This window comes from Eptesicus fuscus, chromosome 13 (assembly GCF_027574615.1).
Source record: "Eptesicus fuscus isolate TK198812 chromosome 13, DD_ASM_mEF_20220401, whole genome shotgun sequence".
Taxonomy (NCBI): Eukaryota; Metazoa; Chordata; class Mammalia; order Chiroptera; family Vespertilionidae; genus Eptesicus; species Eptesicus fuscus.
In genome coordinates, this window is record NC_072485.1 from 50,717,276 (window position 1) to 50,861,454 (window position 144,179).

Below are 144,179 nucleotides of genomic sequence, written 5' to 3' on the forward strand. Positions count from 1 at the left end.
GCTTGTAACTTTGATCAAACAACATAAATTAAACAGGCAGACTACCCATGCTGATGAACTGGCTATTCTGCTGATCGACTATCTAAAACTATCTGAAAGAGAGAAAAATATAAAGCTGCCCAAATTATGAACTTAACAGCTCTAAAAATTAAGCAATCAAGTCAATTCTACTCAGAAATCTCTTAGAAAAGGAGAGAAAGAAGTTTTTACTTTAAAAAGGCAGGCCACCATAAGAAAGATTATAGAAAACTGAAATGGTATTTACAAAGAGAAAACAAACAGAAGCAAGCATATAGCTACTCCAAGGACTGAGAGGGCACTTCCTCTTCTCCTTTCTAATACTTTAGGAGAAATTGAAATTATCATAAAAGGGGAAGTCACTAAGGCCCTTGTGGATACTGGGCCTTATCTGTTCTTTACACTACCCAACTAAGTTTCTTTCTCACTCAGAATAAAGCTTCTGTATAAATGGTAGGGGTATCTAACCAACCAATGGCTGTTTTTAAATCCAAACTTGCCCCCTTTCAAGTAGAAGATGTTATGGGGCAACATATATTTTTACTGGTCAAAAAGGGGACTTATAATCCCATGTACAAGCCCCTGTAATTATGCTATTCTTCCAGTAAAGAAATCAAATGAAAAAGGATGGAGATTTGTACAGGATCTCAGAGCTATAAATAAGATAGTTATACCCAGACATCCTGTGGTTTCAAATCACATAAATTATTATCAGCCATTCCTATGGACTGCCAATATGTTCCCCAGATGTTTTCTAAGCATGTCCCAGCCCTGGGCATGCACCTGACCTTCTATATTTTCTAGAATACGTGGGAGCTTTTCAAGGCCTTATTCCCCCAAAGCATCTCATTTCCCAGACTTTCTTCCCAAGGATTTTTTATTTTTATTTTTCCGTTGTTTGTCCCAACTGTTATTCTTCCCTGCAGCTTCCAAAAGGAATACAGCCCTTCTGATACCTTGATTTTAGATTTCTGACCTCATGAACTGTAAAAGAATAAATTTGTGTTGTTTTAAGCCACTAATTTGTTAAGCAGCAATAAGAAATTAATATATGTTTCTTAGTTTAAAATGTTGCCAAAGGAATATCCAATTATACCCAATGACACGTACTGAAATATATCCTTTCCTCTCTAATTGGAAATTCAGGGTTGGGGTTGTGTGGGTGGGAGAGTTGTGCAAGATTGCTGTCTCAACAATAGACTATGTGGAAAGGTGGAGATACAAATGCAGGAAGATAAGGGAGAAAGCTATTAACTAATCCAGTTGAGAGCCATGGTGGCTTGGATCAGGGTAGTGGAAGTTGTGGTGATAAGAAATAGTCAGACTTCATTTATATTTTAAAGATAGAAAATATAGAATATCCAGAGGGACTAGATGTGAAGTATGAGAAAAAGAGGAACCCAGGATGATTTTTTTTTTTTTTTTTGCCAGAGCAACTGATAGAATGGAGCTGTCAATTATTAAAATAAAATAAAAAAAACTATATGAGGAATAGGTTTGGGGGAAGAAAGACAGTATTGAACATCTATACTCGCCAAATGGAGTCACCAAGAAGGGTCTGGAAAAATTATTGACTTTGGACTGGGTTTAGATGTCAGGGCTAGAGATAAAAATGTTGGGAGTCATTAGCACATGGATGCCATGAGACTGGATGAGGTAATCTGGGAAGGGAAGGTAGATAGAGAAGAGGGCTGGACATTAAGCCTTGATGGATTCCAATAAATGTTGAGGGAAAGGAGTCAACAATGGAACCTCAGAAGGAGTGGTCTATGAGGTGGAAGGAAAATCAAAGGAATATGATGTTCTGGAAGCCAAGTGAATAACTTTTTCAAGAAAAAGGAAGTGGTCAACACTGTCATCACTGCTAAGAGATTAACAAGATGAAACTGAGAAATAACCATTAGATTTGGAAACATGAAGTTTGAAAACTTTGCCAAAGTTGTTGGGATAAAGCCTTATTGATGTGGATTTAAGATGGACTAGGAAATAAAATAGGGAAAATTGACAACCCTTTTGAAGAATCTCGCTATAAAGTGGGACAGAGACATGAAGAAACATTTACAAAGGGAAGAGGGGTGAAGAAGCATTTTTTTGAAAGTTGGGACATACTAAATTGCATGGCTCTGAGCATCTTCTAGTGATATCATCCAATATCATATCCCTAATCCACTCTGAAATCTCCCTAATCCACTCTGCCCTTTGGAAATCTTGGTCTTAAGCAAAATATCCTACTCCCTCAACCTGTTCTCTGAACCTTCGCCCATTTATGTATATGGATCAGAGTCATGTACACCAAGTTGGGCTGGGAGCAGAGCAGGACAAATTCCAACCATAGATATTCCCTGCTCCTTCTCCTTAATGGGAATTCATTACTAGACATCTTCTGGTTTTACTGATGCCCTTCCCAGGGATTCTCAAATTTGGATCACGTCTGACCTTTGTGAATGATACAAACACCTTGCTTCTACTCCAGACCTACAGATCAGAATGTCCTTAAGCACACAAGTTTGAAAACTACTACTACCTCCTACGGTGTTCTTTTCTGGTTGTTCTCACTTTTTTAGTTCTGCACTTAGGCTCTTAATATCTGCCTCAGGCATTCCAGACTATGTAAGATCCATTTTATACATAACTAGAGGCCCAGTGAGCAAAATCGCATGGCTCTGCCCACCCGCCTGCCGCCCTGCCTTAACACCCTAACCTCTCCATCCAGAGCTTGAGCATGCCTGGCCCCGCCCCCAATCCCTCTGGCCTACTCTGGCCACTTCAAGCCCTGCCCTCGGTTCCACGAGTTGCATCGGGCTGGTCTCGCCTCCTCCAGGCGCCTCCCCGCTTCCGCCCCATCTCCGGAGCAATGTGGCGGCTCCGCCCCTTCATGGTGCCAGAGGAGAGCATGGAAGCCTCGCACCTGTTGCAGAGTTTTGAGCGCCACTTCCTGGCAGCACGTGCGCTGCACTCCTTCTCCTGGCAGGTGGGCGGCGGGGCACTCTGAGTGCAAGCAGTGGGTGGCGAAGGAATGGTGAGGGGGGCGCTATGGACTCTCACCCCCGCCCTCCCTGCCATGGGATGGTCCCACCTCCTCTGGGCGCCTCCCCGCTTCCACCCCATCTCTGGAGCAACATGACGGCTCCGCTGTGCTGCGCATGCGCACGCAGCCTCCTGCTGATCGGTCCTTACGGCATGAGAGTGTCATGACCATTAGCATATTGGCTCTTTATTATATATGATACCCTATCTCAACCTCAGATGTGACTCTTACACACTATTTGGCCCTAAGATCTTTGACAACAAGTAAAAGATACGTAGTGTTTAGCTCACAAACTCACTGTTCAAGGAATCAAATAATAGCCCTAAATCTATTTGAGTTCCCTTGGAAGGTAGCCAGACAAAAAGCTTTGAGGTTGGATATTCGAACAAAGGTATGATAGTGTTAGAGAAATTATGTTAAATCTGCCACTTAAACTTTGAATATGTAAGAAATGTTATAGTGGTGTCATCCAAGAAAGTCATTTCTTAAGGAGAGACAGACACAAATATTTGTAAAATGGCTGAATTACAAACTTTAATATAGCACTGGAGTTCTTCAAGTATTTGACAAAAGGTTATATGAGTGTAAAGTCAAAAACTGTTTTCATAAGCAATGTGTAACTGTTACGTAGTGATTATATGAAGTGATGCAAAGAACTTTTATCTCTATCTCCTAGCCATTGGATGGCCTTAGGGAGCTGGTTACTCAACTCTCAATTTTATTTTTATTTCAGCTGTAAAGTAGAGATAATGGCACTTCCTACAAAAGCTGTTGTGTGGCTTGAATATAAAGTATTACTATAGTGCCTAGAACATGGTATATATTCAATAAACAGTAGGTTCTCTCACTCCATGCTCCCATGGGAATCTAAGGCTTAAATATAGGCAACTTGATAAAATGTGACTTGGGGACCTGGTTTTAAACTTATGTTTTGAGCAGAAGCATCAAGCTTACCAAGTTCTATACCAAGTAGAGATGCAATCTGGGAATTTGGAAAGGACACCTCCTGATTTAGTAAAACAATGGTCCTCATAAGCCTCGTGTATGACACTACAAGACACAAGCCCCCTCCTCCCTACCCCAGATGTAAAATTAACAAATTTCTAAAGCTCTTTTAAAAAGTAAAAGATCTTTAGGGTAGGGTGGGGAGAGATTAACTGGGAAACTAACATGTATATATGCATAGGCCATGGACACAGACAATAGTGTGGTGAAGGCTTGGGAGGGGTGGGTAGGGTGGAGTGGGTCAATAGGGGGATAAAGGGAGACATCTGTAATACTTTCAACAATAAAGATAAATTTCAAAAAATGAGAATTTTTCTCAAAAGTCAGATAAGTAAAACACTATTTCAAGAAAGGTACTTTAGATCTATAATAATCTATACTAATAATAGAGGAATATGCAAATTGTCTGGGACGCCATCACAGTAACAGTAATGACTGAACAGAAGGCTGTGTGGGGCGACCAGGCCAGCAGGGGGGTTAGTGAGGGATGATCAAATGACTGAATGCAGGCTGCATGGAGTGACCAGGCCAGCAGGAGGGTTAGCAAGGGATGACCAAATGACTGAACAGCAGGCTGAGTGGGGCGACCAGGCTGGCAGGGGGGGCAGTTAGGGCAAACAGGCCAGTGGGGGGGGGCAGTTAGGGGTGATCAGGTTGGCAGGCAGAGGCGGTTAGAGGTGATCAGGCTGGCAGGAGGCAGTTAGGGGTGATCAGGCAGGCAGGCAGGTAGGTGGGCAATTAGGAGCCAGCGGTCCAGGATTGTGAGAGGGATATCCGACTGCCTTCTCCTCCTCCTCCTCCCTGGGATCAGGCCTAAACAGGCAGTCAGACATCCCCCAAGGTGTCCCAGATCAGAGAGGGTGCAGGCTGGGCTGAGGGGACCTCCCCATGCATGAATTTCATGCACTGGGCCTCTAGTAATTAAAGATTAAACAATGATACAAAACAAACAAAACTAAGACGGAATTTTTGGACTGGAACCCTGATTGAAGAATGAATCCATGGACAGAACAGCAGGCTGTGGACAGAAGATGGTATAGCAAAGGTGGAAATTTATTGAAGAACAAGTATAGACTACCACATGAGGAGAGGGAAAGAGTCCCACAGAATGGACTCCCAAGTAGGGAGAGGGAAAGGGTCCTACTGAGTTCCTTTTCCCTATGGCTTATAAAGGCTGCCGATCCTGGTGCCTTGATATCCCCTATGATTGGTCACTATTCCCTTGGACTGGTTAGTATAGTAACTCCTGGGCTCAAAGGTTGAACCTCACATGGGATATGTGAGGTTCCCCTCCTCCCTCCGCCCTGCCTTCTTCCTTATTGTTTTCCTATTCCCTTTGGAAATATTCTTCTCCTTATGTATGAAGGGCTTCCTTCTCCTTATTTTGTAAATATAGACCTGTTGATGTTCCCAGCTCCCTCATTCTATGGAAATGTACCTGTTGCAGCTTTTTAGCTTCCATATTCTATGGAAATATACTTTCTGCTGCTCTGCAGCCCTGTGCTTCTTCCACGGTCCCCTTAATTTCCAAAATTTCCTAAACCTGTCCTATTTTACCCCTAAAATTCCTGTTTCAAAACCTCCACAAAACTGATAATCTTCCTGAAGATAAAGGTAGAAGGAAAGGAATTGCAAAATCTTTTCTATTCTTTGGCACTTGTCTATTAACTTGTCACCTGTTCTAGTTTAAAAACCAACCCAAACCAAACAAAAAAATTTTAAAAAGTAAATTAAAATGCAAAATAATGTCCTGCTGAACATGGTTCTAAACCAGAGGTATCCACATAGCAATTTGTCTCTCTTGCCTCTTTCTTCTTTACCTTCACAAAGGGAAAAAGAGTTACATTTGTAGTACCAGACAGTCACCGTACCGCCCCCTCCCCCCCCCTTTTTTTTAATCTTCACCCAAGGACATGCTGAGAGAGGGAGAGAGAGAGAGAGAGAGAACGAACCATTGATTGGTTGCCTTCCATATTCATCCTGACCAGGGATTGAACCCAGGTATGTCCCTTGACATAGCATCAAACTGGCAACTTTTCCATTCACAGGACAACACTCAGCCAACTGAGCCACTCCAGGGGCACCTCACTCCTACCAAATGACCAAACACCTCCAAAGCCTGCTCACTATTTGGTGAACTTCTTTCACCTACTCTGTTCTGGTCTGAGGATACTTGCTCTTCCTCCAGGACAGTCTGTGTCAAATAGGGCAACTTAGTAGAAGCAGGAACCCCAATGAGGAACTTGCTTGCTTCTTGCACCACTGTGGAGGGTCAGGGTGGGGCCCTATGTCAGCTCTGTGTTGTTCTCTGTGTCCACTCCACCAAACTCCTCATTGTGGTTGTGACTTACTTAGAATGATGCTGAGAGAGCTATCAAAATTTTTGCCATGTCCCCAGCCCTACCCATGATCCATGCTGACTAGTAATCCTGTTTTCTATCATGTTACCAACTCATCCCATATTCCCAGGGCCACTGCTAACAGAGTGAACTAACTGAAGAACAACCAAAACACAGGCTGGCCTACATACTATGCAGTGGGATCACATGAAGTGCTGTGCCTTAACTGAGGAATGGGTTTTTTCACTGAAGAATGAACCTTACAAAAAATATAGATGTATGAAAAAATTGAATTTATAATTAGAAGCACTTTCTGCCACCCAGAATGGAAAAACAGCTTGTTTTGGGGAACATACCCTCCCTGTGTTCTGGGAAGTATTATTTTTGCATGACTTTTTAGTTAAATGGATATAAGTTAACTACCTACTAATTTTTCTCGGGAAAGTCAATGATAATATCCAAATATAGAAGACTTATGTTGAAAATTGAGTGTCCTGTTTAGAAAAGTAAGTTGGTATATCTTTCTGTAGAACCACATCCCTGAACATGATATTAAAGATATTTACTCTAATCGGGTATTAGAATAGTATATATATATATATATATATAAATTGATATTTTGGAGAAGTAAATGTGATTTGTTCAAGGAAGTAAAAATAGAAAATTAGAACTGGAGACAAACCAGTTATCCAAAACAAACTTTACTATCTGGTTGTAAGCCTATATGTGATATTATTAAAAACTGACTTATGCATATTTTGGAATACACACTGCTCATTATTTTCAGAAGAACCTTCTGATGGTATGGAAGGACAGCTCCAAGGGTGGGGTGTGAAGAGAATGTGTGCTTCCCCCTTTAACCATTCTGGGAAAAGGTAAATTCTGGAGCATGAAATGAGGACTCTTTGGGAAAGATAAAATCAACTTCCCCTCAATGAGTCTTAGGAATCTGAGAAATGGACTTTAGGGAGGAGAGATTTGCTGAAGGGTACTGTAGCAGGAATTAGGCTGGCCTTAATTGAGGTTAAGAAAAGCATAGTTTCAGAACACTATGCTGAAGCATTTTAGGCCAGGACTAGGGTGAGGCAAGCAAGATACCCTGGGTGCAGCATTTCAAGAAGTGCTCCCTTTCAGGGTTGTGTAAGTGCCTGGTTGTCATCACAAGTGAGAAACCTACCTTATGAAATGTTATGCCCTGGGCACCTTGCTTGCTTCATCCTAGGCCTTGCCCTGTGTAACACTCTGCATTGTTGGAGAACGCGCTGTGGCAAACAGATTCTCATTCACAGGAGTTTAACTGCAGAATTCTGATAGATTCAGTAAATTAAAGATGAGAGCAGAGGTTCAGAAGTGTGATCCCCTCGGGGATCGGAACATGCCACCCCCAAATATAATGCTGTGGCCTATTTATTGTGAGCTGAGGGCTCCTGAGGAACAGAACATGCCTAAAAGCAGATCATAAAATTTCCCTTGGGAAACTAGCCTTACCTGTACCAGAACTTTCTTATCAACAGAGGGAGTGAAGGCCAAAATAAATCTGTACAAACAAACCTATGAAAACAACCCTTATTTTCCATTAGTTCCCCATATATTTTTTAGTCACTTCCTCACAATTTACCACTCCTAGAAGCTTAAAATATTTTCCTGTGTCTTGTCTCTTCTCCACAAATTAACATTCGTTGTGTTCAAAACAGTAGCTAAGCTCTCTGTCCTCACTGCATCGTCCAGTCTTAAGTTTTCATGAAAATTTTAAATGAAATTTATATGCTTTTCTCCTGTTGATAGGCCTCATGTCAGTTTCATTTTTAGCCTGGTACCAGAACCTAAGAGGGTAAAAAATGAGTTTTACCTCCTCTCCAAGGGCTATGAGAATGTTGAAGAGAATAATGGAAAGTTTGAGTATACAGAAACTGTGAGCTGGAAATTAGACAAAGGTGAGGACATCAATTGGTAGTAGGGAAAGGAACAGATGCAGAGTAGTAGCAGATAGGCAGAGTAGTTGGTTATGTTACAGTGGAGAGTTTTTGAATTTCTTTTTTATATATACATTTTCTTTTATATATATTTATTGTTTTCAGAGAGGAAAGGGAAGGGAGAGAGAGAGAGAGAAACATCAATGATGAGAGAGAATCATTGATCGGCTGCTTCCTGCACACCCCCTGCTGGAGATTGAGTCCACAACCGAGGCATGTGCCCTTGACCAGAATCGAACCTGGGACCCTTCAGTCTGCAGGCTGAAACTTTATCCAATGAGCCAAACTAGCTAGGGCGAATTTTTGAATTTCTATTGCTAAGGACCCTAGAGCCATTTTGGATTCTGCAAGACTACCCAGTCCTATGGGACCCAACCCTATCATGGTCCCTGCCACTCATGAGTGAATCTTTCTGTGGCATGCTTCAGAAAATGGCTCTAATTTAAGCAGGAAGGAATTTGTTCAAAAGGCATTAGGGATATAATCAAATAGACTAGAGGTAAGAGAGTCAGGAGTGAGAACAGTGGAAGGAAGACAGCCCTGAAGACAATAGTAGTCTCTGTGGCAGGAATGGTCTGGTCAGGATGCTGTTATACAAGCAGAAGAGAAACTTGATCACTGATAGCTTCAATCTCTATCCCTGCACTAGAAATGCAAATTACAGGGAGGGAAAATACAATGCCCTAGCTTGAGAAGCCAAGTCTCAAATAATAGATCTACCAAATTAGCCAGAGTAGAAGAGGCAATGGAGAAAAAAAGAAAATTGGGGTGCTAAGAAGGGAAAAAAAGCCCAGTAACAGGGTTTTTTGTCCTTCCCTGATTTCCTTTTTAAAATAAATATATTTTTATTGATTTCAGAGAGGAAGGGAGAGGAAGGGAGAGGAAGAAAAAGATAGAAACATCAATGATGAGAGAGAATCATTGATCGGCTGCCTCCTGTATGCCCCATACTGGGTGGTCAACCCCCTCCTACCCCCAAACCCAGGCATGTGCCCTGACCAGGAATCAAACTGAGATGGGTTGACGATCAACCACTGAGCTACACCAGTCAGATTCAAGATTGTCTTTGCTATTCTGGGTCCCTTGTTATTCTATGTGAATTTTAGGATCAACTTATCAATCCTATATAATAAAGACGTAATATGGAAATTATCCTCATGCCCTCACAAGATGGCTGCCTATGACCAGACTGACAGGGGGGTTAGTGAGGGATGACCAAACGACTGAACAAGCAGGCTGCGTGGGGCAACCAGGCCAGTAGGGGGGGCAGTTGGGGGTGACCAGGCCAGCAGGGGGGCTAGTGGGGGGGTACAGTTGTGGGCAACCAGGCCAGCGGGCAGGGGGCAGTTTGGGCAATTAGGCTTGCAAGGGGGGGGGGCAGTGAGGGGCGACTAGGCTGTGGGGGAAGGCAGTGAGGGGCGATCAGGCCTGTGGAGTTGGGGGGCAGTTAGGGGTGACCAGGCAGGCAGGTAGGTGAGCAATTAGGAGCCAGAGGTCCAGGATTGTGAGAGGGATGTCCAACTGCCAGTTTAGGCCTGATCCCTGATCCCAAAGGATCCCGGATTGGAGAGGGTGCAGGCTGGGCTGAGGGGGACTCCCCTCTGTGCATGAATTTCATGCACCGGACCGCTACTTTCTATATAAGAAAAGCTGATTTTGATTGAGATTGCATGGATTATGTAGAACAATTTGTAGATTATCACCATCTTAGCAATATTAAGTTTTCCAATCTGTGAACATGTCTTTGCATTTATTTAGGTTTTTGATTTTTTTCAAAATTTTAATAATTAAAAATATTTCTAGTATTTTATTTCTATGATGTTATTAAAATGTAATTGCTTTCTTAATTTGATTCTCTGTTATTGCTGGTGTACAGAAATGCAACTGATATTTATAATTGATCTGACTCTTCAACTTTGATGAATTAATGCATTTCTTAGTTTTAATGGAGTCCTTAGAATTTTCTACAAACAAGTTTATGTCATCTATAAGTAGAAGTAATTTAACTTCTTCTTTTCCAATCTGATTTGTTTGTTTGTTTGTTTGTTTTTGCTTAATTGCTCTAACTAGTGTCTCCAGCACAATGTTGAATAAAAGTGTCAAGACATACTTGTCTTATTTCTGATCTTAGGAAAAAGTTTTAATCTTTCATCAGTTGGGAAGTGTTCCCTCCCCTCCTATTTTTTCAAAGAATTTGCAAAGGCCTTAGTAATGCACTAAAGCCAAGAAAATCAATGTCTGTTTTGTACTGAATAATTCTACATCTCTGGGTTATAAGAATACAAAGTATTATATACAAAGGTAGACTTATGAACAAGGTACTAAATATTTAAAGGATAAAAATCAAGCCAAATTTTTTTTAATATATTTTATTGATTTTTTACAGAGAGGAAGGGAGAGGAATAGAGAGCTATGAGAGAGAAACATCGACGAGCTGCCTCCTGCACACCCCCCCTACGGGGGATGTGCCTGCAACCAATGTCCATGCCCTTGACCGGAATCGAACCTGGGACCTTTCAGTCCACAGACCGACGCTCTATCCACTGAGCCAAACCGGTTTCAGAAAAATCAAGCCAAGTTTTATCCCAGATAGTTTATTCCCTCCTAAAATTTCTAGAGATAAATTATTTAGGCTAGATCACAAATTTTTATTTTCACTAATGATTATGTTTGTGAATATGTAATAAAGCATATTTTTTGAATAGCATTCAAACAATGTAGAGACCTTAACAAGAAAGGTAAAATATAATAGCCCTAGTCAGTTTGGCTCAGTGGAGAAATCGTTGGCCTGCAGACTGAAGGGTGCCAGGTTCAATTCTGGTCAAAGGCATATGCTTGGGTTGTGGGCTAGTTCCCCAGTAGGGGGTATGCAGGGGACAGCCAATCAGTGATTCTCTCTCATCATTAATGTTTCTCTCTCTCTCTCTCTCCCTCTCCCTTCCTCTCTGAAATCAATAAAAATATATATTTTAAAAATTCTATCACCCAGAAATAATCATCACAAATACTTAGTGAATCATGCTTTAGACCATGCTTTATATCACAGCTATTTCATTTCGTATTTAAATGTATTAATTGTTCACCACCAATGATTTTGTTTTGCCTTCTCTATCCTGAAACCTCATGGATATATGGACTTTATTAAAAAGTAGTTTTGTTCTAGGATTCCTGGGTAATGTGATTCCTGAGTTCCTTTATACTTAGGAATGTAAATATTCTTCCTTAAATGTGAACAACTTGGCTGTTTAATGGTCTTGTCTCACATTTTAACTTTCTATATATTGCTCTGTTTTCTCTAGGCATTTAATATTACTGTGGAAAAGTCAAAGGATGATTCTATTTTCCTCTATTATAGATGACTTTACTTGACATTCAACTGAATTTGGCATTTTCCATCCCAGGTTAATAATTTTTTAAAATGTATTTTTCAGGCCCTAGCTTGTTTGGCTCAGTGGATAGAGCATTGGCCTGCAGATTGAAGGGCCCCAGGTTGGATTCTGGTTAAGGGCACTTGCCTGGGTTGTGGGCTCTATCCCCGGGGGCATACAGGAGGCAGCCCATCAATGATTCTCATCATTGATGTTTTTTTCTCTCTCTCTCCCCTCCTTTCCCATGTGAAATCAATAAAAATAGATTTTAAAAATAAAATGTATTTTTCAGTTACATTTGACATACAATATTATATTAGTTTTTATATGTACAATATAGCAATTAGACATTTATTTATTTTTTTTTTCCAATTTTTTTTATTAAGGTATTATATGTGTACATATTTTACCATTGCCACCCCCCACCCCACTCCCATATATGCCCTAACCCCCCAGAGTTTTGCATCCATTGGTTATGCTTATATGCATGCATACAAGTCCTTTGATTGATCTCTCATCTCCCCCACCTCTCCCTAACTTTCCCCCTGTAATTTGACAGTCTGTTTGATGCTTTACTGTCTCTGTATCTATCTTTTTGTTCAAGTTTATAATGTTCTTTATTACCCATAAATGAGTGAGATCATGTGATATTTTTCTTTCATTGACTGACTTATTTCACTTAACATAATGTTCTCCAATTCCATCCAGGTTGCTGCAAATGATGAGAATTCCTTCTTTTTTATGGCAGCATAGTATTCCATTGTGTAGATGTACCACAGTTTTCTGATCCAGTCATCTGCTGACGGGCACCTAGGCTGTTTCCAAATCTTAGCTATGGTGAATTGTGCTGCTATGAACATAGGGGTGCATATATCCTTTCTGATTGGTGTTTCTAGTTTCTTCGGATATATTCCCAGGAGTGGGATTACTGGGTCAAATGGGAGTTCCATTTTCAGTTTTTTGAGGAAGCTCCATACTGTTCTCCACAGTGGCTGCACCAGTCTGCATTCCCACCAGCAGTGCACGAGGGTTCCTTTTTCTCCGCATCCTCGCCAACACTTGTCGTTTGTTGATTTGTTGATGATAGCCATTCTGACAGGTGTGAGATGGTACCGCATTGTTGTTTTGATTTGCATCTCTCGGATAATTAGTGACGTTGAGCATGTTTTCATGTGTCTCTTGGCCTTCCTTCTGTCTTCTTTTGAAAAGCTTCTATTTAGGTCTGTTGCCCATTTCTTTATTGGATCATTTATCTTCCTTTTATTAAGTTGTATAAGCTGCATGTAGATGTTGGAGATCAAACCTTTATCAGTGATGCCATTTGCAAATATATTCTCCCATGCAGTAGGCCTTCTTGTTGTTTTGTTAATGGTTTCTTTTGCTGTGAAAAAGCTTTTTATTTTGATGTAGTCCCATTTGTTAATTTTCTCTTTAGCTTCCATTGCCCTAGGGGCAGTGTCAGTGAAGAATTTCTTTTGGCATATGTCTGAGATTTTGCTACCTGTGGATTGCTCTAGTATTTTTATGGTTTCCCGTCTTATGTTTAAGTCCTGTATCCATTTTGAGTTTATTTTTGTGTATGGCGTAAGTTGGTGATCAAGCTTCATTTTTTTGCATGTATCTGTCCAATTTTCCCAACACCATTTATTGAAGAGACTGTCTTGACTCCATTGTATGTTCATGCCTCCTTTGTCAAATATTAATTGAGCATAGTGGTTTGGGTCAATATCTGGATTCTCTATTCTGTTCCACTGATCTATATGTCTGTTCTTGTGCCAGTACCAGGCTGTTTTGAGAACAGTGGCTTTGTAATACAGCTTGAAATCTGGTATTGAGATCCCTCCTACTTTATTCTTCTTTCGCAGGATTGCTGTGGCTATTCGGGGTCTTTTTTTATTCCAGATGAATTTTTGGAGAGTTCTTTCAAGGTCTGTGAAATATGCCATTGGTATTTTAATGGGGAGTGCATTGAATCTATAGATTGCTTTGGGTAGTATGGACATTTTAATGATGTTGATTCTACCAATCCATGAACATGGTATGTTCTTCCATCTGTTTACGTCTTCCTCTATCTCTTTTTTCAGTGTCCTGTAGTTTTCCGTGTACAGGTCTTTTACCTCCTTAGTTAAGTTTATTCCTAGGTATCTTAATTTTTTTGGTGCGATGGTAAATGGAATTTCCTTTTTAGTCTCTCTGTCTGTAAGTTCACTATTGGTGTATAGAAAGGCCATAGATTTCTTGGCGTTAATTTTGTATCCTGCTACATTGCCAAATTCATTTATTAAGTCTATTAGTTTTTTGACGGAGTCTTTCGGATTTTTTATGTACAATATCATGTCGTCTGCAAATAAAGACAGCTTTACTTGTTCTTTTCCAATTTGGATGCCTTTTATTTCTTCTTCTTGTCTAATTGCAATGGCTAATACTTCCAGTACTATGTCAAACAGGAGTGGTGAGAGTGGGCATCCCTGTCTTGTTCCTGTTCTTAGGTGAAATGTTTTTAGTTTTTGTCCATTGAGTATGATGTTTGCTGTGGGTTTATCATATATAGCTTTTATTATGTTGAGGTATGAGCCTTCTATTCCCACCTTGTTGAGAGTTTTTATCAAGAAAGGGTGTTGGATTTTGTCAAATGCTTTTTCTGCATCAATTGATATGACTATGTGATTTTTATCTCTCAATTTGTTTATGTGATGTATCACGTTTATTGATTTGCGGATATTATACCATCCTTGCATTCCTGGGATAAATCCTACTTGGTCATGGTGTATGATCTTTCTGATGTACTGCTGGAGCCGATTTGCTAGAATTTTGTTGAGGATTTTGGCATCTATGTTCATGAGGGATATTGGTCTGTAATTCTCTTTCATTGTGTTGTCTTTATCTGGTTTTGGTATTAGGGTGATGCTGGCTTCATAGAAGGAGCTTGGAAGTGTTCCTTCCTCTTGAATTTTTTGGAATAGTCTGAGGAGGATAGGTTTTAGTTCTTCCTTGATTGTTTGGTAAAACTCTCCTGTGAAGCCATCAGGCCCCGGGCTTTTGTTTGCCGGAAGCTTCTTGATGACTGCTTCAATTTCGTCCATAGTTATTGGCCTATTGAGCTCTTTAGATTCTTCTTGATTGATTTTTGGAAGGTTATATTTTTCTAGGAATATGTCCATTTCCTCCAGGTTGTCCAGTTTGTTGGAATAGAGTTGTTCGTAGTATTTTGTAACAATCCTTTGTATCTCAGCGGGGTCTGTTGTTATTTCACCTCTTTCATTTCTGATTTTGTTTATTTGGGTCCTCTCTCTTTGCTTCTTGGTGAGCCTGGCTAGAGGTCCATCAATCTTGTTTATCCTTTCAAAGAACCAGCTCTTGGTTTTGTTGATCTTTTGTATTGTTTCTTTGGTCTCTATGTCATTTATCTCCGCTCTGATCTTTGTTATTTCCTTCCTTCTGGTTACACTGGGCTTTTCTTGCTGCTCTTTTTCTAGCTCTTTGAGTTGTAGGGTTAAGTGATTTATTACCATTGATTCTTGTTTTTTGCAATAGGCTTGTAGAGCTATGAACTTCCCTCTCAAGACTGCTTTCACTGTGTCCCATAGATTTTGGATTGTTGTGTTTTCATTGTCATTTGTTGCCATGATGTTTTTTATTTCTTCCTTGATCTCTCTGGTGACCCAGTCATGGTTTAATAGCATGCTGTTTAGTCTCCAAGTGTTTGATTTCTTTGGATTGTATTTATTGTAGTTGATTTCCAGTTTTATGCCACTGTGATCTGAGAAGACGCTTGATATAATTTCTATCTTCTTGAATTTGAAGAGACTTTGCCTGTGACCCAGCATATGGTCTATCTTTGAAAATGACCCATGTGCACTTGAGAAGAATGTATATTCTGTGGCTTTGGGGTGAAATGTTCTAAAGATGTCAATTAATTCCATCTGGTCTAGTGATTCATTTAGGATTGCTGTTTCTTTGCTGATTTTTTGTTTAGAGGATTTGTCCAGTGGTGATAGTGGGGTATTAAAGTCTCCTACTATGATTGTATTGCTATTAATCTCTCCCTTGAAATCTTCCAGGAGTTTTTTTATGTATTTGGGTGCTCCTATATTGGGAGCATATATGTTTACCAGAATTATTTCTTCTTGTTGGATTTCTCCCTTTAGTATTATGAAGTGGCCTTCTTTATCTCTTATTATGGCATTTACTTTGAGGTCTATTTTGTCAGATATAAGTATTGCTACCCCAGCTTTTTTTTCATTTCCATTTGCCTGAAAGATATTTTTCCATCCCTTCACTTTCAATCTGTGTGAGTCTCTTGTTCTGAGGTGGGTCTCTTGTAGACAGCATATATATGGGTCATGTTTTTTTATCCATTCAGCTACTCGATATCTTTTGATTGGAGCATTTAGTCCATTTACATTTAAAGATATTACTGAAAGGTATTTGTTTGTGGTCATATCTATTTTTGTGTCTATATTCCTTCTTACCTGTTTATTTCTTCTTTTTACAGTATTCCCTTTAGCAATTCTTGCATTGCTGGTTTGGTGGTGATAAACTCCTTAAGCCTTTTTTTATCTGCAAAGCTCCTGATTTCCCCTTCAATTTTGATTGATAGTCTTGCTGGATATAGTATTCTTGGATTCAGTCCTTTGCTTTGCAACACTTTGTATACCTCTGTCCATTCACTTCTAGCTTGTTGTGTTTCTGTTGAGTAATCATTTGACAATCTGATGGGTGTTCCTTTGTAGGTAACTCTCTGTCTCTCTCTTGCCGCCTTTAAGATTCTCTCTTTATCATTTATATTTGCCATTGAAATTATGACATGTCTTGGTGTGGGTCTTTTGGGGTTGATCCTGCTTGGGACTCTCTGTACTTGCGTAACTTTTATCTTTCCCATATCCGGGAAGTTTTCTGTCATTATTTCTTCAAATAGATTTTCTAATCCCTGCTGCTCTTCTTGTCCTTCTGGCAGCCCTATTATACGCATGTTACTTCGTTTCATGTTGTCCCGAAGCTCCCTTAGGCTTTCCTCCTGCTTTTTAATTTTTTTCTCCAATTGCTGTTGAGATTGAGCTTGTTTCTGTACCTGATCTTCTAACTCACTAATTCGGTCCTCTGCTTCTTGTAGTCTACTGTTGAAACTTTCCATGGTGTTTTTGATTGTAGCTATATCACTTTTCATTTCTTCCTGATTCTTGCATAAGTTGTTTATTTTCTCATCCATCCGATGTATAAATTCCACGACCATTACTCTAAACTCCTTTTCGGTCATGTTGCAAGCTTCAGTTTCACTGATTTCCTTTCTTGGCGACTCCACATTTTCTTTCCTCTGTGAGTTATTTCGTTTCCCCATTCTGGCTATCACCAGAAAGCTCAAGCTTCCGTTTGCGTGGACCTGGGCCGTGTGCTGTGGGGACTTCACTCCACCCGAGTTTCACTGAAGTGCTCTCACACTAGGACGTGTGGCTGCCTTTGGTTGGTGGGAACCAGGCTTGCCCAGGGTCAGTGTCCCCAGTGTTCCGTGTGGTCTCGTGTGCACACTTAGATTCAGGGGCCCTGTCTGCACCACACTGTTGGTATGTGCCGAAAATGAGATCCTTAGCATGTGCCAGGAGTCAGAGTTTCCCTGTGTCTGCACCAAGACTAGAGTGTCAGAGTCTCTGTTGCCTTGTGCGGTTTCTCGTTGAGACTCAGGGTCCCTATGTGTGCATGCACCAACAATTGGGGTCGCTGGCTCTTAGTGTGAATGCGCTGTGAGTCAGGGATCCCAGGCAGCTGTGTCCGGCGTGCCAAATTCCCTGAAGTGGAGCTGCGACCTGTGTGTGCTCTCTCTACTGAGCCAAACCGGCTAGGGCGCACACTCTTGATTTCCTGAAGGTGAGCTGGCTCTGTGCACTCTACCGGAGTCCCGGAAGGGGGGCGGAGTCTGTCCTGCGCGCCAAATTCCCCAAAGGGAAAGCCCCTCTGTGCAAGCACTAAGATTCCCTGAAGGGAGAGCTGTGACCCGCAAGCCAAATTCCCCCAAATTCTCCGAAGGGGTGCCCTCTGTGCGCACTGACAGATTTCCCCAACAGGGAGCTGATTCTCTCCTGTGCGCTCGCACGCGGGCGCGCGCCAAATTCCCTGAGGGGGAGCGAGTCTCTGCGCAAAGCTCTGCGGCTTGGGCGAGAGGCGGATCTATCAGTTAAAATGGCGCTGTCTGCGCGCCTGCGGGGAGGGGGTAGGCTCTTTGACTCACGGAATTCTGCCGGGACGTCTGGATTCTTGTTGTTAGTTGGTCTGAAGCTGTGATAGCAGTTCTCTGTCCCCAGTGGCTGCAGGGTCCTGGTTTGTGTCAGAAGCCAGGATCCGAGTCTCAGGCAGCTCTGTTTCTCAAGATGGCGTGGTCTCCTCGTCCGCAACAGCCGCGGAGATGTGTCCGCTTTGTGCGCGGGGCTCCGCTGTCTAGGACTGCCCGGTTAGGCAGCCCCTTGGAAGACGTGCAGAATCTAACTGACCCTAGCTCATACACACACACACCACACACGTCTACACTCTTCTCTATGGGTTCCTCACTTACACTCTCTCTCTCCCTACCTTCCTGCCGGTCGCCATCTTTTTCTACCTGTTTCTAACTTTCTATCCCTCTCCCTTCTTCTCTGTAAAAAATCAATAAAATATTTTTTTAAAAAAAAGATAGAAAGAAGGCTGCTAGCATTGGCCGGTGTGGCTCAGTTGGTTGGGTTTCATCTGCTGCACTGAAGGGCATATAGCAATTAGACATTTATATACCTTATGAAGTGATTATTCTAATAAGTCTAGTACCCATCTGACATCAGGTTGATCATTTCATATCACTTTTTTTCTAGAACAAGATTTGCAAATTCACTTTCTTTTTAAAAATATATCTTTATTGATTTCAGAGAGGAAGGGAGAGGGGGAGAGACAGAAACATCCATGATGAGAGAGAATCATGGATCCGCTGCCTCCTGCACGCCCGCCCCACACTGGGGATCGAGCCCACAACTCGGGCATGTGTCCTTGACCGGAATCAAACCCAGGACCCTTCGGTCTGCAGACTGATGCTCTATCCACTGAGCAACACCGGCCAGGGCAAATTCACTTTCTTTTAATCCTTCTTTTTCCTGCTAGTTTTTAGGATTACTCTTTTAGGAAAAATTAATCTTATGTTGAGTAATGTTTGTCCTCTTTAATGATTAACTTCTTTCTAATTGTTTAACCTTTGTTTTCTTCTCCTTTATCATTTCAGTGTTTAACTAGGCTTTTGTGAAATGTCACGTCAAGTGGTGTCTATTTTATTTCTTTCTATTTCATATTAATTTTTTAGGTAACAGCTAACAAATTTGGTCATTGAATTGCTATTTTAACTCTGAAATTTCCTTTTCCATCTCCTGTTATTGTTTTATCTGGCATTTAAGTTCTTGCTTTATTAAATTTATATTTTTATTAAATTTTTGTTAGATGTAAAGTACTCATGAGTATTTTTATTCTGTTTTTTTTTTAGTACTGAATATGAATAATATGTAAATAGTTACAGTTCTTTCTTCTTAAACATTTCACACTCCTCTAAACTTTCACCATTTGGGTATTTGCAGAGAGGGGTTGAATGTTTAATATGGCATGTTTTAATCCTATTGATTAGGATGCTTTGGGCTAGAAATAACAGAATCTTCTGTGATGTTTAAACAACAGACATTCTGTTATTTCACATAACTACTATTTAAAGATAGTCAGTTCCAAAGTTGGTTCTGCAGTATAACTATGTCATCGAGGATCTAGGCTCTTCCCATCTGCCTGCCCTGCTGACCTCAGAATCCCAAGATGACTGCCAAGGGTCCAAATTCGAGTCCGTGCACACCAGCATCCCAGGCAACAAGGAAGGGGAAGGGACGAAAAGGGCCTTATCATTTGTTAGTTCTCTCTTTTTTTCAGAAAGGCAAATCTTCCTCAGGATCTTTCTTCCTTTCAACCTCAAACCAAAAGATCCATTTTGTCAGAACTGGATGGTATGCCTTCCCCAAATATATCACTGATAGAGAATTGGGTGGCCATGATTGGTCTAAAACAGTGATTCTCAGAAGTCCCTCTGGGAGGCCTTTCTCTTTCTCTTCCAGTTGCAAGTGCTTTTGAAGCTGTGGGCTTTGGTGCAAATATGGCCATGTCCAAGAACCACACCACATGCAACCAGTCCCAAAAATGGCACAGAAACAGCATTAAGAAACCTCAATCACAAAGATATGAATCTCTTAAGGGAGTAGTTCCTGAGAAACATGCACTCTGCCAAGAAGCACAGCAAGAAGGGCCTGAAGATGTAGGCCAACACCAAGGCCAGGAGAGCACGTGCTGAGGCTATCAAGGACCTTATCAAGCCCAGGGAGATCAAGCCCAAGATCCCAAAGGGCAGCAGCTGCAAGCTCAATTGACTTGCCTAATTGCTCAAGCTTGGGAACTGTGCTCGTGCCCACATTGCCAAATGTCTCAGGCTTGTATGGAAGTTTGACTGGAGCCTGGTACACTGATGGCTCTAGCTGTGCTAATCTGCCCACCTGGATGGCAGCCAGCATTCAACTGTCCACTGATACTCTCTATGTGGAAACAGGAATAAATCACAGTAGCCAATGGGCTGAGTTATGAGGGGTCTGGTTGGTAATCACGCATGAACCTTGGCCTGACCCTGTATACTGACACTTGGGTGATTCTGAAATTATTGACTCTATGGCTTGGCCATGATAGTGAGGGCACCAAGCCCTACTGTCTCTAGAACTGGGACTATTTACTGGAATCCGCAATGGGGTCTTCTGCTGGTTGGGGCAATTAATTCACACCCCTGGCTGAGGAAGAACTGCTCAGTCCCCAGTGGGACCCTGACACCTAACACAGTTGGAACCCATGTAGACACACAATATGTGGACTGGCCATGAACCATTGAAAGATGGGAGGAGGTAGGGGACCTGGTCTGGCATATCACCCCTCCTATTTACCTCCTTACAATAGAAAGCATTACCTCTCCTGGCTAACACGTATGGTTTACACAGCCTGGCCAGATTCCCAAGGCTGTGGCTACATTCACATGTAAAGATCAGGCTATGATCTTCCAATTTAAGTCCCTATAAAATTTGTCTTTCTAACCTCAGACTTCCACTGTTCATGTGACATCCAGTTACAGGGAGGTAAGCACCTGTGCAATTACCCAAACTGAATGTTGTGTTTTTTTATACCAGATGAATCTGTTAATATCTCTCCTTTGTTAATACATATGAAATCTCAAGTAAATGCCCCAAGTGATCCAATTTCAACCCCAGGCAACCTATTAGCACACTGGTTCAGGTCCTGGGGAACATGGTGGAAAAATTGTTACTAATACTTGGGGAAATAAAAGTCTCTCCAGGGACTCTTAGAAAGGTTTTTTGGTTGTCACAACTTCAGACCCAAATCAGGGTTCTATTGGCAGGAATGAAGGGGAGAATAGCATTTGAGTATATGCACTATCTATCTAGATACCACTATATAAAGGGAGGAAACCCATTTTCAGTTGGGTTTAATTTGTTACAGCAGAAATAGGACATCCAAATGCAGACATAGAATTTTCAGTTGGAATATGAATCAATATTTTTTAAACAAATGGATTGTTAAACTGCCCTTCCTTTTTCATGCAAAGAACAAAATAGAACACAGAGAGAATGTAGAGGGGATATATATATATATATATATATATATATATATATATGCTTCAGAATTATTCAATCAGAAAAGAGAAAAGCAATTGGTGTTTAATGAGTGAAAAAATACTTTGGCAGAGTATTCAAAGAATAAACCTATGAAAAATAAACTAATCAAAATAATCCTTTAAATGAAATTTATTAATAAGTTTATGAGTAAAAATAAGAATTACTAAGTAAAACAGAATAAATTAGAAAATAAAGGACATCGGTGGTAGAAAGAATAATGAGTCCTCTAAGATATCTATGTTCCAATCCCTAGAAGCTGTGAATGTTACTTTACATGCAACTGTTGTTGTTTTCTTAGTTATGATTAAGTTAAGTTGCCATAAGATGGGAAATTTTTGGATTATCCTGGTAGGCCCAATGTAATCACAAAAGTTCTTATAAAAGGGAGGTAGGAGGGTCAGAATCAGAATTAGAAATGTGACAATGGCCCAGCCAGGATAGCTCAATGATTGAGTGTCGACCTATGAACCAGGAGGTCACGGTTCGATTCCCGGTCAGGGCACATGCCTGGGTTGCAGGCTCAATCCCCAGTGTGGGGTGTGCAGGAGGCAGCTGATCAGTGAGTCTCTCTCATCCATTGATGCTTCTATCTCTCTTTCCCTCTCCCTTCTTCTCTGAAATCAATAAAAGTATATTAAAATATGTATATTCCATTTAAAAAAAGAAATGTGACAATGAACGCATAAATTGAAATGATGGAAGAAGCTGACTCCTGGAAAATAAAAAGAGCAAGGAAGCAGATTCTTTCCTGGTCCCCGCAGAAGAAACACAGCCTGCTGACATTTATTTTAGACTTGATCTCCAGAACTGTAAGGTAACGAAGTTGTGTTGTGTTATGCCTCTAAGTTTGTGGTAATTTGTTACAGCAGAAATAGGACATCCAAATGCAGACATAGAATAAGAACAGCACGAAACATAGCAATAACAATCTACAGGACTTGGACCATGTAAAGACAAGAGGAATCAAAACTGAACCAAACAGAGGCAATACATAGCTAAACAGTAAGTTTTAATCATTTTTCATAGCCAGAGGGGAGAACTGAACATGTCTATGGAGATTTACTGTGCATTTGTTACAGTTTGATATATATATGTGTGTATATGTGTGTATATATGTATGTATATATATGTGTGTATATATATATGTATATATATATATGTGTATATATATATATGTGTGTGTGTGTGTGTATATATATATATATATATATATATATATATATATATTAGTCAGAGTTCTCCAGAGAAACAGAACCAATAGGAGATTGTGTGTGTGTGTGTGTGTGTGTGTTGACTTTAAAAAATGAAATTGTCTCATGCAATGGAGGGCAGGGCTGGCAAGTCTGAAATTTGTAGGGCAGGCTGGCAATTCAGGTAAGAGCTGATGTTGCAGCCCTGAGAATTCTGTAGGGCAACAGGCTAGAAACTGGCAGGGTTTCTATGTTGTAGTCTTGAGAAGTCTTTCTTCAGGAAACCTCAAGTTTTGTTTGTAAGCCTTCAACTGATTGACTGAGGCCCACTCATATTGTGGAGGGTAATATGCTGTACTCAAAGTCTACTGATTTAAATTTTAATCACATGTAAAAATAATACCCTTACAGAACATCTAGACTAATGCTGTGACTGAACAACTGGGCATCATATCCTAACCAAGCTGACATAAAATTAACCATCACAATATACATATGTATATTTAACTCTATAGTAAAATATACTCATTAATTATCAGCAAATCCTTTGTTGTGTTTCATCAACCTGCCTTAGTGTTTAGATCAAGATTCTTAATGTGAAATCTATGGACCTCTAGAGGTTCGTGAAGTTTTTCAAAATATGTAGCATTTTGAGTGGATGTAGGTTCATGCATTTTTCTGGAGGAAAGGTCTATAGCTTTCACCATATTCTCAGAAGAGTCTACAAGGATGTGAAATTGACCAAGAAAGGTTAAGGAGCCACTCTAGACAGATATCAACAGTGGACCATTTTTGACATTTGAAGGATAGGTTCTGATGTCTGAACAAACAGGGCTCTCACAAACTGCTCTGGGAGTTACTCATAACACAAATACCAAGTCCTCAGTAACTGTAAGTAATAGGTTAAATATATATATATATATATATCTTTGCTTTCCAGGAAAGTCATGTCTTACTCTGATATGATATTATAAGGGAGATGAAACAGTCTCATAGTGCAGTCCAAAATGAGTCTTTCAAATGCAAATTTTTGGTCATTATGATTTTGTGGGTAAGCTACTTAGTTAATACATGGCAGTGGAGTGAGTGAGCAGCAGTGAGGAGCCTTCTAAATCTTAGAAATGAGAAAGAATGCGGCCCTCTAAACCCTAAACCTATCCACTCAGCACATCTGAGAAGCCAGCAAATTGTCTTCTGGGCCCTCAGAACAACTGTATAGTTAAAGTGAATGAATCAATTAATAGGGGAAACTTGTATTTAATCAAGAGTACCCTCAGCAGTCCCAGATCGGTCTCTTGCTTCAACAGTGTTTGGATGGGACAGACCCAGGGATACCCCTTCTTCCAGCCTCTGACCACCCTCCACCATCTTTTCCAGTCACCAGCTTCGGAACCACCTCTGAGACCAGTAGCCAAGACACTATTTTCTTTCTACTTTAACTCCTTATTGCCAAACAACCATGAGCTCCCAAATTCGTCAGAATTATTCCACTGAGGTGGAGGTTGCTGTCAACCGCCTGGCCAACTTGCATCTGTGGACCTCCAACACCTACTTGTCTCTGGGCTTACATTTCCACTGAGATGATATGCCTCTGGAGGGCATGGGCCACTTCTTCTGAGTGTTGGCGAAGAAGAAGCACAAGGGAGCTGGACATACTTTTCCAGAATGTGCTGAAGATGAGTGGGGCAAAACCCAGGACACCATGGAAGCTGCCCTGGCCTTGGAGAGGAACTTGAACCAGCTTTTGGAGCTGCATTCCCTGGGTTCTACCCATGCAGACCCTCATCTCTGTGACTTCCTGGAGAATCACCTCCTGGATGAACAGGTGAAACTCATGAAGATGATCAAACAGCTGACTAACCTCTGCAAACTGGCTGGCCCCAGGCTGGGCTGGGCGAGTATCTCTTTGAAAGTCTTATCTTCAAGCACGACTAGGAACCTTTGGAGCCCAGAGGCCTTTGAGAGGCCCCTCTGTATTCCCCTGGTGTCTGGCTTTTGCCTGAGCCTTTTCCAGAAACCGGTAGCCATTTGTTTAACCACCCTGAAGCCCTCTCCCATGCATTGGACCAAATAGAAACAATGAAGCTTTTTGCAGGAAAAAAAAAATCAAGGAGAGAAGGCTAGAATGAGTCCTGTAATACTCTATTAGTGCTGGGGATGTTTGTATGAACTCATTTTATTTTAATACTAGTGGACCAGTGCATGAAATTTGTGCATTGAGTGTGTGTGTGGGGGGGTGTTTCCCTCAGCCCAGCCTGCACCCTCTCCAATTGGGGACCTCTTGGGGGATGTCCCTGTGGAATCAGGCCTAAACCAGCAGTTGGACATCCCTCTCGCAATCTGGGACCACGGCTCCTAACTGCTCACCTGCCTGCCTGCCTGATTGCCCCTAACCCCTCTGCCTGCCTGCCTGATCACCCCTAACTGCCCTCCCCTGCCGGCCTGATCTCGCCCCCAATGGCCCTCCCCTGCCGGCCTGATCTCGCCCCAATGGCCCTCCCCTGCTGGCCTGATCTCACCCCCAATGGCCCTCCCCTGCTGACCTGGTTGCCCCCAACTGCTCTCCCCTGCCAGCTTGACCTCACCCCCAACGGCCCTCCCCTGCCAGCCTGATCTTGCCCCCAACTGCCCTCCTCTGCCGGCCAATTTGGTTCTGATTGGTCAGTTTCTATGCCAGTCAGCATCAAAAGCTCTGCCTCCTAGGCAGCCATTGGTTCCTCACACTTCACCCAGATTTGTTTCTGACTGGTCGGTTTCTATGCCAGTCAGCATCTCTGGGCCTATCAACGGGGCCTAATCAGAAAGGCAGCCCCAGTGGAGGCCTGGAGAGAAATGGATTGGCTGCTGGCCAGACTGGGAGAGAAAGAGAGAGGCAAGTGCTGATCAAAAGCTGCCACAGAGGCAACAGATCAGTCCTTGCTTCTCTTTTCAGGCCTCTATCTGGCCCTGATTTGCAGCCCCCTCAGCAACCCAGCACTGACTGCAGGACTGACTTCTGGTTGGTCGAGCCTCAGTCATTACTGTTCCTTATGACCCAGAGTTTTTATATATTAGGATTAGGATGTCTATAGATAAACACAGAAACAAATATAGATATGTGTATTTACACACACACACACACACACACACACACACACACACACACACGTTAGCTCCATTCACTGAGTGGGCCTACAAGCAGTGGCACTTCGGTAGCAGTGAGCACATACCACACCCAAATCTTGGTTTCCAAGTATAATTCTCTAATAAGGGGACATAGGAAGTAAGAGGCCCAAGAGCTAGAAAAATTTGTCCAAAGCTGGAGCAATTTGCACAACAAATACTATAACTCAAAGAATAAAATAAATATCCATGAGCCATTCTGATGTAAATAAACAATTGAAAAAATAAGTAGATAGGTAAGTGCTGGAGAAAAAAGAAATTTTCCTTAGAGAAGAATTCAGAATAATATTCACAGATATTCCCCATTCCAAGAGATAGACCTTAATTCTCCTCTCCTTGAGTGTGGGCTGTATTTAGTGACTTGCTTCCAAAGAACAGAGTATGGGGCCTGGCTGGTGTGGCTCAGTGGTTGAGTGTTAACCTATGAACCAGGAGGTCACAGTTCGATTCCCAGTCAGGGCACATGCTCTGGTTTCGGGCTCAATCCTCATTGAGGGGCATGCAGGAGGCAGTGGATCAATAATCCTCTCTTATCATTGATGTTTCTATCTCCCTCTTCCTCTCCCTTCCACACTCTGAAATCAATAAAAACATATTTTAAAAAAATAGATTATGGGAAAGAAAAATAGGAGAAAACTGGCAGGCACTACCTTAGCCAAATGGTAAAGTTAACATTATCAATGATAAATCATGTTGATATCATATACCCCCTGATAATATATGAGAAAAAAAGCAATTCACCTTTGTGGTAATTTCCCACGAAACTGGTATAATCCTGAGAAAAACCCAAACTGAAGGACATTCTAAAAAATATCTGACCAGTACTCTTCAAAACTGTCAAAGGAGAGACTAAGAAACTATCATAGACTGAACAGGATTAAGGAAATGTGATGACTAAATGAAATGTGGGACACTGATTTGGATCCTCACATAGAAAAAGAACATTAGCAGAAAAACTGGTAAAATCTGAAAAAGTCCATGATTAACAGTATTATATCAATGTTAATTTCTTAGTTTTGACAACTGATTGAATAAGATGTTAACACTACTAGTAAATATAAAACAGGTTCAGAAAAGCAAATTCTAACAGAGTGTCTAAGTACAAGAGAAATGTATTTCTGTGGGTCAGGAATATTTTCCCAGATCTGAACTGGCTGAAATGTGCCTCAGGTCTAATTGTCTCCTTTGGGTGTAATTCCCTGCCTATCCAACAATGTTTGAATCACCAATTCAGTCTACAAAGGTCTGTGGTCCTGGGAAAAAGGATGCATTGGAGAGGGCACATGAATATACTGTCACTAGAAAGATATATCCCCTAATTATAAATCAATGAAACTGGCCTTCAGGCCAATTGCACCAACCTCATTAAATTTAGTTATGAAACTCTGAGAACTTGCTCATTCTAGGGTCCAAAGTCTACTTTCTGGAATAGCAAGCCTCAAATTCAGATCTTACAATCAGGTGGCTTCCCTTCTGAAATCATACCAACCCCCACCCCCACCTCCCTTTATCCACATTATTGGTGCAGCTCAATAGGCCTCCTGGCAGCTAGCTCTCCTAGCAATGCCTGGTACTTGCTGAAGACAATAAAGCCAATTTCTGATATCTTGGCATCTCTTTTATTTTCTTGAATAACATGAACACCAGTTTCAAAAATGAGATTCCTTCAGCCCCCTTGATGTTCTTATTTAGTAAAAGTGTGGCTTTTACTAACATAGGTTCTGGAAAAAATGGGCACAATAACTCTAGAATAAACAATGACTCTAGAATCCAGCCTCTCCCAGGTTTTTACTGTGTTGAAACAAAAAAGAACTTGATTCTCTCCCTCCTGAACAATTAATTTTTCTTTAATCTTTGTGTACATTCCTTATCATTCTATGTTTGAAGGCCTGTGTAACCTGAATTGCCACTTTTCAGAGTTAAGAGGGAAATACTCATGTCATTGTATTTTAAGTATTAAATCCTTCCCCTTTCTCACTTTTTATAGTTTCTAAAACTTTGACTTGAATTTCAAGTTCTTCTGGCCAACAATTCTAACCTGGCTGTCAATCATTTTTAATAACTGTTGTAACTGAGAGCTTTACTTTACAACTCAAAGTTCCCCAAACCCTACATTGAAAATACAATGTATTAGTGAGTCAATATAACAATGCCAGCATCCTACCTAATAAAAGAGTAATATGCAAATTGACCCTAACTCCGCTATACCCACAAGCCATACCCACCAGCCAATCAGGAGCAGATATGCAAATAAATCCAACCAAGATGGCTACAGCCACAGAGAGCAAGGTTTCCCAGGCAACGGAGGGAGCCAAGCTTTCCGCCTGCCCTTGCAGGCCTAAGCCTCCACTCAAGGCTACAAAGTTTCAATTATAGAAGGTAAAAAAATCCAAACAGAAATGGCAACAGCCATGGAGCTGGAGAGAGCACGCCAGGGTTGCCCCCGGCAACGGAGGAAGCCAAGCTTTCCACCTGCCCTGGTTGGCCTAGGCCTCCACTCCAGGCTACAAAGTTTCAATTATAGAAAGTGAATTAACCCCAAGAGAAATGGCTGCTGGTCACAGAGCGAGCAGGAGGCTTGGCTCCACTCCAGGCTACAAAGTTTCAATTGTAGAAGGTAAATAAATTCCAGATACCAGGGCCTCCGCTTGGGTCGCCAGGGGATGTGGCTGGCCTGCAAACCACCACAGGCCCCTTGCTTAGGCTGCCCCACGCCCCAAGGGAACCCCCATCCTGATCCGGACACCCTTCAGGGCAAACCAGCTGGCCCCCAACCCTGCACCAGGCCTCTTGTAGAGGGCCACCTGGGAGGCACCTGGGCATTTCCTTAATTATCATCAGCTGAACTCAGGGCGTAGGCCGAGTCACGCCCTGGGAACATGCTTCCCCAATGAGGCTGGACATGTTAATCAGTTCTGACTTCATAGCAGCCCAGGTGTCAGCAGGGGTGGGTCTAGATATGTAAATCCAGTAATGCTAGGGCCTAGTTAAGAATGCAAATAAGCTCCTTTGATCCTAAGTTTTGGTGTTACTTCCTTCCTGGATTTTTGGGATATAAGATAAGCCTGCTAGGTGGCTCAGGGTCATCGTCATGCTGCCTCTCCATCGGAGAGGAAAGATGGCGTCCCACCCAGCCCAGCTTCATGAATCTATTTTTGCGTCTTGTTTTCTTTATTTCTATTATTTCTCAATCCCTGGCCACCTCCATTTAGAACCGGTTCATTCATCTCTCTTTCCGCGTGAGACGTGGAAAAGGGAGATCCCCACCATGTCTGGCCCCCGCCGCATCAGGCTCCTGCACCTCTATCCTATCTAATAAAAGAGTAATATGCAGATTGACCATCACTCCAACACACAAATATGGCTGCCCCCATGTGGTCAAAGATCCTGCCCCCATGTGGACACAAGATGGCCACTACAAGATGGCCAGCAGGGGAGGGCAGTTGGGAGGCACCAGGCCTGCAAAGGAGGGTAGTTGAGAGGGACCAGGCCTGCAAAGGAGGGCAGTTGGAGGCGATCAACCCTGCAGGGGAGGGCAGTTAGGGGGTGACCAGGCCAGCAGAGGAGGGAAGTTGGAGGCAAACAGGCTGGCAGGGGAGCAGTTAGGCATCAATCAGGCTGGCAGCGGAGTGGTTAGGGGGTGATCAGGCTGGCAGGCAGAAGCAGTTAGGAGCAATCAGGAAGGCAGGCAGGCGAGCAGTTGGGAGCCAGCAGTCCTGGATTGTGAGAGGGCAGTCGAACATCCCTCGAGGGGTCCCAGATTGGAGAGGGTACAGGTTGGGCTGAGGGACCCCCCCCCCCTCCGTGCACGAATTTTGTGCACCGGGCCTCTAGTCTTCTTATAAACCAGAATGAAAACCAAGGTTGCTGAATATTTGTTTCCTCTTTATTATGTGTTGTTCAAACTTTATTAACATGATTTTTGGGTGATTATTATAGTACATAAACACTTAACTTTAAATAAACAGAGAGGGTAATTCATGAACTGACAAAATTTTTGTCTTATTGCTACAGATAGCTTGGACTTAGTGTTTGCTTTACAGAGCACTATTCAGGGACATAGAAATCTAATGACTGAACTCCATGAAATGCACATTTTCAATTGTACTACAAACTGCCAAACTTCTTTTCAAAATGCAATGTATTAATTTACAAGCAATTTATGAAGAGATTCCTGTTTCTTCACATTTGTCCTAAACTTTATAGTAGCAGACTTTATACCTGTCAATTTGTGGGTTGACCTCCTTTCAGGGATCAGATTTCTGCTCTAACTGGCTATCTCATTAGATGAGGAACTCTGCTCTCACCTTAGCGCAAGACTTTTGGCCCTTAAGTTCCCTGATAATCTTACCTAATAATAGACAAACATGTAAATTGACCGTACCTTCACTAGGCCCATAGCCAATCAGAGTGATTATGAAAATTAACCCCAAAAAAGATGGCGGTTAATTTGCATACATAGGCACCCAGCGCCTGTGTCCCAGGAACATCCTGGCACCCAGGTCACTGTGAGGTAAGGCACGTGGACCCAGAGCAGCCTGGGAAGGGCCTGAGCCAGGGGGTTCCTGGGCAGGGCCAAGCCTGCAATCAGAATGAGGGGGCAGAGGCGGAGCCTGCCATCTCAGGGAGCTGGGGGCCGCTCCTGCCCAAGGCCAAAAGCCTCCGGCTTTCAGCCTGGGCAGGGGGGTCTGCTTTTGGCCTGGGCAGGAGCGGACTCCCTGCGATCGATCGCAGGGAGCTGGGGGGTCTGCTTTTGGCCTGGGCAGGAGCGGACCCACTGTGATCGATTGCAGGGAGCTTTCAGCCTTGGGCAGGAGCGGACCCCTGGAGGCTTTCGGCTTGGGCAGGAGTGGACCCCCAGGCCTGGGCAGGAGCAGAGCCTGCGATCGATGGCAGGGAGCTGGGGGTTTGCTCCTGCCCAAGGAGCAGAGCCTGCGATCGCAGGGAGCTGGGGGTCCCCTGCCAAAGGCTTTTGGGCAGGAGCAGAGCCTGCGATAGATTGCAGGAAGCTGGGGATCCCCTGCCCAAGGCCTAAGACTTTCGGCCTGGGCAGGCCTGGGCAGGGGCGGAGCCGGCGATTAGAGGGAGCTGGAGGGCCCCTTCCCAGGCCTAAAGCTTTGGCCAGAGGCTTTAGGCCTGGGCAAGGGCCCAGCCCGCGATTGGTGTGAACTATAGAGGAAGCACCTTTTCTGACTGCACATTGGGTAAGCTTCCTGTATGCCACTGGTAATATTCTTAGTAACTTGGGTAATAAGAATCCAAAAAGGTGATCTAGGGTTTTTCCACCACCCTTCTTGAGAAAAAAATGAACGCTGTTGGAGGGCTAAGAAATGTCATATCCTGCCCTAGTCAGTTTGGCTCAGTGGATAATGCCTAGGCTTGCTGACTGCAGGGTACGGGTTCGATTCTGATTAAGGGCATGTACCTAGGTTGCAGGTTCCTCCCTGGCTGGGGCCCAGGTCAGGGCTCATGCAGGAGGCAACCAATCAAAGTGTTACTCTCACTTTGATGTTTCTCTCTGTCTTTCCCTTTCTCTTCCACATTCTCTAAAAGTCAATGGAAACATATCCTCAGGTGAGGATAAAAAAAAAAAAGAAAGAAAGAAATGCATATCCTATGAAAGATACATCTTGAAAATGCCTAAATAAAGTTGTCATTTTTTTCTTGGTGAAGGGACTGGAGTCCGTGTTGATGAAAACACCTTGGTGGCTGTGGTGACTGGCAGTGGCTGCAGCAGCGGGGTGATGGGGCTGGTGCCTTCCCCTGATCAGCCCGGTTGCCTCCCACAAAGGGAGGCCAGACTGTGGCTTAGGCCCGCTCCCCATGGGTCCCTGGGGGAGCGGGCCTAAGCCATCAGTAGGACATCCCCTGAGGGCTCCCAGTATGTGAGAGGGGGCAGGTTGGGCTGAGGGACCCCACCCCCACCCCCAGTGCACGAATTTCGTGCACCAGGCCCCTAGTCCCATATAACAAAAGGGTAATATGCAAATTGGCCCTAATGACAGAATGACAGGGAATGATTGGTTACTATGATGTGCACTGACCACCAGGGGGCAGACGCTCAACGCAGGAGCTGCCCCCTGGTGGTCAGTGTGTTCCCACAGGGGGAGCTTCACTGACCCACAAGCTGGACTGATGGCTGCGAGCGCAGTGGTGGTGGCAGGAGCCTCTCCCACCTTCTTGGCAGCTCTAAGGATGTCCAACTGAGACTTAGGCCCACTCCCCCCGGGGGAAGCAGGCTGAAGCTGCAGTGGGACATCCCCTGAGGGCTCCCAGAGGGATGTCTGTCTGCCAGCTTAGGCCTGATCCCCCAGGGAGTGAGCCTAAGCCAGCAGGTGGACATCCCCAGAGGGGTCCCAGACTGCGAGAGGGCGCAGGCCAGGCTGAGGGAGCCCTGGTGAATTTTTGTGCACTGGGCTTCTAGTAAGATATAATTCTATAAAAGTAAAATAAAAATTTTCATTAGTGGGCCAATAATTACATATGGATTTAATTACTTATTTTTTTCTGACTCTCAGTACATATTTTAAACATAGTCACACAATATTAAGACATTGTCACCAGAAGTCCATTAAGCACTAATACCTACTACCTGACATAAAAGTAGGCCTTCAATAAGTATTTGTTGAACAGAAAGAAACGCCACTATGTAGCAATGTACAAATACAACTGGATGTCTCTTTTTTAAATCCTCACCTGAGGATATGTTTTTTTATTGATTTTTGGGGAGAGAGAGAAACATCAATGTGAGAGAAACACTGATTGGCTGCCTCATGCAGGTGCTCCAACTGGAGATCAAACCTGCAATCCAGGTATGCGCCCTGACAGGGAATCAAACCCGCAACCTTTTGTGGTATGGGCTGATGCTCCAATCAACTGAGCAACCAGACCAGGGCTGGGTGTCTCTCTTAATCCCTCTGTACTTTGCTTCCCTGACATGAATTACTGGGTCTCATCAGTTCTACTGTACTGAGATAGCTTTTGTGGACCTGTCCTCTGAATTCCCATCGCCCAAATTGTGGCCATTTAACTCTCCTGTCTTTGTTTCCCATTTTCCCCATCCCAAGTCTTTTTCCTACTTCCAGTCCAACCTCCATAAGGCCACTAGAGTTATCTTTCTAAAGCTCAAATAAAACAACGCCGGCCTTCATTAAAAATGTCAATAGTACATGGCATGCAAGGCTTTTTTCATAATCTTTCGATGTATTTTTCCAACTTCATCTCTTACTACTTCTCATCAAACACTCCGGCCCTCTTTTCTTTGACTTGGAAAAGTCAAACTATCATATTTCAACTTGTTGATTACTCTTTCATGATTATGTAGCATTCTGCATGCTCATTTCTGGCTGGAAAATACTCACCTAACATTGTTCTTACTTGTCTTTTGAGATTCAAATATTTTCTCTTCTGTAAGCCTTTCTTGACTCCCATATTCAGTTTCTCCTGTGCTCCCACAAAACATTCTATTGACTTTTCTCATAGCATATCTCTCACCAGAGGGTATTTTTCCATTGATTTTTAGAGAAAGTGGAAGGGAGGGGAAAGAGACAGAGAGAGAGAAAAACATTGATGTGAGAGACACATTAATTGGTTGCCTCCCACATGAGCCCTGCCAGGGCCAGGGATTGAGCCTGAAACCGAGATATCTGCCCTTGACCAGAATTGAACCTGGGACCCTTTAGTCCACAGGCCAATGCTCTATCCACTGAGCCAAACTGACTAAGGCATAGCACTTACATCTTATTGCATTCATCTTTTTTTTGCCATCTTGACTAATGCTGTCCAAAAGAAATACAAGCTGCATGTAATTTTAACTTTTCTGGTAGACACATTAAAAAATAAAATGGCCCTGGCCAGTGTGGCTCCATGGATAGAATGTTGGGCCTCGAACCAAAGGGTCTTGGGTTCGATTCCCGTTCAAGGGCACATATCTGAGTTTCAGGTTCAATCCCTGGGCCAGGTTGGGGCATGTACAGGAGGCAACCAATAGATGTGTCTCTCTCACACATGGATGTTTCTCTCTCTCTCTCCCTTCCACTCTTTCTAAAAATCAATGGAAAAAATATCCTCTGGTGAGGATTAACAATAACAAAATAATTATAATAATTCTAAAAAAGTAAAACTGATGAAAAGAATTTTAATATTTTATTTAACTCAAATATATCTCAAATATTGTCACTTCAACACATAATATACAATTTATTATATATTTTACCTTATGTTTTTGTGTTTTCAAAAATCCTGTGTGTTTTTTATACTTACAGTACATTCTAATCTGCCAGGTTTCAAGTACTCAATTCTGTGGTTAGTGGCTTTCAGATTGGACAGCTAGTGTGAGCTTCAAAAGGAATCACATCTTGTTCATTTTTGTATTCTCAGGTGCCAAACTTGTAAGAAATGCCTAATAAATGAATGAATGAATGATGATAAAAATAGCTTGCATTGGTTACTTACCATATGAAAGGCACTGTGATAAGCAATATACTTAACTGTTTATTCCTTTCCTTATCATCAAGTGGTTGGTTGGCATTCAATAGCTACTGAACAGTCATTAAGTAATTAGGTAGTCTTTGGAAAGCAACTTAACTTCTAATGATCTCCATTTACTTATTTGTGAAAGGACAGAGGGGTTGGGCAAAATGACATTTTCCCCCAGGCAGAAGCTTTATTTATTTTATTTTTCTAGTTTTTGTTCTTATTTTATTTTAAATTAATTAATTTATTTTTAATTTAATCTTATATTGGTTATATTATTTTCAGGTGTACAATATAGTGATTCGACATTTTTATACCCTTACAATGTGATCACACCACTAATTCTAGTAGTCACCTGTCACTGTGGAGAGTTATCACAATATTGTTGACTATATTCTCCTTCTTTTCACCTATATCCCCACCCCTCCCTTCTGGTAACCATTCCTTTGGTCTCTGTTTCCATGAGCCTATTTTTGTTAAATTTAAAATGTTTTTCCATTATAGTTGACATTGAATATTACATTAGTTTTAGGTGTACAGCACAGTGGTTAGACATTTATATAATTTATGAAGTGATTTCCACCCCCCGTAAGTCTAGAACGCACCTGACACCATTATTGACTATATCCCCAATACTGTCCTTTACATCCCTGTGACTATTTTGTAACTGCCAACTTGTACTTTTTAATCCCTTCAGTTTTTCCACCCAGCTCCCAACCCCTTACCCTTCTGCCAACCATCACTGTGTTCTCTGTATCTGTTTGTTCTGTTCATTTATTTTGTTTTTTTAGTTTCCACCTATAAATGAAATCATTTGGTATTTGTCTTTTATTTAGCATTTCATTTAGCATAATACCCTCTAGGTCCATCCATTAATATACTGTCCTCGAATAGCTGACATATCAGATATTAAACTGATAAGAATAGATACTACACTTGATCTTAGCCTAAAGGCCAAGAAGTGATGCAATGTGATCCTTAAGCCCAGTTCTAAAATAGTGTGGATTATAAATAAATGGAGAAGAGGGTTAGAAGATTTAGGAGACAATGTTGCACAGTGGAAGGGCATATGCTTTGGAATTAGACAAACTAAGTTAGACTTCCCACAACCATTACTCAGTTACGTACCCATAAGCAATTTAAATTCCCCAATCTTCCACTTCCTCATCTGTAAAATGGAGACATTAATACCTATCTTGTTGTGAGGTTTGGGAATAATATCTACAAAGTGTTTGGCATATTAGTATATATTCAAAAATAGAAGATAGACATTATTATTGGTTCTGGGAAATCTTGCACTTTTATTATTATTTTTCCTTAAGATTTAACAACCTTAAAGGTAACCCTGTAAGAGGAGGTTTACCATGGGCCAGAAACTATGCTAGGTGCTTTAAAATATTAACTCATTCAGCTTCATTGCACCCTTATAAGGTAGGTGATATAATTGTCATTTCCATTTTACCTTTGGGAAACTTGAGTTACAGAGAATAAATAATTTGCCCAAGTTCACAAAGATAGTAAATAGTAGTGCTCAGATTCTACACCCAGGAGTTCATTTCTAGAATCAGGACTTTTAATCACTGTGCTCTATTCTTCTCAAGCCAAACTTTCCCTAATTCATTAAAAAAAACACACACAACACTACAATTTGCTATTCTAATAAATATCATCACAGCAATTAAACGGCTTTGTTTATGGAGAAACGCTCATTTGTGCCCTTTCTGAGCTCTGGAAAATAAGAGTAGGGACTGAGTCAAGTGTAAGTTTTACTTACTTAAAGAGACATACTTTAAAAAAAAGAAAAAGAGTCATACTTTTGTATATGCTGACAATTTTGTTACACATAGGTGTGGTTTGCTGCCTGAAGTTCTTCCAGTTCCAGGCCTTTGTTTGCAAATATTTCTGAAAGGAGGCCTTTCCCAAGTAGTTCAAAGGTGTGAGGTACTGATCTTAGAGACTTTAAGCACAGTTCTCAAAAACCACCACCCAAAGAACAGGAAATAGGCAAGTCAGAGTCTGTGGCTTACACCTTAGACATGCTGTGGTATTTGAATACAGATGACGAACTAGCAATTCCCATTTCTGGGCATCTGCAGCACTCTGTTCTGACTCATGTACAAAAGGTGTAAATTCCTAAAAATGGAGAAGAAAAATAAAGAAAAGGAGACAAGAAAAAGAAAAGAATAACTTCCAGGTCTCAGGGCTCTACTGAGTTACTATAACCCAATAATGAAGTAAAAACAATGCCACTCAACAAAGAAGGGCAAAATGATCATCTAACCAGATGTGGGAAGAAATTGGCCAGCAAGATGATTTATTCTTTTTACAATGATGCTTGGAAAATAGATAACAGATGATATGTAAAAAATGTTACAAATACTGTTCTTCTGCCTCCCAACACCTGTGAGCTAGGTAACACCAGCACACTTTTAAACATAAACAGGGTCTAGAGGAGACAGTTGAGAATGTAGGGGAGCAAAATTTTACCTCTACCTTCTTAGGGTTTTTCAGCTGGGCCTGAGAATTAAACTGATGTAAGACAGATTAAAAGGAGAAAAGTATACAAATGTATGTTTTACATGACATGAAAGCTCTCACAAGAATATAAAGCCCTAAAAATATGGCGAAACCTACAGGCTTTTACATTAGATTGAACAAAGAGAGGCAATGGTGGAAGTCACTAAACTATATGAGGAGGCTAAAGACAGATAAAAATTAAATTTAAAAAGAATGTATTTATTTATTTTATTTTTCCATCACCATTTATTTGCCCTCTTCCACTTCTCTCCACCTTCTCCCCCCAGAAATCACCATACTGTTGTCCATTTCCTCGAGTTTTCTCTCTCTCTTTTTCCTCAATCAAAGTAAGAATTACTTTAAAAAGGTCTATTTAATACAAGGTTCTCCCGGCTTTGATTCCCCATTAAAGGATGAGTTGAACAAAACCTTTAAAGTAGAAAGTTTTCTGAAAGAAAGGGCACATCAAGCCATATGCCAGGTGGAAAAAGCACCGGGTTTTGGGGTATGCAGTGGAAACTGCCAGCAGTAGAGCTAGGTGGAGAAGCAAAACATGTCTGACATCCTGGGGTTGACCGGGCTCTTTTATAGAATGAGTAAGTGGTTTTGAAAGAATTTAGATTGGTTATAGATAGAGGGGGCAGGAAAAGGTGAAGCAGAACGAGTTTTGGGATAGGTATACAGTCTGTAAGAAAGTATTTGCTCCTTCTGGATTGGTTGTGGGCAATACTTTGGGAAGTTCATTCATCGGCTATTCTATCTAGATAACGTCAGAAACAGCCACTTGGAATTCAATTCAAAAATTCAATATATATTCGGGAAAATAAGCAGTCTTTTGTTGTTTTCCCCTCGAGGTTTTTAACTGAATTAACCTTCCTTGTGTCTTCCTCCTATCCTCTGCCAGCTTGTCGTTTAATTTAGGACATCTCAGAATTTTTTCCTTGTCATATGTGTCTTCTCTCCTGGTATAAGGAGGACATTTTTATATCCTCTTTCCAGGAAGAAAAAGGGGGATTAGAATACCCTTCTTGAACCTGTTGTATTTTATGTGTCTTTAGCTCTAAATAATCCTTGTGCCAAAGTGGCATATTTTGAGGTGGCATATACTTTCTAGAAACAGAAAGTCAATGGCCAGGACACAAGGAATGATTTATAGCAGCTCCACCTAGATTAAGCTGTTTTGTTCCACCTAGATTAAGCTGTTGAATAACTGAAGGTCCGATTATTCATCTCCTGGTGAAAACCAGACTTATATTGCACAGATCTCTGAAACACTCAGGATGGATATGGGCATTAAGTTTCATCCTCCTTTTAGAGATGAGGAAATGAAGCCACAGGGACCTGTGTACTTGCTCAGACTGTACACAGTTTTAATAGAAATGCTGGAAATTTTGAACTTTTTTTGTTTTTATTTTTAACAAGCTTTAAAAGTATGTTTAAAGCAGACCAACTCTGGATGTCATAATTGAGTACAGGGCAAGATAGAGATCAGCAAATTAATTGCAGAGCATAACTGCCCTTACTAGAAATTTGGCTCTCTCTAGTTGTCTGAAACTCTCTAGACTATGAAAATTAGCACCTCTGATGCATTCTAGATAGCTGTAATGGGTTGTCTACTGCAACCTCAAAGAAAGTTGTGTCCCCTTTAGTTTTGTCAAAATGAACATTTTTAATGAAAAGTGGTTTCTTTTAAATAGTTCACACTCTACATTGTCATGAAATCAGTACAGAAGCATGGTGAAGATAAATAATTCTGTGAGTTCCCTGAGACATATGTGAGATTCTGTGCTATTCACTGTGGGGAATACAAAGAAGTATAAGGAGCAGTCAAAATGACTTGATCTTGTTTTAGAGGAGGCAAATGTGGCATAGTAGAAAGATTAAGGAGTTTGCCATCAAACAGATCTAGAGTTTAATCATACTTCTGCCACCTAACAGCTGTGTGATTTAGGGCAGGGTACTTCTCTCATTGAGCCTCAATTTTTTCTTCTATGAAATTCAGATAAATAGATAAATACTTGCATAGGGTTATTGTGAAGATACAGCTGTTAAAAAAAACTCAACTGAGTAAATTTAACGATCTAATTAGCTTTATTCAATGATTCAAGCAACATCCCATCTAGCAAACAGGAAGGAGATCCCAGGAGCTATATAAAATGAAAGCCTTTTATAAGGAGTAGGGGGCAGAAAAACGAAGTTTCTAGCAAAGAGTGCAACATTTCAGGCAAGACACTTTCCTTTGGGGTGTCTATTGGGCAGATTGCCTCACTAGTGTTGACCAGGAAATTACAGATTAACTGATTGAAAGTTAAATTCCCTCAAAAGGGTGAGATTAGTTAGATTATGTATTAGATATCAGTTTCGTGACTGTATTTTGGGCCTGTTGTCTCTTTTATAACACAGTGAAGAACCTCAGCAGATCTGTGTTTAATAAGACATTGAGGAAAAATATGTTAGAAAATGATACATGCTAAAAGAAAAGCATTGCCCTAGCTGGTCTGGCTCAGTGGATAGAGCATTGGCCTGAGGACTGAAGGGTCCCGGGTTCGATTCCTGTCAAAGGCACATGCCTGGGTTGTGGGTTTGATCCCCAGTAGGGGGCATGCAGGTGGCAGCCAATTAATGATTCTCTCTCATCATTGATGTTTCTATCTCTCTCTCCCTCTCCCTCTCCCTTCCTCTCTGAAATAAAAAAAATATATATTTAAAATAATAATAGAAGTGTTTCTTTAGAGCAGGAAGAGGTAGTATTTCTATTTTTAAAGATGTTATAAAATTCTGAGGAATTCATAAATAGCTATAACTACATTATGTAGCATATGTAGCATATTTGTTTTGGTGCTTATTCCTATGTATTTCTTCATTATTATATATCTCTCCTTAGACTGTAGACTATAATAGTACAGGTGTTTTATATTTGAATAAAATTACAATGAAGTTGACTCCAATATATGGCCATCTGCAGACTAACGGGTCCCGGGTTCGATTCCACTGGGTTGTGGGATCCCCAGTAGGTGGCGTGCACAAGGCAGCCAATCAATGATTCTCATCACTAATGTTTCTCTCTCTCCCTCTCTGAAATCAATAAAAATATAATAAAAAATATTTGCACAAAAATTTAAACATTTGCAATGAAAGTATTCTCCAAAAGTAGCACCTAATTACATATGGTATGCTGATAAACCTTAACAGTGTACTCTAAGAAGATGCCCCTACATTCCCTAGACTGGGTTATATCCACTTTATTTATATGTATTCCCACATCCGGCATTATATTGGAATTATCCGTTTATGTCTGTCTCCCTATTACACCCTTTGCTCTATGGAAAATACTTATCTAATTTTATGTGCCTAGTTCAGGAATAAGGGCTTTAAACAAAGCTATTTATCTGAACTGAACAACTTAATTATGAAATTACTAAATATGAATCCATCATCTTTAACTGTTTTGCTGGTGCCCTATAACAGGCTAGAATTTGGTTCAGAGTTCTTATGTCTTGTTTGAGGAGCATATTCTTGACCTATTTCTAAGAGTGTTTCACCTGACCCTGGCTATTTCAGAATTCTGCTATGGGACTGGGTTCCAGGTACTCACATCTTGCCTCACCTAGTGGCATGTTTCATCACTGAGGGTGAGGGTAGCAGGCAGCTGTGTTAGCTTTGTATTCTGTGCCATCTTCCAGAAATGACTATACTCGTGTTGGACTGTGAGATCCTCTAGGCCCGTGGTTGGCAAACTGCAGCTCGATAGCCACATGCAGCTCTTTGGCCCCTTGAGTGTGGCTCTTCCACAAAATACCACGGCCTGGGCGAGTCTATTTTGAAGAAGTGGCGTTAGAAGAAGTTTAAGTTTAAAAAATTAGGCTCTCAAAAGAAATTTCAATCGTTGTACTGTTATTTGGCTCTGTTGACTAATGAGTTTGCCGACCACTGCTCTAGGGCAAAAGCTGGAAACGAAGGTTTCTAGGGTTCAGACTTATGTGGCCACAAAGCAGGGAGCTCAGTAAACTTTTTGTAGTTTCCACTGAGTGCAGCACCCTGGGCGCTTTTGTGCTACTAACAGGGCCAGGCACTGAATCCTCCAAGAAAAAAATCACCTTCAATCATGTTGGGTCATCCTTAAAGTATCAATCTGTGTTATTCTCTGTGCCAGAAGCTTTCCTTCAATTAAAATTCTCACAATCCCCGTCCGTGCCCAGCCGCCCCCCCCACACACTTTTTCTTATTCCCCCAGTTTGTCATTTTTGAATGATAGGCGATTCCTAATGGGATTGTTTATACCATGGAGCCCCATGGAGCCTAAGGTTATGGTAATGTTACTACAGTTATTTTCATAATCCTTTTATTAATAAAAATTGACACATAAAGTGCGTTGAGTGCACTCACCTTAACTTGAAGGCTCGAAGAATTTTTACATATGTATACATCTTTGTAACTACCACTCAAATCAAGACACGGAGCTTTTTAAAACTCTTATTAAATGATTCCCTTGTGCCCCTTCCATCCCTCCAGAGGTAACCATTATTCTAAACTCTTACACCACTAATAAGCTTTGTATGAAATTATTCTGGAGAAATGGAATGATCTGGCTCACAATCCCGCGGAGCCTGGACGAGACGCACCCTTGGCTCTCTCCTGTTAAAGGGCATCCCGCGGAGGTTCCAGGGGGGTCCGCGGAGTGACGGCTCCGCTCTCACGGACCCGTGCCAGCCCCGCCAGAAGGCGGTCGGGCCTCACGTAGGCAGCGCCAGAGCACGCCACAATAGCCGCCCGCGGTCTCCCACGCCAGCCTCGCCGCAAGCTCCCCACCATTCGAGTGGGCGCCCTTCCCGCGCGACAGGGAACCAGCCGGGCGTGGCCCTGGGCGCGACCGGCGAGAACGTGAGTGGCCAGGGGAGGCGCTCTGGAGCCCGGGATGTGGGGCGCACGCCCATTGGCTGAACTTTCCCCCGTCCGGCCGCAGAGCCCACCTACCCGACCCTCTTTCGGCGCTTCCATTGGTCGTTTGCGTTCCAACCCGCGCCCGCTCCGCCCCCCTCCCTCCCGGATGAAAAAAAAGGGTTGGTGGTGGGAGGCCAAAGCGGGGAGGCGGGTGAGCGGTCCTACTGGTAAGGGGGCGCGAGGCAGCCAATCAGGACAAGACGTCGAAAAGTGGCGCCGCGCCAGCCAGTCACATCCCGCGGTCCGGGTCGGGGGGCCGGCTGACGCGAGCGCAGGTCGCAGCCAATGGGCGTGCCGCTACCCGTCCGCTCTTTAGCAGCCGCTCGGGGGTGGTGGAAGAGGCAGTGAGGAGAGCGCGACGGCAGCGGAGCCATCGGTGGACGACCCGAGGGAAAGCGAGGCCCAAGCCTGTGCATCTAGGTGAGAGGCGGGACGCCGGGTGGGAGAAGCCGGGTGCGGGCCCCTACTCGCCTGGCCCGGGCCGCAGCTGCGGGCGCCGGGATGGCAGGCCGGGCCCAGTCGGGGGTTACACCCGGCGCCCCGCCCACGTCCTCGCCCCCGCCTGGGAGTGCCGGCTTCGGACCGGATGGTCTCTGGTTGGGGCGCGCCGCTGCCCTCCGGAGGGCGGGGACCGCTAGCAGGGATGTAAGGGAGGAGCCTGGTTTGCTGCTGCGGAGCCTGGGGGCGCCTCCTGGGGTGGGGAGGCCGGGAAGAGGTGGTGAAGGTGGGGCAGGGTAGTTAACGGAGGAGCGGGCTGGTGTGCACCAGAAGCCTGTGATTGAAGGATTCCAGGTCTGGGGAGGAAGAAAGTGATGAGAAAAGGTTGATGCTCAGAAAAGGGTGCCGGAGGAGACGGTGCGGAGCTGTGCAGTGTTGTTGGCCTCTGGTAAGTAGGCATTGATGGGGGGTGGGGGGTGGGGGATCCGCCGGGAGTGAGGGGAGGGCAGCCTTGGGTTTTGAAGGTTAAGAGATGTGGACAATTAGGGACACGTGGATGTGGAGTAAGAGGCACCTACGGAAACCGGAAGGTGACTGAGAGGAGAAGGTTTTAGGTGAGATGTGGATAGAGGCTCCTTCGCTGGAGAGCTTTAGGTGGCCGGTTAGGGGAAACTATACGAGGAGCAAACAAGGTAGGTTTATGTGTGGTAGCTGAAGGGTGTGGACCTTTTGAGTGAGTAATAAATAATAACTCGGTTTTGGCAGAGACGGGAGAGCCAGATGTCTCAGGAAGGAGTCAGTCAGCCAAGTTCATGGGTTCATTCACTGCACTGCATCGAGGCCTAAACACTGAGATTTGACAACTCTCACTGCTGAGGCTGATCGATCTTCCGCCCCTCAGTTCATCTAATTTGCTTTGCTTCAGCAGCCCACACGCTCGCTCTCTCAGGATTAATGGCACAAGTGTTTGCTTTTGATTGGATGGCAGTGAAGAATCGCATAATTCTTTACATTAAAAAAATAAAAAAGTATGCGTTGGTTTAAACGCATTGTCAGAAGATACTCTTAGAAAATCTGCCCTGTAGGGGAGTTTCTCAACTATCTTGTTGGGCATGTGTAATATTAGCATAAAAATGATGCAGGAGTTCTTACAGAAACACAAGCGAGAGTTAACATATAAGTACAACCCTGCTATTCTACAGCATCAACTATTTTGATGTAGTAGAATTTGGTTATGTATCATGCGTGCTGGGAAAATTTTCAGCCTTGGGAAGTTTTATAGCTAAATGGGTTCAAAGTTCCTTTCATTTAGAGGAAAATCAGGCATGGTACATGTGTATCACTGTTTCAAGCTTTTGGATTTTTTATTTGTGGGGTGAGGGCAGAGGTGGGGGTCAGAGAAGAGGAAGTAGAAAAGAAAGAGTGTCCCACTACCTAATTTCCAGTGGAATTAAATGGGAGGAGATGATAGGCACTGAGGTATAATTTCTGCTTGAGGATATAACAAAAAGAATGTGAAGCGTTCAGCACTTTTGACAAACATAAAATAGTATAGGGTCAAGGACAGAAACCAAAGAGGGCATTCATTGTATGTATAGGGTGCTTCCTTATTAACTAGATCAACAAAGCATTATAGCTAATGAGCCATTCTTTGGGATGTAGAAATAATTTTGTGGGAGTAATTTCTTGGTAATGCTACTCATTGATCACATTTTACTCTAAGTATAACAGAATACCCAAGTGCTCACAGGTGCTGAGGTGACTCAGAGCAGAGAAGTAATCTGAGTTATTCAGGGAAGGTTTCTGGGAAGAGGTGAGTTTTGAACCATCCTTTGAATTAGGAGTTGGGATTTGGGTTATTGGAAGACATGAAGATTATAATGAGTGACAAATGAAAAATGGCTTTAAAGGAGAATTGAAGGTTTGAATCAAGATTTAAGGGTGTGGACTTCAACTAAGTTTGTTGTAGCTTAGTTGATAAATGATGATTCTGGTAAGAGAATAATTAGAATAGTTGATTATTGGAGATAGGTAGTAGAGGAAAGAGCATAAAAGTATTTTTTGATAGTTATAAGAGAATATGGTGAAAGTAAGTTGGGTTGTTGAGAGGTAGACTTGGTGTTCAACTATGTATAATAAACATTTTTGTCCTGTACTAGATTATGTTGATAATAGTACTATAATTTATTGGATGCTACTTTGTGCCAGCCATTGTTTTGAGCTTTCTGAGCATCATCTTCCTTTGATTATCCCTATTTTATAGATGAGGGAACTGAGATTCAGAAAGATTTAATTTGCCCAAGATCACACAGCTAATAAGGTCAGGATTGGCATAGCCAGTCAATAAACATTAATTGAGCATCTGTTTCTTGTCAGGCACTGTATTAAGTGCTGTAGATTCAAAGTTGATAGCAAATCCAAAGGTCAGGTCTGAGCCTTTTTTTTTTTAAATTTATTTTTTAAAAATAAATCTTTATTGTTCAGATTATTACAATTGTTTCTCCTTCTCCCCCCCCCCCCCATATCTCCCCTCCTCCCGGTTGCCACCCTTCCCTCTGCCCTTACCTCCCCCCCTCGCTATCCTTATCCATAGGTGTATGATACTGTCCAGTCTCTTCCCGTACCCCCCACACAGACACCCCCTTCCCCTGAGAATTATCAATCCACTCCCATTCTATGCTCCTGATTCTATTATATTCATCAGTCTATTCTGTTCTTCAGATTTTTAATTCACTTGACTTTTAGATTCATTTGTTGATAGATATGTATTTGTTGTTCATAATTTTTATTTTTTACTTTTTTTCTTCTTTTTCCTCCTTTTAAATGATACCTTTCAGCATTTCATGTAATACTGGTTTGGTGTTGATGAATTCCTTTAGCTTTTTCTTATCTGTGAAGCTCTTTATCTGCCCTTCAATTCTGAATGATAACTTTGCTGGGTAGAGTAGTCTTGGTTGTAGGTTCTTGCTATTCATCACTTTGAATATTTCTTGCCATTCCCGTCTGGCCTGCGTAGTTTCTGTTGAGAAATCAGCTGATAATCGTATGGGTGCTCCCTTGTAAGTAACTAACTGTTTTTCTCTTGCTGCTTGTAAGATTCTCTCTTTGTCTTTTGCCCTTGGCATTTTAATTATGATGTGTCTTGGTATGGTCCTCTTTGGATTCCTTTTGTTTGGGGTTCTGTGCGCTTCCTGTACTTGTAAGTCTATTTCTTTTACCAGGTGGGGTAAGTTTTCTGTCATTATTTCTTCAAATAGGTTTTCAGCGTCTTGCTCTCTCTCTTCTTCTGGCACCCCAAAAATTCAGATGCTGGTACGCTTAAAGTTGTCCCAGAGGCTTCTTACACTATCTTCTACTTTCTGAATTCTCTTCTCTTCTTGCTTTTCTGGAGGCGTGTCCTTTGCCTCTTTGTATTCCAAATCTTTGACTTGATTCTTGTGTTCCTCAAGTCTGCTGCTGGGTCTCTGTATATTTTTTATTTCAGTCAGTGTATGTTTCATTTCTAGTTGGACCTTTTTCATATCCTCGAGGGTCTCATTAAATTTATCGGCTTTTTCCATGAAATTCTTGAAAAACCTTATAACCGTGGTTTTGAACTCTATGTCCAGTCGTTTGTTCTCCTCCATTTCTTTTGTTTGGGATCTGTTTCCTTGCCTCCTCATTTTTGCTGCTTCCCTGAGTTGGTAGGGTAACTTTGTGTCCTATTGGTTCAATGGGTCAGCCTCCCAGTTACCTGAGGTGGACGCTCTTGGTGCACCCCTTTTTAGACTGTGTGTACAGCCTTGTTGTAGTTAAGTCTTGATTGTTGTTGGTGTCACTGGGAGGAATTGACCTCCAGGCCAATTGGCTGTGAGGACCCGCTGTATCTATAAAGGAAGAATTGCTGTGCTGGAGACACGTTTATGGGCCAGGACTTGTTCCAGTAGGGCTTTGGCGCTCACTGAGTCTGCCTCTTGAATGTGTCCCTTATGCGAGTGGTTGAAATCTGGTGTCGTCTCACACCGACCACTAGATGCCCTTGTTTCTGGGTCTCCAATGGGGTGCAGGTCAGCTACTGTCCGAGGCCACTCAGCAGGAGTTACAGCAAAAACTGCAGTTTTCTCCTCTTTGCAGTTTTCTCCTCTTTGGTTTTGGAGCAGTCTGACTGGAGCTGCAGTTTATTTGGCTAAGCTGCCACAGGGCAGGCCATTTATATGCAAAAGCTGCTGTTTGGAGCTGGGGCGGGTTTGTAGAACGTGCGGGGCGGGGTCTCAGGGCGTCACTAGGCTAGGGCGTGGCAAACAGCAATGGCTGCTAGTCTGCCTTTTCTGCCTTTCCACGTTTCCAAGTCCCTGCGTCCCACGCTCCAGCACAGTAAACACTGATTGCTGGGTGCACCTCTGCAAGAAAGTCACTCTCACTTTCCGACACGATGGCCGAGAGTCCAGCTTCTCCCCGTAGGTGTCTGGGTCCCCCGCGCGTCCCCAGAAACAGGATTTCAGAGTGATCGGGAGCTTATCTCCCTTCGGGTTGGAAAAAAAGCCGCGCGTCCCGCCACCAGCCCGATTCACGCACCTCCGTACCTCAGCTCTTCCGCGTTTGTTCTTTCTTTTTCCTTCTTAGTTGTAAATCTACCATTCAGCCAGCTTTCCCGTGGTTCTGGGTGGTAGACGCTTTGTCTTTTAGTTGTATTTTTGAAATTGTTGTGCGTGGCACAGTTTAGTTGTTTAACTTTGCCGCCATCTTGGTTCTCTTGGTATTATCTTTTTTTTTTTTTTTTTTTTTAGAGGTTGTCATGAGTTAACAGAAGAGAGTCAAGGAAGAAAGAGAAAAAGATTAGTTGGAAGGACTTTTGTAGACACTGGGCAATATACTGTTTAGGGACACTTAGAGTTTTAAGAAAGAGGAAGTGGTCAGCAGCAAACTATATGGCTGAGAGACTCAGAGGAATAAAGATTGAAAAGAAACTATTGAGTTAGGTAAGGGAAAAGTATTGTGAATTTAGTCTCAAGAAAGCCAAAATGAAGATATTAAAATACAGGCCAATAGTTAATCATGTTTAATGGCAAGTGCTCTATACAAATTTAAAATTTGGTATGATCACAGTTATGGTCAAATTCATAGAAAAGATGTTGGCATGTCTCTTTGTACTATTTTAATCTTTGGCTGGTAAGATTGTGGGTGGTTTAAAAATGCTTGTACTTTTAGTATTTTTTCAAATAAAAAAATGAGCATTATTATTTTTGTAATTAGTGGGGGCAAATTATTCAACTGAAATAGGGAATATGTGGGTGGGCTAATGCTAATCTGAATTATGTTTGGGGTCAGAGAAAAAGATGGCCTTTACTTCAGTGCCTACTGCATATGAGCCACTTTGTAGGCACATTCCCATCTTAGAATGTCTGGGTTGTTACCAGTGTAAACATCCTGAAACTACATGTTGAAAGATAGCATGTGCTTAATCTGAGGGATCAGGTGACTAAAGCACCCTGAATCATGAAGATAGGGTTTTGACTCTTCTGAACATTGTTTTCTTTGTGTTTAATAAATGGATTAAAGGTTAAAAAGAAAACAAACCACCAGTGCAGTTGAGTTATTTCAACTTTGTCTTTTGGCCTTTTATTCTTTCCTCTTCCCACACGTTGGTTCTGTAGTTCCTGTCTTCAGTGGGTTTGTAATGGGCTTAGAGTCCCAGTTCAGTAAGACAATATGAAAGTGCTGAATTTGCATAGAACTGAAACCCTTAAATTTTTTCATTGTTTTCTGTTCCCAATTTGAAGAAGAAAAGAGACTGATTTCAAGAAAGTAAGCTTTTCTCATAAAATTTCTCCAAAGGAAACTAGTAGGATTTGCTCTAGGATCCAGTATGGATTTATTCCAATCTCTAAAGGAGAAAGGGAGGAATTTTGCAAGTCAAGAATAGGTTGTAGTTTTTAAAAAAATATGTATTTTTATTGATTTCAGAGAGGAAGGGAGAGGGAGATAGAAACATCAATGATGAGAGAGAATCATTGATTGGCTGCCTCCTGCACACCCCCTACCTGGGAATTGAGCCTGCAACCCGAATGCCCTGACTCGGAATCCAGACATGACTTCCTGGTTTGTAGGTCTATGCTCAACCACTGAGCCACACCAGCTGGGCTAAGTTCTAGTTTTTAAATTTCATTTAGCCCATAGGGATTGTGGGAGAAAACAGTATTTCATCTAGGTACTGTTCTTCTTTTTCTTAAATTATCACGTTTAATTTTCATATAGTTCTCTAAGTTGACTATCCCATTTTTCAGATGAGAATGGGGTTCAGAGTAGTAATTTTCCAAAGGTTGAAAAGATAAGTGACAGAGCTGAGAGTCAAACATTGCTTTGTCAAAAAACTCAAGAACTCATGCATATGAGACAATGGCAAGAAGAACTTGTTTACTTGAATACCTACAATTGAAAGGAATGGCACATAGCCTTAGGTATTTAGTAACTATTTGTTACCTTTAGAAGGGATTCTTGTTCTGTGTGTTTGTGCTTTGTGACAATGGCTCTTAAATGATAGTAATTTTTGTGTCTTATAGAGTGCATTATATTACATTTAAAGGTGTGCTCACATTTTAGTATTTTTGAAATGAAGATGTATTTACAGTGCTATATTTTAAAATGTTTATGAAATGGATACTCTGTCTTAAAATTTAATGTGTCTCAGAATTGAGGTAGTGTGGTATATGCATATAGTCTTTATGTATAACTGTCTTAGCAATTTGTTGTGTGCAATTTCTTCCCAACCTCCTCTCTTTACTTAACCAATTACTTTTTTTTTTCAGTATGGCGTAATACAGAACTGAAGTATATATTAATAATAAAATAGTCATTCTCTTTAGCTAGTGAATATTATAGTATAGAAAAAAGATACTGTGATGTAGAAAATTTACATTGCACTGTGAATCAGCAGACCTGAGTTTTAATTTTGGTTTTGCTAGTAACTTGATGTATGATTTGAGGCAAGTCACTTCCCCTTTCTGAACTTTAGTTTCCTCATCTGTAAATTGGAGTGGGGTGGGGAACTTTCAGACCTGTCTATCTTGAACAAACTGTGTGCCCTCTTCCTTTTTTTAATCCTCACCCAAGGATATTTTCCCAATGATTTTTAGAGAAAGTGGATAAGAGAGGGAAGACTGAGAGAAATATCAATGTGAGAGAAACGCATCGGTTGGTTGCCTCCTGCATGAGTCCCGACCAGGGTCCGGACTGGGGAGGAGCCTGCAACCGAGGTACGAGGTACGTGCCCTTGACCAGAATCGAACCTGGGACCCTCAGTCTGCAGGCCGAGGCTCTATTCACTGAGCCAAACTGGCTAGGGCTGCTCTCTTTCTAATAAAAAATGTGGATGCTATAAATCCCTTTCTTAAAAACGGTATTTATTGCTTTTTACTATTTCTTCTTTCTCTTCATCTCCCTGTCTTCCCTCCTGTCCATTTTCCCCCATGGATCTTTGAGGGTATTGTTAGATTTTTAACTTATTAGAGAGGGTGAGTTATTTCTGATATCCTGCATTTACCAGGACAGGATATCTGAGAAAATAGGTGCCTGTTAAATAGTTAATGACTGAATAAATGTGTTTTATCTGAATTAATAAGAAAATCATTTAAATAGAATACCATCTGAAAGCTGTTGGAACTTTCACTGCAAGATAATTCTGCCTAAAGAATGAAATGTGAGACATAGAACCATGGTGGAACAAACTGTGGAATCTCAGAGGGAAGGCAGTGGGGGTAGGGGGGTGGGAAGAGATCAACCAAAGAACTTGTATGCAGCCAAAACCGGTTTGGCTCAGTGGATAGAGCGTCAGCCTGCGGACTGAAAGGTCCCAGGTTCGATTCCAGTCAAGGGCATGTACCTTGGTTGCGGGCACATCTGTGCAGGAGGCAGCTGATCGATGTTTCTCTCACATCGATGTTTCTGACTATCTCTCTCCCTTCCTCTCTGTAAAAAATCAATAAAATATGTTTAAAAAAAAAAAAGAACTTGTATGCGTATATGCATACCTTGTGGACACAGACAATAGGGTGGTGAAGGCCAGGGATAGGGGCTGGCTAGAAGGGGTCAATGGGGGAAAAAGAGGGACATCTACATTAATAAAAGAGAAAGATGCAAATTGACCGTACCTCTGTGATGACCACCAGCCAACCAGGAGTGAGTTTGCAAATTAACCCAACAAAATGGCAGGTTAATTTGCATACGCAGGCTAGCAGCAAAGACTGAAGACTGAAGGCTCCACTGCGGCCGGAGCCAAGCCTGAAGGCTGAAGGCTTGGCTCTGCTGTGGCCCGGGTCCTGGGTGCAGGAGGAAAACGTGCTGGCAGCCAGGGGAAGGAAGGCCTATTGCACAAATCTTCATGCAACGGGCCTCTAGTAAGTAATACTTTGAACAACAAAGATTAAAAAAAAAAAGAATGAAATATGTTTTGTAAAGTAAATTTATCTGCTCTCTATTGGTCAGGTGCACACTTGGGCCTGTCTGTAAGAAGCTCTCTCTTCTAGTAGAAGAGGCAAATTTTAAAAAACTTTGTATTATGGGCAATTGCCAACATAAAAATACAATAATATGCATATCAGTAACTTTAACAATTAACAACTTGTGGTCGATCTTGTTTCATCTGTACTTCCATTCACTTCCCCATTATTTTATTTTGAAGCAAATCCCTAGACATTTTTACTAATGATTACCAGATACTATGATAAGTGTGACAATAGATGTGCTAAAAAAGTGAAGTGGAATTTTTTTATATATATCACATGGAGACTGGACAAAAGAAATTAGATATAATAATCTGTAGGGCAGGAATAATGTAATTGGGGAGACTGAGTGTGCATATATAAAATAGAATGTAGTGAGATCATATGTCAAAATTGGTTATAGAGATTCTAAGTGGGAAATGACATTATTTCTGAATCAAAGTAGGATTTAGACAGGGAGAAAGAACATTAAGTGGGGGAGGTGAGGGTGATCACATGGAGAAAACAAGTAGAAAAATGTAATTTTAGCTTTATAGAATAAGTTGTGTATAAATCTGTATCTGTCTATATCTTTTAGACCCCTGTAATATGTTATTGACATACTGAAGATTTCACATTCATACTTAAAAGGAGCCAATTGCTTTATTACAAATTAGGACACACTACTTTGTGACTGTCCATGGTGAATTATTTGACACATTCCATTAAAAGCCTTCTGAATATATTAGTACCACATGTATTAATAGATCCATTTTGTCTAGAATGTTTGTGTGTGTGTGTGTGTGTGTGTGTGTGTGTGTGATCAACTTTGAAGTATATCATTTTGAGGTTTTAAATAGTGGCAGGTGTGTGTGTGTGAGTGTGCGCGCGCGCATTTAAATGTTAACCATTTGACAGTTTTAGAATTACTTTGAAATATCTAGTTCAGGCGTCCTCAAACTACGGCCCGCGGGCCACATGCGGGTGTTTTTGCCGTTTTGTTTTTTTACTTCAAAATAAGATATGTGCAGTGTGCATAGGAATTTGTTCATAGTTTTTTTTAAACCATAGTCTGGCCCTCCAACGGTCTGAGCGAGAGTGAACTGGCCCCCTGTTTAAAAAGTTTGAGGACCCCTGAATCTATTTTATGGAATTCTTGCTAGTCACGTGAGCAATCCTTCTTGAATTTAAGGAATTCTTATCATTATATCTTATTATTTTGGAGTATTGTCTTAAATATTTAGAAATATTAATTGGAAATAAAATCTTTTTTAAAAATATATTTTTATTGATTTCATAGAGGAAAGGAGAGGGAGCGAGAGAGATAGAAACATCAATGATGAGAGAGAATCATTGATTGTCTGCCTTCTGCATGCCCCCTACTGGGGATCAAGCCGGAAACCTGGGCATGTGCCCTTGACCTGAATCAAACCTGGGACCCTTCAATTTGCAGGTCGATGCTCTATCCACTGAGCCAAATTGACTAGGGCTGGAAATAAAATCTTAAAATATATTCATAATGCAGAGATTCGTAGTCAAAGGTCATGAACCTGTTTAAGTATCTCCTTAAAGCTTTGTGCTATCTCCTCAGAAAATATACATTTAGTTTTTCATATAATTTCAGGGGGTTAATAAGACTCTCAGAACCTACTCAAATATCCTTAGGGGGCCTATGGATTCTGGTTTAATAAGCCATTCTTTAATGTATAGGCAGAAAGCCTACTGTTTAAATTCAACTCAAATTTATTTCTGTGTACTGCTCACCTTTTACAAGCAGTCTTTTTTTATTATTGAGTGATAAAATTATAAAGCTCATTATGCAAATATTAATTTAAAAAATACACCACTTCTTAATTGGATTCTTGGGTGAAAGCAAGCTATAGCCTGTTTAATCAGTATGTAGGAATGGTTTTACCAAAGATTTTGGAATAAGTGTATGGTACTTTATATAATGGCTGCTATTTATTCTGAATTAACAGGAAGTAGAATATATGATATAAGAATGAATAAATGCATAAATACCATTTTTTTTTCAGAGACAAAGGAAAACATTTCTTTGACTTATCTTGCCCTTACATAGTTAAGATTTGTGGATGAAAGAATCTAGTAAAGTATTTTGAGGTTTACATTTGTGTTAAAATAACTCCTTGGTGTGATACAGAGTTTTAGAGACCTATTTTGTCTGACAAAGGATTGATTCTCAGTGGAGTCCAGAGATCTTAACATCCATCTAGTTTCAAGGATGGTCCTAAATAAGTTTCTTAGAAATATGTTGTTTTAAAAACTTGTGGATTGTACCTATAAAATGAAGTAAAAATAATGGTTATTAGCACATGCAGAATCCTCAGGAGATGGGAACAGGTGAATTAGCTGCTATTGGAACATTTGACTCTGCAGAGCAGTACATTGATTGAAGGTCAGTGAGTATTAGATGTATTGCTTTAAAGTGATAACCCTTGTGATGTATTAGAGTTAATAATTCACTGAGTATCTAATGTACTATTAGGCAACAACTTATTTTAATACCTAGTAATAGATATATAGACTTTGAGAGCTAGAAGAAGACTTAACCATTAGTGATTTGGCCTCCCCTTCAATGAATTTTACCAATGATCAGAGCAGTTAATTGACGTGCCCAAGGTCAGGTGGTTAGTGGCAGTCCCATTAGTGTAGTTATTCATTACCTTACTGATTTTTTGTAAGTCTGTTGCGCTTGTATATTTTGGCTGTCTTTTCCTTTTGGAACTCAGTTTATGAAGAAGGAAGTATCTTAACACTAGGGTTTTTAGCATTGTGACTTCGATTTTCAATTGATAAATTGATGAATTCCCTGAAGTTTTATACTATAATGCTTTTACTTTGTTAGGCATGTTCTTATCTCATCTTTAGCACAATAACCCACAGTTACAAGGCTTATTGGGGTAGGCTTCTTAGTAGCTTGAGTCATTTTCACAGCTGGAAACAGATACTAAGAATCCAAAAAGTCGCCCTGGCTGCTTTGGCTTAGTGGATAGAGCTTCAGCCTGCGGACTGAAGGGTCCCGGGTTCGATTTTGGTCAAGGGCACATGCCGGGGTTGTGGGCTTGATCCCTAGTAGGGGGTGTGCAGAAGGCAGCTGATCAATGATTCTCATCATTGATGTTATTAGCTCTTTCTCCCTCTTCCTCTGTGAAATCAATAATATATATATATGTATATATCTATATATATATATATGTATGTATCTATATATACATATATATACATACATACATATATATATATATATGTATATATATAAAAGAATCCAAAAAGTCATCAGTTTCCTCATGTTTTCTATACCTTTCTGGGCTGGTGATCCCTGCCTGACAGCATTTAGTTGAAAGCTGTTCTATGAACCTGCAAGATTTTAAAGGTAAGCCAGAAAATGATTTCTGAGAAGAGGGTTTGCTAAGAGATTTAGTCATTTTAAGACATTTCTTGGAAGTTTCTCATTCAGAACTAGAGACTGGAGGCTTATTGACATCCAAGTTCAGGGAAGTTATTACTTCCACGAAAGGCTCCGATTCCAAGTCCTTATGTCACATTTGGTTGGTGTAGATCTGGTGGCCAGGGAGAAGACCTGTCCCTACAATTAGTGACCCTATAGCCAGGGTAAGGACTCTTAGAACAGTGACTCTCAAGCTTTTTTAATCCTGACCCTTTAGCTGGGTCATTCTTTAGCTCAATAATTCCCACTTTCTAGTGGAATAATAACAACTAATCGTCAAAGTGCAAGCATTTTGGGGAAAGAGGGATTTTCTTTAGCAGTTAGGAATATGGATGGTTGCTCATTGAATCACAAAAAATATACTACTTCTCTTAAAGCCTAGACTAGTTAGAAAAACTTAGGCCTAAAATCCTAGTAATACAAATGTAGAATACATTCTGAAGTTTGACTAAAACAACTAAAGCCAAAATGACAATAATGAAGTTCAACTAATGGTAATTTTTAATTGAAAAGTAAGAATAATGATAATCGAAAACCATGATCTGCTAAAGACAACACAACTTCACTGGCAGTGAGTGTCCTTTTAGGAAATTAAAGAATTCAAGGCAGTGCCCTTGGTGGTCTCTCAGATCTTTCTCTTGCTTCAACCGTGTTTGGGTGGAACAGACCCAGGGATGTCCCTTCTTCCAGCCTCTGACCATCCTCCAACCTCTTTTCCAGTCACCACCTTCGGAACCACCTCAGCCATCCTCAGCCTTTGAGACCAGCCAACACCGTTTTTTGTTGTTGTTGTTTTTAACCTTAACTCCTTTTACTGAACAACCATGAGCTCCCAGATTCGTCAGAATTATTCCACCGAAGTGGAGGCTGAGGTCAACCGCCTGGCCAACCTGCATCTGCGGGCCTCCTACACTTACCTCTCTCTGGGCTTCTATTTCAACCGTGATGATGTGGCTTTCCAGGGTGTGGGCCACTTCTTCCGAGTGTTGGAGGAGAAGAAGCTCAAGGGTGCTGAGCTTCTTTATAAGATGCAAAACCAGCGAGGTGGCCGCATAGTTCTCCATGATGTGCAGAAGCCTTCCCACGATGAGTGGGACAAAACTCGGGACAAAACTCAGGACGCCATGGAAACTGCCCTGGCCTTGGAGAAGAACCTTAACCAATCCCTTTTGAAGCTGCATGCCCTGGGTTCTGCCCATAAAGACCCTCATCTCTGTTACTTCCTGGAGAAACACTTCCTGGATGAGGAGGTGAAACTCATCAAGAAGATAGGCGACCTGCTGACTAACCTCCGCAGACTGGTCGGCTCCCAGGCTGGGCTGGGTGATCCCCAGTCTGGGCTGGGAGCTTCCCAGCTGGGCGATTATCTCTTTGAAAGGCTCACCCTCAAGCATAACAAGGAGCCTTTGGAGCCCAGGGGCCTTTGAGAGGCCCCTCTGCATTCCCCTGGTGTCTGGCTTTTACCTGAGCCTCTCCCCGAAACCACTAGCCATTCTTTTAACCACCCTGAAGCCCTCTTCCATGCATTAGACCAAATGGAAACAATAAAAAGCTTTTGCATCAAAGAAAACAAAAAAAGAAAAATAATTCAATTTTTTGGCCTTGGCCAGGTAGCTCAGCTGGTTAGAGCATCATTCCAATATGTGAACGTTGAGTGTTGGATCCCTGATCAGGGCACATACAAGAAACAACCAGTGAATGCATACATAGATGAAACAATAAATCAATGTTTCTCTCTTTCTCTCCCTTCCTCTCTAAAATCAATCAATAAATAGCCCTAGCCGCTTTGGCTCAGTGGATGGAGCGTTGGCCTGCGGACCAAAGGGCCCCTGGTTCCATGCTGGTCAAGGGCATGTACCTTGGTTGCAGGCTCTTCCCCAGTCTGGGTTCTGGTCGGGTCTCCTGCAGGAGGCAACCAATTGATGTGTTTTTCTCACATTGATGTTTCTATCTTTCCCTCTCTCTTCCACTCTCCCTAAAAAATCAATGGAAAAATATCCTCGGGTGAGGATTAAAATCAATCAATAAAAAAATTAAAAATAAAAGAATTCAAGCTTTGAGTGTGCATATGTGGTGTAGGAGCTTTGCAGTATTGCAGCAAACAGTTATTGTATACAAATTAAAATCTTTGGTACATCAGCATGTTCATTTTTGTAACTCTTAATATCTGACTTAAGTCTATTCATAAGGAGCCTTAGGGATCAAAGGAAGGTCATATTTTTTTTTATACATATTTTTATTGATTTTTTACAGAGAGGAAGGGAAAGGGAGAGAGAGTTAGAAACATCGATGAGAGAGAAACATCAATCAGCTGCCTCCTGCACACCCCCTACTGGGGATGTGCCCGCAACCAAGGTACATGCCCTTGACCGGAATCAAACCTGGGACCCTTGAGTCCGCAGGCTGACGCTCTATCCACTGAGCCAAACCGGTTAGGGCGGAAGGTCATATTTTTTAAATAATTTGTAGTCCCTGGGTAGTCTGACCCATTTTTGGGTCATTACTTTAGAAGATAATCCAATGTATTTTGGAATACTATTTCTGAAATGCATTTCTCTTTTCTGAGTCTGAAAGTATTAGGATAAAAATTTTATTTCTTAGCATGAAAATTCTTTTATTACGGTAAGGAGAGATTATAGTACAATAGTTTGTCTAAAAAAGAATCATGTGACTTATGGAAATTACTTTTGAAAAATTAGTTTCCCCTAACACAGCATTGATTCCGTGTTTTTGCAAGCAAAGGGACAGTTTAGTACAAAGCTGTGTTAACAAGAGCACAGCCTTTCTTCTGTAGGCTTCAAAGTAGAGAAGTTACCCTACTGGTACAGGCCTTGAGGACAGAAACATACACAAAGGAAAATGGATATTGCTAAAAAATTTGCTTTCTTGTTAGCAGATAATTTTAATGCTATAGAATTGAGATTTCCTCACTGATGGAGTAGAACTTGACTTCTTAAGATGTCTTTGTGTTTGATATTTACATTACTCAGGAATTCTGAGTGTATAATATTTTTCAGAATAATGAGGCCTTAGAGGCATTTTTAACTCTTGTAAAAGTGCCATGCTTAGGGATCAATGTCAGTGTACAAAATACTTGTGTAGTGCCCTAAGAACTAATGAACCTATTGAGATTACTTATTATCAAGAAGTACCTTCAACATTGAGGAAAATAGGATACAGAGAGTTAAGTACTGGTATCAGGGTCTGTCTGTGTAGGCAAACACAGTGGCCATTATATCTACTTCAATGGGTGCTAACAACAGGGTTGGACACTAGCATCTTTTATTGTAAAAGAAATGTTAACCAAGATGCTACAGCTACTCTTTTGTTTGTAAAAAAAATGCCTTATAAGCCTTTTAAAAAAGGAACCCACTATTCTTATTAGCAAACTACAGTAAATAGTTTGTACATTTTGAGTTTGCATTTTGCCCAAAGGCATTTGCTCCTTACAGTTTACTTTCAGAGGATGTTTCTTTTATGTTGCATCTTAAAACACTAAAGATTCAGGAGTTATTAGAACCAATAAACCAGTTGGGAGTCTATCACAGATCTTAAAAGAAAGTAAATACTTACAAGGTGAGACCTCTTCATAGTCTAACTAAAATGAGTTGGTTTTCTTTTGTCTAGAAGTGTGTTAACTCCAAGTGGTAACTTACTGGTTACAAGCTCACAATTACCTGAACATGGGATGATGACAGTTTTTATTAAGAAAATGAGGTTATTTGGTAGCAAAACATTTCCAACTGTGAGACCCATGAGATCAAATATATATATTTTTAAAGGCAGTTGGGGTGACTAAAAAATGTAGTCAGGAACAACTCATTCCCTAGCCACATGAAGTAGGTGTAACATGGATTAAATTGTGGACATTCTTAAGAGTAACAAGCAGTTACTTCACCATGCCCTTAGTGGCAGATTATATTTTCTAAAGATGGTTGTAACAGTATCTCCCATCTCAGGGTGACTTTAACTCTTCTCTTACCCTGAGGTGGGGGTTTATGTCTCCTCTCCTTGAATTTGGATGGTCTTTTGAATCATTTGTAACCAATAGAACAAGGCGGAAGTTATACTGTGGGACTTTCAAAGCAGGGTCAGAAAGTAAAAGATTTGAATAGCTTCTACCTAGCTCACTAGAATAACATTTAGCAGCTTTATAAGCAGCCTAGCCTGAGATCCTCATAGGGAAACCCAAAAACTACCTCATGTGGAGAGATCATCCAAAGAGGATCTAGGATCAGGAGCTAGAAATTGTTCAGCTAGAACTGCTTAGTCAAGCCCTTCCCAAATTCTAATGCACAGATATTGTGAGGAAGAATAAAATAATGGTTGTTATTTTAAGACACTGTGTTAGAGTGATTTTGGTATATAGCAAGAGATAATCTGAACACTTCATTTTCTGAATCTGTTACTATATACTGAGATTTGACAATATGCAGTTGTGCAGTTAGGAATACACCCCAGTGATTTGTTCTGGGATCTGAACTTAACCTTATTTTGATTTCTTACCTTTTTATATAAACTTTTCTCTACCATTCTTTCCTATACCCATTTGGAAAAGCCATTCCATCTTAGGTATTTAGTAAGAGGGCTTTTTGGTAACTGAAACTCTGTCATGTGTATTTACTGTGTCATGAGAGCATATGCATCATCTTTAGAAGACCTTTTGCTCTGTGCCTTACTTTTAGTTACTATGATATTTGGCCTTCTGATAGTTCCTTAGGGTTGCTGTAACAAAATGAGTAGCTAAAAACAACAAATTTATTATTTCACAGTTCTGGAGGCTAGAAGTAAACAATCCATGTTCCTTTTGAAACCTGTAAGGGAATCATTCCTTGCCTCTTACTACCTTTTTTTGTTGGTAAATTTGGCATTCCTTTGCCTGTAGCTGTATAACTCCAATTTCTGCCTCCAACATGTGCTTTTGTTGTCACATGGGATTCTGCCTGTGAATTTCTGTGTCTTCACATGGCCCATTATAAGGACACCTACTCTAGTGTGACATCATTTACCTTAACTAATTACATCTTCAAAACTCCTATTTCCAAATAAAGTCTCATTCGGAAGTACTAGGGTTTAGGATTTCAATGTATCTTTTTAGGGGAAACACAGTTCAATCCAAAACAGGCCTCAAGGGAGATTGATATAATTGTGTTTTAACCATTTACACATTTTTACTCCATATTAGATGTGAATGGGGTTTTTAATTAGTGCCCATGAGGCTCTGTTCTCTTCCTGTTAAGTCTCCCTTTGCTCCAGTGTGCATAAATAATACACATACAATTTGATAGTAATTTTAAACTGTTTAGGTTCATTGACCCCTTTGAGAATCTGATAAAAGCAGTGGATTCTTCCCCTGGAACAGTGATGTTGAACCTATGACACGCGTGTCAGCACTGACACGCGTAGCCATTTCTGATGACATGCGGCCGCCTCAGCCGAGGATGAAACATTTGCGAAATAATGTTTTTCCCTCAAAGTGACACACTACTCGAGTTATGCTCAGTTTTTTGGCGAAGTTTGACACACCAAGCTCAAAAGGTTGCCCATCACTGCCCTAGAAAAAGGTAGAGAGGTATGCGTGGTGTGCATGCATACTTGTACACACACATATAAATACATGCAAGCACAATAATGTTTTGGATGAAACTTTAACATGTTCTTGGATACACACCCAACTTGTTCATGAACTTCTGGATTAGACAGTTATTAATTTCCATTGATTAGTGATTCCTAATCCCTATTTCCCTTTTAGTGGAAAAATAAACGGGGGGAGGTGGGGAAGGGAGAAAGCATAGGTATATGTATATAGGATTCCTTCATGGTCAATGCAGTTTTTTGGGGAATTTTCATATTTATGTGCTATTTACCATGTATGTATATTTCCACCCATACCTCATGTATAATGTTTGTAAATATAAATTTACAGTTTATAAAATTATAAATAACATCAACATCTATAGAGGAGAATAATCTAGGTTCTTTTAGTCTTGTATTCAGTATATAAATAGACCTTTATACCTTGCCAGAGTGTTAAGTTAGCTTTTGACCTCTTTAAATTCTGTGTGTTTTTTATTATTGTATCAAGTTTTTTTTTAAATAGTGGTCTAGGGTTTCTGAGTTTGTGACAGGATTATATTCTGTGCTCTTCTTGACTTGTAGCCTTTTTTCCAAAATAATAATGTCCAAGTCTCACCCCTGAACATCTTATCTTAATGGACTTTCTTATGAAAACACAGATTTTTTTATACACCTTGAAAAGGCTATAGGTCATGTCTTCATTTTGCATCTAGTCTGTGGCATATCCATATTTCTGAATCCTGGCATTCAGAAATATTGGTTCATTTTTGAAGCTGTTATATCAAACTAGAGGCCTGGTACACGAAATACGTGCACAGGGGCGTGAGTTCCCTTCAGCCCAGCCTGCACCCTCTCTAATCTGGGACATACCTCTCATTCCAGGACCACTGGCTCCTAACTGCTCGCCTGCCTGCCTGCCTGCCTGGTCGCCCCTTACTGTCACTCCCGCCAGCCTGGTTGCCTCCAACTGCCCCCCCCCCCCCCCCCCCCCCGCCCGTCAGCCTGATCACCCCACGCAGCCTGCTGCTCGGTTGTTTGGTCATCCCTCACTAACCCCCCTGCCGGCCTAGTCGCCCCATGTAGCCTGTTCGGTTGTGATGGTCGCTTAGGCTTTTATATATATATATATATATAGACAAGTATTTACTATTCATTTTATAATGATATGCACAGTAACTCTAGTAATACTGAAATCATAGCCAATGAATTTTTAGACTACTGGTTTCCTGTTGATGCTTTTCTCATTTGTAGTTCATTTTCCAAATTTGGAATATTGTAAATCGTTATTTAGAAAAGGGCTGGCAAATTATATCCTGCAAATTGTTTTTCTGTTCTTCTGAATAAAGTTTTATTGAAATACAGCCATGCCCATTTGATTATTTTTGTCCATGGCTGGTTTTGTGCCTCAAATGTCAGAATTAGTAGTAGTTCTAAGATTGTATGGCCCACAAAGCTGAATATTTACTACCTTGATCCTTCACAAAATTTTTTGCTAACTTTTGGATTAGGAGATTTTGGAATTAATTATTTTCTTTTAACCCTTTGCACTTGCTTGCTTTTTTCTCGATTCCTTTATTCTACTCGGGATTTAATTTTTTAAATACCCAGATTTTACAAAGCGCGGCAGTAGAATAAACTGGAGTTTCTTTTCATACAAACTTATTTATTTGGATTTTTTTATATTTCAAATTTTTGATACATTCAAAGAGTATAAAAAGAGCTGCTACCGATGCTAACCGTGTCGAGTCACACTCGACATCTGAGTGCAAAAGGTTAAGGATATTTGAAGTTGTTTTTTTTTCTCTTTAACTTTTCAGTAATAGAATCCAAGGAATATTAAAATACCATTTAGCTCAACTATCTGCTACTTGAATTTCCTTCACATTTGCCAAGTGGTCCTCCAGCTTAGAGGTGTAGGACAGTGAGACAAAATAGCATTAGAGGTGGCTGTGTTAAACAAGGAAGAATTGCTCCTGATTGGGAATCAATCAGTGACTCCCAATGAAAAGCTAGATGAAATATCTTATTCTTTGTCCATTTGCCCTTCCCATTCTCTCCATTGGTAGGTTTTAACTTTGTGTACATGGTGAAAACACAGAGAAACCTGTCTTTTTAATATATATATATATATATATATATATATATATATATATATACACTAGTAGCCCGTTTGCACGAAGATTCGTGCAATAGACCTTCATTCACCTGGCTGCCTGCACCAGTTTTCTGCCGGCACCGGGGACCCAGGCCTTGGCTGTGGCCACCGCCTTCTGCCTCCTTTCAGGGTCGGGGCTTGGCCCCGGGTGGTGGCCTTGGGCTTGGCCGCACCCAACATCCCTGCTAAGGATCGCAGGAGCCGACCCCCAGTGGTTTCCTGCGATCCGTGCAGGCTCCCCGCTGGTGCCCAAGGCCGGGAAAGCCTCGGGCAGAGGCTTTCCCGGCCTTGGGCTCCACCACACCCCAACGTCCCTGCAACGGTTTCCTGGTGGGCGTGGTTGGTGGGCGTGGCTTGGTTAGTGGGCGTGGCTTGGGCGTAGCGAAGGTGCGGTCAATTTGCATATTTGTCTATTATAAGGTAAGATATATATATGTTTTTATTGATTTTAGAGAGAGATGAAGGGAGAGGGAGAGAGAGAAAAACATCATTGCATCCCAAATGGGGACTGAACTGAAACCTGGGCATGGGCCCTGATTGGGAATTGGTGCACACACAACCAACTGTACCACACCAGCCAGGGCAGGAACCTGTTTTTCATAGGAAGACAACAAAATGGACCAGTAGCTCTAGGTTGTGGAAATTTTGTAGCAGGGACCCAAGAGTCCTTACAAATGCCATTTGTTAGGTTTTACTGTTTGTATTCAATGTATATTGGTACAGAAAGAAACATAAGGTAGAGCAAGTCTAGATTTCACTACAAAATTGTATTTGGTAGTTGTATGTACTTGACTGCTTAGTGAACATGTTGAACATAGGGGATCTCTAAGGAGGGGCATCTGATCTAAAGATCAATGTTATCTTGAGCGGGGATGAATTTTTCACATTCCATTTAGGAAATCAACCTGTTAGAATCCTGTTCATTAACAGTTTAATAGGTAATCATTTGGTTTTTAATTTAGTAGATTTTCCATCTAATAAATGGAATGAAAATTTAAGTAATAAAGACTAGCAGAAGATAATACCTTTTTTCTTAACACAATGCTAGTATTTTATTTTCACTTTTATTTATTTTTAAAAAAATTTCCCAGGCCTTCTTTTTATTTATTTACTAGAGGCCTGGTGCATGAAATTCATGCATTGGGGGGGGGGGTTGTCCCTCAGCCCAGCCTGCACCCTCTCCAATCTGGGACCCCTCGGTGTATGTCCAACTGCTGGTTTAGGCCTGATCCCTGTCAGTTGGAGATCCCTCTCACAATCTAGGACTGCTGGTTCCCAACCACTCACCTGCCTGATTGCCCCTAACCACTCCCCTGCCAGCCTGATTGATGCCTAACTGCTCCCCTGCCCTCCCAGTCGCCCCCAACTGCCCTCCCCTGCTTGCCTGGTCACCCCCAACTGCCCTCCCCTGCCAGCCCAGTTGCCCTGAACTTCCCTCCCCTGGTGGCCCAGTCTCCCCCAACTGCCCTTCCCTGCCGGCCCGATTGCCCCCAACTGCCCTCCCCTGCAGGCCTGGTCCCACCCAACTGCCCTCCCCTGCAGGCCTGGTCCCCCCCAACTGCTCTCCCCTGCAGGCCTGGTTCCCCCCAACTGCCCTCCTTTGCCAGCCTGGTCGCCCTTAACTACCCTCCCCTGCTGGCCTGGTTGCCCTTAACTGCCCTCCCCTGCTGGCCATCTTGTGGCAACCATCTTTGACCACTTGGGGGCGGCCATCTTGTGTGAGGGCGTGATGGTCAATTTGCATACCACATCTTTATTATATAGAGAATTTTTTACATATATTTTTATTGATTTCAGAGTGAAGGGAGAGGGGGAGAGAGAGAGAGAAACATCAATGATGAAAATCATTGATTGGCTGCCTCCTGCATGTACTGTACTGGTGATGGAGTTCACAACCCGGGCATGTGCTCTTGACTGGAATCGAACCTGGGAGACTTTAGTCCACAGGCCGACACTCTAGCCTCTGAGTCAAACCAGCTAGGACTTGTTTTCACTTTTAAAATGGTTTGTCAATTTTTTTTTTCAATAACAGATGAAAATGAGTTTGTAAATTATTAGAAGACAAAAGATAGTAGAGACTAGCTCATTAAGGGGAACCTTTGCTCTTTTAAATATATTTTTTGTAGCCTCTGATTTTTCTACTTTACAAAAATAGTGGTTTTTAAAAATGTATACTACATGCACATAGTACATAATTTAAAAATGTACAAAAGGATATTTAATGAAGAGAAACTGCCTCTTATCTCTGTACCCCAGACAGCCATTTCTCCATTTATTTTTGTTTGCCAAAAATAATCTATGTATTAATTTCTTTTTCTTTTCATAAAAGGTGCTATTATGAGACATTATTACATTTTGGCTTTAAAATTTATTCTGTAACAATTTGTTCTTTTTTTTAGAAGCAGAGTATATATACCTTTATAGGAATATTAGAGGCCCCGTGCATGAAATTAGTGCACGGGGCAGGGGGGTCCCCTCAGCCCAGCCTGCACCTTCTCCAATCTGGGACCCCTCAGGGGATGTCCAACTGCCAGCCTGGTCACCCCTAACTGTCCCCCTGCTGGCTTGGTCGCCCCACACAGTCTGATGTTTGGTTGTTTGGTTGCCCCTCACTGCCCCCACTGCTGGCCTGGTTGCCCCACACAGCCTGCTGCTCAGTCGTTTGGTCGTCCCTCACTAACCCCCCTGCCAGCCTGGTCGCCCCATGCAGCCTGCTGCTCAGTCGTTTCGTCATCCCTCACCCCCCTGCCAGCCTGGTCGCCCCACGCAGCCTGTTTGGTTGTTCATTCGGTTGTTTTGGTTGCAACGGTCGCTTAGGCTTTTATATATATAGGTGCCAGTTTGTTTGCTCAGTCTCCTATTTGTGGACATTTAGGCTTTCAGTCTTTTGCTATTAATGTTGTATTGAACACATCATTTTGCACATATGAAAGATTAGCTTCAGGATAAATTTTTAGAAATAGAATTGCAGGGTGAAAACAACAACGACAACTAAGAATGGCAAGGTCAAAGGTAATGGGCATTTAAAATTTGGTAGGTGTTGCTAGATCTCCCCCCTCCCCCCAACACACACACATACACACACACCTCCATCTTACCCACCCTACCCCATCCCCATAGAGGCTGTGCTAATTTATAGCCCTACCAGCAATATAGATCTCTATTTCCTATGTAAATTTATCATTTTTTGGTCTTTGTAAGTCTCATTAAGTGAAAAAATGAATCTTGTCCTTTTAATTTGCATTTTTCTGAATGAGTAAGGTTGAGTTCTTTACCAACGATTAAGAGCCATTTGCATATTTTTTTCTGTTTATCTTTTGCCAACTTAATTGATTGTTGGTCTTTTTTTATTAGATTACAAATGCTCTTTATATGTTAACAGAATTGGCCCTTTCTCTTTGATAAGATATACTTTCTTTTCTGGCCAGTTGTAGCATTTTGGAATATTTGCATTTTATGTTAGAGACCATAGGTATGTAATGTAAAGGTGTGTGTATTTGTGTGTGTGTGTGTGTACATGGAAAGTGGGGGAATATTCCTGGTATTTTTGTTGTTGTTTCTTTTAATTTGTTAAGTAAAGCAGATTATTAAATAGTCTTGGTACTCAGGAAGCTGGGAGAGAGACAGAGACACATAGACACACACACACACACACACACACACACACACACACACACACAGACATCGAGACATTGAGACATCCATCAGTTGCCCTCCATATGCTCCCCGACCGGGGATAGAAGTGGCAACTTTTTGGTGCACAGGACAATGTTCAACCAACTGAGCCACTCTGGCTGAGCTGTCTAGTGGAATCTTATTAGTGTGTGATCTATTGAACTAGCATCTGTGTTTTTAATTTGTATGAACATTAAAGTTAGGGAAGTGCTAGTGGAGGGATTCACCTGGCCTAAAAGGCTGTAACCTCCCAAAGAGGGTATTTGTGCAGGGATTAGGGTCTCATGAACTTGGTTCTAAATTAGACTGTTAAACATATTTGAGGTGTGGATTTTTGTGTCTGGAGGAGCTGGAGGCAGGGTGTTTATGGATATGGCTTTATCACTAGAATGTTTCATTTCCATAGGGTTCCTGAGGGTCCAGAATTTTTTAGGCTTTAAACAGAATTTCTAAGTAGAGGCTTTAGGTTTAGGGACAGGTTCTGGGGAGAGAAAACTGATGAGAGCTAGACAGATTGTGAGAAGTTCAGCCAGGAGGAATAGCGTTCAAATCCATGTTTAAGGCTCAGTGGGGAAACAGAATATTAACCCAGGAACTGGGACAGAAACTCAGGATCTTGGTCTAGGCCAGGGGTCCACAAACTTTTTCTGTAAAGGACAAGACAGTAAATACGTTAGACTTTGTGGACTATAAAATCTTTGTTGTGACTACTCAACTCTGCTGTTGGTAGTATAAAAGTAAAAACGGTTCCTAGACCCAATTCCAAAGTATATGTGGAGGCTCCAATAAGCAATACTCAATAGCAGGATGTTCAAGAAGTCAACTCAATTCTGGCACTATCTATCTGGAAATAGCATCAAATTCCCCAGATGCCTATCACAAGCTCAGGTTGTTACCTTACTTCTGATTTACTGGCTACACATTTGATGTTCCAATGACCCTTTCAGCTTAAGATGCAAATTGAAAGTCCAGATTGTTACCTGTTCTTGTGACTGAATGGCTATAAATCAGAGGTTTCTACAACCCCCCTCCTTGGGTTCAATTAATTTGCTAGAAGGCTCACAGAACTCAAGAAAATCCATTTACTCACTAGTTTACCGATTTATTCCAAAGGATATTCAAGGATACAAATTGACAGCCAGATGAAGAGATGCATAGGGTGTGGTCCTGAACAAAGGAGTTTCTGACTTTGTGTAGCTTGGGGCACAGTATAGTGGCACATGGAATAGTTCTAGCTCTCCAGTGTGGAAGCTCTCCAGAAGGGGGTGATGAGCTGTCCTTTTGTTTTTATTACATAATCATGATTGACTAAGTCATTGGCTAACCTCCGGCCTCTCTTCCTTCCTGGGATTTTAGGGGGTGGGGCTAAAAATTCCAATCCTCTGACCACTTGGTTGGTTCCTATTGCAACCAGCCTCCACCCTTGGGTGGGGTCCAAATGTCACCTCATTAACATACAGGAGATACCTGTTTTGTTTGCTTTCCTGACTTAGGAAATTCCAAGGATTTTAGAGGCTGTGAGCCAGGAATGGGGTGAATACCAAATATGTATTTTTTATTATAAATTACAATATCACAGAAAGCAACTGTGGGTAATCCCAAGGTTTTGTGTATCTGTGTAGCAAAGAGCATCTTAAGAAACTTTCTTTGAAGTCTAATGCAGGGAAGTTTGCAAGTACATACGGCTTAACCAGTGAATAATCACAAAGTGAACTCATTCATATAATCAGAGACAGGTCAAGAAGTAGAAAATATTAGAGCCCCAGAAGACCCATTAATGTTCCACCCTCCTCCCCAGAGGTAACCACTATTGTAACATCTGACACCTAGATTAATTTGCTTTTCTTTGAAGTTTATGTAAGTGGAATCGCACTAGATGTATCTTTTTGCATCTGGGTTCTTTAGCTAAAATTTGAGAACTCATTTCTTCATTGCCAAGTAGAATTTTCTGTAAAATATGCCATTATTTATCCATTTTACCTTTGATGGATATTTGAATTTTTTCCACTTTTAGGGTGTTACAGACATTACCTCTATGAATCTTCTTGTTCTTCACATCTTTTGGTGTTCCTTAGTAAATACTACCTACCAGTTTTTCAAAGTGACTGTACCCATTTTCACTGTACTAGTAATATTAGGAGAGCTCCAGATTTATACCATCATTTACAAGTTTGAGACCCCTATGGTAGAGGGATTACCTATTATATTGTTCTTAATAAAGCTATGCTGAGACTATAGCATGACTTCTTACCTTAGGAAACATTTGAAGACTTGTTAACTCTTCTTTCAGCTAGTTATTAAGTATCGCTTATCAGTTGTTGTGTCAACCCTCAGAAGTTTGGTTTAAGCCTGCTTCTACTAAAGTCATTAATTTCTTTACAAAAATTAAAAATGGGTAACCCTATCTGATTTGGCTCAGTGGATAGAGCATCGGCCTGTGTACTGAAGGGTCCCAGGTTTCGATTCCGGTCAAGGACATATGCCTGGGTTGGGGGCTTGATTCCCAATAGGGGTGTGCAGGAAGAAACCAATCAGTCATTCTCATCATTGATGTTTCTATCTCTCCCTCTCCCCTCCTCTCTGAAATCAATAAAAATATATAAAAAATATAAAAATAAATTAAAAATGGGTAAATGTGCATGTGAGTATACTAATATGTATCCAGAGATAAAATAGCTATTAGGCCCTGGCCAGTTTGGCTCGGTGGATAGAGCGTCGGCCCTCGGACTGAGGGGTCCCAGGTTCCATTCCTGTCAAGGGCATGTACCTTGGTTGCAGGCACATCCCCAGTAGGGGGTGTGTAGGAGGCAGCTGATCGATGTTTCTCTCTCATCGATGTTTCTAACTATCCATCTCCCTTCCTCTCTGTAAAAAAATCAATAAAATACATTAAAAAAAAAAAAAGGTAGCTATGCTATTGTAGCCTACTTTTATAAAATAGCTATTAGTCTATTTCTTTCCTGGGCTAAAAATTATACTCATAAGTGATTATAGAAAAAAAAGGACCATTAAAGATTTTTAGACTGAAATATTACAGATTAGACTGACTACCTAGGGATCAGACTGAGAATCAGTGTCAAAGATGTTGAGGGAAGAGGAATAAGGAAATGTAATTATGTGCCCAGTGTTTTATGTGTTGTTAAATTTAGTCCTCATGCAAATGCTATAAAGTGAGGGGGGCAGGTGGGTGTGCGACTATATTTTAGAGAGGAGGAAACTAAAGAACCAAACAAGATAAATGTTGTGAACAGTGCTGTTACAAACATTCACATACGTGTACTTTTTTGAGTATCAGTTTGCAGTTCTTTTGCAAACCTAGGAGTAAAATTGCAGGGTAATATAATTGTGTTTAATTTTTTGAGAAAGCGCCAAACTCCCACAGCAGCTAAACCATTTTACATTCCTACCAGCAATGTTCATGGGTTCCAGTTTTTCTACATCCTCATCAATACTTGCTATTTTCTATGATTTTTTGTGTGTGTTTTGAATGGTATTATTGACAGTATAGTTGTATTTTTTTTTTACTTTGTTTTCTGTGTGTTGCTGGTATGCAGAAATATATTTTTTTCTATGTAAACCTTGTATCTAGTGACCTTAAATTCACTTGATAATTCTAATAGTTTGTGTATATTTATTGGACTTTCTTTAAACAACTGAATTTCTGATTTCCAAGTGCTATATTATTTTTTGTTCCTTTTTCTTTTTCTTTTTCTTTTTTTTTTAAATATATTTTATTGACTTTTTACAGAGAGGAAGAGAGAGGGATAGAGAGTTAGAAACATCGATCAGCTGCCTCTTGCACACCCCCTACTGGGGATGTGCCCACAACCAAGGTACATGCCCTTGACCGGATTCGAACCTGGGACCCTTGAGTCCACAGGCCGACGCTCTATCCACTGAGCCAAACCGGTTTCGGCTATTTTTTGTTCCTTTTTCATAGTGGTTTGTTATTTTATGGATCCAATGTTGTTGTGAATGGCTTAGAGGATATTTATTAGAATTTAAACTCTCTTTAAAATTTTCATTACCTTAGTTTCCTTTGTGGTTGATTCTATTGCTTTTCATTTTGGCCCATCTTATTTTGTAAGTACTTCATAGATAACTGTGATCTTTGGTTATCTGTTCATATTTACAAAGGTTGCTTTTGGTGGCTGACATTGGCTTCTTCTCAGTGTTTTGAGATCTGTTTTTCCAAAAGAACTTTTCTCCAAATGGAATTACTGATTGAGAGCTTTGCATGAGTTTGTTTTAAGGGCTAGTAGCAGCCAGTTAGGCTGGGGACCTAAAACTTATTCTGGGGCTCCAGGGCTATGAAGACTTTTTTCCTTTGGTTGTATTTGTTTCCTTTTCTGACTCCCCACCTTCCATTTGTGGAAGTTTGGAACAACCTCAAGCTCAGCCCTACTTCTCTTTTTTCCTTAGCACCCCCATGCTGGATCCTCTTCTCAGATCTGGATACTTAAGCCTGAGGAACCAAAGTTTATACAGGAAGTAAGACTGTCATGAGTGGCTTTGCTGTTTTGTTAGCAGCTTTTAATACATTGATTTCCCTTAACTCAGCTTCTTTTCCTTAGTTTGGTGTTTTCTGTTCAGGGGGTTGGGACAGCTCTTGCTTCCTTATAGTCCTTGCATATGCTTGTTTTGGTCAGTTTGTTATTTCTTCTGCTACAGCTTTAGCCAATTAGTCTCATGTTTCTTTTAGAAATTCTTCCCCACCTTTTTTACCCTTTCATTCCCTTTTTTTTCCGTTTCTACCCCTTCCCCTCCCTTTCCCTTTCCTCCTTCTCTTCCTTCCTTCCTGCTTGTTGATGGGTCTATTTCTTATTTTCAGATTATCATGAATTTTCTTACAGTTATGAAAAGTTTGGACATAAAACACATGTATCTACTCGACAGCTTAAATAAAAAATAAGTACAATTGAAGCTCCCTATTCTTTTCTCTGATTGTATTACACTCCCTCTCATGCATCTATTAATATTGTATGTATTTCTAAACAATAAAGAGCATTGTTTTAAATGTGTTTGAGCTTTGCATAGTGACATACTGCTTGAATCCTTCCGCATCTTGTTTTTTCCCACTTCTGTGGTTCTTTTCTTTGTTCATTCTCTTAGCATAGTATCTTTTCTGCTGTTTCAGTAGAATTTGGATAAAGATGATAAGTCAGCTCATGTATTTCTAGTATGGCTTTTTTCAAAGGGAGATTGAAGCACCTTTTGGATATATTGTCACTATGGAAATGTAGGAAAAAAGACTTGGTGTTACCTCTTCTTGTTTCAACTGGTGATGATAGGTGAATATGACACCTGGCGATGTTATACAAGCTGGGCAATTGAGTCTTGCTGCTGACCTCTATTTGGTGTTATAAATCCTTTTGGAGACAGAGAGACACCATTCATTCGAGTTTGGGTTTAAGTGAGGTTTAAATGAAGATTTGAGTTCTTATTGCTGGAAGAACTTTTTATAAGCCAGTTAGTACAAATTGTGAAACCCAGGCCCAGAGGAGAGTGACTTGTCTGAGGTGATCCAGGGGGAGAACACAGGGATTAGAAGCCATAGTTGTGGTTCCTTATTTTCCACCTTACTGCAATGAACCAGAGGTTAAAGTCTCCTTTTGTTAACACTCAACTTTGATTTTTGCCTGTCCTTTAAAATATTTATTTGAATGCCAAGAGACTTTAGTACATAAGAATGAACATAAATCTTTGATGCTTACTTGTGTTTTCCTTAGGATCAGAATGGTTTCAATCCCAGAATATTATGAAGGCAAGAATGTTCTCCTCACTGGAGCTACCGGTTTCCTAGGGAAGGTACTTCTGGAAAAGTTGCTGAGATCTTGTCCGAAGGTGAATTTAGTATATGTTTTGGTGAGGCAGAAAGCTGGACAGACACCCCAAGAGCGAGTAGAAGAAGTCATCAGTGGCAAGGTAAGTGGAAAATAATCATTTGGAGGAGAGGAAAAAGTATGGTGTTGTGTGTATATTTCTTCAATATCCTGAAATAAATTAATAAAAAATACCCTAAGTATGGCAGCAAACTGGGTATGACTTGTGATCAGTAGAAGAAAAAGTCTTTTCTCTGTGATGGGCAGAATTATATAACAAGTTCTAAGTTACTCTTATGGTAGATATTTAATGTGTTTTTAGAAAATTTGAGTCAGATTATTTGTGATTTAAGTAGACTTCAGAATATAATAATAATTAAGAGGTCATTTCTAATGATCTATGCTGTGAAATACTGTGCTTTGATAACACTTAAAAAAATTTGTAAGCACTCATTGCTACCTACAATAGTATTAAATGGTAGCAAAGTCACATACTTCTCCTTGACAAATAAGAACATGATGACAGGAGGGTCAAATAGAATATAAGAATATGTCATACATTTTGAAACTTTAGAAAAATACAGGGGTGGGCAAAGGTAGGTTTACAGTTGTGAGTATGCGAAACACGAGTTTATTCCTGTATTATATTATTTATTAATTACTGTATTATTATGCAAATAATTGTAACCCTACTTTTGCCTACCTCTGTATTGCTAAGAAAAAATGGAAATGAGCTGGAGTAAAATTATTTCACAGTCATAAGCTTTTGAATTCTCTAAAAATGAATGAATTTATCTGACATTCATTCATAGTAAGTTTAGTGTAGTTATCTATGTAGTTTTTAAATTATTGGGTAGGTATATGATATCTTTTAACCTCAGTGACTTATGGTTCAAAAACAAAAACCTCTGAATCACTCTTGAGTTAAAGATTGTTGAAAGTGTCAAAAGATATAATGATTAATTATAAATTTACCACTCTCTAGGGTTAATCAATAAATAATTTATTAGACATGATTTATTTTCCAGTGTGTTTTCATCTTTTACTAGAAATCCATAAAGTAGTTAATAGTTTGTTGAGTACTTACTGTATGCCAGGAACTGTGTGCAAAGCACGTCATATCTATTTAATTATCACAATAACTCTTTAAGGTAAGTCTGGTGTTATTCCCATTTATAAGGTCATATAGTTAGGAAGTGTTTGAGCCAATATCTAATTCTGGCAGTTGACCTAGAGCTTATGCTCAGGTCAGATGTTGCTAGATCCCATTTTACAAGTATAGACAATGAGTCTCAGAGGTTATAATTTTATCTGAGGTTATGGAGCTGATGGTGGAGATAACACAGATGACTTGATAACAAGTCCCTATTATTTTTTCATTTTATAACATTACTTCCCCAAAAGATAAGAAAGTAAGGGAAAGGTGATGGGAGGGCTTTGTGGTACAATGGGAGTTGCATAGCTTACTTACTAGTTACAAGAGTTGTAGCTGGTACAATGAGTGAAAGTAGCTTAATCTCCTGAAGCTAATGGCAATTCGTGCCCAAGCTGACAAAAATTAGAAGAGAACATGACAAAGAGCAGAAAAGAAGAGCAGAGAAAAACAGAGGTAACACACAGCAGGAAGAGTCAGGTTATGGGTTAGGGCAATAATGGGAAGCATATCTCCTGGAAGTGATAAAATATGATAACAGAAGAACAATTATGAGGAAAAATAAGAAAAACACCTGTATAGAAGTTCAGGGGTGTTAAAATATAACTTCTTAATTGTCTTAACATCACAGCATTATAATAAAATACAGTAACCAATATTAACATGGTGACTTAGGATGAATTAAAAGACTAAATTATATTTAAAATGTTTTCTTTACTGAGATATTTATTGTTTGGGAATGATTTCCATTCAAATATAATTTTGGTTCAGAAAGGTCAACTTCACTTATGTGTGGAACATCCATATTTTCCTTGTTTATATTTCCCCCCTTATAAAAGGTAATCTTATACCCACACAGTTTTAACAGTGAGGTATAAATTAATAGTTTCTCCTTTTAAAATAAATTATTTGATACTATTAATATGGGGTTAAAGAATAAAAATATACTTACTTTTGTCTCCACTTTTCACTTTATTAATTCAATTTTTCCCCACATGAACACTTTAAGTAATTCTTACTTCTACTGGAAAAACTAATTTTCTCTGAATTACTGTTTTTAAAATAGATCTACTCTTTTGAGAGTTACTCAGTGATAGTATAATTCATATAGCTAATTACACTTTTGTAACGTTCTCCCCATTGCCTCAAATTCTGAAGTACTTGTGTTCTTCCCTCCTACCACAAAGATACATGGAGTCCTGCGTACAGTAACAGAGATATAGCAGCGAAATCCCAGCATTTGGGAAATTTACATTCTAGTTAGGGAGACAAGCTAATAAATACATAACATGTTGAATAGCGATACATGCTGTGCAGAAAAGTAAAGCAGATAAAGGAGATTGAAAGTGATGGAGGTGCTACTTTAGATCCAATGGTCAGAAGAGTTCTCTGAGGTGACATTTGAGCAGAGACCTGAATGAAGTGAGGAAGAATCCCTGTGGGAATGTAGAGGAAGAGTGTTCCAGGCAGAGGAAATGGCAAGGGCAAAGGCTCTGAGATGGGAACTGCTTGATAGGTAGAAAGAGCATCAGGACAAGCTATGATTTTTATTACACTGGGATCTATATAAAACATGTGAAGTAAATATTAAGTGCCAGTGTATTCTCTACCAACATTCCTCTCTCCCGTTGGGCTTTCTGCCTCCTAAAATACAATAAAATTGTTAGTTTATTATTATTTAAAATTTTTGTTTGTTTGACTTGAGGAAGAGGACTTCAGACAAATAAATATTTATATTTAAACATGAGATAAGTGTAGCTGGTATAAACTCAAAGAATTACCACATGAGGTTTCTAGGTACTTGTTTTTAAAAGTAAAATGGGAGTTAATATTTCAATATTAACCAACATAAACAAAATAACTGTGATTGAAGAATTTGCCATCTTAAAGTATGGGAGGTACAAAGTTCATTTTTAGTTTTTTCCCCAAGAAGTGAGATGGACTGAGTTCTAACTCTTGAGAAAATTTTTTGAATTGATAGATTGATTTCAGTGTAATGCAGATTGATATTACCTTGTGGCTATACTTTTCCATATCTGCCAAATAGGTTAAAAGATTCTGTTTATTAAAGGCAGTGTAACTCTCGAACTTTATGTTTCTGGATCCCTTACCCTCTTAAAATTATTGGGTACTTAAAAGAGGTTTTATTTTGTGAGGCTTTGCTTCATTATCTTACTGATATTTACCATAGTAGAAATTAAAACAAACTTTGAAGAATATACAAGCAAAAAAAAAAAAAAGAATATACAAGCACACAAAAAAGAATATCATTAGCCATCAGAATAGTGATGTAATCACACATGTAGCTTTTGGAAAATTCCTCTACACTTGTGAGAGAATGAAAGTGAAAAATGCAAATAATGTCTTAGTGATAGTATGAAAATAATTTTGACTTTGTGAACTACCAAAAATATAGTCCTGGGCACTCCTAGGATCCTTAGACAACACTTGAGAACTGCTGCTGAATAAGAGTGTACAGTGTTGCTTAGATCATTTGGGAACAGCCTGCTGATACCTTCTTATGAATATACCTGATAGGGACAAGTGTTCATACTTTAAGGAAAGAGTTGACTTTAACAGACATCTAAAATTAATTTGAATCTAAGCTTGGAGGAAAGATTCAGAGAATGAAGCTGGGGTTAGAATAGTATGAGCTCAAATTTGGTGCACATAAGGAATCTGACTCTGTAGGCATATCCCCCAAAGGAATGTCGATTATTCATGTTTTTATTTTTCAGAAAACATTTATTGTGTTTACTTAGTGCTAAATATTTGATTTGATGCAGGGGCTTGTATCCAGGAATAAGTAAGATAGAGTCCCTGCCTTAATGGAGCCTACAGTCCAGAGAGTTTTTAAGAGGGAAGAGGAAAGGAAGAGAGTGTAGAGGTGTTAAGAAAGATAAGATAGGAGCAGTTATTGAAGCTGATGTCTTGGTTAAAATTGAGGGCCTGAGTATAATGTGAAAGATTTGGGCCACCCCTGTGGGGTCTCCAGGGCAGTGCTTCTAAATCTTTTTCTCCATGGTGAATCTATTGTAAAAAAAAATTAATATCTTCCACTTACTATAATGTCTGAAATTTCATTGAATTTTTTTTGGTTTAGTCTAAACATCTGGCCATTATTTTCAATAAAAAAATGCATTTCCCCTCAATATTTGTCCAAATAAATATTTTACTAGACTACTCCATACATTATATCCTTTTTCTTCTGCATTTAACTCCTGTCTAGCATATCCTGCCACAATCCTAGGGCCACTCATTCTCCATTATGTATAGCATCAATAAAATGAGTCCTTTTTATGAAAAGTAGCAATGAATAGACACTTAAAGTTAGTAAGAAACTTAAAGGTAAGCCTACAGTGATTTTGAAACAGGAATAAAGAGCATAGGCAAAAAGCATACAGCAATGAATAGTTGGACATTCATTGTCTTATGGTAGTTTCTCAATTTCAGCACTATTAACATTTTGGGCCAGATCATTCTTTGTTATGGGAAGCTGTCCTGTGCATTGTAGGGTCACAGCAGCATTCCTAGCCTCTACTCACTATATGCCAGCTGCTTCTTTCCCTCACCCTCTCAGTTGTGACAACCAAAAAGTCTCCAGACATCATCAAATAAATCTTCCCTGGAGGCAAAATGGTACCAACTTGAGAACCACTGATTTTTAGGAATGCCTCTGGGAAAAGAAACTCCACTGGATTGTGAGGATTAAATTAAAATAGTTGACCAAGAAATAAATTCTGTAAGAGTTAGTATATTAAAGAGGGCATTAGTGAATGGAATAAAGTAGGAACTAATTGGAGTACCATTGGGGGAAAATGGTATTGAGTAGAGATGGTGACTAGAGAAGGGAAAAGTATTAAGCTAGTGATGTAACTTGTGAAGCAGCATGATCATGTCTTGGTGGAGATACCTCATATGAAGGGGTATTAAAAGTCATTAGCAATCTGGGAGAATGAAAGCATGTGGAATAAAAAAATGTGTATTCAAGGTGTTGAAAGTACTTTCCTGGTCATTGCTCAGAATCTTTTTTTCTCTGCTTATCCCTTAAATATTGATATTCTTCCAAGTTTGGTTCTAGGCCTTATTCTCTTCTTACCTGGTCCGGTTAGGTGATTACTCAGCATTGTCTTTTTTATGTTACATTCATAGTTGTGTTTTAAATTGAATTTGGAAAAAGCCTCATGTGGTCTGGACTTTGGGTACCTATCACTGCTGCTACCAGGTGTGGTTAGTAAGGCCTGTATCCATTTGGTTCTCTCTTCCCTGAACTCCAGACCCACAGAGCCAGTTACCTCTACTAGATCTGTCTTCTGGGGTGTCACATAGGCACTTTACACTCAACATTCACAAAACAGTTTTTGAAAAACCTTCAAAAACGTGTATCTTTGTAACTGTACTACTTTCACTTCCAGTGTTTTCCACCCAATGAGTTTATTTCTTAACAAATGTTTATCATGTCAGTATTGCTGAGCACTCTGCTATTTATATTTAGGGCCTGCATGCTGAGCAACAGATATTGTTCCTGTCTTCATGGAGTTTATATTCCTTATCCCTCATATCCAGCCATTGTGCTTACTGAATTACTTTTTTTTTTTAAATATATTTTTATTGGTTTCAGAGAGGAAGAGGGAGGGAGAGAGAGATAGAAACATCAATGATGAGGGAGAATCATTGATCAGTTGCCTCCTGCAAGTCCCACATTGGGGATTGAGTCCACAACCCTGGGCATGTGTCCCAACCGGGGGAATCAAACTGTGACCTCTGGTTCATAGGTCGATGCTCAACCACTGAGCCACGCTGGCCAGGCTACTGAATTATTTTCAGTTTCCCAGACTTATCAATCCTCTCTCACTTATAAGTGGTTATACATGCTACTTCCTCTGCTTGGAACACGATTCTTCTACTTGATAATCGTAGGTTTTTCCCAAGTTGGGTTAGTTGTTTCTCCTGAGCAGTGTCATAGCAGTGTAATATTACTCCTATTTTATTACTTATAACACTAGATTTTATTTGTTCATTCACTTGTCTTCTCTTTTTCCTGGTAAATTAAAGTCTGGATTTGAGAAATCTGAATAATCATTTTAAACGTCCTGATATTTGCACTGCTTACGTCTATTCTGAGTGATAATATAACCTAATTAACAGAGGCATGGGCAATTAAAATTTAACTGTGCAAGCTACCAGCTCTGTATCTTGGGCAAGTTACTTAACCTCCCTGATTCCTCAGATTCCTCATCTATGAAATGGGGATAATACTGTGCGCCTCATAGGATGTTTTCTATACAGAATGATAACAGTTAAGAATAGCAGCGTTAGGATTTGTATAATTGAAGCTTTAAAAATAGTGATCATTAGTGGAAAAGAGGGAGGTGATCATGAATTTTAGCAAGTTGAAAAGTGCTGCCTTAAACTATATTTTTTCCCCTTTGATAGCTCTTTGACAGATTGAGAGATGAAAATCCAGATTTTAAGGAGAAAATTGTAGCAATCAACAGTGAACTTACCCAACCTAAACTGGCTCTTAGTGAAGAAGATAAAGAGATCATCATAGATTCTACCAATATTATATTTCACTGTGCAGCTACAGTAAGGTTTAATGAAAATTTAAGGTAAGTAAAGGTATTTATCTGATATTTGAACTTAAGCATGGTTAAAAGATCTAATTTGAATTCTACTTTTCAGTCAAATTATTTTGAAAATGATTTGAAACTGTCACTTGTAGCTATCAGTGTCCTACATAGTGAGAAAAAAAAGAATTTCCTTTTTCTTGTTATCAGTTTAAAAACGTTGGATAGCTAGTGTATATTTATTAGAAGTTGCCATGCATCTTAATATAGGACAGGGGAAAGGTAAGACATAGGAGTTATATTAGGATAGTGTAATTACCGAAAAAAAAATGTTCACCTTGGGTAGGAGTGTTAGTTTTAACAACTAATAGTGTTTGTTTCCTCTTACCTCCATTCTTTCAGAAGCCTATACCTGAGCAACTTTATTTTTCTATGCACATATATTCATCTGAAAATTTAAAGCAATTAGGCTCATATTTGTAGAATAAGATAAATCAGCTTATAAATTTAAGTCATGCCTTTTTTTGTTTTTGTTTTGTTTTAAAACTTTGTTAGCATGCCGAAACCGGTTTGGCTCAGTGGATAGAGCGTTGGCCTGCGGACTCAAGGGTCCCAGGTTCGATTCCTGTCAAGGGCATGTACCTTGGTTGCGGGCACATCCCCAGTAGGGCGTGTGCAGGAGGCAGCTGATCGATGTTTCTAACTTTCTATCTCTCTCTCTTCCTCTCTGTAAAAAAAATCAATAAAATATATAAAAATAAATAAATAAATAAATAAATAAATAAATAAATAAATAAAACTTTGTTAGCAGTGTTAGGGACAGGGTACATTGGACATAATTTTAATTTAAAAAATAACTTGGACTTACTTTAAGATGCCTGTTTCAATTTAAAAAATTCTAAATGTTCACTAATTTTTATTAAAATGAACAAATGTGAATTTCAAACAGTGCTGTTTAATTCAAAGCATTCTTTTTGATGGTATGTTCAAAAATACAGTTTTAATGTTAATATTAATCTAATTGTATGGTCTTATGCCAGTTAAATTGGTGCAGACTTCTGTAGGTTTCACAATTACTTGAAGGCCTTTTTCTTAAAATGTTTTTAATTAAATTATGATGAATTAAATTGAGGTTATTACCCATTTTGTCTTTAACATAGAAATATAAACCTTAATCGACATTATATAACATGACAGTTCAGTGCCAAAGCATTACAATGTGTTTTGCTTATATCCCAGGTGAGGGCACTTTAAATAGTCCCTTATATTTCTGTAATAGTGCTTTATAGTTTTCAGGGTATTTTCTCACCCATTATTTTACACCATGCTAACATTATCCACTGTAGTAGTATGGGCAAATCTACTTTATACTTGAGGAAGCTGAGGCAGCATTGTGTAATAGAAAGCTGATGAGCTTTGGAATTACTTTAATTCTAATCTTGATTTTATTGTTTATTATCTAGTGATTATAATTTATTATTTACTTTTTAGTTCTTTTTATGCAGCTGTTAGGTGTTCATGATTGAAAAGTGACAAAAGAATCTCATTAGAACTACTACGGGCCCAGTGCACAAATTTGAGCACCTTGAAAGGGAATGTGGGCCTCAAGGCTGTGGTGGGCACAGGGGCGGGTCTCGGCCCATGCTCCGTGCCCTTGCCTGGCCCCTTCCACTGAGGCTCACTGTCCCCTGTTTGCTGGCAGCCCCATTCCTGCTGCTGCCACTCCCACTCACTGACGGCGAGGAGTGATTGGGGCTAGCGCTAGGTGCCAGTGCCATCAGTGAGTGGGAGCAGCAGCTGCTGCCCCGATTGCCTCTTAGGAGCAGGGGGAGGTGGAGAAGCCCTCAGGGGTGATCGGGGCCAGCAGCCGCTGCTCACACCTGCTGACGGTGCTGAGCGATCGGGACCGGTGCTGGGCGCCAGCAGTGGGTGCAGGCAGTGGCTCCATCGCCGACTGTGGGTGCAAACGGTGCTGGCACCTGCAGCGGGTCTGAAAGGTGGCAGCTGGCCCTGATCACTCCTTAGGAGCAGGGGGAGGTGGAGAAGCCCTGAGGAGTGATTGGGGCAGGCAGCGATTGGGGCCATCGCTGGGCGCCGGCAGCGGGTGCGAGCGGCAGCTTTGGCACCAGCAGTGGGTGCAAGCGGGGCTGGTGTCGACAGCAGGTGCAAGCGCCTGGTGGGACCGCGGCTTGTGAGAGCAAAGAATTTTCAGTAACCACCAGAGGCTCACCCCAATGACAGTGACTGGCGCCATGCCTTCCTCTGGCGCCCCTGCTCACCTGCTCCACCATCCCCCTTGGTGGTCAGCGCACATCATAACAACTGGTTGTTTGGTTGTTCCGCTGTTTGGCCTATTTACATATTAGGGTTTTATATATAGATTGTATAATCATATATTTATATATGATCAAAAAGCATGTATGTATGTATCTGTGTATTTATAGATATGTTTTTTGTATAATCAAAATTGTATAATCAAAAAGCATGTATGTATGTATCTGTGTATTTATAGATATGTTTTTTGATACTTGCCAGTTATATTTGGATAGTGTAATTACAGGTAGGTTTTTAGTATGAAATAGTTAATCTAACAGATTATTTCCCCCCACAGTTCTAGCTTTTATTATTTTTTACTTTTTTCATAACCAAAAGAGAGAGTTCACACAGCTGTAAGAAAATATTTTCAAGAAAAAGTACATAAATACTAGGTAATTGTCGTATGTATAATCCTCATTGAACAGGCAACATTAGTTGGGGTGAAACTCATCAAAGTGCAGTACTTTCAGGGTACCGTCTTTCTTTCTTTCTGTTCCCTGGGAGTAAGCAAGGCTACCATTAATGGAAGGGAAATATTTTCATTAGTATTCTTTCTTCTTCTACTAGAGATAACATAGAGGATGGGGTAGATAGGTGAATAAGAAAATTTATTGTTCTTTTCTTGCTTGTCAAGGCAGGTAGGTTTGCTGACCAAAGCGCCTCATCATTGAAATCATCATTTTCTATGAAGTATTTTTAATGATGATATTACAACATTAGATTTAGGCCAGACATTCTAAAACATTGTAGGTTGGCATATAATAACTACTTACAAAACAGTTGCTCTTTATAACCACATTTTAAGTTAACCCACAAATAAAATATGGCATATTGTACTCAATATTTTGGGGGACAAGATAAATTGCCCACAGATCCTATTTGCAAAGTCCATCCAATCTAATATAGGAGTAAGAATATGCTTAAAGAACCATAATATAGATAGAAAATTAGGAGTTACTGAAAAGTATACATTAAGGGTTGTAATAGGTGTTCAGAAAGAAGTGGAAGTAGAGATTGATTGTTAGAAAAGATCAAGAAACTTGCATCTAAGGGTATTGATTCTTAAACTTTAGAATGTATTCAGAATTTTAAGAACTTTTGGAAGATGTGTTAAAAGGCACAGTTTTTTACTGTACACGCCAACTTTAGATCCTCTAATTTTGGGATAATACCCAGGACTCCTCATTTTTAGCAAGAGCCTTGGATGTGATTTAAATGATAGGTATCTGGGTCCACTACCCTAAGACTGATTCATTGGTCCCTAGACATCTGTGTTTATATATAGCTTCATTAAGTTTTTAAAAATCAACAATAGTGAGGTCTCATCTAGATAGTATTTTCTCAGAAGTAGGGACAAGGGGAGTTTATTTATTGATTGATTTTATCCTCATCCGAGGACATTTTTTTCCATTGATTTTTCAGAGAGAATGGAAGAGAGAAGGAAAGACAGAGAGGGAAAGACACATGGATTGGTTGATTCCTGCATGAACCCCCACCAGGGCCTAGGCCAGGGAAGAGCCTGCAACCAAAGTACATGCCCTTGACCAGAATTGAACCTGGAACGCAGGCAGACGCTTTATCCATGAGCCAAACCGGCTAAAGCGAGGGGAACTTATTTAAAATACAGTTGCACAGGCTTTACTTCAGATATTAACAAGTGTTAGAGTATGAGGTCTGCATTTTACAAAAAAATTTGATTTTAGAGAGGAAGGGAGAGGGGGGGAGAGAGAGAGAAGCATCAATGATGAGAGAGAATCATCAAAGGCTGGCTGCCTCCTGTTCATCTCCAGTAGGGGATAGAGCCCACAACACAGGCATATACCCTGACTTGGAATCAAACCAGTGACCTCTTGGTTCCTCATTGCTCAATCGCCGAGCTACACCTGGCTGGGCGCAATCTGCATTTTTTAATAAGCTCTCAGGTGTCTGTCATGCCAAGTGCGAGATCTTTGGTTTACAGTCTTAAGAGTATTATCAGCAGAGGTTTTGAACAACCCAACTTATCTGTAGAAGACAGGTGAACAAGAAAATTGACTGGAAGCTCAAATTTTTTTTTTTAAAAGAATTGGTTTCTATGTCTATATATATATTCATAATGGACCATAAATACAAAGATTTGTTCATTCCCCCCACGCCTACTTCAAAGTCACTCTTATTTAGTATGCATTTATGACTCCAGATAACCAATATATAATGACAACATTATTTTTGTTTACTAGTAAATGCTTTCTGATCTAACATGTCAGGGTCTTGGCCTGAATTTCAATGGAGTAGAAATTGGATGGTGGTAAAATAGAGTGAGGTTACTAGCCTGGCAGTGATACTAAGAGTTACTTATGTTGACACAAAATGCCTTCAGGTTTGGGCTCTCAGGTACAGATGGGCGGGGGAGGGGTAGAAAGGCAGAAGTGTTTCCTCTCTCAAGTTATTCCTTATTTTCAGTGACCCAGAAACTCTGTCACCATCCTCAGGAGCCTGTAACAGAATATCCTTTGTGTTCTGCTCCCCAAACATTACTATCCTTACACCTATTGTTTTGCAAATGCAAAAGAAAAGAGCCCATTGCCTTATAGTCTAGTGGATAGTACCCTCTCTGTGAAAGGTCTTTTCTGCCGGATTCCCATTTAAACAGATTTCCCCCCTCAGTTGAGATAAGGAAGAAAAAGATACACTCATGATTGTAAGACCCCAATTCAGTTAGTTCACTTTTTAAAAATTTCCTTCTAATATGTCTCATAGGCTCTTGGATACTATTAAATTAAGAGAAAAAAAATAAGGCACACGAGTTTTTCCTTTCATGAATTATTTCTTGTTCCTGGTGACCCAGAACTTGTTGTCCGGTCCTTAGGAACCTGTAACAGAATGTCCTCTGTATACCTCTTCCAAAACATTGTTTTTGCAAATGCGATAGACATCAAATCACTGCTTTGCAGTCCACTGGGCCAGATTCTGTGACAATCCTGGCCCCTTAAAAAGGTTAGATTTTTTTCTTAAATACTGAAAATGTAAGAATTTTAGAAAGTACTCAAAACTTTTTATTTTTTAAAAAAATTTTCTTGCAGTCTATCATTGAACATATATTGTTTTACATAAAATGTAAACTTAGAACTTCTATTTTACCTATAGAAACAACTTCCCTATTTCTAATTTTTTAATAGTTAAAACTTTCATAGTATAGTGATATTCTATGTTGATATAGCATAATTTATGTGATGTTTATTTAGTAAATTTAAAGATTTTTGATTTTCTGTTTGAAAAATTTGGGTTAGAACAAATTTTTTCTCTAAGTTAATTTTAGTTATGTTAACTAGATAAATAACTATCATTTCTATAATTTCTAGTACTTTGTCCTAGTCTCTTATGGATCAGTTATATCACATACAGTGTCACCTATAATATATTACCATTCCAGTTTTATCACAGTATTACTGGTATTGAATATTTCAAATATTTTTCCCCTCAGATATCAAGCTGTAAACAAATATTTTGACAGAAAGCAAAAACTACCCACCATCTTATTACCTTAAATAATATTTATTGAATGGTTGTTTGGGACTGTATTAGGAATAATGCTAAATATTTATAAGCTATTAATTTAATTTAATTTTATACAAATCCTATTAGATAGATTCCAACATTATTGCCATTTACAGGTGAGAAAACAGGCCTGAATGGTTGAGTGACTTTACCAGGTCACCTAATCCTAGCTGATAGGTAGGCCAAGCTACTATTTAAACCTAGGTCTTATTCCAGAGTCTTGTTCTTAATCTTGCTTCATTTCATAATGTATGCATTTTTTCAATATTCATCTAGGTTTTTCCATATTTTATAATTGTCATAATTATTTTAATGGCTATATTCTTTCATTGTGATAAAATGATTACTTTATTAAATTGTTTTATTCCTAGTGAATATTTGGACTCTCTAGACTATTGCTATTACTAGATGATGCTTCATTGATTTTTTCCTTCATATTTACTTTTGTATTTGTGGAATTATTTTTAATAAATTTCAAGAAGGGAATGTATAGATCACTTTGGGATCTTGCATGTGTCTTGTAAAATATGTACTAGTCCTATATAATAAAAGCCTAATATGCTAAGTGTCTGGTCATCTGTTCAACCAATCAAAGAGTAATATGCTAATGATTTGTTAAGGCCAGTCAACTGCTCGCTATGACATGCACTGACCACCAGGGGTACTGAAAAGCCAGAGATGCAGAAATAATTTATGTTTATTTCCGAGTAATTAAATTTTTTTAATTTGTACTTTTATTTAAAAGTTCTAGTGAGATTTATTTTATAATCAGAAAATATTTATTTTTAAACATGACTGATAGAATGGATGTACTTCATATTGAAATAAAATACACAAAATCAGAGCTAAGGGATCAGTTGTAAAGAAACAGCCTCTGTCTCTCAATCTCTCTCTAATGGAAATAAGATTTATTTTAGCAAATAAATAAATGACATAGCTTTCTAATTTTTTATTATTGCTTTTTCTTTTACAGAGATGCTGTTCAGTTAAATGTGATCGCTACACGACAGCTTATTTTCCTTGCACAACAAATGAAGAATCTGGAAGTGTTCATGCATGTGTCAACAGCATATGCTTACTGCAATCGAAAGCATATTGAAGAAGTAGTCTATCCACCCCCTGTGGATCCCAAGAAACTGATTGATTCTTTAGAGTATGTTTGTTTGAAATTTATATACATTTACTTTGATCCTAAACCTTTGGACTTTGGATCCAAGTTTATTTATATGTATCTCTTGGTCAATTTCAGTTTCTCTCTCTCCACCCCTTTACATACACATAAACACACATCTTTTTTTTTTTATTCAACAAATTATTACATATTTACTATTTTTTTTTATTGTATAGATTTATATCTAAATGACTGTTGTAATGCGGAGCTTTCTCTTTTGATCAGGTGTGTTGATTGGAAGTAGGCCTTTGAACAGACTCATCAATGATATTAGGGCCTCTGTTTTCCAGAGAATCCATCTTAGTGATTAAGTATCTGAAACCATAGGGACTAATGGCTGCCTATTCATTAGCAAGTTTCTAACTTATTAAAAGATTATCTTTTTTATTATGAACCAATGGAGTATGTCTGTAGAGGTATCTTTAGTTATTAGGGAATCAGAGGAGTCTTGGTCCTTTAATTGATGCTCTGAGTGTTACTGTTTGTCATCTTTCTAAGGACTAGGATCCTATCAACAACTATTACATGGTAGATATTTTGGATATGGATTAAGTGAAGTATGCTTATGCCATGGCCAAGATTTCATTTGCTTTGTTCAGCCTGTGCTTTCTTGTCAGGTGAAACAACACAGGATCAGAACAAAAACAAAAATCTTTTTTCTTTTATAATTATAAAATCCTTCCAGTATCCATCATATCTTCACATATTTATTAATCCTCATATAATATTACTGTAGTCTTTTACTTCCTTTTTCTTATCTGTTTCTCCTCAGATCTTTCTTCCCATAGATTCTATCACTTTCAGCTCCTTAGTTATTTCCTGCTTTCTCAGTCCAATTCTTTTTCCTTCAGGAGTGCTATAGAGAGTGTTCTTAACTCTTTCTCCAAGTTTTCTCCTAAAATAAGCATGTAGGTCATTTTCTTTAAAGCTTTCCTGCTAATCACTATGGGGAAGCAGACAGGTTATGATGAAATTAATAAACATGTGAGTTTACTAAGACATTCTTAGGGTAATTCCCTGGTTTTGTTTTATGACTCTGTTTCTTAGATGGTCCTAAATATCTACCTCATTTTCTTCATAGGTCAGTAGACAGAAGTTGTTAATATCTGGGTAAAGTTGAGTGGAAGTTAATGAAGCTTTTTACTTTTTCTCTTATTAGTATTTAGTATATCCAAACACTTAAGTTGCCGAAAAAAAAGAGCATGTAACCTTCTAATTTTATATCTTCTTTCCTTGCTTACAAAGAAATCTGGCTAACAGATAATTTTAAGATAACTCATGGATTGCAGCTGTAAATTCACGTTAGTGATTAGGCTTTACTGGCTAAAGTCTCTCCTCCATTTAGCCAGTTTGTTGTTTTTTTCTTTTAATGTAGTAACATCTCTTCCATATTTCAAGAGTTGTCTCCACTCTGGAGTTTTTCTAAGTTGATTAGCAACTGCCCTTCAATTTTATTAGTATTCTTTTCCCTTCACGCACTAAAAGTACTTCCACATACAAAAGAAAATTTATCTTGATAATCTCTAATTTATACTTCTTTATCAGTTAGTATGGCTGTCATTAGAATGTGACAGTACACTGAATATACAATTATGCATATGTAGAATTATAGACAGTAAGGGAAAAGTATCTGAAAACAAGTATATAACATTGGAATCAGATATTTAGACTGGGAAAGACCATACTTATCACCTAGTACTATATAATCTTCCTTTTACAGATTATCAGAGTAGACTTTTTCTTCAGATACACTGAGAAAGTTGCAGGAATTTTAGAATTTCATAGTAGGTTGCTAATTGAATTGTTCCACTGTTCAAATAAATAAATACCCTTATTTATTTTTTAATTATTTGAACATTGATAGCTCTGCAAAATACTTATCTCATCCCAAACCCTCAAACCCTTTTAACATGTCCTCCCTAAAGAAACAAAATATTCATACTTTATACCCATTCACAACTAATTTTTAAAAACATATAAGACTCAAAATCAAATAATGTTTTTCTTTTCCAGAACTCATTAGTAATTTTTCACTTCCCTTTAATCTTTACCTGAGGATATGTTTTTACTGATTTGAGAGAGAGAGGAAGAAAGAGAAAGAGAGAAACATCGATGTGAAAGAGAAATGATTTAGTAATTGATTAGTTGCCTCCCATAAGTGCCTCTCTCAGGGATCGAACCCACAACCTAGGTATCCCTGACCAGGAATCGAACCCACAGCCTTTTGGTGTATGGGATGACCCTCCATCTAACTGAGCCATCTGGCCAAGGCAGGAACTCATTAGTAATTTTAAACCACAATGCAACATACTTAATGGCATTTCTTTTTAAAAATTAGTTTATCAGACTATTTTATGAGGGAGAAGAAATCCAAGGCCTTAGAGAGAATAGAAAGTCCTTGTTTCTGAAAGCAAATGACATTGAAAAGCCCCTTTGCTCCCTTGGAGTTTGTAATTTCCACATTACCAACAGAACCAGCTCCCAAGTAGACTTTCTACTTCATATTAGGCCTTGCTCAGCTACTTTTGGACTATAGCCGAAAAGCTGTGAAGTGTAAAAGGAGGGGTGAGTGGGAAGGGATAATTCCAGCACAAAAGAGGGACGAAGCTGGAATGGAAGTTTTCTGAGCAGCAAAATAAAAAACAGCCAAATTCCTAAGATCCCACCTCTTCACAGGCTTGTTTGGGGTAGAAGATGGTAGGAAATCTTCAAGCTGCACTAATTTCTGGATGATGAATACAAATGTCAGCCAAAATATTGTACTTCATCCCAGAGGCATGTAAACCACTGAGAAAGTTTCCTGGCCATTGTGGCTGAGCTGGTTAGAACTTTGTCCCATGCACTGAAGGGTTTTAGGTTTGATTTTTGGTCAGGGTACATACTTGGGTTGCATGTTCAATCCCTGGTCAACCCCCCAGTTGGGACGTGTACAAGAGGCAACTGATCAATGTTTCTCTCTCCCCCTCTCCTTTCCGCTTTAAAAAAAAAACAAAACAAAACATAACCCCTTGTGAGAATAAAAAACAACAAACAAACACAAAAAAACTCAGAAAAATACTAAGAAGATTCCAAAAATATTAGCTGCAGATGGAAATGATGCCCTAATTGAATTTTATAACATGATTCATTTTATTTTATTGTTTACCTTAATTTCTGTTAGTCTCGTTAGTGAGAGCATACAGTTTTCAGTAACATTGAGATTACTAGGTCTTTTCTATTAATTGTAAATGTGTGTTCATTGCAAATGTGTATAAGTAATATGTTACAGTGTTCGGAATTCCTAATCTGAAATACAGTTCCTAATCTGAAACCCATGGGTCCAGATGTATTTTGGAATGAATAGTCACACTGAGTTCTCTAAAAAAAAAAAAAAAAAAAAAAAAAGATTATAAATCAGTTCAGATCAGCTTTGCTACCTACCATATGATTTATGAAAGAACTCTAGGTTTTTGGATATAGAAATTGGGTATAAGATATATGGACTTGTATTTGATGTATAATGAAAGGAAGACTAACTTGCATATTTTTAGTAAGAGTTGTCAAATCATTTGGGGTCAGAGCAACAGATATGTTTGAATATACAGAGTAAGGTTTTTTATTTTATTTTATAGTAAAACATCTGAAAACATTTCTGCATACTTTCTTTGTTTACCAGGTGGATGGATGATGGCTTAGTAAATGATATCACGCCCAAATTGATAGGAGACAGACCTAATACATACATATACACGAAAGCATTGGCAGAATATGTTGTACAACAAGAAGGAGCAAAACTAAATGTGGCAATTGTAAGACCATCAATTGTTGGTGCCAGTTGGAAAGAACCTTTTCCAGTAAGTTGTTAGAAATCTTTTAAATAATTATAATTGAAAAATTTAAAATAATCGGCAGTTGCTTGATTTAAGAGCAGATGCTATTCATTGAATATGGCTTAATATGGCAGAGCTGTTTCTATTCATAGAAAGAGACACATTTATTGGTTCTTTTATTTCTAATTTAATGTTTGTTTAGGAATGCAGATAAACATGTTAAAAATCTTAATCGGGACTATGATGTTATCTCCATCAAAGGAGATCTTGCCCTATATTTTTTCTTTGTGATTGATGAGCTTGGACTTTTGACACATCAACATTTGTTGGCTTTTAAAATTATTTACTGACTAGTGACCCTGTGCACAAATTTGTGCACATTGAAAGGAAATTAATTAGAAGGTGGCTGGTGGACCGGGATTGGGTGAGACGGACCAGAAATGCCCTGGAGCCAATCTCCCATGGTCCCTCCCCAGTGTTTACGGAGTGAGTGGGGTCCCTCTGGCAGGTGGGGTCCCTTGGTCTGGCCTGTGGGGATTAGAGGGGTTCTGGAGTGTGTTTTATATATATATAGATTAGCTTTCCTTGCAGAAGTGAAGGGGATAGAAATGAAAATATTCAGGATCTTATTTTATTTCATTTGCTTTTTAGTACCAAATGGAGGCAGGCCTTCTAAGAGGTAGATTCTTCCCTATAGAGATCACAAGCTAAGAAAGATATGAGAGAGTTCTATGGTAATATAGGAAAGGAAGGCATTATGGTATTTCTGAATCTCTGGAGTAAGAGTAAACATAGATATAAACTAATAGACAAATTGATTTAGGAAAAACCTAGATTTCTATAATGGTAGTAAGTGAATGCCTTTTGTTGCTTTAACAATTCTGTTTTATTCAGTAATTTTGAGGATAATTTGCCATTTCCCCTAATCAAGGTACTGTATCAGTAAATTGCATAAAATCAAACTTGAACAGGCTTTGTTTAACAAAAATATTGGACAGGTATAAACTTCTTTTTATACAATTCTCCTTGCAGAGAATTAAAGGAAGAGTAGGTAACCCCTTGAAAACGATTTTACTTAGCCATTTTCAATTCCAGAGAAAGATTGCTTCTATTTAGGACGAGGAGAAATAGCATGACCTGTATCTAGTCTAATTTTTAGTTTTTAGAATAAAATTACCAAATATATGTGTGGAGTTGCAGATTTCATGTAATAAATCCCTAGCTTCATAATATTTATAAGCTTCCTACTTTTTTTATTTTTGGTATTAGGGATGGATTGATAACTTTAATGGACCAAGTGGTCTCTTTATTGCGGTAAGTTAATCTTTTGATTTATTTAATATTCTATATTTTCTTCAGTTTTCTATATACCTTTATATGTATATATGCACTCTGATTCATGTATCTTAAGATGTTGTTTTTAATTTTAACAAAGGCAGGGAAAGGAATTCTTCGAACAATGCGTGCTTCCAACAGTGCCCTTGCAGATCTTGTTCCTGTAGATGTAGTTGTCAACACGAGTCTTGCGGCAGCCTGGTATTCCGGAGTTAATAGGTATATGAGGTGACAATGTTGCTTGTTAAATATATAGTAACTGAGAAGGGAAAACAGAGCTACTGACTAATATTAATCCCTCAATCCTGACATTCCCATATCAATATATAGGGTGTCCCTAAAAATGTATACATTGAATAATTAGGAAGGCATTGTTCATTAAAATACATTTCATTTTCAAAATTGAGCTATCAGCTGTTAAAGTGCGTATACATTTTTTTTGGGACACCCTGTATATCACTTCCAACTGCAAACATTGGCTTATTACAGGCAATAATAGCAAGTGGTTCTGTCAGCAGTAATTAGGAGTTAACATGAACTGTCATGTACTAACTACAGGATGGGCAAGTTAATTAGGTAGTAACAATGAACCCACCCCCAACCAATAATTTTTTGAATCCAAACTAAAGTGTGGTATGAACTTGGCATAAAGAGCTGAAAATTCACAGAGAATGGCTTATATAAATCAAACATGTCACACTGGAGCAGCTTTAATCAACTCATGGAGTCTCCTTTTAAAATGTAGTAGCATTATAGGTAACACCTAAACTTTGAGCTTTTCATTAACTTTCGTTTTCTAATGAATAAACTGCTGTTATTTTTGAAGTCCGTATTTTTTATGTTTTCAAAAAGGGATATGATTATAGGAATAGATGGTTTCTGGTAAAAGGGAATCAGTCCATAATATTTTCAACTAGAGCTTCTGAAAATGGGAAGGAGATAGGAAGAGCTGAGATTATTTGTTGTTGTTTTTTTTTAACATTTATTTTGTTAATCCTCACTGGAGGGTATTTTTTCCATTGGAAGAGAGAGGGAAAGACAGAGAGAAACATCAATCGATCCATTGGTTGCCTCCTGCACGAACCTCAATCAGGGCCCGGACTGGGGAGGAACCTGAAGTACATGCTCTTGACCAGAATTGAACCTGGGACCCTTTGGTCCACAGGCCAACACTCTATCCACTGAGCCAAAATGGCTAGGGCATTTTTCTTACATTTAAAAACACATTTCTACTCATACAAGGAAGAAAAATATAAAAAAAAAAAGTCAGTATTTTTAAAATAATAATATTAGTAGGGAAGGGGAAAAAGTTGTAAGTCTTTTAAGGATAATTAAAAATGTAGCAAAGGTACCATCACTTTTTCCTATTTGAAATCATGTAAGATTTAGATTGGACAAGTTTGGCCTCTTTTTATCTTTCATTGCTTTGATCTTTGTTTTTGCAGACCAAGGAACATCATGGTGTATAATTGCACAACAGGCAGCACTAATCCTTTCCATTGGGGTGAAGTTGGTATGATTTTACTTGTGTTTTTGAAAGTTAGAATAAATCTTAAAGAACTTAAAATATTCTCTGAGTTTTAATGTCAGAATAATCCATGAGACATTAAGGCCACTGAGTTCCAATAAACTGCTGTTAGTTAGTCTTATTTTAATTGCCATCTTAAGAATATCTGCCAATATTACCTTGTTCTTAATAGTGTTTTCCAAATTTAAGAATATCCTGCTGTATAGTCCCACCCTGCCCCACCCTTGTCTGACCCTTACTGTTTTTCTGTTGCCATTTGCAGCAGCCCTTATAGGTACCTGTGGCATGGAAACAGCTTTCTTTTTCTGTCATGGGCACTCTTGGTGCTGATGTTGCCTGTCCGTAGGCAATAAATAACACTTCCAACTACAAGAGTTGGTATATCTCAGGAAATAGCTAGTGGCCCAAAGAGTAATAATAAATGAAGGAATTAGAAAGTAGGATGGGTACATTTTGCCAAAATTATTTCCATTAATTAATCTATTTAAATTTACAAATTCATAGCAGGTAGTGTGTATGCTATGTTACTTGCCCTAAAATAGGAATAGTATAACTTGAATGCCTACTGAAATAGAATAATTTTTAAATTGTTGGTTTATGTTTTAAAATTTAAAGTAAAATATATTTATTGCATTGATTTAGTAATAGGTCTCATTTTACCTTTAGTTGAAAAATTTTGTTATCCTTGTAAATCAATTTTGATTTTAAAGCAAATCTTTTATGTCCTTTATTCTAAGGTTTTTCTAGGGTATTTTTATTTCAACTTAAAGATTGGCCATTAGAGCACAGAGGGGGGGAAAAATCTAGGGAGATTTTAATTTTATGATAATTATTTAAATAAAGCTCTTTTAATAATTTTAAAACACTTTAAATATGAGGCTTTTTTTTTGTAATCTCTCATTATGTTCCAAAGTTCCTTAAAAATTAAGTTGAACATTATTTTTTTAGTGAATATCTCAATATACATTTTCATTGAAGTATTAACATAGATGATTATAGATTTGATTGTGTTGACATTGCATAGACTAAAATTATGGCAGAAGTTAATTTGGGTTGTTTTAAGGTGTTGATGTATATTAATTTGAGCAACTTAATTATTCATAAGCAAAGGATGATGATTTTCCTTTTCTTTTTTAAGTAAGTACTATAATAAGAATCTGAAAAGAGGAACAGAAAGAAAGAAGCTATTGTGAGGTGAAATAGAGAAAGTGACATTGTAAAATGACATCGGTAAAACATTTAAAAGGATTTTTAAGAATAAATTTTAGCAAAAATTCATCTAAATAAAATTCATAAACAGTGGCAGTTTTAAAACCACTTGAGTTCAACAGTCTAATACTCATATTCTCTTAGCGACTTTAGAGAGTAGAAAAGTTTGTATTTTAAATGAGTGAACTCTGACATCTTTGGTAAAATATTTTGCTTTGTAAAAAACATGATTTTTTTTTTTCTCAAAACTTCATTACATGGTTATTATCAAAGCTGTTACACAACTTTTCTTCCTCAGAATACCATGTAATTTCCACTTTCAAGAGGAATCCTCTCGAACAGGCCTTCAGACGGCCCAATGTAAATCTAACCTCCAATCACCTTTTATATCATTACTGGATTGCTGTAAGCCATAAGGCCCCAGCATTCCTGTATGATATCTACCTCAGGATGACTGGAAGAAGCCCAAGGTAATGGTGACTAGCTCTGTCTTATCTGTTCCTCTGACTGTTAAACAACCCTTGCTTACACTAAAATGCCTATTAACCCTGTATTTGTTTATGCTTATAAGGCGTAATGGCCTTTTATGAAAGAGAAGACTTGAATTTAAGACTTTGTCAGAAAAGCAAAGGTAGTGTTGTAGTTTATTCTGAAGTTTTGATGATAAGTAATCATGTGCTGAATTCTAGGTCTAACTTTAGGTATTTTTTCTGAATAACAAATAACATTCAAAATGCTTTGATGCTTATTTTCCCTACAGGATATTATCTAAATCATTTCTTCAAGATGAATCCTTTAAACCAAGTATTCAGGCGCCCCAATATTAAGTTGTATTCCAACAACTTATTGCTTCATTATTGGAAGGGTGTCAGACATACAGTACCTGCATTATTGCACGATCTTGCACTCAGGTTGACAGGTCAGAAACCGTGGTAAGAAGAATAGCAGTAAATACACTATGTATTGGTAAGGTGGTGGAAGCTTGCTGGAGAGACGAAAAGTCGCTAGCATGAGCTTTACCTCTAGAATTACTAACCTGATTAATCACAATCACAATCAGGATGCTAAGACATTTCTTAGAAATTGGGGATATTTGGGAAAACTGTGGTTTCAGCTTATTGGGCCATTGATCCTCCAAAATCCCATAATGTAGGAAATGTCCAACATCAAGGTTGTCATTGCTATTATAAGCTGAAATTGAGCTCCTCTCCTCTTCCCCTTAAAAAACATAGGGGTAGTTTTATAGGGGTTTAATGTTAAAATGTTTTGCTTTAAGTAGATTGTGCAGTTTTATATGAAAAATGTAGGATGCTTTTAGAAAATTGCTTGAATTATCTCAGCTGCCCATTCAGCTTATAATATGTTAATTACAGTTTTTGACTAATTTCCAGGTTGAGAATATTATATTTTTTAAGAAGTTAATAACAAATGGAAAACTTTTTTTTCGTTTTCCTCTAGTTGTTACAGCCTTTCTTTTTGCTTTCTTTTCTTTTTTTATTGAAACCCCACAAACTTACATAAAGTCCTCCTGTCTTTCCCCAAATTATAGTTAAATGTCTCATAAAATAGGTTTTTAACTACATAGGCATTACAGTGGAGTCTTTGATTATAGAGTTCAGGATTTGAGTATTTATGTATAAAGAAGGTAAGGTTCTGATTCCAGAACTTTCACCAGTTGTTCAAAAAGTAAAAGTGAGGTATCTGCCAGTTATAGTGTATCAGGATCTGAGTTACTTGTAGGGATTTTCTGTGGATTCAGTTGTCCATTATGTTTCTAATTTTATATGTTTAATGTGAGAGGTGTTGAACAACTTTAGGTAAAGAAATACTTAATGGAAAAAAGATCCACAGTATTTCCAAGATATTTTTATATTTTCTAGAATGATCTGAAAAGTACAGTATTTGTCATTGGCAGCATTCTTTGTGGCTAAAAAGTAGATGTAAATTTATGAGTGATGGCAGTGCATGCTTTCTTGATATTAATAAAGTTGTTGCAATTTAGGACAGAGAAGTCACTAGGTCAACTAGGTCAAAAAAGTAAAATAGGTTAAATATATCACAATGTCTTACAGAAAAAGGGGGCTTAGTAAACTTAAAAATGAGTGAGTAACCAAAGTTTATTAAATAATTTATACTAGATGTTGCTACATAGCAAGTCATATAATTAATAGTGACTTAAAACGGCAGCTGAAATTTAATATTTCAATTTATTATTTCTCTTAGCGTGTGTTGATAACAGTTGCCTTCTTACCCTACTTCTTGCCCATAAAAGGTTGGAAGTCCCAGGGCAGGGATCAGCTTCTATAAAGGGCTGTATGGTTCCTGTTGCAACTACTCAACTCTGCTAATTGTAGCCTCCACCTTACAATTACTCAATTAGACATTTGCAATTACTCAACTAGATGTCCATAGATAATATGCAATTGAATAACCATGAGTGTTCCAATACAACTTTATTTACAGGAACAGGTGGATTTGGCCCCCAGGGTGTTGGTTTGTTAATCGTTGATCCAGAGGCCTCTTTTCATTTTGTACTATCTATGTCCCTTTCAGTGTAAACTGATATGATTCCTTTTAAACTTGTGGGTTTCCCATGTATCTGTTTAAAACAATCTCCATTAGACCAAAGCCATATGCACAGATCTCTTTGAGACATGTCTATCTCTGTCTTGGGTCTTTATGAGGTTACTATGGATGGGATAACACCCTTACATCTTAGATTCTTGTCTCTTAGATCCTTAGACTAGACTCTTACTTCCTGCCTCTTTAAACAGTAGGGCTTCTATGAGACATTTCTCTAAGATCTGGAATAAGCCTTTTGTTAGAAAGTTTCTATGAGGTATGTTGAACGAACTCAAAAAGAGTCTGGAGGCTTTGGCTAGAAATAAACAATAAAGACTTATTCAAGGGTTTTAGGGTTTGCAAACCAGAACACATAGCTAGGCAATACCCAGAATATTTTGAAGAAGAAGGAAAAGTTAAAAGATTTTATAGTAAAAAGTACATTCTTGAGAAAAATCTGTCCTGCATTCTTAGCCCTAGGATTGGTCCAGGATAATTATTTGTCAGATGTTGGTTGATCTGGATAATGGATGTCAGGTGGTCTGGATATGTGACTTTTTCAGGGGCTAATTAGAGGTTTGTTTGAAGGTCTGGTTTATGTCCAGGTATTGACATACAGAAAATTGATATATATATCCAGGCATTGACACAGGACTGAAAAATTCAAATTATAAGTTCCTAGACTATTTAAAACAAGAATAGAATTGTTTTCTCATACCTCAACCTTCTTGATTTTAGTAATTTTTAAGCAATTGCATTTTATTTGTTTATTTTTAAAAATATGTTTTTATTTATTTCAGAGAGAGGAAGGGAGAGGGAGAGAAAGATAGAAACATCATTGATGAAAAAGAATCATCGCTTGGCTGCCTCCTGCAAGCCCCCCACTGGGGATTGAGCCTGCAACCCGGGCATGTGTTCTGACTGGGAATTGAACCGTAACTTCCTGGTTCATGGGTTGGTGCTCAACCACTGAGTATACTGGCCGGGCAATCCATTTTATTTCTTCACTCTATTTTCCTCAGGGTACTACCTTAGATCTTTTTGAGGTATTAACTAAAAATCTTACGTCTGCATTCTGGATTTGACCCATGCCCAGAAGCCATTCTGGGCTCTTTCCACCATCTTTCTATGATACCTTAAATGTACTTGAATGTTCCGGCTGATGCTCTCAAGTGTATCAGTGATGCCAAAAAGAGAGGCAAGCACCAGGTTCTTATTAATCTGTGCTCCAGAGTCATCATCTGATTTCTAACTGTGATGATACAGCATGTTTATGTTGGTAAATTTGAAGTTATTGATGATCACAGAGCTGGGAAAGTTGTGATCCTCACAGGCAGGTTAAACTAGTGTGGCGTAATCAGCCCCAGTTTTGCTGTCCAACTGTAAGATTTATAAAAATGCCAGAACAATCTGCTTCCATCCCGTCGTTTTGGTTTCATTGTACTGACAACCTCAGTAGGCATCATGGACCATAAAGAAGCAAGATGAAAACACACAAGAGGGAAAATCCTGTGATTCTTTTTCTAGTGATGTAATATAAATGCACAAATAAAATGCCTCAATGGAATAAAAACAAAAGAATTCCTGCCTGGCATTTTATTTATTTTTAAAAAACATATTATTTATTGATTTGAGAGAGAAAGAGAAACATAAATTTGTTGTTCCACTTATTTATGCCTTCATTGGTTGCTTCCTGCTGTGCCCTGACTGGAGATTGAACCTGCAAACTTGGCGTATTGGAATGACGCTCCAACAAGCTGAGCTACCCAGCCAAGGCTGGCTGGTATTTTCATTTCCTCTAAATACCACTTAAACAGATAGTTCAGTTTTTAAATATCACCTTTGTCCTCTTTGAGGAAATCTTGGCTAGATCATCAAATTAGGTACAGTTTCTATTTTTCATGTTACCACAGGCAACAGTTTTGTTCTTCCATCTCCCAACAATATTTTTGTCCCTTCAAGGCCTCAAACAGCAGGTTCATTTAAGCCCTTTAAGGCTTCCACTAAAATTCTTTTCTTGATCCTTTCAGGTTTCACCATGGTCTCAAGAGCCTTTTAGATTCTACCTCTTGCTCCTAAAGCCAATACATGTTTTAGATTTTTATTATAGCAGCCCCACAATCCTAGTACTAAGATCTGTTCCTTTTGTCTGTGCTGCATTGTGAATCACCTCAAACTTAGTCTCTTATGATTTCCCTGGGTCAGGAATTCTAGAAGGGTTTGGCTTTGTGTTTCTGTCCCAGAGTCTTTCCAGTGTTTGTAGGAAACGAGCAGGTACACTGGAGGGAGTGGTAAAGGAGAGAAAGGGTACAGAGCAACTATGGTGGCCCGGCATCTTTCTCTCTTCATGTAGTCTCAGAGCCTCTCCATGTGGTCTCTCCACTTGGACTAGTTTGGGTTTCCTCTCATCATGGCAGCCTCTAGGGGAATTGGACAGCACATGGCAACTGAAGGCTTCAAGGGTGAGTATTCCAGCAAGCAAGGCTTAGAAAGCTTCTTCACCTTTTCTTACTACTCTTGGAAATCGCACTGTTTCATTTCCACCTCATTCTATTGGGTATAAGTTACCTTTACCTCTTGATGGGAAGATAGTCAAGGTGATATTATAGGTGAGCATGGAGGATGGGAGATAATATTATAGCTACCTTTGGAAATTAAAATCTGCTGCAAATAGGAAACATCAAAGGAAGAACCTTGAGGTTTGCCCTGTGTGAGGCTTTCAAATCAGGAATTATTCTTGACCTCTGGGAGTTTATAGTCTAAAAGCAAAAAGAGACATAAACACTTTTTAGTTAGGCGATTTTATTAATGTTAAATACAGTCTTATAGTTTATATTATTTAATTTGTTCACATGTATACTGAGCAAGGCACTGAGCTTTATATCTTATATTGGGGCCTTACTACTTCTACATTAATGTCAATCATCATTAATGGTGTCCATTTTACTCATTTATATTAATCTGAGTGTCAGCTAGATAAGTATAATTTAGACATGCATCATAAGAATCCTGGTTAATACTCTGTAGGGACTAGTATGTATGATATTACATGTAGAAGTTGTATAGATTATTCACTCTAGCTCTTGAAATGTAGCTATTTTATCACTGCTCAAAATGACATTTTTAAAAAAGTGGTTCCATAGTCTTATTTTTGGGGTTATTTAATAGCTTAACTTCAATGAGCTTAATATTTTTTAATCTGAGGACAGTTTTGCCCTCTCAAGGGACATTTGACAATATGTGGAGATGTTTTCAGTTATCACAACTCCAGGAGGAGGTAGTGGAGACCAGGGATGCTGCCAAGCATCTTAGAATGCATAGGACAGCCCCCACCAAGAAGAATTATCTGGCACAAAATGTCTAGCCCTGGACTAGATGACCATTAAGATCTCGTTGTACTCTAAAGGATTGTGATTGATTAATTTTTGCTGGTTGTTATAATAAAGAATAAACAAATACTCAGAATATATAGGACAATATAGTGCCAGGCATTTGCCCTTACGTCATGTTTAACCCAAGAGTGATGGTGCAAAGTTGTGTTGTTGTTTTTTTTATCTGCCATAAGTTTGATAAATAATAGTCTATCAACCTTACAAATTTATGGCCTTTCAAATTTCCTTTTTCTACTCCAATTTTTATTATAATTATTTTTTAATGGCTGAATCAGTGATTGGTTTTAGGGTAATTCTGTCATTTGAATGAATGTGAAGACTAGGTGAGAATTGTCAGTGAAAAGAGGTTAGGAAGAAAAACTTTTTAATAAGCTGTATGTTGGAAAACCACATTAACCAGATATGTTTATGTATGTGATTCAAATATACTATACTGGCTGTGATAGTCAATATTGATTTAATCACAAAATTTTTATATCTTTTTTGTTGTTTTTTAGAAAATTGTATAATCTCTTATCTAAAAGTAGTATGTCTTCTTTTTTTTCCACCAAGTACTATCTATCTTTAGGAACTATTTTCGTCCAAATACTAATTTGAGGCTCACTAATTTTTTTCATGTTTAATGGAGGTTTTGTAATTGCTTTCTTGCATGAACTAAAGTTTTTCTTTACATAGTCCATGCTACCTCATTTTTTACATAGTTCATGCTACCTCATTTTTTTTCCAATATTCTGGATTCAGGATATCTTTCTAAATATATTAAATATGCCATCAGAATTGCTTAGCTAATTAGTTACTGTTTTGATTCCTTCCTCCCCCCTCATTTCTACTGTGCTAATTTCCCCCCATTTCTAAAGTTCCTGATTTTGGGTCTCTAAATTACATATAATGCTAATCCTTATTGTGGGGCTATAAATTGAGAGATTTTTTTTTTTTTTTTTTTTGGTATTTCTTCACAAATTATTTTTCTATTTATCAGAGGTTAGGAATTTTTTGTGTGTGTTTTGTTTTGAAAAGTTCTTTCTTCCCCACTTATCATTGGTAATTATTGTATAGCTATTACTGCTCGGGTTAATGTTATGATATCAATGACTTATAGTAAGCCATGATATTTAAAATGACAGATTTAATGATTAGGGCCCCTTGCCCTTTTAAAAAGAAACAAACAAAACAGTATCTAACTTCCTTATTTCTATAAGGATGGATCTTGAGAATTTGGGAAGGTGAGTAAATATTTCAAAAAGTTTTCAGCATGAGTCATTGATTTCATGGCACAGCAAAATGATCAAGAATGGTATTTGTCAGTGTTAAAGAGAAAGTTATTTAAAGATCTCTACACAGAAAGTTGACTAAATGGCAAACGAATATTTCTGAATAATGTAATATAGAATGTTATGAATTCACAGAAAATCTTAGTAAAATGTGGAATAAAAGGAACAAAAAGCAAGGGAATTCTAATTGAATTCATTATTATTTAGTATTATATGTAGAAAATTTGACCTTAAAGCATTGTATTTCCTTTGAAAATGAATTTCATGTATCAACAGAACTTTAGGTAGTATTAAATTCATTTGCAGCTGCTTAAAATTTGTTCTTTTACATTTTGGATTTATGAAATAATCTTCCAATATGCAGAAATATTCTTATTGCCTGCTGGTTGGTACACTTACTAAATTACGTATTATGATTTTACTGTTAATGTCTCAGTTTACAAACTGGTGTCATGGGTGGTGATGAGATTTTTTTTCTAATCTATGCAGAATATGAATCTGTCATTTTCTTATAATACAGGATGATGAAAGCAATAACTCGTCTTCACAAAGCTATGATGTTTCTTGAGTATTTCACAAGTAATTCTTGGGTTTGGAATACTGACAACGTCAATATGTTAATGAATCAACTAAATCCTGAAGATAAAAAGGCAAGCATTTTCTGTTTTATATTAGAAAATAAGTAGCTTACTAATTAGACAGCCATCAGCAACCTGAGAAATAACTGGTTATTTTTCACAATCATTATGCAACAAGAAAGTCATTGATCTATTCAAAAGCTTCAATCATAATTGTTGGTGATGAAATAAAATTGCTCTACCTTAGAATTTATAAAGTATTTGGATGTGGCAGTACGATTTGGATTTACAGTGTGATTGAAATGTTCATTCTTTTTTTTTCTTTTCTTTTAATGTCAGGTTGAAAGATGTATGCATTCCTTCCCCCAACCCCCGCCAAAACACTTTGTTTTCTTTGAATTTTGAGAAAAACCTTCCTTCAGAAATTGTTTTTCACATACTCTTACTTTTTATCATTCCACATTTCTCCCTCTCTGTTAATTTGAAACTTTAACTCTTCATGTGTATTCTTTTTGAGGTTACGTTAGATATTTTAATGTGTATACCTAACAAAGTTTAAATTAAGCAATTTCTATAGTCTCTTGCTTAGTGAGTGTATTCAGGACCTTATTAAAATGTTTTATCTGAGATCTTTCTTTCAGCTTCCTTTCTCTTCCACTTCTTTAAACATTTTTTAAAAAATGCCTTATTTAACCCAGTATATTCAAAACAATATATAATTTGAACAAAAATTTAAAGATTACATAAAATTTTTAAATTATATAAAGGATAGTTTACTTTGTATTTTTCATACTGAGCCTTCAAAAGCCAGTGTGCGTTTTACACTTCACAGCAATTCAGGCTAACCTTATTTCACATGTCCATGAGGTGCATGTGGCTTCTTGTGACTTCCATATTGGATAGTGCAGATTTAGTCCATTCTGCTGGTTCGGCATGACAGGTTCTCAAGTGTGCTGTCTCTCTGCTCACTTCTGTGTGTGTTGGGTTTACTTCTTTTTCACCCTTGCTCTGAAGATACAGCTTTTTGGATTCCTACGTTTTTGCAGGAATATTGATAAGACTCCTTAATTTATGGGGCCATAGGCTTTAGAGCCAGTCTTCTTGCCTTCAAAGCAGAAGGTCTAAGTCACTAGGGTTTGCAGTTCAGCTCAAGTTGAAAGATTTATGGCTTCTGCTGATTCCATACTCGGCCCCCCCTACCCCCTTGCCTTCCCACCTTACACTATACATTCCAATGCACAACGTATACTGCTGAATGGATAATTAGAAAATAAGCACTCAGGTGAAGAAATAGAAATTACCCCCAGAAGATTCCTCTTATAATCCCTCCCAATCACTACCTCCTCTCTCCTAATCTATTGTGAATTTTTACACTGTTTTATACATTTTTGACTTTACACAAATTATATCATACTAGAGGCCCGGTGCACAAAATTTGTGCATGGGGGCGGGAGGGTCCCTCAGCCCGATCTGTATCCTCTCCAATCCTGGATCCCTCGGGAGATGTCTGACTGCCTCTCGCAATCCGGGACCGCTGGCTCCTAACCGCTCACCTGCCTGCCTGCCTGATCGCCTCTAACCCCTCTGCCTGCCTGCCTGCCTGATTGCCCCTAACCACCTCAGCCTGCCTGCCTGATCGCCCCTAACTGCTCCCCTACTGGCCTGATCGCCCCTAACCACCTCTGCATTGCCCTGCACCCAGGACCCAGGATTCCCTCTTCCAGCCAGTTGCAGGCACCTGGGACACAGGCTTCCCTTCGTCTGGCCGGCCGCAGAACCCGGGCCGGCTTCGCCCAGGCTGGCCACAGCTGCAGGGGACCGTGGGCGGGCGGCTTGTCTCCCGGGCCGCAGCCTGGCTGATCCCCATTCCTCTCTCGCGAGCTCATTTGTGCCTGGCTGGTCCCCATTCCTCTCTCACGAACTCATTTGTGCCTGGCTGGTCCCCATTCCTCTCTCCCCAGTGTTGAGTGTCTGAGCCGTTAAGGCATGAGGACGTGATGACCATTTGCATATTAGCTCTTTATTATATAGGATAATAGTTTTTTTCATTCTTTTGTTGATAGACATTTGAGTTATTTTCAGTTTTTGGTTATTGGGAGTAATGCTTCTATGAACCACATGCACACATTTGTGTAGGATATATATCTAACTGAATCAAAGGGTATTCATATGTTCAATTTAGTAGATAATGCCAAACAGTTTTCCAAAGTGGTTGTATTAATTTACCTCCCAAGTGACAGTTATGAGAATTCCTATTAATCCACACCTTCCCCAACATTTGGCACTTAAAATTTTAATTTTAGCCACTTTGGTGGTGTGTAGTGGTATCTCAATGCATTTCATATTGCATAAAAAGCTTATGTAGGCATGCCCAAAATGTCAATAATCCTACTGAGAAATGGGCTAGAGAGATGAACAGTTTATAGAAAAAATAATTCTTAAATTATTTTTAACCATATGAAAAGATAACCTCACTCATAAAAATGAAAGTACAAATTAAAACTAGACTGAGATATTTACTCCTTAGCAGATTTGCAAAAAATGCAAACTATCAACATACTCTGGTGAGGCCTTGGGCAAATGGGCGTTTTCCTACATTGCTGTTAGAAATGTATATCTTTTTCCATACTTTTATTTTCAACTTTTCTGTATTCTTATCTCTCAGTTATTTCTCTTATAAATAGCAGATGGATTTTTTTTTTAAAATATATTTTATTGATTTCTTTTTTTTACAGAGAGGAAGGTAGAGGGAGAGAGAGTTAGAAACATCGATGAGAGAGAGACATCCATCAGCTGCCTCCTGCACGCCCCCTACTGGGGATGTGCCCGCAACCAAGGTACATGCCCTTGACCAGAATCGAACCTGGGACCCTTCAGTCCACAGGCCGATGCTCTATCCACTGAGCCACACCGGTCAGGGCTGGATTTTTTTTTAGTCTGACAATTTTTTACCTTTAATTGGAAGATTTAATCCATAATGTAATTTCTGGTAATTTTAAATTTAAATCTGACTCAGTGCTTACAATTTGCCCCACCTTGTTTTAAGTTTTTGTTTGTTTTTTGCTTTATGTGAGGTTATTTTTACAGTTGTGTATTTTCCCATCTGTATTAGTAACATACAAATATATTAATTTTTATGGTGTTTTCATAGGTTACTCTAGAGATTACAGCATCCTTTCCTAATTTATTAATGTCTAATATAATGTTGACAATTCCAGCTTTTCTTAGAAAATGCGAGGACTGACACCTATCTGCTATTGCTTTTACATATATTAATTCTGTATGTGTTATATGCCTCATAACCATTATTATTATTGTAGTCTGTGCAATAAGTATTCATTATTCTCATTGCAGTCTATGCAATACGTATTCATGTATAGATTTATCAGCGTAATTGTTTTTGTTTTTTTTTTCTTTTTCCATCTCAGATGTCAATTTGGAATCATTTTCATTATGCCTAAAGAATGCCTTTCAGTATAATTTTTCTAGTGTGAGTCGTCCAAGGATGTCAGATTGTCTCAGTTTTTATTCTTCTGGGAACATCTTTACTTTTCAAAGATATTTGTGCTGGTGTAGAATTCTGTGTCAGCAGTTTTCTTTGAGCACTTGGAAAACATCGTTTTGGCTTCCCATTTTCTTTTAAGAAATCAACTGTTTTTCTCTTTTACTTTCAACAGTTTTACTCTGACATGCTTAGATGTGTATGTGCATATAGTATATTGTGAGTTTTGAATCTGTGCCTTGATGTCTCATTGTTTTTTTGAGAATTTCTAGCCAGTCTTCAGTTCCATCCTTTTTCACTCTTCTGCGGGAATCTAATTACACTTTTGTAACAATTTATTTATGGTAGCTTTTTTTCTTTTTTTGGGGGGTGGGGGTGGGTCTAGAACTTATTGTGTTCAAATAAGTGATGATATATAGTGAATAGTCTGTTTATCCAAATGTATGGAGCACTGAGTAGTGCATGGCCCTCTCATTTTCTTATGAAATATCATTTTTATAAGGCTTTTTATTCTAGATTTGTCTATCCTTTTCATCAAGGTGGCCAAATTACTGTTGTTTAAACTCCTAAACCAGCTTTCATAACATTCTTTTTCCTGATGTCAATAATACTCTCTAAGAAAATTAATCTGTATGGTATGCAGGATATTCAAGAAGAGAGACGCTGTAGATACAAACTGGAAATAAATACATAAACATATGTATAAATATATGTGAGGAATACATAAATCTATTTGGATAATGGGATTTTTTCTTTTTTGGGGTGGGAGGATGTTGCAGGCATCTCCTCACACTTCATATACTCTTTAAATGCTAGCCTGAGTTTTCAGATTATCGCCTCAAATGTTTCTGTGTTTAAGGGAAGGTATAGAATAGGAATAAGAACTTTTTGTGAATAGCAGTAAGATTTTAAAAGTTAATACAGTAAGCATTTTGTAATCATGTCATTTGAAACTAGCCTTTAGAAAAACTGAAGTTTTGACTAGTTGTGAAAAAAATTAAGAAAGTAACCAGTAAATTTTTTGTTTATGTAGACCTTTAATATTGATGTAAGGCAGTTACATTGGGCAGAGTACATAGAGAATTACTGCATGGGCACTAAGAAATATGTTTTGAATGAAGAAATGTCTGGCCTCCCTGCAGCTAGAAAACATCTGAACAAGTAAGTTTTACATGGGTTTGATTTCCTTTTGTCTTTCTTGTTGTAGTGGTTTTTTTTTTTGTTTGTTTGTTTTTAATAAGCTGGTATATTGAATGAAAGATATTGCTAATAATCTATTGTATTTAGGAAAAGTTCTTACCTTTGGACTGGAACTTTGGTAGTATTGATTTAGCCTAATATTGTTTAAACTTGATATCTTCGTCAATTTATACTCTTTCTGAGCACTATGTGCAGGTGTAATTTAGTTTTCTTTTTTTTGTTTAATATATCTTTATTGATTTCAGAGAGAGAGATAGAAACATCGATGATGAGAGAAAATCATTGATTTGCTGCCTCCTGCATGCCTCCCACTGGGGATCGAGCCCGCAACCTGGACATGTGCCCTTGGCTGGAATTGAACCCAGCACCCTTGAGGTCACAGGCTGACACTATTTACTAAGCCAAACCAGCTAGGGCTAGTGTAATTTAGTTTTAAAAATCGCTGTTATCTTTCATTATTTTGCTATTGAAGAAGTAAAGATATTAGGAGAAAATAAAAATATATTATAAACTGGAGGTAATTTATTTAATGTTTTTTTCACCCTACTCTATCTTTGGAAGAGGAAAATAGATATACTAATATATCATTTAACATGGAATTTTTGTTTGTTTATTAAAGAGCTATAATTATTCCCCTTAGTCTTCTATAAAGTAATACATACAGATTGTTTAAAAAACCATACACACAGAAAATAGAAGAGGAAAAATCACTGTTAATCTATCATTCAGAAATGCAGTTAAAATTTTAATAGCAATCTATTTTATTGGTAGTTTAGTGAATAACTTTTTTTAAATATAAAATGATTTTAGAGAGAGAAAGGAAGAGGGGAGAGAGAGAGAAACATCAATTTGTTATTCCACTTACTTAGGCCTTCATTGGTTGATTCTTGTGTGTACCCTGACCGGGCATAGAACCTGAAACCTTGCTGAATCAGGATGACACTCCAATCAACTGAGCTACTTGGCCAGGGCCTAATTAATATAATTTTTCTAACAGTTTTCAAGATTTTCACATTATTCTTCTTGTGCTTCCAACTCTATGATGCTTTGTAGGGCAGTTAGTTATATAGATGAGGAACTGAGGTTTAGGGAAGTTGAGTTTGCCTGGGTCATATTGTATTAGGTGGCAAAACAAACCATGACCTTTTGACATGTAATTCAAAGTTCTTGTCTACACCAATTGTTCATACATTGTAGTCCTCTTTTACCCTGCCTGTTGAAATTAATGGACTGTATGTAACATTACTGCATATCTAAAGATTTGCATTCCTTTCTAGCACCATTAAAAAGCATATGAAGTGTTTTAAAACCAGAGTAAGATAGTGTACATGTTACTTTGAGAATGGCAAGCCCTCCTATCCAGAGCTAGTACCATGTTTCATTCATGAATGAATTCTTGGTCTTTGGTCATGTGACTATCCTACCTAATAAAAGAGTAATATGCAAATTGACCCTAACTCTGCTACACCCACAAGCCACGCCTACCAGCCATGCCCACCAGCCAATCATGAGCAAATATGCAAATAAACCCAACCAAGATGGCTACAGCCACAGAGAGCAGGAGGGAGGCTTGGGTTTCCCCGGCAACAGAGAAAGCTAAGCCTTCCGCCTGCCCTTACCGGCCTAAGCCTCCACTCAAGGCTACAAAGTTTCAATTATAGAAGGTAAACAAATCCAAACAGAAATGGCGGCAGCTACGGAGCTGGAAAGAGCAGGAGGCAAGGGTTGCCCCTGGCAATGGAGGAAGCAAAGCTTCTGCAGCCCTGGCTGGCCTAGGCCTCCGCTCCAGGCTACAAAGTTTCAATTGTAGAAGATACATCAATCCCAAGAGAAATGGCTGCGGGCCACGGAGCGAGCAGGAGGCTTGGCTCCCCTCCAGGCTACAAAGTTTCAATTGTAGAAGATACATAAATCCCAGATACCAGGGCCTCTGCTTGGGTCGCCAGGGGGCGTGGCTGGCCTGCAAACCACCACAGGCCCTTCACCCAGGCCGCCCCACACCCCAAGGGAACCCCCACCCTGATCCGGGACACCCTTCAGGGCAAACCAGCTAGCCCCCACTCCTGCACCAGGCCTCTATCCTATCTAATAAAAGAGTAATATGCAGATTGACCATCACTCCAAACACACAAGATGGCTGCCCCCATGTGTTCAAAGATCCTGCCCCCATGTGGACACAAGATGGCCAGCAGGGGAGGGCTGTTGGGAGGGACCAGGACTGCAAGGGAGGGCAGTTGGAGATGATCAACCCTGCAGGAGAGGGCAGTTAGAGGTGACCAGGCCAGCAGAGGAGGAAAGTTGGGGGCAAACAGGCTTGCAGGGGAGCAGTTAGGCATCAATCAGGCTGGCAGTGGAGTGGTTAGGGGGTGATCAGGCTGGCAGGCAGAAGCGGTTAGGGGCAATCAGGAAGGCAGGCAGGCGAGCAGTTGGGAGCCAGCAGTCCTGGATTGTGAGAGGGATGTCCCAGATTGGAGAGGGTGCAGGCTGGGCTGAGGGACACCCCCCTCTGTGCACGAATTTCGTGCACCGGGCCTCTAGTCATCTATAATGGAAGGAGTAAATTCCGTTTCCTGACAACTTGTAAGCAGCTAAAGATGTCACAAAATGTTTATTTTGTCTTTAGGATGATGTATGTAATGTACAAACCTTTTTAATTTAAGAAGGAAAAAGCGCCAAACACATAAGGGACATGTCCATTTTACCTCCATTGTACTTGCTGCCTATCACAGTACTGGGCACACAAAAAGATGCTCAATACCTGCTGAATAAATAATTTTGCATCCCAAATATACTGTTATAAAAAAAGCTTTGTGTTATTGTTAATAGAGGTAATACATTGTTTGATAGACTGCAGTCAGGTGATTTTTGCTAACTTTCTAACTTAAGGACTTTTAATTAGTTTTTAAATAAATTTCAATTTAATATGGACTTGAGTTTTATTTAAAAACTGAGTATTGACTATGTGCCATCCAGCAATATTTTATTCTAGAAAATATGATCTAATAGATCTCTTGATTTGTTTTCAGGTTGAGGAACATACGTTATGGTTTCAATACGATCCTTGTGATCCTGATCTGGCGCATTTTTATTGCAAGATCACAAATGGCAAGAAACATCTGGTACTTTGTGGTTAGTTTGTGTTACAAGTTTCTGTCATACTTCCGAGCATCCAGCACTATGAGATACTGAAGACAAGAATTTAGCATTAGAACATCTATGCATATGTGGTGGTCTAAATGCACAAATGTAAAATGTGCTTAAGTCATCTCACCTTTTGTCAAGATATTAAATCATCTTAGATCGGAGTGTGGAGTAAATTATGGTACATTTTATGTAACATTTTAATGTTCATGCTCATAAAAATCTAGTGAACACACTGTGGTATGCTAGCTCAAATCTGCAATAGCCACCAAAACCGTGACGTAATATTTTGATCCCATGGGGAAAGGGGTGGGATGAGGGTAGAAGGGGGGATATGGGAACACTGACCAGTATAACTGTGCAATTCTGGAACATATTAATTAAAATATGCCTTAACATACAGTGAATTCTAATTTTAATATTTAGTGCAATGGAAAGCATTTATTTGGACAGGAACATTAGCTAAGTTGGTAGATATTTGATTCTTCAGTGTTTGATTTTTTCATCAGTTGAAGTTTTGTTAAAATTATAGCCAACTTATTTTCACATTATCCTGTAAGTTATTGAGTGGTCTCAGATATGAAAGACATGTCCTCATTTTTCTTTCTCTGATTAGAGGTCTGATGCATATCATTTTCCTATAACAAATCAGTTGCTTTCATAATCAGAAGGCTATATATTCTAAAGATCCTACTGGATCTAAATGGGTTTGAAAATCCATATCAATATATGCTATGTGTTGTTCGAATGAAAATTAAAATGAATTAAATAAGACTATTAGCATCAAAAAATAAGAATACATTTTTCTGTCTACATAATGACCAAATAGAAATCAATCCTGTGAGATGTTTATGTTTTGAAGCTGGAGGGTTTCTTGAGACTTTGGCAAATGGGGACTGGTGGGGTTGGGGAGGGATTCACCATACGTGTGCACTCCTCCCTTTATAAATGTTTTTAATGAGACTTTAAAAAGGCTTATGCTGTCTTTCCAATGAAAACTGAAAGTGCATTATTATGGAAAAAGTTATTTGCAGATAGATATAACATTAAGAAAATATTCTCACATGTGTGTGAACACATACTAACTTTTGACCTTGAGAACTGAATTCCTTCAGAAAAATAAAATAATGCATAAAATAATGTGTATCAAATTAAATAAAGGACTTTATTTACGTAACACATAAAGTAGCAAACTATTGAATGAGTTTGAAGATAACATTTATTTTTTCTGCATGTGGTTTTAGCTTTAGAAAGAAATGCACTATAGAAACAAGTAATAGCAAGAAAATTAATGTATATTTTAATGATACATTATAATTCCCTTTAAACCTTAATAGTAGTTAACTCTCTTTACTGTTTAACATATATTTGATTGAGCAAATTGATCAGCATAACATGTTTTAATTTAGCTGATCAAGTTGTACTATATTTAAATCATCAACAGTATATCTTGAATATGTTTAATGAGGTCAGTTCATAATACAAAAAGTTACATAGAACTTTACATCTTAATTTTCTTTGTCAGTTTAAATGCAATGTATAAGAAGTTTATTTTGTTATTGTAAAAAATGAAATGTAAAGGAAATCACCTTCTCCCATGCAGGTGTGTAATCTTGAAAAGAAAAATGCTTCCATGTTGAAGCCAAATTTTCTGTAGTAAAACTTTAAAAAAATATTTTAAAAGAAATATGTATGTAAATATATATATATGTGTGTGTGTTCTTTGGAATGACACTGAAGTCTCTGGTCTAGGACCATACTTTGTATAAGGTGTGAGAGACCATAACAGTGTCTAAAGATGGAGTAAATGACAATGCCTTTGATTTAAAGTGGCCCACATAATCGACTATAGGTGCTCTGTACATTGAGAGCTCCATCTCTTCAAGTGCGTTTCCCTAGTGTGTTGAGAACATGCTCACATTTGTATGATTTTTTACACTTTTGCCAAATATACTGAGAATCAGATGAATTGTCTTTGTATCTTGAAAAAGATTCAGGTACAATTTCAGCAGGCATGTGAAATACATATGGGCTGTATGCCTTTGGAACTATGTCGTTGTTCTTATAATTTCACTTAAAGAAATGCTATCTGGGACGGTGCTGAGGCCACTGCATTAATTTTGTGTGTTCATTTAACAGGATTTGTTGTCAAAAGAAAGCTAATGAATAAATTAACATGTTATTCTAGAACTTAAAGTTCTAAAATTAGTATAAAGAGCACATGGATTGTTGATCCCCACTAACTAGACTTCAAGCTTAACTCGAACTTAAAGATTAGGGGAATCATTTATATTTGTCATTTGCTAGAAATGGTTTTTAGTTCTGTTTGATTATATTTTCTATACAAACTTAGTTTTTAACAGGATAGCCTAATAAATTAAATAAATTTAATATTTCATTTAACTCGGTAAAGCTCTATTGCAAAACATTTGTTTTTCTCTCCCTATTCAGTCTTGAGTCTATAACTGTGTCATATGCATTTGTCATTTGTGACTATATTTAGATTTGACTTGGCAACATTAATATGTCCTAAAACTCAACACAGAGAAGCATGGCAATATGTTCTTTGACTTAAGGATGGTATAAAATAAACATTCTTTGAATCTGTGTAATAAAGCATGGAAGCAGGGAGGAAAAAATCCTATTTCTCCCCTTTTTTTTGTGTTTGTCTGTAGGAGCTGGTTCAGGGTTTTTTGCTTTTTGTTTTAAATGTAAATTGATAATCTTCTATCACAAAGTAAATAGAAGCATTATTGGTGCCTTTGTTTATAAACCAGAAAGTAATAAATGAATCCCTATATTTCCATTATAGTATTTATTGTATTTTTACAATAATTATCTTGGAAATTAACAGTGAGATACTGTGGTTAGGCTTACAGGACACATCCTCACTTATACTTCTTACCTCTTTTTGAGTGTACTCATTACTTCTTATATCCTAATTTTACTTACGCCCACGTTTCTTAGCATTTTAGGGGAAGCAGATAGTTGGGATGAAACATTTTATTAAAGTATTATTTTTATGTATTTGCTGAGAAGAAATGGTCCTTGTCTTTTCTAAAAGCAGTATGAGAAGATTGCCAGGGTGTCGTTAGGTTCCAGCTACTCTCCTCCGCATTGAATATCAATTTAATAGAGACTGTATAAAGGAAAGCATCAGGCTGGGGTCAGGCGAGTGCAGATGGCCAAGCAAGTATGTTCTTCGTGGCTGACTCCAAACCTGACTTAAAGCCATTAGCACTGACTTGCTCGTTTTTGAGAAAAACTCTCTAACTTTGCATGAGAAACTAGAGAAAGGAATGTGTGCTGCATAACTTGATATAGAAATGAGTTAATTAATTAGTCTCTGGTAAAAGAAATACAAAATATTTTCTTATTGAATTAATATTTTTATCTCTAAGCATTTTCTAGTCTTAGAATGAATTTGTCTTTTTTAAAATACATCTCTGCTACCCTTAAGATTCCTAAACAAATCACCTTTGTCAATTGAGCATAGTTGTGCAAAATTGTTAAATACTTCCTTTGCTTTTTCTTAATTAAAGAAAAATTTGAGTAATATTAATTAAGTTTGATGTGCTCCTTTGCAAATTGATGGCTCTCAATTACATTTATATAGAAAGACAAAGTGATAAGTATGAGTTTAGTATGTTTACTATATGCTCAAACTCAAATGAAGAAGACTATAAATATCTTCCTATTTTTTGGTCACAGATCACAGACAATACCTATAATCTTATACACGATAAGAGAAGGGTGCAGATTCCCCCCCATTCCCTGTCCTCACCTGCTTTTTTGGTTTCAATTTTGAACAAACACCTGAACCTAAATATACAGATGAATGAAAGAAAACTAGAGGCCCGGTGCATGAAATTCGTGCATGGGTGCAGTCCCTAGGCCTGGCTGGCGATCAAAGCTCAAGCGTCTGTCGTGGAAGGGCAGGTCCAGCTGAACTCTGGGTCCTGGGCAGCACCTGGGTCCCCGAGCCCCCATGCACTCCCCTCTGCCAGAGTCACAGTGCCCGAGTACCCAAGCAGAGATGCGGTGCGTGCAGTTGGACACTGTGGGCCGGGGCGCAGTGTGGGCCTCTGGGCCGCCCAGCTGCACAGCATAGAAGCCAGGCAGGGAGTGTGCTCTCTCAAGGCCGGCCTCGCAGACCAGCTCCTACACAAACCCACAGGGAGTCCGACCAGCCCCTGTAGTCCTGGTGGCTGTGGCCTGGCTCACCCAGAAGAGGCTGTGTGGGTGCCAGGCAGGCACCTTGCAGGTGCCCGGCACCTGAGCACAGGTGCATGCGCTCTGGTGTCCTGGGAGTGGGTAGCAGAGGGAGTGAGCGAGCTTGGCAGACACCCTGCATACTCACCGCACCTCCGTCCGCATCACCCCCGCCCCCAGATAGCCAGTGAGAGATCGCAGCGTGTCACCAACGCCCACATGTTCCACGCCGCCCCCTGGTGGTCAGTGCACCTCAACGAGCCTTCGAACTGGTCTCCTGGTCAAACGACCGCCCAAGGGGACAATTTGTATATTAGGCTTTTATTATATAGGATAGTTGTCCCAGGATATTGTGTATTTATTTCATCAGTACTTAATTGTTTGACATTTAATACCTAACTTTCTGCTTTATGTTACATCTTTCACAGGTTCCTGTCATTTCTCCCCACTTGGTTTTTGGTTTCTTTTTGTTATTCTTTTTTGTTTGTTTGTTTTTTAATCCTCACCTGAGGATATATTTTTCCATTGAGTTTTAGAGAGAGTGGAAGGGAGAGTAAGAGTCAGAGATAAACACTGATGTGAGAGAGACAGATCAATTGGTTGCCTCCTGCATGCCCCCACGCCTGCAACCGAGGTACATGCCCTTGACCTGAATCGAACCCGGGACCCTTCAGTCCTCAGGCGGATGCTCTGTCCACTGAGCCAGACCAGCTAGGGCAGTTGTTGGTTTCTTGAGAGAAAAACCAGCCTTGTGCCTTGTACATTGTAGAAGTAACACACTGGTGCCGAAACCGATTTGGCTCAGTGGATAGAGTGTCGATCTGCGGACTGAAAGGTCCCAGGTTCGATTCCGGTCAAGGGCATGTACCTTGGTTGCGGGCACATCCCCAGTAGGGGGTGTGCAAGAGGCAGCTGATCAATGTTTCTCTCTCATCGATGTTTCTGACTCTCTATCCCTCTCCCTTCCTCTCTGTAAAAAATCAATAAAATATATTTTAAAAAAACACACACAGAAGTAACACACTGGTAAACATTTATCACTTCGTCCCAGTCACTGTCTACGTATTTTATATGTACTGACTCACCGATGCCTTAACAGCAGCCCTGTGAGGAGGGCCCTTCTGTTATCCATGTTTTATAGTTTGGTAATTGGCAAATGATACAAATAAGTTACTCTGTGTCACACGGCTAGTGGCAGAGTCAAGATTTGAACTCAGTCTAGATCCAAAGCTTACTACACTTGTCCACCACACTACTACTTTTCACTTGGGACCACAAATGTTTCTGGACTATTCAGAGATGTTCTCTGAAATGCTGTTGTACTAAATGTTTTCATTTGGCTTCTTCATTTCTAAAACTCAGCATCAATCCATTCAACAAATACTGAGTACCTACTGTGGGTTGGGCACTATGTTTTATATTGCAATGATCTGTTTATTTGTCTGTGTCACTCACCACATGGAGCTTCTCAGTGGTCCAGACCTGAATGTGAAACACTGCCTACCCACCAGGATGTTATGACTTAGCATAGGTAAGGGAACTTCATTTCAATAAAATATATAAAGAAAAGAACAAAATACTTGAAGCAGAGAGGAGTGATTTACTGGTTAGTGTTAAGGGTAGGGCTCATATGCACATGACATTTGAGCTGTGGTTTTAGTCTGATGGGGAGAAGTGATGGAATAGACAAACATTTCTTTACACATGCATAGAGCATGTGTAAAGGCTGAGAAGTGTGGGGAGCAATGAGGAAGGAAATTTTTTTAGTGTTAAACGCTAAAATGACTAAGGAAAGATGAGGCATGTGGGGCATTTGGGTTTCTGTATGCTCAGAATGTACTCTAGGTTGTGCAGTGACCTGTCAAAAACAACACCCCCGGTTCCTATTAAATATGAGTAGATTTTTAACTTTAAATGAACTGACCTTTTACATTTTTCCTAAATGAAATGAATTTAAGAGAAAAATGTTCACTGATACAGTGATATGTATAGGAAATATTGTCTAATATGTCTCTTTTTAAAATTTCTTTATTGATTAAGGTATCACATATTTGTACTCATCCCCCCATTCCCATCCCAAACCCCTTCCCACGTATGCCCCCACCCCCCTTTTGTCCATGTCTCTTGATTGGCTTCCCTTTTATATGCCAGATAATTCAACAAATAAAAGTTGCTATCTAGAGAAAGAATATGGAGTAGATAAAAGCCTTCTCTGAAATATAAATAATAGTAAAAAAGTAGTCAGGATGGATTTGTCAAGTATTATACTTATTTGTATTTAAATTGGATGAGTTCTCTGATGAGCTCATATTTTTTGTAGTCTTGCTAGAGTTTTGAAAGAATCAGGTCATAAATCAAAGTGCAAACTGAATATCCTATTTCTCCCTGGATGATGCATATCCCATGGGAACCTACAAACACAGAGTTTTATTTCTGCTAACCCCCAAACCAGGGGCTCCCAGTAGCTTGACCTGTGATCAAAATTCCTAGGGTAACTTCACATGTAGATGTTCCCAGGAACCATCCCAAGAGTCTCTGATAGGTTTAGGGAGAATCCTAGGGATGAGAATTTAAACTTTCCCAGCTGATACTAATGATGACCCAGGTTTGCTCTTCCCTCCCCTAGGCCAATGGTATGCAGTAGGATCATCTGAGCAGCTCCATACGCACAGAAATAAATGACTGGGCCTCACCCAGTGGCCTTTTAATAGCAGAGATCTGGGATGGGGACCAGACACATGTATTTATAACAAGCCTCTGTGTGATTTGACATACTCGGGGCAATTTAGAACTGCCTGACTCTTTTTAAGAAGTTTCTTTTATTTTTTAAAGAAGTTTCTTGCCACTCTTGAAAGAAAACATTCCAGATTTTTTTTTTTACCCAATAAGATTAAAAAACAAAACAAAAAAACAAGAAAGATGACAGAAATGTGCAAAATTTCAGTTCTTTAGCAGTTTTCAGCAAATTCCACTGCTATTTCAGCACAAGCATATTCTGATTGTTTTTGTAAGTGAGTACCCCATATCTGTATCTCTAGCACACTGTTCCATGGTAGCTATAGAGCAGAAATACCTGGCATTTCTAAAATTTAAAAAATACTATTTTTTTTTAAGTTTTAAAAAAATGTTTTTGAGTCAAATAGAGAATATGTCTGGAAGCAAGAAAAAATGCTTCCCAAAATGACAGTTGACAGCTTCTTTTATGCATTTGGAATTAGGGAGGGAACATAAGGAAGGTTACGGGGAAAGGGGGAAGATAGCCAGGCAGGGATCGAATTACAGGAGAGTTAACAAGATTATGTGCGTGTTCTCTTCAGGGTGGTTTCTCTTTTGAGAGGTCCAAAAAAGAGGCATTTCAAAAGTGTGTTAACCTAGATGCACAGAAACAATGGACTATTTTAACAAAACTCTTCTGTAGGACAGAGGAGCCGAATTGCAGAGTGGAAAGAACATTAATTTTGCTACAAGACTAGGTATGAGTTGACTGCCACTTCACCAGCTGTGTGACTGTGAATGAGTCAGTTAACCTCTCAACCTCAGATGCCACATCTGTAAAATCCCTACCTGGGAGGGTGTTATAAGGATTAAATACAAAGTGTGTGGCACATAGTAACTATTCAGTATTACCTCAAAATCACCAAAAAGTCCCAGGCTGTCGACTGAATTATGTTGGAATTATATTAATGTGACCCAGTTTATATTCTCTGATGTTACACTATGATTTTTCCATTTCTAATATTTCTATCACATTTTATTAAGAAATACAAATTGTGAACATTTTGAATAAATATTAAAAAGCAGTTCTATTTTCTTCTTGCAGTGCTAATATTTATCACTTTAATTGAGCACCCATCTCCACTGTGGCTCTTCTGCATCTAACAGCTCTTGCTTACTGGAATAGAAGGAGGATCCTTCCAACTTCCCCACCCAAGAACAAAATTCCCACTCGTCTCACCCCTGGGCAGAAGAATTCTTTACAAATGGTCAGTTCCCAAATCACCCATCTCCACAGATTTATTGGTTAGCCACACCTTAGGCAACTCACCCTGTCTTTCTTTACCCCAGTGAACTGTATGCAGTCAGGTGTTAAGCAAACACAAGTTTGTCTTTCTAGGGTTGAGAGATTTTATAGCCTTATTTGTGTTCCAAAAATATTTTGCGAGTTCTCTTCCTCTTTTGTGTATTTAAATAAGCATAAAACAAAACTGTAGGTTTTTCTAATTATTTATGTAACTTGGCTCCTAGAGCATTTCACGTTCCTAATATTAACCCTGTACTTCTCAACCCTGATGAATTGAAAACACAAGTACACTCTGGTCTGTAATTAGAAAGAGCATTAAACTGTCCAGAAACAAACTCCCACGTAACTGAAATGGAAGGGAAACCATTCCACCCTCATACATAATACATTTTAAATTTTCATATTCGAACGAGGCTCCTTCAATCAAAAATCTTCCCAAGAGTTTCACCTACAACTAGAAACTGCAGAGTACTGCATGTGTTCAAAAATTGTTACGTAAGTCAAAGGTTCTCAATTCTGGATTTGGGTCTTTGCTGCTCCAGGCATTCCATACAGCTTCCTCGCCCTTGTTTTCAAAAGAGATTGTACAGTTTTCCCACATTCACTTGCCCGTTGTTTTTTTCTAGGCCTAAATTATTTTTTTTCCATTGCAGTTTAAGCCAGTGCCTTCACAAAATAAATCTTTTTTACCTTTTCCATTGGCTAGAACTTTGTAGTTTCATTTGAGCTGAGTTTCTAATTCTCTCAGTCTTCACTTTGGAAGTGCCCCATTCCCCCTAACAGGAAGGTTCCTGTGCTGAATATTCTGTTTTTGCCCCTGCAGCCCCACTCCCTTCTCTTCATTGTGCTCTCTGCCATAGCAAGCCTACCTTTGCGGGTGGCACATTTGGTTCCCTAGCTCTCTGGCTTCCCGGTGGGTTCACCCAAGGAGAGGCACTGGTAGGAGGAGACGGTGAGGGCAGGAGCATTGATTTCTTAGTCACTCTTGGGCTCTGTTTTGGCGGTGGTTGTGTCCCCCTACCACATGCCACTGCTGCTGTGGGTGGCCTCCCTCTGACAGCTCCATGTTTCTCAGTTCTGTAATCGCCCCCTCCCCTCGCCTACAGCTCTCCATGGTTGTTTGTGCCTGGGCTTCCCTTGTGGGTTGCCTTAGCCCTGCTCATGCTTTTGTAGTCCCTTCCTGAAACTCGCACTCTTCTTAGTGTGCCATGCTTCCTGTCTGGACTTGACACAGCTCCTTGTTCACAGGGTGGCAGTGCTGGTACCTTCCACAGGTAGAGTTTAGGACCCCAAATGTGGTGGAACAAAGCCTAGTGACTGTTCCTGAAGAAAATGTGCACTGCCTTTTTCTCTTTTTCATTTTGGCTGGTATTTCCATTAATAGCTGATGTGAGCACACTGTTATTACATAGAAACCATCCCTGCCTTTTTTGCATTTACAGATGTGGTCAGCCCACCAACATCCAGAAGGCAAATTCTTTGCCCCAATAAACTACTCATTTCTACCCAGTCTGTCTTCCCCTGTTTGTACATCCCACCCCAACACACACACACACACACACACACACACACACACACACACCTATTGTATGTCAGATAATGGGATCCAGTTGTAGTACTTTAATATCATGCATCCATTCCCTAAGACCAACTGGAAGAGAATGTTCAAGACTGTCCAAAATTAAAATTATTTCTCTTTTCTCCCACCTCCCCTCCAATTCTCTTTATGTGTCCCATTAGTAAAAACCCATCATCCACAAGGTAAACTAAAAGCAGAAATCATTCTGACACTTCCCTTATAGTAAGTATAGGGTGTCCCAAAATATGTATATGCACTTTTAACAGCTGATAGCTCAATTTTAAAAATGAAATATATTTTAATAAACACTGCTTTTATAATTATTCAAAGTGTGTTTATGCATTTTGGGACACCCTATATTAATATATTTCTCTATACTAAATATTGCATTAGTCACCAAGTGACTATTTCATTCTATTTCCTTAACATTGGGGTTATGCTGACCTCTCTTCACTGTGGTCCAGAGACCAACACTTCTCTTACCTGGATTATGACGATGTCTTTCTAATTCATTCCCATGCTTCTAATCTGGTTAATCTCCAAAGCATGCTCTTTTCAGCAGCCAGAGTGATCTTCCTAAATCACAAGTCTGATTGTGCTGGCCTCCATACTTACAACTCTTCAGTGATCTCCCACTTGTACACCGCCTCCAGGATCAAGTCCATACTTGGTAACACAATTTCTAAGGCTCATTGTGATCTGGACAACAGCTTCTCATCCCTCACATTTTTCCTTCTCCTCATGCCCCAGCCCCTTGTTATTCTACCAAAGTTCTAATCTCTCTTGTCTTTATCATGATGCCCCTCTGCCTGCAAAATTCTGTCTGCTCTCGCCCATCTTGTGCATTTCAGTTTAGGCATAAAGTCTATATCAGGAATGCTTTCAACTGCAAATATCCCCAAACCCAGGTTGCAGCTAATTTTCTTATGTAAGAAGTCTGGAGGCACTTGCTGGCAGTGACCCATCCACAAGTATAAGTTCACCTGTGGTGATCCCAAATCTATGTCCTCAATTCAGACACCTTTCCTGAGCTTCAGGTCCATATTTTAGGAGTATACCTGTTATCCCTCAAAGATTTGCACAAACACTTTCCTACTAAGCTCCTTCTAGTAAGAAATTCTGGAGCCAATTGGACTTAATCTTTTTAAATACCCAGTAGTGAGGACCAGACTAGAATTGTTGGGCAGGAGTCACCTGGAAGACTCCAGTAGACAGGAAGGGCACTGACCCATATATACATTCATCTGACCCTCTCTCCATGTGTCTACAATGTTCCCTGTGTCAGGCTCTTGGTCAGGTGCTGGAAAGTGGCTCCAATAACTTATGTCTTCAAGGAACTCAGAGTCAGTGGGGGTGACATCACAGAGAGCACAGCAGCCCTCAGTGTGACTCAAGCAGATTATTGGACCCACCACAAGAGGGCCTCAGCTAGCCCAGCCATTCCCACTGCTTCTGGGCCCAGAGCCAATGTCTCCCTCAGTGCTGGCCCTTCTCTGAGTCCCAGGAGCTACATCTCTCCACCAGTCCAAGGCCAGACAGCTCCTCTCCACCCCCCTTAGGTACCCTTCTCCCCTTGACTGGTCCAGATTACGTATCTATACTAATAAAAGGGTAATATGCTAATTAGACCGGGTCGACCAGCCATCTTCCGGACATCCAGCTTCCTTCTGGACAAAGCCATGGTAGGGGCCAAGGCAGAGAGGGCAGTTGGGTGTGAGATCAGGCCGGCAGGGGAGGGCCATTGAGGGTGAGTGAGATCAGGCACGCAGGGGAGAGCAGTTGGGGGCAATATCAGGCTAGCAGGGGAGGGCAGTTAGGGGCTATCAGGCAGGCAGGCAGGCAGAGGGGTTAGGGGCAATCAGGCAGGTAGAGGCAGTTAGGGGTGATCAGGCAGGTGAGCGGTTAGGAGCCAGCAGTCCCAGATTGTGAGAGGGATGTTCCCAATTGGAGAGGGTGCAGGCTGGGCTAAGGCCCGCCCTGCCCCCCCTCCCCGCTCCCCGTGCATGAGTTTCGTGCTCCAGGCCACTAATCTATCAATAATTCTCTCTAACCACTTCTTCTGTCTGCTTCCTTCCCTTTCCCCTAGCCACCTGCTCAAATGTATCCCATCCAGAGATTGACATTCCCTTACCGGTTGCTCACACTAATGCCTTCTTGTTTCTCTTCTGTCACCTCCAGTCTTGAAAGAGTGGTCTCATCACTCTCAGTGACCACCCTTGTCACCCACACTTCAGCTTGGTATACTCTAGCTAGTCACAGCCAGTGGATTCTTTCAGCCAGTCCTTATCTCATTTAACCTCTGCATCAGCTGGGACTGTAGACTACTCCATTCTCCTTGACTCTCTTTCCCTCCCCTGGCTCTCCCTAACACAGTCATACCCTGGGTTTTCCTAATCTCTTTACTGACATTGCTTTTTTGTCTTCTCTTTACATAAGCTCTGCTTCAGCACTCTTTTTCTCCTTCAGATGCTCTCTGGCAGCAACCCAGCCATAGCATGGTTCCCCTGTGATCATTCCAAATTGATGTCCTCAGCTCAGCTCCTGAGCTTCAAATCCCTATTTCCAGAGTCTGCCTGTCAACCCTCAAAGATATACACAGACGGTTTTAAAAAAGGAACTGGTCATCTTCCCAACTTCCAATTTTTCTTCTCGGAGAAGAACTTTCTGTCTTAGTTAGTGGCCTCAATGCATGAAGTCACAAGTCACAAACTGGGAGTCATCCTTGCTCCTCTCCTTGTGAAATTGCCTCAGTCCTCCTCCGCAGCTGTTTCCTCTCACTTCTGCCCTCTCCTCCTCCTTCTCCTCTTCCACTGCTCAGTTCTGGTCCTCATCACCTCTTACCCCAACATTTGCTTAAGTAGATTAACGCTCTCCTCTCTGGCACTCCTCACAGTTATTCTATGTAACCAGAACAGTCTTTCCAAAGCACACAGCTGATCATCTCACTCCTCAGCTAGACACCTTCAATGGCTCCCCGTTACCTTAAAATAAAGTACAATCTCTTCAGTATGGTCTATAAAGCCATCCTTCATCTGGTTCCTGCTGACTTCTCTGGTTTCCCCTCTCTCCCCGTGCCTTGCATCTTCTACTCCAGCAGCACCAAGCTGACACCTCTGAAACTTTGCTCATACTTTCTTATCTAGAATGGCATCCTTATACATTAATTTCCCCTACTCACTGTTTAAGGTTTAATTCAGTTGTTCCTTCTCCAAGACACACTTGTCTGGCTTCCATGACCCTCCTCTATGCTTGCAACTATGATAGGTGTTTTTTATTTTTTTACCACTGCACAGTAGTTACTTATACAAGAGTGTTTTAGCTGAGCTTAGAATGGGAGTCAGAATCAGTGGACTGGGCACCCTCTTGGATTCTACTTGCACAAGCTGGAAGTTTTGGGAGAGGCAAAACTTTGGGAGTTAGAAGACAGAGAGAAAAATGGACGATGGGAGAATATTGTGGCTGTTCATAGGAGGCATTTGCTCATTCTCTGCCAAGCTCCTTGAAATGCTTGTGAGTCACAGACATTGTGAGACTCTGGGCGGAAGCAGCACTATTTCACACAAGTCCAATGCAAATGTGAGAGGCCCTTCTGTCCTCCTGGGCAGCATCACTCTGCACATGGAAACCAGAACAAAGGACTGGGAGAGGGGCTAAGTCCATGCAAAGCAAGGGAGAACTTTCTCTCCTTTGCACAGAGGCTTGTGATCTTGGGGCAGCCCTACTTAAGAAGCCATGACTTTTTCAGAAAGGGCGCTGAAACCGGTTTGGCTCAGTGGATAGAGCGTCGGCCTGCAGACTGAAAGGTCCCAGGTTCGATTCCGGTCAAGGGCACGTACGTTGGTTGCGGGCACATCCCCAGTAGGGGGCAGGAGGCAGCTGATCGATGTTTCTAACTATCTCCCTTCCTCTCTGTAAAAAATCAATAAAATATATTTTTAAAAAAAGGCACCGTCGTTTCTGGATATGTGCACAGAACTCACGACAAAGGGACAACCAGGGCAAGCTGTAGGGTAGGGGGTCAAGGTTGGTTAAACTGATGGATTGGTTCATGATTACATGTCAAACACTCCTTGGGAACTTCAAGAAAGATTTGAGGGACACTGCAGGGCATTAAAGTTCTGAGTCAGTTATTTTAATTAGTAGGTCTCCATTTATATTCACCAGCTGCAGAGAGGACTGGGGACACTGAGTTTAGTCTTCTGTAACTGAACCCCCAAATTTCAGGATTGGGGCTATTGTTATTCCTTTTTTTTTTCTCCCTGGGGTTAAGCACAGTGCCTGGACATAGCAGATGATAGATAAATGGATGGGTGGGTGAATAGATGGATGGGTGAATGAAAAAAACTGCTTGGTGGATTCCCTGGCCTGAGTCTACAGCGGACCTGCACAGGCCAGTCCAACCACAATTAATCTCTCTGGTTTCTTCCTGCAGGGCAATAGCCCTCTGACAGTTGAGAGACTGAATTCACACCCAGGAAGTTGAGAAAGAAAACCCAACCAGTAAGTCAATACATTCCTGTGCAGCCAAGGTGCCAGCCCAAAGCTAGGAGTTGCCCGAGGCAGCTCTGGGCAGCCCTGGGAGACAACACCTTGCCCGAGCTCTTTTCCACTTCCTGCTTCCACTCCACAGCTTTCCTGGGCCCCATTCTGAACCAAGGGCCGGGAGCGTAGTGAGCTGGAGCCCCACACCATCTCCCAGGGAACCCACGGCAGCATCCACAGACCACATCCTGCCAAGGCTGCTGAAGGAAGATGCCTGTTTTCATTGCCTGGGGGTTACGTGGCCTTGGGTCCCTTGCCAGAAACACCATTTTCTTGTGATTGAGAGAAACAGGCTGGTGTAGGGGAACGAGCAAAGGCCTTTACCGTCAGACAGATCGAAGTGGAAAGTCTGGTTCTGCCACTTGGCCACCTTACCTCTTTTACCCTCCTTGAGCCTCGGTTTTCTCACCTGTAAAATGATTCGCTGTGAAGATGAAATGTAAAGTACTAGTATGTCCAGTACCCAGGACAATGCCTGACTCAAAGTAGCCTGCTTACTAAATGCTGGCCCTTGAATCATTAAGAGGCAAATGTTTGGTCTCTTCCTGGGATGAAGACCTCAGACAGGCTCAGAGCAAAGATTCGGACAATCCAGGGGGGCCTCCTTCACTTAACATACAAGGTCAACATGGACTGAGGGTTTGCCTTCATGCAGCCGATGCACCAGGTCTTGGAAGTGAATGCAAACTGGCAAATGTTTTGTAAGTGCCTGCTTGTGTCCACTCTTAGTCTGGAGTTTCCCCCGGAGGATGGCATCATGCTGGGGCCAGGCACAGGACACCAGCCCTTGGGGAGGGTGAGCCTCAGGAGCACACCTGGGCACCGTGTGAGCACATCCACCACAGCCTCTCCTCCAGCGCCCTGCCAGGATGCCTGCAGCATTTCAGAAACAGCGGGAGCCATTTCCCTGCAGCTGGGAAGAAATCCAGTGGCTCTGAGTCACTGCAGGAGGGCCCAAGGCCCAGGATCTAGCCACAAGGCCCTTCTCAACTTGCCCTACTCTGTCTCTCCCCTTACATCTCACGTCCAAGCTCCCCCTTCTCCTCCCAGACCATCAGTTTTCAGCCTGGCCGCTACTGCCATTTCAGGGCAGGACACTTCTTCATTATACACGACTGTCCCCCCCCCACACATTGCTGGGCATTCGACTTCACTGGCCTGCACTCACTAAACCCCTCACCCACTCACTAACCCCCTCACCCTCTTACCATTCACCTCCAAACGCACCACGTGCTCTTTGCACTTGCTGGGTTCTCTGCCTGGAATGCCCCTCGTGGAATCATCCGGCAAGAAAACGCAGCTCCATGCCACTTCTCTGGAAGCTTCAACTAACTCCCCCCAGGGCCAGCCAGGCAGCCGCCCCTCTGACAAGCAGGATCTCTGCCATGAGATGGGTTGTTTGGGGCCGATTTCCTTCCTTATGCTGCAGCTCCCGAAGGGCTGGGCCATGTCTAAGAAGCTTTTCTGTATGCGCCACAGTGCCGAACATCAAGCTGGAGATGCAAAAGGAGCTTTGCCCAGGGGTCCTCTGGGAAGCTATGCTTCTTGCTTGGCTTAGTGGGGCTGCGCTGCAGGGGATCTGGCGGGGACAGCAGCTTGGCTTCTACTGCCACCTGGCGGTGACCCAGCGCTCGGCTTTGATGAGGTGGAAAGAGCGGCTGGGCCCGCAGCCAGCCCACCCGAGCCCTGGGCTCCTCAGGCAGGTTTTGGCCGACCTCCTGGCAGGAGTCAAGCATATTACCGCAGCCATTATGGTTATTGCCACCAAGACAACCACTGTTTATGCAGCTTTCTGCAGTTTAAAGAGCGTTTAAATCACACACACTATTTCACTCAAACTGCCTTGCAACCTTGTGAAGTCAGCAGAGCAGTGACTTTCTTATTTTACAGGTGGGTAAAGGGAGACGAATAAGATCACTAACAGCACCAGCTACTGCTACCAAAAGAACATTTCTTCTTCCATCTCAGGTCTCTCCCTTACCCTAATTATTGAGTGCTTAACACGTGCCAGGGATTTACAGATGTCACCTAACACTCTTAAATGGGACCTTTCCTGTCTCCGAGCTTGGGCCAGGCCCTAAATCCTGTGCCCATACATTTTATAGCAGCACCATCCAATAGAAATGTAATGTGGGCCACATATCTAATTTAAATTTTCTAGCATCACATTTTAAAACAAAGAAAAAGAGGTAAAATCAATTTTAATGAGAAATTTAATTCACCCAATATACAAAAAATGTGTCTCATATAATTGAGATATTTTTACATTCTTTTATTCACACTAAGACATTGAAAGCCGGTATATTGGTTACACTTACAGAACATCTCAGTTTAGGCCAGCCGTACTTCACGTGCTCCATAGCCACACGTGGCTAGTGGCTGCCTTATTGGATGGGGAGGTTCTAAAGAAAGGAATTTAGCCATGTAGGTAGGTCTTGCTAACTGGACATCTCCAACCAGCTCATGAGTCTTAGCCTGCCATCCATGTCCAGACCATTTTTAAGAGGAGGTAGGGTTTGCAGGAAGAGAAGTAGGAATGGGAATTTCTTGGAAAAGAGTTATTGGAGTGCCATGTGACTCTTTCCCTACCTATGGGGGAGAGGAGGGTAGTCTCCTTCCTCCAATTTGAGCCAAGGCGAGGGAAGCGTCTGTACATACAAGGAGAGAGCCTGATGCCTGAGCAAGGAGAGAGGGCTGCGGAGTGAATTAGGTGGGTTGTGCTTATGGCAGGGCAAGAGGCATGTTCACCATGGCACATTAGTCACCTTGAAGGAGCCAGCCCAGAGGACCTTGTGCCAGTACAGAGAGGTTGCATGAAATGGACCAAAGGAGGGGCCAGCTGTGAGCAGTCAGCCCGAGTTTGCATCACTCGCAGCAGAGGAGGTGCAGTGGGAGAAACCACAGAAGGGTGTCTGTGAGAAACCCACAAAGTACTCCATGAGAGAAAGAGCCAGTACTTTGGTACCTGCTTCCCAGAGGGTCCTAAGGCTATATTAAAATATTAGCTAGGGAAGGCCTGGTCCTTTTTCTCAAATCTGTAGCTCCTCCCGGCACGTGACCTGACCAACATTGCAGCTTGAATGAGCAGAAGGCGATGGAGCAAGGAAAGGGAAGAAAGTGACTTGATCTTCTTGTTGCTTCTTTGGTTACTCCCTTAGTGGCAGATGTTATATGGGGGGCTGGGGCAGGCAGAACTGCAGTTCCTGGAGAAGGTCACAGGACTATGTGGGCTCAGCTGGGCCCTGCCCTGCTTTTGACAGGCTTTCATTTAATCTGGTGACAATCATTGATCTCATGAACATTTACTGAGCACTCAACAATAGTAGTTGATTGTATCACTATGCTAGCCTTTATTAATTGGATTGAAATGTATAAATAACTCTTGATAACACTATGAGGTTAATGTTGGAAGCTCTATAATACAGGTAAGTTAATCAGAGATCTCTGTTGTAAGCAAAAGAAATCTAGTTCTAACTAGCAAAAGTGAAGAAGGAATGGAGTGGATCATACAAGTGAGAAATTTAGGGGTGATTGACCTCAGGAACAGTTTAATCCAGAAAGTATTATTTGGTCTTTCTTCTTCTTTCAGATTTCCTTTTTTTCTGCTTCTCTTTGCATGAGGAACACAAACTCTTACCGTAAACAGCTTCTTTTGCTGAGCTAGGGACGGTGGCTGTCCATTGCTCCAAACTTGCCTCTTTCCGGCACTGTAAACCAAAGGCAAAATAGCATCTTTCCACTAGTTTCAGCAAGAAGTTCCTAGGACTCTGGTCGGACTAACTGAGGTGTTTACCGTTCGGAGTTAGTGGAAGACAAGGTATGGCAATTGACCACATCCCAAACAAAGATGGGGGCAAGTTTTCTTGTAGAATATGAGGGTGCTATTGCCAGAAGCGAGTTGGAGAAGCATGCTGAGAAAAGTGCATTGACCACCATCCACTTCCAGGGCATCAGTACAAAGTCCTATGGGAGCACAGAAGAGAGTGTGACCTATATTGCTTCCTTAAGAAATTCCCAATGAATTTTGTCAAATACCTCACTCAAGCGCAGGCACATCATGTATATTTAATTTCTCTAATAATGCTCAGCTGGGTATTTTCTATTTGCCACCCCCCCCCTCCCCAGATGTGACCTCCACCCTTCCCCGCCTGTTCTGTGCCCGAGGAGGCTGACTAATCTGAACCCTTTGCCCCCTAGTTGAATTTCTATTTGGTGTTGACCAAATGGAGACAAGGAATTGGAGGAAAAGAGAAGGATGAGTTGGGATATTTATTTTCCAAGATCCCTTAGTTCAAGATTACTTCAGGCTGGCCAAGTCCCTCCAGCAAAGATGGTGTGGCTTGCATACAGTCTCTCTCTCTCTCTCTCTCTCTCTCTCTCTCTCTCTCTCTCTCTCTCTCATTCTAGCTCAGGGGAGGTAACATTCCAACTCTTCTAGCTCAGGGTACTGTACAATTCCTTATGGTTTCCCTATGTCCTGTGCATAGTCTCTGTGCATAGTCCCTTTACAAATCTCTCTTTGAAAGACATTCTAATTTGAATACACTGTTAGCTGCCAACACTCCAGCTGATATAAAACCTGCCTGCAGAGCAAACAAAAATTAGTTGATTGCGATGGTCATTGAACCACATTGACTCCTTATGGTCTCTGCTTTCTTTTTTAAGTTTTCACAGATCATTCTCTTTACCTATTCCTTCTAGACTCTTGTAGAGAGTCAAAGTCAAGCTTGGCAGCTTATAGTTTTTAGAAAATCATTAAAAAACACACACACACCACTGCATTTGTTGGTCTCAGTTCTTTAATATCCTCCCCCATGCTCTAAACTGCTCTAGAGGGTAGGCCATTTCATCCTTTTAGTGTTTCAGTTAGAACAACCCCGGTTCTGCTGTTGTAAGAAACAACCTCCAACACTCAATGGCTTAAAATAAAAACACGTTTATTTCTCATTAATGCTTCGTGTCCATGATGGGTTAGTAGAGGGCTCAGCTCACGGTGAACACTCAGGGACCCAAAGTGATGGAGCTACCACAACTCAAATAGTACTGGTCATTGAGCCAAAGAGAAAGAGAGCTCTGGAGGGTCTTGCATGGACAATTAAATGATTGGCCTGAAAGTGACACCGAACTTGTCACGAGGCCCCATCCCTCCAGAAGGGGCCAGGAAAGTAGCCCAAGTGAGTGTCTGGGGGCCTGTTTCTTGGGGAGATATAGTTATTTCAGGTATATCTCTTACCTTTCCAACTGGGATAAAGCTCTCCTGGGACAGAGTTATTTTTGCACCACTTCTTTCTAGCACTATGTCTGAACCCAGATTGTGCTCCTCAATTACCCACTTGAAGGACAGCTTGTCCAACCATGATTTTAAGAGTGACTGACATTTGAAAGCAGGAAGGCGTGCTATTATAATGTTTAGCCAGCAGTGGCTAAGATTTGTGTGTGTGTGTGTGTGTGTGTGTGTGTGTGTGCTCTGATGTCAGTGGTAAATGTTATTCCAATAGTTAATTGTCATATGAAAGGTAAAAAACATAATATGGAAGGAAAGATGTATTCTAGGTGTGCCAGTTCTATTATTAGGTTTATTTTGAAATATACCATTTGATTTGGATACAATGCCTGGCACATATTCAACAAATATTTGCTGAATGAGTGAATGCTCATCGTCAACTCTGCTTACTCAGCCTCATATATCAGCTTTTTCTCATGTTGCCAGGCAACAGAGAACATATGTGCACATATGTGCAGCTGTAGGCAAGATAATGACAATAGGTAAAATAATGAGAGTTCTTACCGAAGCACTAAAACAGCAGAATCTGGGCTGGAGGGGCTTTTATTGTAAAAAAAAAAAAAAAAAAAAGGCAAAGGAATGGTCGTGAGGGAACCACAGAGGCCTTACCTACCATTTGCTGGCCACTCAAATCTTCTGGCTGCAACAGCCTGAGAGTGTAAAATATGATTGGATTAACATTGAATCTCACATCTTGATTGCTGTGAGTCCCATCTGCTCACAATGGAGTTCCAGATGGTCTCAAAGTCACCCAGGTATTTCTGCTTACCTGTGCTCAGGACGAGTCCATTCATGATTTCCTAAGCCCTGGTACAGCTTGGTGCCGGCAGTCCATCCTGTCCCTGCTAACGGTGCCCTTGGTTTAAATCACAGCTGTGTCAGGTGCAGCTGTCTGTCCTCTGTTGGGGGTGTCCTAAGCCCTCAGTGGGGGGTCCAGGTGTGGTATGAATGTCCTCCTCCCCAATTTTGAATCATATTAGGTCACCTGGCTCCTGAAGAAGCTCACAGGTCTTTAAGGACAGAGTGTCCTCAGCTTCTTATTTATCCTCTCCCTCTTCCCACTCTCACCCCACTTCCCACCCAAGGTGACTCTATTGCCCCTTTCCCACCCCACCACATCCTACCCTTCACCCCCACCCTGGGTTGGGGATGACTCAAAACTGGTTCCTCAAACTGACCAGGGACCTGTCAGCATTATCTTTCCCTCATGGTCCTCATCTCCCCCTTTCCCCCCAGGGGCCTCTGTACCCCACCCACACTCTCTCATCCCCTCAGGATAATTGACACCAGCAGACAGACACTGGGGTAGAGTGTTAGCTAATTCCACTAGCTAAGTACTGGCTGTGAACCGAGCCCAGCAATCCCATTCACTTTCATTATTTCATTTAACCCTGAAATTTAAGCAACCGTTATGCTAAGTGGTCACTAACTTTGCCCAAGGTCAACAAGTAGCAGGTGCTAGAGCCAAGATTTAAATTCTTGCCTGCCTTTGCACTTTCCCCTAAGGGCACGCGCTGTGACCCTGAGTGGATAAAAATCAAATATAATCAGATGTTTCAAGTCAACACTCTCTACTTCCCCTTCTCACCCCGCATTTGTTTTTGTCTGTGCATTCCTTATCTCAGTAAGCGGCGCCACTCCCCACTAAGCGTGTTCGCACTGGAAATCAGGGGATCAATCTCCATCCCGCTCGGCACATCTCAGCAGTGCTACTTGCAAAACGTAGCTCAGATCCATTCAGCGAGCACATTGCCACGGCCCTCACCCTGACCCAACTGGTCTTCTCTCTTCCAGGCTCAGCCCACTTAATCCCACCCAATTCTCCATAAACAAACCTCCCATTACTGGGTCTCCTGCACCACCCTGGCCTCCCTTGTGTTTGTTGATCACATTTCAAAACGCTCCTGAGCATGTTTCTCCCCACCCACTCTGCGCTCACTGCGGGCCTCTTCCCTGCCGGGTCTGAACAGCTACATGGAAGTGCCCCACTGTGGCTCTGGGGACAAAGCCTGCAGATATTCATCTGTAAGCAAAGAAGAAAATGTTGCTGGTCTAAGCACAAGACTGAATATTCCAGTGCGAACTTGCAGAGTGGGTGGTTTTTTTTTTTTTTCTTCTTTTCTGAGAGATTAAGAGTTTTTTGCTGTTTGACTCAGCAGTGCTAGACCATGGTAGCTGTTGAAACATATCTATTGAATGAATGAACAAATTACATACATATATGTATATGCAAGTGGGTGTGTACTTACAGACATACATGCAACATATATGTATATGCATATGCATGTGTGCATATATTTAGACACACAAGGTGGAGGCTTTAGTTGGTCAGTGTCCACACTTGTTTTTCTAATGTAACATTGGTCAGTAGCATTTTACTGAAGTTCAGAAAGGACTTACAAGGTGTTAAACCCATGGAACCTCTGTGTGCACTGATATGAACTTCTGTGCTTTTCCCTGCATGTGCCCCCAGCCCACTGGCTCAAATCTTTCGGGGGAGAGTGTGATCTAAAATTTTCTTCACTTGTATTTAATTGTGGACAAAATATTTGGTTTAAAAGTTCAAACTAACTTAGAATAAGAGGGCATGGGATTTTGCAGTTTAGGAAAAAAAAAAAAAAAAAAGACAGAGCTTACAAATGGTTAGAAAAATACTGTTCTCCAGTGAGGAAACCAACAAGTACCACACACAGAGCTTGTCATATATTTTTATTATCATATTAAAAATCTCTGATTGGAGATAGTGTTGATAGTGTTGGTTAGGGGACCAACACAAATGAACATAATATGAACACCATTCTTTCTAACCTAAATGAAGAAGCTTTTTGAAGCTTCGACCATGTAGATTAGGATTAGCTCATACATCAGCCAGGACTGCATGGGGTACCCGCCTTCATGCCGGCAGCACAGGTGTGGCCCGTGAAATGTATCTGGTGATGAAGGAGCCCTGGAGAGAGCTGCCTTAGTGCAGAGGGAAGCAGTCCGAGGAGACTGTATGGAATGCAGTTGCAGATGTTAAGAAACCACAGGAAACAGATGATCTGAGACAAAAAAGTTTGTATGACGAAAATGAGTCGACTGTGTGTGGTTATTTGGGTGCTACAAACATCACCTTCCCAAACTAACAGATTTGGCTTAGTCCTTTATCTGCCAAAATTAAAAAGAAAAGCAAAAGCTATCATTGTGTGTGCACGTGTAGGTGACTACATGCACCCCTTTCCTGACTAGTGATTATGCAAGAGCCCTAGGGGCTCATGTCCCACCCTCCCCCAAAGAAGGCTCTCTGCAAGGGGGTGCAGCTCTTGGCACTCCTTGTCCATGTTCTGTTGGACCCATTCAGAAGCAGTGGACCCCATGCATGTTATAACAAACTCACCACAGAGACCTTTGCCAAGATTCCTAAGCCCTGGTTCCTGGTGCCCAGTGGCCTTGGAGTCTCTATTAGGTTTTTGCTACTCAGCATCTCTCCCTCCCACTGGCCCCTTCTTCCATGTATAGTACCTGGTTCTCCCAGTTTCAGAGAAAAAGCATGTGACTGGCTAATTACTGGCTTTAGTGATTTGCTCAGTAATTGACATAAGGGTGGGGCAAAAGCAGGTTTATAGTTGTGAGTACGTGAAATACAGATTTATTCTTGTGTTATTATTTATTAATTATTGTATTGTTTTCCATATGAACAACTGTAAACATACTTCTGACCTTCCCTGTATATTCTATTGAGAAGCCAGTGAGGTTTTTTGTTGTTGTCTGAGACAGCTGCTGAGGGAACATTATGTGGATCCTGGCAATGAAATCAATGGAGAGAGGAAAATGCAATGTTGAGAAATGGGTAGAATTAGTCCTCATGATATATTTTAGATTCCCCGGATCATACCATACCCAAGTTAGTTACCAATGTACTTTTTAGTAATTAACCAATAAATTACCCAACTCCCTTCATCTGTTTATCACCACCTTAAGCCTGTTCGGTTGTGTCTTCTGTCCTTTGCAGTAGAAGGAATCCTTACATAGACTGGATCCCGCTCCTCTTGGGGTATTTTAAGGGAGGCAAAGGTCAAGGTCATTTATGAATCCAACTTCTCTCCTCTCTCCTCGAGTCTCACGGAGTGTGACTATTTTCTGGCTTGGGTACTCTCCCCCTTTGCAGCCCTTGGAATACTTTTCTCTCTGGAACAATCCAGCTCCAGGTTCTATGTGACCAGGCTCTTGAAAACAAAAGCCTGTTAAGTCTCCCACAAGCAATGGTCACTTCGATCTCTTGGACACAAATGCTTGGCTATTAGAATGGGGGAGAGAAAATTTACTTTTTCATTTGCCTGTAGCCGGGGGAATAAGCTAGAATAAATATCTCAAGAAATTACCTGCTGGTTAGCTTCAAAGGAATGCAAAGGTAGCAAATCCCTGCAACAGAACAGTAGCCATTGACTCACTTTCCTAGCATGTGTGAAACACCATAGGGCAGGGCAGCATAGCCAGACAGAGGCACCTGACCCAGCCCTTCCTGACTAGGGGACGCTCGCCAAGTGCCGCTGGAGAGGCTGGGTGGCCAGAGCTAAACTCGGCATGGTAGATTGCAAATTCAGATGGTTCCAGGGGCCAGGGGGTGGCAGAGGAGTGAACTGGGGGAGGATGGAAGAGCACGGAATAGTGGGAATGACTGTGAACAGGAGAGGACGATTCAGTAAAGGGGAAGCCCCTGCTCAGGGCAGCCTCGGCTCAGCTCAGCCTGCTGCCACTGTGTGGGAAAATGGACACGGCGTGGCTCCAGTTTAAGAGAGGCCCTACATTTTGCAAGTTCTAAATGTTGACAGTCAATTAAAAAACAACAACAAAAAACAGCCCCGTTGAGCCAAGCGAAATATATAAAGCAGGCCAGACCCATCTTCTTCTGTTCCTTTGTTCAAGTCCAAGATAAACAGTGTTGCTCGCTGTTTGATTTCTGAGAGGCACAATGTTCATCAGAAGCCAGATCGTCTGAACCTCACCGGCTACTTGACGGGTGCCTGGCTTGGACCTCCATGGGGATGGGTGTCTGGGGTGCTCCGCTCCCCCTTTCCAGATACTGAACTGGTCTCTCCTTTAGGGACTTCTCTCTCTTCATGTCCATGCGTTTGGCTGGGGTGCACTCTGCCTCCGAATCCAAAGGTCAGCCCACGACCCTGGCCTGGCAAGTTGGAGGCCTCATCCTTAACCAGAGTGGATAAGAGTAATTTCTTGGGGAGCACGTGCATCAAACCGTGCCAATACCATTCCTGTTTTGTTTTTCCCCAAAAAAATTATTGGGAAAGAGAATCTCACTTTCCTCCGGGATTGCTAGATAGCTACAAGGATTGTGAAGTGAGAGGTATTCAGGTGCCATTCATGGGAGAAGGGGAAGAACTACACTATCACCAACGGGAGCAGAAAATGGGGAGAGTGAAGGTGGGAAAGACAGATAGACAAGGACCAGATTTGAGCCCCTGACTCCAGCGAAGCCTGAAGCCACAGCCACATCTGGACTTTGTACTAGGTTAGCAAAAATCTTTCTTTCTTAAGAAGTTATACTTTGGATTCTCTCAGTAGTAACCAAAATAAGCTTGTCAAATATCTACCGTTCTTGCTGACTACCTGATGGCAACTTGGACAGAATTGAAGCCCGGGATCCCCGAGCCTGAAGGGGCCCCTGTGGCTGGGAGGTGGGGACCTCTGTGAATCCAGCGTGGAGGCTGCAGGGAGGCGGGGCTGGAGGAAGCAGGGCTGGCGGATCCATCCTTTCAGCAGGGGTGTGTGCCAGGGAAGCATCCCACCTGCAGTCTGTTTTGCTCTAACGCTTGTGTGTGTGTGAATGATTTTGACATAAATTCGCTCCAATGTGATTGATAAATGGTGGAACGATGTCAGAGAAATGTGGACGTTGCATTGGTTCATACTCCCGGCCTGTCAGCATGTGAAGGCCAAGTGCGGGAACACAGCTGACTGCAGCACGGTGAGGAGGGAGCCAGAGTGGTCACAGCGCTCACGTGCCTCCCGTCTCCCTGTCGCCTTAGCTGAGCCTTAGGAGTTTCCTGCTCAGGGGTCCTGATCTGTGCATCATTTCCTCATCTCCACCAGTCAAGACTGCAGCTTGTCACCAATCAGAAAGAATGTATGCACGCCTACGTTCATAGCAGCACAATTTACAACAGCTACGATTTGGAAACGGCCCAAGTGCCCATCCGTAGATGAATGGATAAAAAAAGCTGTGGGACATTTATACCATGGAATACTATGCAGCTGTAAAAAAGAGGGATCTCTTACCCTTTGGGGCAGCATGGATGGACCTGGAAAATATTATGTTAAGTGAAATAAGACAAACATCACATGATCTCACTTATTTGTGGAATCTAATGAACAAAATGAATTGACCAACAAAGTAAGACCTGAAGCATGGAGACATGGAACAAACTGACATACCTCAATGGGTAGAGGGAGACGAGAAGAGATAAACCAAAGAACTTATATACTTATTAGTATACTTATATACATAGCCCATGGACACAGGCTATAGGGTGGGTAGGGACTGGAAGGAGTGGGGGGGGGGGCGGAGGGAAGGAGAGGAAAATGGGAGATTTATCAACAATCCTATGTAATAATAGACAAATATGAAATTGACCGCACCTTTGCTATGCCCAAGCCACACCCACCAGCCAAGCCACGCCCACCAACCAATCAGGACAAGTATGCAAATTACCCCAACAAAGATGGCGGTTAATTTGCATATCAAGACAGGGTAGAAAGAAGCCAAGAGATGCTGAAGGGAGCAAAGCTGCGGAGAAGCAAGCAAGCGGGGGTGGGGGGGTGGGGGAGGGAGGAGTGGAGGCGGGGCTGGGGGAGAAGGAAGGAGAGCGGGGTGGGCTGGTGGAGAAGGCGGGCCGGGGGACAAGGGAGGAGCAGAGGTGGGGCGGGGTAGAGTGCAGCAGGAAACCCTATTGCAGGATTTTTCCTGCAACAGGAACGCTAGTAAAAATATATTTTAAAAAGGACTACAACTTCTCTTACGTTGCTTTCCATCAATTTACCCTTTCTTCCTTTTTTTCTTGTAATGTAAAACCTTGGTTTTCTGCAGAATTTTTATTTATTACGAGCTGAGCAGTCTTTTGAAACTCTGCTGGCATTTTTAAAAATTAAGATTGTTATTCCTTTTTGGTTGCAAAGTTGCAATGGTTTGAATTGTCCATCTAAACCTTATTTTCCCCATAAGTCTTATTATTTTTAGTTTGCCATTTTGCAGAAAGTGTGTTTTTACCCAATCCCCCAGGAACACATGTATCTTATTACTGCAGAAACACTGGCATTAAAAAAAAAAGAGCAGAGTGATAGATAGCTATAGATATGTTGACCTTAGACCACATTGCTTCAGTTCTCATCAATTCTCTTGCTTTAGACAGTATCATCAAAATTCAACCTGTCTTCTTAAGATTTTTTTTGTGTGTGGGGGATCTAGCACTTAAATATAAAGAGACTTGTTCCTGATTTCTGGGCCCTAAAAGGACCCAGAAGCTTTCCTGGATCCACAAATCCAAATTTTTAAAAAATATGTTTTTATTGATTTCTGAGAGGAAGGGAGAGGAGAGAGAGATATAGAAACATCAAGGATGAGAGAGAATCATTGATTGGTTGCCTCCTGCATGCTCCCCACTGGGGATTGAGCCTGCATCCAGGGCATGTGCCCTGACAGGGAATTGAACCGTGACCTCCTGGTTCATGGGTCAATGCTCAACCACTGAGTCACACCAGCTGGGCGATGAGTCCAATTTTTTAAACCTGGGAGACCTAGCTCATGCTATGCCCATTAGCATTCAGGAGGGATCTTTAAGCAAAACCATGAACACCAATGACATAGCATAAGCAGATGCTACACATTGTAAAGGACGCAGGATGCAGGCATCTGGAAAATTGTGCTACAAAAATAAACACCCGGTTTCTGCAAATTGGGCAACTCTCATTATCCTTGGGAAGCTCCTTTCCATGGTTAAGTAGGTAAGCCCCTGATTAAAGGCACAAGACCATTTAGGCACCTGCTTGCTGATTCTTTCCTTTTCTTTTTATTTTCAACTTTGGCCAGGAGGTGCCGCTCTTGAATGTAATTTGGCGGAGCTACAAGAACAAATTTAGCACCTGCAAATACTTCTTCTTAAACTAGGAAAGGGACTTGGATTTTCCGAGGGGGAGAGGAATGCAATTTTAAAACCAGCTAGAAGCCGAGTGGTTAAGAACATAACACCACCTGTCATTTTCTCACTTGGATTTCAAAATCCAATTAATGCTGATTAGCAGTGGGGGCAGATACAGCTCCAAGGCTGTGATGTTAAACCAAGAAGGAATAATATTTTGAATTTAAAAAAAAAAACTAAGGCCGAAACCGGTTTGGCTCAGTGGATGGAGTGTCGGTCTGCAGACTGAAAGGTCCCAGGTTCGATTCTGGTCAAGGGCATGTACATTGGCTGCGGGCACATCCCTGGTGGGGGGTGTGCAGGAGGCAGCTGGTCGATGATTCTCTCTCATCGATGTTTCTAGCTCTCTGTCCCTCTCCCTTCCTCTCTGTAAAAAATCAATAAAATATATTAAAAAAAAAAACTAAGGCATTTAAGTAGGAACTAGTTTTAGAGCTTAACATATTAGAAAAAGACAGCGTGGAGCACTGGGGTGTGGTAGACCTGGACTTAAATCTTCTATACAGAGGCCACATATAATGGCTTATACCTTTCAGACATGCTCTGGAAGGTTATCAGAGGCCTTCAGAGCCATTATGCCCAGGACTGAGTAAACCAGAAGGTTTTGGAGCCAAAGAATTTCTCTATCTTCAAATACTGCTTTTTAGGCAGCTTGCACCTATATTTGAAGAGCTGGTTCTAGAATGTGGCAGCTTGAGGTCTGAATCTTACATTGAGATGTAGGTCCAAGAGAGGGATACTCTAAAAGAGATCGATAACAAACACTTATTGATGGCTTGCCATGTGCCAGAGGCCCTGTGTGCGGTGCTCCGAATGCAGACTACAACATTAAGAGGTGGTTGCTCTTGGCCCTGGCCAGGTAGCTCAGTTGGTTAGTGTTGACCCAATACACCAAGGTTGTGGGTTCGATTCCCAGTCACAGCACGTACAAGAATCAACCAATGAATGCTTAAAAGTGAAACAACAAATTGATGATTCTCTCTCTCTCCCTCTCTCTCTCTCTCTCAAATAAATAAGAAAAAAAGAGGTGGTTACTCTTATTAGCCTTGTTCCACAGATGAGGAAACAGAGGCTTAAAGAGACTAAATAACTTGCCCAAGGTTAAACATGTAGCAAATATTACAGCTAGTAAATTAGCCAGCTGGTCCAGAATCCACACTAATTACTGTGCTGTTAGTCTTCCCGCAGAATTGCTAACATCTCTTTTCTACTCAAAATCTTCTGAGAGCCTTCCCAGCCCACAGGAGAGAAGCCAAATTCCTTAGCCCGACTCCCAAGGCCTTTCATGAATCAGTTTCAAGCAAGAGCAGGCTGCAGAAATGGCAGAAATGGCAAGGCCATGACTGAGGCAGTGACCACCCACCGCCATCACTGAAACTGTATTAAAACACGAACCCACGAGGCATGCGTGTGTGTTCATAAATTATTTATAGGTTGTCTTGTCAAGTCATTCATGAAGTATTATTAAACCTTAACTTATTTGTAATTTTTAAAAACTCTAAATACTATCTAATAGTTCCTCCCTTCATTCCAATGGAAGGTCTTGTTCATTCCTTGCAGTGCCCGCTGAGTCTGGCTCTCAGCCCTGAGGCAGAGCTTCCCTTTTGTCTGTCAATGTCCAGGATAACTCAGGCCCTGAAAGACATCGGGGCCGGCATAGTTGTGCTGCACAATCAGCTCAACCTTTTCCTGCGATGGGGAGGGAGTGACTATCATACTTCTAACTTAGCGAGTCTGGAGACTGAACTAGGGAACGTTAGGGACTGAAGGATGCTCACGGAGGCCTGGGATGTGTAAAGTCCCACAAACAGTGCTCAGAGTCCCACATACTTGGTAGCCTAGACAACAGAAACTTATTATCTCGCAGTTCTAGAGGCTAGAAGTCTGAGATCAAGGTGTCAGTCGGGCTGGTTCCTCCTGAGGATCTGAGAAAGAATCCTACTCCATGGCTCAGTGCTTCGCCCCGCTATCTACCGTCATCGTTACCTGATGCTCTCCTTCATGCATGCCTCTTCACGTGATGTTCTTTTTATAAGGATGCAGGTCATGTTGGAGCAGGGGCCCAGCCTACTTCAGTGGGTCCTCATCGTAACGAAATACATCTGCAGTGGCTCTTTCTAAGTTAGATTATATTCTGAGGTGTTGGGGATTAGGATTTCAATATATCTTCTTTCTTGGTGGAGGGGCGACACCATTCAAACCATCATGGATGGTCTCTCTGAAGTTGGCTTCTGTGGTTCTCCCTTTTCTAAGCTTTTCTATGGCTGACCATTCCCTGCTGATCAATGCTTACTAGATTTAGATCAGCGCTTCAGAAGCTCTTGGCACTATTGACATTTTGGACCAGATCATTCCTTCTTGCTGGGAGGCTGTCCTGTGCCTTGTCACTACCTGGCAGTAGCTCTCTGCCCCACCCCCACTCCCGGTTGTGACAGTCAAAAATGTCTTCAGACAGTGCCAAGTGTCCCCCAGGGAGAAAATTCATCCCCCTAGTGAACTGCTACTGGGGATATGGCAATGCATTGAAATGAGCTCCCCCCGAGGTATGGGCTCTGTTCCTGGTGACTTGCATCTCTCTGCTGTCCCATAGACGTGGTATGTCTATGTCCAGTTCCACTCCCAGAAGGCGACCTTACACTCCTCACTCCAAACAGGGTGAGGTTGGCCTCTTTCAGGAGCTCCTGCGGCTTCGTGCACCCCAATATGGACATCCTCACAGTTCCCTGCACTCCCCGTGTACTCTGGCACGACTGTGACCAACCAGAGGGCACCGGTGGCACCTGACTCATTTCTGTGTCGCTCAGCACAGCACCTGGCACCCCTTAGTACCTTCTGCTGAAGGAAGGCATTCCCAGAGGATGTCAGTCTTCTCCCAATTGCTCTCTCTTCAATTTGTCACCAGCGTATCTTTTTGTAAATGACAGCTTGATGGAGAAATAATTCACAAAACCGTGCCACGCACCTATTTAATGTGTATAATTCAATGGTTTTTAGTGTATTCAGAGTTGTGCAACCATCACTCCAGTTAATTTTAGAACATTTTCATCACCCCAGAGACACTGTACTTATACTTAGTCTCTACAGTCCTCCCAAAGTCTCCAATTCTAGGCACCTATCTGTGTTCTGTCCCTCTGGATTTGCCTCTTCTGTTCATCTCACTTAAATTGAATTATACAATATGCACGACTAGTTTCTTTTACTTAGCATAATGCTTTCGAATTTTCTCCACACTGTAGCATGTAGCAGTACTTCATTTCTTTTTATTGCCAAATAATATTCCATTTTATGGATGCAACACATTTTATTTATCCAATAGTTGATGGACATTTAAGTTGTTTCTTGGCTCTATGAAGATCAACATAAATATGAATGTTCATATGCTACAAACATTCGTGTTTAAGTTTTTCTGTACCCGAAAACTGGGTCATATGGCAACTCTGTGTTAAATCTTCTGAGAAACTGCCAAACTGTTTTCCAAAGCAGCTGCACCATTTTACATTCCCGCTAGCAATGTACGAGGCTTCCAATTTCCCGACACTTTCACCACCACTTGTCTTTTCTTTTTAATCCTTACCTGAGGACATATTTAGAGAAAGAAAGGGGGAGAGAGAGAGGAAGAGAGAAAAAGTGTGAGAGAGAAACATTGATTGATTGCCTTCCTCATGTGCTCTGACCGGGGATGGAACCCCACACCTAGGTATGTGCCTGACCAGGAATCAAACCGGCAACCTTTCCATTCACAGGACGATGTTCCAACCAAGGGAGCCACCCGGCCAGGGCTTGTCTTTTTTATTATAGCCATTCTCATGGCTCAGTGTGCTTTTGTTTATACTTCCTCAATGGCTAATGATGGTGAGCCTTGTTTCACGTGTTTATTTTGCCACTTGTGTGTCTTTGGAAAAATGCCAAATCAGCTACTTTGCTTGGGTTGTCTTTTTACCATTTGGGACATAATTTTAATCACTGGTCTGATGGACTTTATATATAAAGAGTTCTTCATTTATTCTAGACTAGTGACCTGGTGCACGAAATTTGTGCACATTAAAAGGGGATTAATTAGAGGAAATAATTTAATATTGATATTTGCCCTTTCTCTATAATAGAAGTGTCAGAGATGAAAGAAAATTAGTAAAATGTATATGAAAACCTTCCTCCTGTCAGAGTCTGGGGCTCACCACGGGACCCAGAGTCAAGTCCCCGCCCACCCACATGCACCTCAAAATCGAGTGAGACCCAGACCCGGCCGCCCCCTCACCTCCCCATTGGGCTAAATCCAGACCTGGCCACGTCCACCCTTGTCAAGCCCTGCTGGGCAGGGGCCATAGCCTCAGGTCCCCTGGCCCGGCGCCAGGATGGGGGGTGTGGCCTGAGGTCCCCCAGCCCAGACCGGGGGCGGGGGACATGCCTTGAGGTCCCCCATCAAGCCCTGCCAGGTGGAGGGGCACAGCCTCAGTTCCCCTGGCCCAGCACTGGGAGGGGAGCACAGCCTCAGGTCCCCCATCAAGCCCTGCTGGGAGGTGCATGGCCTGAGTTCCCCTGATCCAGCACTGGGGTGCACCTTGAGGTCCCCTGTCAAGCCCTGCTGGGTGGGGGGCACGGCCTGAGGTCCCCTGTCAAGCCCAGCCAGGCAGGGGGGCGCAGCCTCAGGTCCCCTGGCCTGGTCCTGGGGCAGGGGGTGTGGTCTGAGGTCCCCTGGCCTGGTGCCAGGGTGGGGGGCACAGCCTGAAGTCCCCTGTCAAGCCCCACCTGGTGGGGGGGTACTGCCTGAGGTCCCCCATCCTGGCGCTGGGGCGGGGGGAGCAGCCTGAGGTCCCCTAGCCCAGCACCAGGACGGGAAGCGCACCTTGAGGTCCCCTGTCAAGCCCCGCCAGGCGGGGGGCATGGCCTCAGGTCCCCTGGCCTGGCACTGGGGCAGGGTGTGTGGCCTGAGGTCTCCCAGCCTGACGCCAGGGCGGGGGGTTGGGCCTGAGATCCCCTGTCAAGCCCTGCCAGGTGGGGGGCACAGCCTGAGGTCCCCTGTCAAGCCCTGTCGGGTCGGGGATGTGGCCTGAGATCCCCTGTCAAGCCCCACAGGGGCAGGAGAGGTGTAGCCTCAGGTCCCTGCTGATTGCTCGTTAAGGCTCCTGATGGGAACTTGGCCTCAGCTGTGGGTGCAGCCATCTTTGTGATGGAGTGATGGTCAATTAGCATATTCCCTCTTTATTAGATAGGATGTGACTTCCAGATATATGATTTGTAAATGTCTCCCTCCCATTCTATGGATTGTGTCTCTTTACTTTCCTGACAGTGTCATTTGAAGCACAAAAGTCTTAAATTTTGATGAAGTCCAATCGATTGCTTTTTTTATTGTTATACTTTTGGTGTCACCCATGTATCTTGAACAACCAGACAGTGTTGAACTATTATTGCCTTGACTCTTCCTGTGGGACTCCTAGCTCCCTGGCAGGGGCGGGGGAAATGGTGAATGGTCATGCCTTATTAAATTGTAGCCTTGAGAGTCCCTAGTGGTTGTCCTCATTCTAGCAAAGTGGTTGACAACATGCACTCTCCGGGCAGGAATCTGGGTTAAATTCTCTCTCTGCCACTGTCACTGTGACCTTGAGCAAATTACATAGACTCACCAGGCTTCAGGGACCTCATCTGTAAAATGGGGACAACGGTCACCAATCAGCGTGGTCCTGAGGATTAACTGGGTAATATAAGGTGTGGGAACAGGGCCTTGCACTTAATGAGCATGTTAGCAGGGCCATGAAGATCTCAGCACCTGGCACACAGTAGGTGTTCAGAAAGCACGTGCCGAACCAATAACTGACAGAAGTACCATTAAGAAGAGCAACCCAATCTCTCTGTCGAATCACAACCCTGGTGCCCAGGAGGGGCATACAGAAACATCTGCTCTCGTAGAGACGGGGGGGGGGGGTCTACACCAGTCTGTGCCAACTGGGGGTGGGGCCTCCTTTGACATAAACTGCGCAGGAGACTTTCCTGGACCCCATTTCTCCCATCTTGAGGGCCCAGGGGACAGCATCTTCTGCTGCTCTTACTTCATTGTCTCCAAAAAAAAAGCCAGAGAAAGTGGATAACTGTTCCAGGAGGGAAGACTGCTGGGCTTTGATTCCTCCAGCTGGTATTGAAGCGGTGTCAGCATTTCCTACAACGTCTCCAGACACTTTGCGCAGCGCTCCGTGCCTTGGCTCATTATTTTGTGATATTTGTTAAGAAATACGCTTTCTTTGTCACAGTCAGAAGCTTCTTCCTCCAAGTGTGTTTCTCTCCCTGCTTTGCTTTGGTCTGACTTGGTGGGATTGAGGCTGAGGTCACTGGACATGGAGTTCAAGTCAATTCTGAATTAATCGCTGCTCCTGAGGCAGATTCTGTTTGTGGGGATGCTAGCAATGTGAAAGGGCAAGGCACTTGAGAATCTAAGACAAGTTTAAGGATCCCCACAATAAAGAATAAATATGAATGAATGTAGTTATTTTACAAAAAAATCTATCTATCTATCTATCTGAGAAATATGCCAATTAACCAGGACGCCATAATGGGTCGACCGGACAGCAGGAGGCTGAGCACGCATCATTGGGGACGGGGCGGCAGGGGCCTCCGGCGCCTGTGCTGGGGGAGGGCCTGATCAGAAGCAGCCGAGGCTGCTTCAAAGGGCAGGAGAGGGAGGCAGGGCTGGACCGGTGACTTGAGGGTGGGCGGTGCCTCGTGATTTCGAATTGTGTGCTGGGCTCCTAGTAGGTTAATATTACATTCAGTTTTTCTAATCCTTTGGGAAGTTCAAACGTTATTGCCCATCATTCCCCAAATGAGAAAAATGGGATGGCGGCTTTTTTGGAGCCACACTTATTGGGCCCTGGTTTTGTACCATGGATTTGAGCAATACCTCCCCAACCTGTGCCCTCATCAATCTGAAGGTGCTGGGGTGTTAGCTTCCACAGGAAGCCTAGGGCTGGGGTTCTGGGGCTCACCTGCATGAAGTAGGTGGTGTGGCCCAAGGGCAGAGAAGAAACAGAGGCTTAGGGATCAGGATCCTTGAAATGCAAGGGGCTGGGTCAAAACAGCGAGGATGAGCCTGTACATACGGACAAGGACTGCCCAGGAGCCCCGTCAGGGTGGGGAGGCAGCATGGGGAATAGAGGCATAAAAGGGTACAATTTCTAAATTAAAAAAAAAAAAAAGTAACATCAGAAAACAGTATGGTGCTTCCTCAAAAAATTAAACATAGAATTACCATTTGACCCAGCAATTCTACCTCTGGGTCTATACTGCGAAGAAATGAAAGCCAGAATCTGAACAGATATTTGTCCACTACTGCTCACGGCAGCCTATTCACCACGGCCAAAAGGGGGAAGCAACCCATGGATGGATGACTGGATCAATAAACGTGGCACACGCACACGATAGGATACACTTCGGCCTGAAAAAGGAAGGACGTTCTGGTACAAGCTACACAAGGATGAACCTTGAGAACACTATGCCGAGTGAAATGAGCCAGTCACCAAAGGACACATGCCACACATGCTTCCACTCACATGAGGTCCCTAGAGACAGAAGCTGGAAGCTGGTTGCCAGGGAGCAGCAGGGCTACCGAGCTTCATGACGGGAAGATGAAAAACTTCTGGAGATGGGTGGCGGGGATGGTGGCATGGCTAACACGGTAAGCTTTATGTTATGTATATCTTACCACAAAAAGGAGCACCTGCCCATCTCAGGGTGGACGCCTTGCTAAAGACATGCGTGCGCCGTAA

At 40.7% G+C, this 144,179-nt stretch overlaps 2 protein-coding genes and 2 pseudogenes across 3 annotated transcripts; 3 read left to right on the plus strand and 1 right to left on the minus strand.

The window, feature by feature from the left end:
* Positions 1-35,129: 35,129 nt before the first annotated feature.
* LOC114234955 (U2 spliceosomal RNA) lies at positions 35,130-35,237 on the minus strand (annotated as a pseudogene).
* Positions 35,238-41,617: 6,380 nt separating this feature from the next.
* On the plus strand, positions 41,618-56,189 carry LOC103294679 (ferritin light chain-like). 2 transcript variants are annotated; one of them, XM_054725204.1, is made up of 3 exons: positions 41,618-41,669; positions 42,046-42,149; positions 54,813-56,189. In XM_054725204.1, exon 3 carries the CDS (start codon positions 54,917-54,919, stop codon positions 55,517-55,519), a length of 603 nt encoding a protein of 200 aa, XP_054581179.1. In that variant the 5' UTR covers positions 41,618-41,669; positions 42,046-42,149; positions 54,813-54,916; the 3' UTR covers positions 55,520-56,189. The 2 variants fall into 2 exon arrangements, with proteins under 2 accessions (XP_054581179.1, XP_054581180.1); XM_054725205.1 differs by lacking the exons at positions 41,618-41,669; positions 42,046-42,149 and adding an exon at positions 42,551-42,615.
* On the plus strand, positions 42,561-111,399 carry FAR1 (fatty acyl-CoA reductase 1). The gene is made up of 13 exons (XM_028159798.2): positions 42,561-42,615; positions 69,922-69,990; positions 71,229-71,424; positions 77,911-78,086; positions 84,871-85,050; positions 88,724-88,901; positions 90,147-90,191; positions 90,313-90,431; positions 91,658-91,725; positions 93,248-93,419; positions 100,695-100,824; positions 105,288-105,415; positions 108,481-111,399. The coding sequence occupies exons 2-13, from the start codon at positions 69,929-69,931 to the stop codon at positions 108,641-108,643; spliced, it is 1,617 nt and encodes a 538-aa protein (XP_028015599.2). The 5' UTR covers positions 42,561-42,615; positions 69,922-69,928; the 3' UTR covers positions 108,644-111,399.
* Positions 96,652-97,038, plus strand: LOC103294669 (40S ribosomal protein S15a-like; annotated as a pseudogene).
* Positions 111,400-144,179: the final 32,780 nt, after the last annotated feature.

Coding starts and splice junctions, on each gene's coding strand:
- LOC103294679 (XM_054725204.1), top strand. CDS start 54,917: ATGAGCTCCCAGATTCGTCAGAATTATTCCACCGAAGTGGAGGCTGAG.
- FAR1 (XM_028159798.2), top strand. CDS start 69,929: ATGCTGGATCCTCTTCTCAGATCTGGATACTTAAGCCTGAGGAACCAA. Junction 71,425..77,910: donor AAGAAGTCATCAGTGGCAAG/GTAAGTGGAAAA, acceptor CCCCTTTGATAG/CTCTTTGACAGATTGAGAGA. Junction 88,902..90,146: donor GTTGGAAAGAACCTTTTCCA/GTAAGTTGTTAG, acceptor TTTTGGTATTAG/GGATGGATTGATAACTTTAA.